At 45.0% G+C, this 144179-nt stretch overlaps 1 protein-coding gene and 1 pseudogene across 8 annotated transcripts; both read right to left on the bottom strand.

Moving 5' to 3' along the window:
• Positions 1–28872: 28872 nt before the first annotated feature.
• On the bottom strand, positions 28873–94852 carry Zbtb38 (zinc finger and BTB domain containing 38). 8 transcript variants are annotated; one of them, XM_052187592.1, is made up of 5 exons: positions 94504–94852; positions 93405–93486; positions 74954–75019; positions 60710–60813; positions 28873–35017 (listed from the first exon to the last, which is right to left on the bottom strand). In XM_052187592.1, the coding sequence occupies exon 5, from the start codon at positions 35015–35017 to the stop codon at positions 31445–31447; it is 3573 nt and encodes a 1190-aa protein (XP_052043552.1). In that variant the 5' UTR covers positions 60710–60813; positions 74954–75019; positions 93405–93486; positions 94504–94852; the 3' UTR covers positions 28873–31444. The 8 variants fall into 8 exon arrangements, with proteins under 8 accessions (XP_052043552.1, XP_052043553.1, XP_052043555.1 ...); XM_052187593.1 differs by lacking the exon at positions 74954–75019; XM_052187595.1 differs by lacking the exons at positions 93405–93486; positions 94504–94852 and having other exon boundaries at positions 74954–75281.
• An 8172-nt stretch (positions 94853–103024) lies between these two features.
• Positions 103025–103182, bottom strand: LOC127690421 (uncharacterized; annotated as a pseudogene).
• Positions 103183–144179: the final 40997 nt, after the last annotated feature.

Raw genomic sequence — 144179 nt, 5'->3', positions numbered from 1 at the left:
GTCTGCTCCAGCACTTGATATAAAACTCTATGATTAACTGACTCTGGTGCCAACAAACAAGGCAAAGCAATCTGTGACCCTGTACACATGCTCTCTCCTACACCGCTCGGCTGTTTAAGCTACTATTTGGCTAAAAGAAAAAAAGGCTGACAAGTCTATTTAATAGAGGATTTTAACATTTCCTTTTCCTGTTTACTCTTTTCTTTGCATTTCTTCTGTAAAGTTCTAAGCGTAGCCTAGGCAAACTGGAAACTTCTAGAAGGTGTAAGGGAGGATCAGTATACGGTGAATGAGAAAGGAGGCCACATACTTGATATTTTAAAGTATTTGCCACCCTGGATATGTTTATAGTTTACCTTCTACACATCATCTCTAACATGTTCCACTGAGGCCTGCCTGCAGGCTGAGACCACATCTGTCCAGGCAGTGGCCAGAAGAAGTGCAGCTCCCTGGACAGGAAACTAGAACACGCAGAGCACTGCTGACCAACAGGAGAAGGGGTGCTTTGCTGTCCTCAGGTCTGTACTGCAAGGACGAGGGGTTTCTCTGTGGTGGGCAAATTTTGTCACAAATCCAGTTAGGCCAGATTCTTTGAAGAGAGACTTCTTTAGGTCCAGTTTCAGAAGATTAGCAAAACAAAATCTTTATATGAAAGAAATAAAATAAGGATAACAATCTTTTATTTTGCAGATAAGCTTGTCTAAGAAGAATCACTATTTGTGGTTTTATATCATCAGTGTTTCTGTTGTTTAAAAAAAAAAAGAACTTCAGGACTGGAGAGATGGCTCAGTGGTTAAGAACCCTGGCTGCTCTTCTGAGGACCCAGGCTCAATTCCCAGCACCCAGATGGCAGCTCACAACTGTCTGTGACTCCAGTTCCAGGGGATCCAGAAATCCTTACACAGACATATTTGCAGACAAAACACCAATGCACATGAAATAAAAATAAATACATCTTTTAGAAAAGAATAAAAAAGGACCTTTTCAGGTGGTGGAGATGGTTTGTCAGTTACAGCTCTTACAAGCAAGAATTTGAATAGTCGCCACCCATGTAAATGTCATGTAAATGTCAGGAGGGTGAGGGCACCGCCTGGCATTCAGCCTGGGCAGGTGAAGGCAGGACCCTTGGAGCTAGGCAAGACTAGCTCTGGGTTTGACTGAGAGACCAAAAGAAGAAGGCAGACGAATAATGAGAATGATTCCTGAGATCAACCTTGGACACACACTACACACATGTACACACAACACACACACAGGCACATACATATGTATACACACAGGCACACCCACATGCACACATATTTGAATATGTATGTATATACCTGCATACTATACATGCTCACATGTATTTGAATATGTAGGTACACACGCATATTACATATACATGAAAAGAAGAAAAAGAGTAATTTTTTAAAGGGACTTTTAACATCTAAAACTAAAAAGGTGACTTTGACAGGACATTGCTAACAAATGGACAAGTGAAGAATCCACTTCAGACAGCCGGAATGCACAGAGCAAAGGACAGGAAGCCGGATGGTTGATGTCTCTCCAAGGTGGCAGGTGTCCGTCTCTGTCCACAGGGCTTGTGAGAGACAGGACTGGAAGGCAGCTGGAACAGGATCTGGAGATCTGAGTAACAGGATAAGAAAGCAGCAGGTCGGCCTTGAGATGGTTCAAGTAGAAAATCCGAGTTCAGGAAATTTAAGAATGCAGGCTAACATGTGGCTTCTGGTTGACTTCCTGCTTTTTGAGGTGGAAAGGCTAGAGAGGAAGGAAAGCCAGTTAGCACAGAAAGCTGAGATCCAACCTAGCTTCAGATGAAGTGTAATGCTCTGTCTAGAAGCGTGAACAGAGGGGTGATTTTTCGGAGGGTCACAGACATATCCTAATAAGCAAACAGACTTCTGAACATTCTACCCAATTTCTCTTTCACCTGAACGGAACTTAGGCGGCATTTGCCCAGCTCTTCGGCCTTCATTTACCTCATCTTGATATATCTGTCATGAGTTTTGCCTTGTGCTTTTCATTTGATTGCGATGACTTCATCAACAGGAGCCTTTGGTAGCTTGTATTTTTCTCACTAAAGCATGTCACATGTAGATGCGGGTTCATCAACTTCCTCACCATTGTCATCCAGTGCCACGCCCAGGTCTCTGATGCATTATCCCTCATCAAACTTGTCAGAGTAAGAAGGGCTGAATAAGTGGCACTTATTCTGTGGGGGAGTGATGGACACCACCCATGCTTTCTAAGTGCCTTCTTGTCAGGGGACTGTGGGTTTGTTGTTGTTTGTTTGTTTGTTTTTTAAGTAAATAGAATTAGCTTACAAAATGATGTTCTATTCTGGACCAGAAGCGCTGGTTTCCCTGCCCCAACCACACCATAGTTTACCTAACTAGCTCTCCTTCCCAGAGAAGGAGAAACATAGTGTAGCTTAGTGTCCCCTGTTGGATCAAACAGAAAATCCAGCTTTTTAATACAACCACATTTTCCCTTTATGAAGAAATATGTAATCTCACTTGAAAATTTTATCTGGACTGTTTTTAGCCCTCAATTTTTTTTTTATTATCTGAAGATAAGCTTTCTCTGCTTAATTTACTATTTTAACTGCTAGCTTTGTTTTTACCTCACAGTTCACTTGTCAGATAAATCCTATTAAATTGTGAAATACCTCTTATACAAAAGTAGTCAGGGAGTGAAGTATTACTAAGATTACTTTATGTTCCATCTATGAATTACTTGATATCTGTGGAAGAAACACACACTACAGCAAAGGTGTGCTCACATCGCCCTTGATCCAAGACTGCTGAGCAGTAACTTTAGAAAAACACAGTTACTATTGTAAACTTGGTTATACTTGAAAAACTGTGACACAATAGTTGATAGAGCCATGGCTAGGTGTTAGTGATTGTTCTTTACAGTCAATTCATCTCTAAACATTACCTCAGCCATCTGGTCTACCTTAGGAGACATGGTCACTGACTCAAATGATGTTATCACTGTCTCATGCTGTGACTTATCATGTGACCTTAAAATAGAGTTGTTGGCTTGTTTGTTTTTATTTTTGGACCGACTGTTAAATGTTTTTAAAGTCTGTGGTTTGGTATTTGTTTTGTTTTTCTTTTCTTTTTCTGGTTACTGGTTCCGGATTGGCAGTGACATCTCTCTGTGTTCATGTTTCTGGTGATCTCTCTTAGTGGTTCTGGGGGAGAATTGTGTATAGTTATAGAGATTGAACCTTGAACCTATGCACATACTAGGCAAGCGCTCTACCACTGAGTTACATTCCCAGCCCTTAGAAAACTCTCTCTCTCTCTCTCTCTCTCTCTCTCTCTCTCTCTCTCTCTCTCTCTCTCTCTCTTTCTCTCTCTCTCTCTCTCTCTCACACACACACACACACACACACACAGACATCTTGTATTTTAAAGTCAAAGATAGCCAACTTTTATATATCCATAATCAAACTTTCCCTTTGTGATAATTTATTTCCTGGCTGTTCTGGAACTAGATCTATAGAACAGTCCACTCTCGAACTCAGAGAGTCCCCTGCTTCTACCTCCCAAGCGCTGGGATTAAAGGTGTGTGCTACCACACCTGGCTTGTTCTTTGTTATAATTTCTGTCTTCTCCTTACCTGTCATATCTGCTTGGTTTTATTTTGTTTTTATGATTTAATTTTTTTTTCCTGGAAATTTAATTCATTTGAAATTTACTTCTGTATATTACTGAAACAAGTGCCAAGGATTTTCTCCAAGTAACAACCTCAGCATCTTTTGCTTAATAGACTATTTGCTTTTTCATAGTCTTGTAGATAGTGTCAGCTGTCAACATGACTCAGCCTGGAGTTATCTGAGAGAGCCCCAATTGGGGGATTGACTGAATCAGATAGGCCTGTGGGTAAGCCTGTGGGACATCTTCTTGATGCTAATTACTAGGAGGGCTCAGTTCACAGTGGGTGGTACCATCCCTAGGCAGGGAAGCCTGGGCTGTATAAGAAAGCTAGCTAAGCACGAGCTAATGAGCAAACCAGGTAACAGCTTTGCTTTGGGATACTTGCCTCAGTCTTTCTTGAGTTCCTGTCCTGACTTCCTTCAGCATTGGACTGTAATTTGTTAAGTGTAATAAGCCCTTTCTTCCTAGTTTGGTCATGGCTATCGCATCAGAAACCAAACTAGAACACATGAATTGTGTGGTCTTTCCTTTATTAGAAACAAAGCTGATACACAAATAAAAAAATTATGGTTTTCATGTTGTTCCCTGAAGCCCTCTATTAATTATTGTGCCAATACCACACAGTTCTAAGCCTAATAACTATTCTGTACATTTGTTGTTGTCATAGTTTCTAGATTTTTTTCTGAGACGGCGTCTTCTCTAAAGAACCCTAGCTGTCCTGGAACTCACATGTAGACTAGGCTGGGCTTAAACTAACAGAGCTCTGTCTGCCTCTGCCTCCAGAGTGCTGGAATCAAAGGCATGCTCCACCACACCCTGCTTATTTCATACCTTTTAATACACAAGTCTTCTTCTCTATGATTTCCTTTAGAATTTATTCTTCCAGATGAACTATTAGGGTCGCCTTGCCATTTCCTGAAGCATAATTATTAGGATTTTGATTCACTGCCTTTACACCTATTCAGCAAGATTCGTGTTTGGTTTTGTTTTAAAGCACATGTGTGAAGAAGCAACAGATGTTGACACAAATTATGGCCACTATATTAACGATAATATATTATATAATATATAATATAATTATAATATATACTATATTATATGTTATATAATATATACTATAATATAATATAAACACTTATATACACTTTATACATACAGTGCATGAGGAAGGCTTAATGTAAATCATTCATGCATGCTTGAACATAAGAAAATTAAGGTTGGTTCATACAGGGGAAATCTCCTCAAAATATATAAGGAAAGGGACCAGGCTCATTGAGTACAGTTAGAATTCAAAGTGTCTTGAATTCATGTCAGAAAACTAGATGCTATATAAAATGTAAAGGCAGAAATTGGGAATGGCAACACATCAGTCTAAAATAACCAGCTGGGTAGTGGTGGTACACGCCACTAGTCCCAGCACTAGGGAGACAGAGGCAAGTAGGTCTCTGTGAATTTGAGACCAGTCTGTTGGGAAAACCGTTTGAACAATGTGTGAACTTGTTTCTGTCTATTCAATTGTTGATTGCCAAACCAGCCGAGAGCTGAGTACTGGCCAGGTCTTGGTATCGTTATTCCTTTTTTTTTTTTTAATTATTCGATATATTCTATGAACCATCACCAGGTGTTTTGTAAAGCTTCTTCCTCAGACATCAATACAGCCCCTTTCTATGATAGGACCACAGATCCAGACATCGCTCCTGACAGCAGCATTGGCCCAGAGGTCCCCATGTCCTCAGGTGGTAGTGTAGACCACTCAGATCAGCATGTTCCAGTACAGCAGCTCAGCCCTCGGGCATCCACATGGCTTCAGGTGGCAGCCCACACTATAGACAGCTGCCTAGCCTTGGGTGGTATCTTGAACCATGGACATCAACACAGACCCAATTTTCAGCAGGTTCATGGACCTCTAGACATGGCCCTAAGTGGCAGCCTGGGGCAGGATGTCATTGAGGCCTCAGGAGGTAGCATAGGCCACTCAAATCAGTTTGGCCTCCAGCATTAGCATGGCCCCCAGACATCAACACAGTCTTAGGCAGTAGCTCAGATCCATTGACATCCAGATAGCCTTTGGTGGTAACACGGACCATGGAGATAGCCTCGGCCCAAACATTGCCGTGGCCTCAAGTGATTGGTGCAGGCTCCTCATGGCCACCTGTTCCTCTCTGCTGTTGCTTCTGCTGTTGTGTATCCAGTTCTACTTCCCTCCATGGTGCACAAACTGCTTGACTTTTTCCTCTAGCATGTCTCTGCGGTATACGCCATCTTTCCTAGCTCTACATCACATATTCCCTCACCGGAGTGGTGCCTGTGGGAGCTGGGGAAGGAGCTTCCGTGTCTTTCTTCCAGCTGCCCCACAAAATTTAAGTCATTTTAGGGAGAAGCTATGCTGTCAATTTTGATTTCTTACGTTTACTTTTTTAAGTGTGTGTTTGTGTGTGTAGATTTGCACATTCGAGCGTGCCCTAGCGCACGTAGTAGAGGTCTGAGGTTGGCCTTCAGGAGAGGATTCTCTCCTTCCACTGTGTGGAAGCCAGGTAGGTTACCTCAGTCTTTATAAGATGGATAGGAATTCAAGTGAGCATGCATAAGACACGGATCACTGTCTATTTTTGTATTTTGCTGAATAATTTAAGATATATTCTCTTTGGCATGTGTGTGGTATCTGTGTGTGGAAGTCTGGCATTTAGTTGCCTGTCTGTCTCTCTAGCACTGTGTAGGCAGGCCCTTTCATCTGAGGTTAGAATTCCTGGATTCATCTAGTCTAGCTAGTCAGCTTGCTCTTGGGGTCTGTCCCAGATGTTTCCAGGTAGGAGGTCATGTGATTGTGGGGCTCTGACTTCTGGTCTTTAGAGTTTCACAGCAACTACTTCTCTGCTGAATCGTCTCCTCAGCTTGACAGTTCACTATTTATACCATAGAATGAAATTTTTATACTATTTATTTAGAATACAGACGTCACCAAAATTTTGTATTTTCCTCACCTCCAAAAAAGATCCCATAGTTAGCAGACATTACTTTCCATTTTCTCCATCTCTCTTTCTCTCTCCCTGAACAACGCCAGACCCAAGAGTTGACGGTTGACTAGAGCTATAAAGTTGACTGCTGTTATCACCCCTTGCTTCCACATCAGGAGCACATAACATAGTCTGGCTTCCCACTGATTGATGAACATTCGGGTTATTGACATTTCTGGGCCATTATGAATAATGCTGTCAATATTCCCTTGTAAGTGTTGACATGGATACATTTCCAGACACAGACTTGGGAGTAGAATTTCCACTTCATCTTCTGAGGAACTGTTAGGCTGTCTCCAAGTCAGAGCTATCATTTTATATTCCTATAAACAGTGTGTAGAGGTTTAAACTCCTCTCTTCAAAAACAAAAACAAAAAGCAAAAAAGAAAAACAAAAGCAAAAAACCAAAAACACACTCTAATGTTACAAGGCAGTATCATAGTTTTGATTTGCAGCTGTCTGTATTCAAGGATATTAAATGTCACATGCTGATTATCAATGTGTAGACCTTTTCGAGAAGGTAAAATTGAATTTAGGTGTTGAAGTCACTCACATAAAGAACCTGGGAATGATGGCGCGCATCTGCCTCCTAGTGCCGGGGAAGCAGAGACAGGAGGACCCCTGAGCCTCTCTAGCCAGCTAGTCTAACTAAATCAGTGAGCTCTGTGTTGAATGAGAGAGACTCTGTCTCAAAAACATAAGGCAGAGAACAATAGAAGACACCTGATATCAATCACATGTCTTGCACATATGTGTATATATGTGTGTGTGTGTGTACATATGAATATATATACATACCCTACACATACAATGATACCTAATTTAAATAATATTTCCATTTTAATTGGGCTGTTTTTTTTGTTATTGACTTGTAACAGAACTTTATATAGATCTTGATGTTTTATTCTGTGACTGTGTCTTCATTTTCTGTTGTAGGATATTTGATCACATTGTGAACCTCAAGATTGTGTTATTTCTTTAATCCCAGCACTTGGGGCAGAGGCAGGCAGATTTCTGAGTTTGAGGCCAGCCTGGTCTACAGAGTGAGTTCCAGGATAGACAGGACTATACAGAGAAACCCTGTCTCGAAAAACCAAAACAAACAAACAAACAAACAAAAAGATTGTGTTATCTACTGGAAAGACCTGTTTCTAGTAGTGGTGTGACTCAGCCTTAGCACACACCTTTGTTCCAAGAACTTTCTGCTTGATTATTGTAGACAGGAATAAATGAAGTCAGCCATAGGTCAAGAGGAAGAACAGACAGGAAGTCAACATGGGTTATTAAGGAAAAACCATAGAGAGGGAGTCAGGAGGAGAGATAGAGAGACGCCCAGAAAGTAGAAGAAAAGAACATTCCGTTTGAAGAGGTTTTTTTGAGATGGATGAGGGAGGAGATGCCTTCTGGGGTGTTGGCTAAGGAGGAAGGTCAGCTGGGTGCTTTCTCTGCCTCTGTGAGCTAGCAGACTTTCACCCCAGCCTCTGACTCCTGAGGCTTCATTGGTTTAAAAAAAAAAAAAAAAATCAAACAATCAAGATTTTGTTAAAAAACAAAACTTTTCCCTATGGGAATAATCATGCCTCAGTCTGAAGTGGGGGAGGCAGTTGATTCCATGGAGGAAGCAGAGTGGCAGCCTGTGGGTGCAGACTGAGCCTTAGGGTCGGCTAATCATAGCAGGTGCAATTCATCTTCTGGGTCTCTGGCCCCTCCACTCCTTCCAACTCATACACAGATTCAGAGCTCTCCCTCCCCTTCAGAGAAAACCCGTGCTACAGAAGTGCAGAGAAAGGGTGGCCTAGAAGGCCAATCGTTGGACATTTGTTATACTTCCTGGGAAATCAACCTTTGCCCTTCCCTTGGCCACGTTCAGGGTCGTTGCCCATCCCCCCACCCCAACTCTGCTCTTCCCAGTAATTTGTTGAGCTCCTGTGGGTGAGCTCTTGAAGTGGGGGTAGCAGGAGAGGCTCTGCAGGATCCTCAGTTCTGCTTCCAAGCTGTGGCATTTCAGCGAGAAGGAACAAACGGTGACTGTTCTGCTAAGCTACACAAGGAGCTGCTTTCTCCTGCCTGTGACCTTTCCCCAGGAAGAGGCCAAGCACACTTGTCAAGTCTCTTCATTTGCTGCAAAGAATATGAGGTAAACAGAGCAAGAAGGCTCTCATTGTCATCAAGTTTATAGAAGCCGCTGGAACTTTTCACACAGGGCTCTTGCTTGCTTAGTCAATGGCCGGGATACAATTCTTTTTTTCCCTGTGGAAATGGGTCACTTGAATAATTTATTTGGATGGATTTGGGTTGTCCTGGATGATGGCCAAGACCTTGGTAATGTGGTGATTCCACAGCAAACTTGTTGATTCACCCACAATCTGTGCCTTTTCTTACAGTGCTTGTCTGCAGAGCCCTGGTTTTGTAGTTATTTCCAAGGGTAACCTTTGAAGGGGTCATCTACTTCGGCCTTTCCAGGACTGGTCTGTGGTGGACCACTGAGGGCTTTTGAAGAAAGCAGAATGCACTGACTGACATGCCGCCCTTTCTTCTTCCCTTTCTTCTTCTTCGATCTTGATGAGGACCTGGTGCTTGGACTATCTTTGGTCATTGTCCTGGGGTTTTACTGCTGTGATGAGACGCCAGGACCAAGACAACTTTTATAAAAGAAAACATTTGATTGGGACTGGTTTACAGTTTCAGAGATTTAGTCCATTATCCTCATTGCAGGAAGCATGGCAGCATGCAGCCAGATGTGGTGCTGGAGGAGCTGGGGGTTCTACTTCTTGATCAGAAGGCAGCCAGGAAGAGTCTCTCTTCTGCAGGCAACTATGGGGGACATCTTTTCTGCCCTGGGCAGAGGTTAAGCATAGGACTTCAAGGCCCACCCTCACAGTGACACACGTCCTCCAACAATGCCTCACTTCCTAATACTGCCACTTCTCATGGGCCAGGCATATTCAAACCACCACAGCCATCTTCTGTCCGCAAGTCCAAACATGAAGGACAGAGGTGAGACGTGAATGAGGGCCTGAGTCCTTACTGGCATAGCTGAGCTTCAGAAAAGCAACCACTTTGGGATTCATCATGGGCTTTTTTCTGCCACTGTCCGGGGCATCCATGCTGATGTCTCCTCAGTGGGTCAGAAATAAAACAAACTCTTCAGCAAACCCTGATAAATACACTTGCTTTGTCTCAAGCAAGATGCTTCAGTCCAGAGGGCTCCTGGGGACTCCTTGTTATAGCAGTGGGGAACTAGAAACTGATTTGAATGATAGGCATCTGGCTGAAGGACCAGAGAATCCTCCTTTCTTCCAAGTCGGCAGCTTCTTACTTCACAATGATATCATTCATCTAATTACTTATGTTCTCTCCCTGAAGGATTTAGAATTGATATCATATTCTTCCTTCCTCCTGTCTCCTTCTCTCCCCTCCATCTCCCCTCCTTCCCTCCATCTCTTCCACATATTAAAGTCTATCAACATTCTCCATGTGTTTTCTTTTTTTCTTTTTCTTTTTTGTTTTTTCAAGACAGGGTTTCTCTGTGTAGTCCTGGCCATCCTGGAACTCACTCTGTAGACCAGGCTGGCCTCGAACTCAGAAATTCATCTGCCTCTGCCTCCCAAGTGCTGAGATTAAAGGCGTGTGCCACCACCACCCAACCTCTCCATGTGTTTTCAATGTTTCTCGTATTTCTCAGTGTGTTGGTAATGGGGTCTCTGGATCCCCTCAGCTGGGTGCAATATGTGCAGTATGGGTTGTGGGCCGTGGACTGGGAGCTCTTTGATTCACAGTCTCCTCTTCCTCCTCCACACAAAGCTGGAATCCTCTGGAGACAGGGCCAGAAGACTTTTAGAGTCTAAAAATGATTTATTCAGTGTCAACTCTGCTGGCGCCTCTGCTTTAGGTAAGAGACATAGTGCAACTGAGATTTACGAGCATCTGCCCCAAAATATAGAAAATGGATATCACTGGCTTGGAAGATGGATTCTGAAAAAAAAGACAATATATGCTGTCTCACTAATGTTTACTCAATAATGAGGATGTCCAGAGAGGTCAAATCTTTTGTTTTATATGTGTTAAAATTTATGAAACTATACACAAGATGTCTACTCTACTGTGAACATGTTTTACTTAATTTAAAAAGTAAAAAATAAAATGCCGACATGGTTTATTTTTATTATTTTATTTTATGTGTATGAGTATTTTGCCTGCATACATACACCATCTATCTGCATGCATCTGGCATCTGCAGGGGTCAGAAGACATCAGATCACCTGGAATTCAAGTTAGGGTTCTGAGAGCTAAGTTCAGGTCTTCTGCAGAATCAGTAAGTACTTTTAACCATTGTGGTGGCTTGAATAAGCATGGCCCCATAGATTACTATGTTTGAATGGCTTGGCTTCAGTTGGTGAAGTTGTTTGGGAAGGATTAGGAGGTGTGGCCTTATTGTTGGAGGTGTGGCACTAGGGATGGGCTTTGAGGTTTCTAAACTCCATATCATTCCCAGTTAGCTTTCTGCTCCATGGTTGTTGACATGTAATTTCCCAGCTATTACTACAGCACCATGTCTGCCTGTCTGCTGCCATCTCCCTGGTGTGATGTTCATGGACTAACCCTCTAAGACTGTAAGCAAGACTACAAATAAGCTATTTCTTCTTTAAGTTGCTTTGGTCTTTACAACAATATCTTTATAGTGTGTCTTCATAGCAATAGAAAAGTAACTAAGAACCATTGAGCCATCTCTTCATCCCAACCCCCTTTTGAGACAGAGTCTCGTTACATACCCCTGGCTGGCTAGGAACTTGCTATGTAGGCTGGCCTGGAACTCACAGAGATCCCTCTGCCTCTGTCTCCTGATTGCTGGTATTAAAGGTGTATGCTATCAGACCTATATATAAGCACATCTTTTAAAAAAGAAGAAAGAGCAGGAGTCTTAAAGGTGGCAACATCAAAATACCCATCTTGTCTCTTTTACCTACCCAAGAAGGACCTGGACTGAAACTGCTCACTGAAAACTCCAGGTGTATCATAAACATCATGTATGGCTTGATTTGATGCTCACAGAGGCTGGGACTCAATTTCCAGGAACTTTGGGGCTCTTCTGTGTTAGTTATATATCAGGACTTGTATTAGGATCTTTTACAGCAGTGGTTCTCAACAAACGGGCTGAGACCTCTTTGGGGGTCCAAATGATTCTTTCACAGGAGCTGTGTATCAGACATCCTGCATGCCAGATATTTATAGTACAATTCACAGTACTATATTACAACAGTAGCAAAATTGCAGTTATGGGGTAGCAATGAAAATAACTTTATGGTTGGGGTTTACCACAACATGAGAAACTGTATTAAAGGGTCGCAGCATCAGGATGACGGAGAACCGCTGCTCTAACAGAACAGAATCGATAGGATTTATTGTGCCTCAGAAGTCTCAGTCTGGTGTTGAAAACCTTGAAGGGCCACAGGTTCCTAGTCAACAATGAAAGCCTGGAAACACTGGTTCCGATTTCAGTGAAGAAAGCAGAAGCAGCAACAACAGAGTAAATCACTCATCAGCAAGAGAGAAGGCCAGGGAAGCAAGCGAACAATCCGTCTTCTATCCTTTGTATCTGGGGTGCTACCTACATTTGGGGTGGGTCTTCACCAATCACTTCAGGCAACCTGGATAATATCTCAGGTAAAGCTCTCTACTCAAGTGATTCTAATTTGTGACAAATTGACTTTAAAATCAGAAATCAGAAGCCCCAACATGGCCACTGGGGAGTCTCTCCAGATCTGTAAACTCACCGCAACATGTTGACATGGCAAGGGGGGAGGAGAGATAAATGTGCCTTTTCTCTTAACATAGTCCTAGACGAATCCTTAAGTTTCATTGGTTCCAAGTGGATTGCATGCACGTGGATGGACCAATCACTGTGACCCTGGACATACAAATGCATAGCCTAAGTCACATGATTTTCCTCAGCATTCTTTCTAGGCAAAAAGACAACATCCTTTCCTTCACCCTGCCCTCATCCATCCCGCTGGCCCTACAGGGTCATCGACATCTTTTGCTCAGTGCCTGTGAGTTGCATTTACCTGGCTGTCCCATCACCCAGAGGCTTGCATGGGAGACAGGCCATAGTCCTATTGGCTTCTCGCTGGCAGCATCTTAGTCTAGACAGGACAGGAGGCGAGTCCTGTCCTGGGAGGATGTGATGGTGTTTACGTGCTCCACGCTCTCTTCCCTTCCCCCTTTAGTAGAAAGGCTAATGATGGCCACTCAAGAGGGCCAGCAGACCTTTCCACTATACACAGCTGTCGTCCATAGCTAGCGCTGACATCCTGAGTGGCTCAGATGAAGACAGTCCACAGGCTATCTTGGTGTCTGTACCACTCCGTGTAACATCATGACATCCATTCCTGCTCAGCAGGGGGCTCTGTATGAAACTCAAGCCATTTGGATGTATGTGCTCGTGTGCCTGTGTGTGCATACATTGGCATGCACGTGTTGGGGAAGGCAGTCCCTCCCTTAAGTTCCAGATTAGAAGCACAGACAACTATTTTCTGGGTCAGTTTAAACTTGGTGATGTACAATCTAAGGCTGCTTTAGCTTGAGTATTAAACCAATGTTAAAATAAACAGCCTTAGGTTGAGGGTACCAAAGGCGCGCCTCACTAAGAAAATCTATCAACAGCACGCACACATTTCTGCACTAATTCCCTTCAAAGCACTGAGCAAGGGGCAGGGCAGGCTCCAGTGTGTGAAGAGCTGCTGTGGATTTCCGCCTGGTACGTCAGCGACCTCTGCTGGTAGGATTTCCCTCTCCTTGTGCACAGACGCTAGCGTTCCCTCCAAGATAGTGAGTGGCCTGCTAACACTTCCACTGGGAGCCAGGACTGCAGGTGCCAGAAATTTAGTAAGGCTCCTGTCTCTGTCCTCGAAGGCTTCCTCTCAAAGCATCTTCACTTTCAGATACAATTGTATTTATTTAAAAATTCTCAAAGAGGGTGCGGGAGAGAGGGCTCTTGCACTGAGCCTGAGTTTGGTCCCCAGGTCACACATCAGTCACTTACAACTGCTTGCAACTCCAGCTCCAGAGGGGTCAAACACCTCTGACTTCTGCATGCATCTGCACACACATGCACGTGCCTGCACACAGACAAATTTAATTAATTTAATTGAAAATTTAAAAAATGAATATCAAAACAAAATTTTCAAAAAGGGAGCCAGCCTGATGGCTCAGCCTGAATACTGAAACTCACTCTCTGAGACCCAAATGGTTTGAAGGAGAGAACCGACTCCTGAAAGTTGTCCTCTGGCCTCTATGTGTGAAATGACGTGTGGTCTTGAATATGCGCACACAGGTACGCACAAATTAAACGAAGTTTAAGTCTCAAAAAAAAAAATCATGTCTAAAACCAAACACTACTAGCTAAACCAGTCTGAACATATGTATCCCTGGCCATCCTGGAACTTGGAATGTAGCTGCCAGGCTGACCTCGAACTCACAGAGATCTACCTGCCTCGACCTTGTGCATGCTGAGATTAAAGGCATGCGCCACCATGCCAGTCCAAACTTGCTTAAAGACAGCATATTTAACAGCACGTCCAAGTGAAATAGATGCTAACAGAATAAGGTTAACCTTCGTTCAGGTCCACGGTGGGCGGCTGCTGAGGCACCCTTCATAGAAACGCAAATTCACATCTTCTATCGGTGCAGTTCATCTAACTTACAAATCAATGCAAAACGCTGTCGTTCACTCATTAGGCCACATCTAAGTCAGGCGGATCTTTGATCGACTGTCCAGGCACGGCTGTCCTGGGGGACTCCAGCCCAGGAAGCTAGGCAGTCAAATTGAAGCCCAGATCTTCCTGCATCCTGCCGGGTTTTGTCTTTACAGCTTTTTCACAAACCTCTTGTCTTTGTAGGGCCACGGGGTGGCACTCGAGAGCCTTTTCCAGCGTGACGTCCACCTGTGGGTGGGGCCTCTGCAGCCATCTTCCCCGCGGGGCTCTGACTCTACAGTGAGGGCTCATTGGATCAGGGGCAAACTCCTGACCATGGAGGAACCAATCCTCGCATGCCGGGCATGACCGGTCGGAAACATTCCTATGCCTGGGATGTGGGGAGACCGCATCTTCCACCCACAGCCTGGAAGAGCTGAGGCGGCTCCTGCGCTCAGAGAGAGCAGAGATGACTGGAAAGCGGGACGCAGCCGAGATGAGATGTCCAGAGAGAGGTTTCTGCTTCTAGTTCAGCTTTGGCCCAGCCTCCTTGTCTTCCCTTCCACCATGACATTTGTTCAAACAAGGAGACGAGCTTTGTTTGACTGGCTTTCAAAACAAAGAGCAGAATTCTGAATAGCTTTGAGAACTCAGAATCTGGATTCATGCAAACCACCAAGAAACTTCATAACCAGATGGGGGTTTTGTCTACCAGGGCTTTGTGTTTAAAAGAGAGTGAGACACAGAAAGCCTTTTCCCCAATTTATTTCTATATTTGCTATAAAAATTTATCTAAAATGTATAAACAAAAGTAAAAGGTTGAAAACAAATGCTCACCATCAGGAAACTCATTACACGTTCATCATCATACACAACGCACAGCCATTGAAAGAACAAGACAGGCAGGCTGTTCCCACATTCTATCTCAAAGAAACTTAGTATAGAGTGGTGTGTGCAGTGTACTTTATTTGTATTACCAAAGAGGGCAAGGATGTACATGCACACACACACAAAGTGCAGGGTGGGGAGAGGGGTCTCTGACATCTACAGAATGATTGTACCATGTGAAAAAAATGTCTCTGTGTGCATGTGTTAGTCCTTTCAATACACAGCAGATACATATGTACAGACAACTATCCCAGGCTGCTTTTTACCTTTCTTGAGTTTATACTTTCTAGACTTTGTGGGAGAGACTTCTCTTAACCTTGAGAGCTCCTGCAAATTGGGTTGAGCTTCATAACTGTCCCTCCTGCTTGGGCCGCCCGTCCTGCCGTGCTTCTGTGAGCTGATGGTGCGATCAGGAAGAGGCGGGATGTGGAAGCTCACGGGTGCTGGATCCACACAGAGTGAAATGTGGAAGGGTGTAGTGCATGGACCGACCTTAAGTTGGTATCTGAAGTCGAGGAACTGCCCAGTAAATAAACAAACAGGGTGCCTCACCTCCGTTCTAAGGACATTCTCAGCGCCTAGACCCGTGGAGCCATTGGCTTGGGCCTGCAGGCTCTGCATCTAGTAACTGGTGAAAGTGATATCCTTTCCCCCAGATTCCTTTACATAAGGGTTAAAGCATCTGGCGCAGAGCCTGGCCGAGTATTGGCTGATGTTGAATGGTTGGTGCCATTTTAATCAGCTTTTCTTCAATGTGTCCTAAAAGGAGGCTGCACCGCTTACGTCAGGAGAGGCCGAGCATCCGCTATGAGCCAGCGCTGTGGTGTGTTTGAATTCGGTTTCAGAGGAGACTGTTGGAAGTAGCTTTCTGAATTTTGCTGCTGTTGATCGGCTGGCCTCCAACACGTTGTCGTTATTGTGTCTGTTTTTGTGTATGTGAGTGAGATTATAATGACATTACTCCTCCCTCCCCCTTCTCCCTCCAAACCCTCTGATATACGCCGCCGTGCTCCCCTGTGATATACCCCTCCGTGCTCCCCTGTGATATACCCCACGGTGCTCCCCTCTGACATATCCCTCCGTGCTCTCTTTTAAACTCATGGCCTCTTTTTTTTCATTGTTGTTATGCGAGATATATATATTCCTAAATATAAGCTGCTGGGTCTGCATCCTGTTGCCTGTATGCGTGTTTTCTGGGCTGAGCACTTGGTATTGGTTATGGCCGGTGTGTTCTTCACTGGGGAAGACCCCCCCGCCCCCAGCATTCTTACTCATCTGTAGTTCTTTGGGAAGGGTTGGGGCTTTGGTTGTGGTCTTTTGGTGTCTGGGTTCAGCTCCTACTCAGGCAGCCATGCTGGCGAGTCTATGGGTGTAGCTTCTGACAGTATTAGGAGACACGGTCTCACAGCAAACTCCCTGACCCTCTGGACTCTGACTCTGGATCTTCATGCCTCAGTGGGAGTACCACCTGAGAGGTAGTAGGATGTGTGTGCTCCCACACTATGATTGAGTTTTAAAAAAGATCTTTCATTTTTGAGACAGGATCGCAGTATGCATCTCTGGCTAACCTAGAACACTCACTTTGTAGATCAGGCTGACCTGTATTCAAAGAGATCCATATGCTGCTTCTGCCTCCCAAGTGCTTGTGTTAAAGGCATGCGCCACCACACATAACATCATCGTCATCGTCGTCATCGTCATCATCGTTGACATCGTCATCATCATCGTCATCATCGTCGACATCGTCATCATCGTCAACATCATCATCATTGTCAACATTGTCATCGTAGTCATCGTCATCATCGTCGACATCGTCATCATCGTCAACATCATCATCATCGTCGACATCGTCATCGTCATCATCATCATCATTGTCATCGTCATCGTCATCTAGTTTATGTGTGTGATGTGTTGGTAGTGGCCATGGGGCATTTCCTTTCTGCTGCTGCGATAACATACATGACCTAAAGCAACTTAGGGAAGGAAAGGGTTCATTTGGCTGATGTCACTGAGGGAAGTCAGGGCAGGAATTCAAAAGAGGGAAGAGGATGCAGGGACCACGGAGGAGTACTGCCTACTGGCTTGCTTTCCGACTCAGGCTCGCCTGGCTTTCTTTTACAGCAGAGTCCTCTGTCTGGTGCCTCTGGCAGTGTGCCAGGCCCTCTCCTGCATCAATCACCAATCAGGACAGTCCCCCAAAGACACGCCTGCAACCCAATCTGATGTAGGCAATTCTTCTTCATGATTGCTCTCCATGTGACTTTAGTTTGTATCAGCAATAAATACTCACCAGCCCAGAGGACACACAAGTCATAGCGCAAATGTGGAGGGCAGAGGACAGCTACAGGGTCAGCTCGTTCCGTCCACCGTGGGTCCTGGGGCTGGAGTGCAGATATTTCAGCTTTCAAGGTCTTTATTCACTGTGGCAATTCTCCAGCCCCTATTTTCTCTTTAGAAGGATGTTTTCTTTGGTCTGGAGACTTTATTGTGCTTTATTTACAGACATCATTGCCATAAGCTGGGAGGACCAACCCCGAGGGAAGTAAGCACGAACAGGGGAAAGAGGCAGAGGAGGAGAGAGAGTACATTATTGTGTGAGTTCTTCCAGCTTTGCTCAAAACCCAAGATGGGCCCCTAACCCTAACCCTAATCCTAGCCCTAGCCCTAGCCCTAACCCTAGCCCTAGCCCTAACCCTAGCCCTAGCCCTAACCCTAGCCCTAACACTAGCCCTTGCCCTAGCCCTAGCCCTAACCCTAGCCCTAGCCCTAGCCCTAACCCTAGCCCTAGCCCTAACCCTAACCCTAGCCCTAGCCCTAGCCCTAGCCCTAACCCTAGCCCTAGCCCTAGCCCTAACCCTAACCCTAGCCCTAGCCCTAGCCCTAACCCTAACCCTAGCCCTAGCCCTAACCCTAGCCCTAACCCTAGCCCTAACCCTAACCCTAACCCTAGCCCTAACCCTAGCCCTAACCCTAGCCCTAACCCTAACCCTAGCCCTAACCCTAGCCCTAGCCCAAGCCCTAGCCCTAGCCCTAGCCCTAGCCCTAGCCCTAACCCTAGCCCTAGCCCTAGCCCTAGCCCTAGCCCTAACCCTAGCCCTAGCCCTAGCCCTAGCCCTAACCCTAGCCCTAACCCTAGCCCTAGCCCTAGCCCTAGCCCTAGCCCTAACCCTAACCCTAGCCCTAACCCTAGCCCTAGCTCTAGCCCTAGCCCTAACCCTAGCCCTAGCCCTAGCTCTAGCCCTAACCCTAACCCTAGCCCTAACCCTAGCCCTAGCCCTAGCCCTAGCCCTAGCCCTAGCTCTAGCCCTAGCCCTAACCCTAGCCCTAGCCCTAGCTCTAACCCTAGCCCTAGCCCTAACCCTAACCCTAGCTCTAGCCCTAACCCTAGCCCTAGCCCTAGCCCTAACCCTAACCCTAACCCTAACCCTAACCCTAACCCTAACCCTAGCCCATGATGGTCTATATCGCTTAACACAGGGGTAAGCTCTGAGCTGTGCCACTAGGCAAACATGTTCTTTTATGAACCTTATATTTGCAGACTTAGTATAGATTGACTGCTGGATGTGGCCTCTTGATGCACTGGAGAAAAATGACGACAATTTCTCTGGTGTATTTCTCACAACAAAGTTTAACACACACATAAAAAAAAAACACTCTAAAATCACCATTAAAAGTACAGAATAGTAAATGCATCAACCAGCAACACAGTTGTTACACTTTGAGTCTGCAGTGTCCTCCACAGGCTCCTGGTCCCTAGCTGGTGATGCCATTTCAGGACATTGTAGGGCTTGGAGGTGGGCTCCTGGGAGTGGGTCTTTGAGGTCTGCTTTTAGTAGAGACCTTTCTTCTTCCTGATCCACCAAGATATGGACAGACCACCCGTAAGTTCCCATGCCTTTTCTTCAGTGATGGATTCTAGCCCCTGAACTCGTAGGCCAAAATAAACCCCCCTTCCTTCATTCTCTCAAATGTTTGGCCATGTGATGAGAAAAAGTGACCCATTCAGTAGTTTATGGTTATTATCAACTATGTGCATCACACAGAATTGTGTTGCCCTGATTTTATATATATAAAGGGTGTGTATAATTAGTGCATATATACAGTGCGTATATATAGGTGTATAGATAGTGTGTATATATAGGTGTATATACAGTGTGTATAGAGAGGTGTATAGATAGTGTATATATACAGTGTGTATATATAGGTGTGTATATATACAGTGTGTATATACAGTGTATATAGATAGGTGTATAGATAGTGTGTATATACAGTGTCTGTATACAATCTGTATAGACAGGTGTATAGATAGTGTGTATATACAGTGTGTATATGTAGGTGTATTTACAGTGTGTATAGATAAGTGTATATACAGTGTGTATAGATATGTGTATAGATAGGTATATATACAGTGTATATAGATAGGTGTATATACAGTGTGTATATACAGTGTATATAGATATGTGTATAGATAGGTGTATATACACTGTGTATAGATAAGTGTATATACAGTGTGTATATACAGTGTGTATATATAGGTGTATAGATAGTATGTATATACAGTGATGTAGGAGTGCTTATGCCTGCATGACCATAAATCCTGAGTGACAGTGGCCTTGATGTTCCGATGGCAGTTGTGTCAATAGGTGCTGAGAATTTTTCAGCTCCATTATACCCTCATAGGACCTTCCATTTATATCCAGTATGTCATTGATCATATAACACAAGACCATACATATACTCCTTTCCTTATGCTGAACAATGCCTTCTGTCTCTGGCATCTGAGAAGTTCTTGGTAAGGCCCTTCTCAAGTCCCAGTCACCAGATCCTGATTTCAGATCTACTCAGAAAGCAGGGCTGTTGAAGAAGAGGGTCAGGGTGGCTTTTGAAGGAACTTTAGGGGCTTTCCTTATAAAAATAGGAAAGGGCTCAGCAGGAAAACCCACAGATATTCCATACTGAGAAGACTTGGAAAGGCCAGCACTTTTTCTTAAAGTGGAATCTTAAAAATTCTGGGGGGAAATGCCTTGTGTGGGCCGTCAGAAGCCACCCGCTCTTCAGAGACCTGGGAGTGGCCGGAGCTGTGTGAGTTGAGTGCAGGATTCCAGTAGGGTCTGCAAGCGGGAGCTGTGGGACCCCTCCATTCTCCCAGCCTGGACGTGTGCAGCCAGGACACATTTCTCTGTGTCCCAGTTGCTTTTCATTCACTTAAGTTCCCCATTACTTCTCCTTCCGTTAATGAGTGCTAGTTCCTCTTCCTGAGCCCTACCTTTGTAGAGAGACTTCCCATTACTACAACCAGACATCCATCCCCACTTGTCAGTTTTCATGTTAAAAGGTCTGCATGCTGGGAGCAGCCTCGGTCTTGGGCAAACCCGGATATTGGTCAGGCTGGATGGCAGATCGGATGTTCCGTGGGTGTCTCTCCTTGATGTCACTATACAGCTACTTGGAGGACAATATTGGGGAAAGTGGCCCCGGGCTTCACTCTTCTTGAGGCGCCTGCTTGACAGAGGCTGAATTGAGTTTGGATTTTCCCAGAGAGCAGGCCAAGACCTGAATGGTTGTGGGGTTCACCCAACTTGAGCAATGAAGGAATCTTTGAAGAAAGGAGAGACACACAGACATGCGTACAGAAAATCTGAGATCAGGTGGGCTGTATGCTTTGATGGAGACACACCAGCAGCAGTCCAGAAACAGTGCATTTATTTTATACATCTGAATTGAGGAAATGGATCTCTACGTATATTTGTATCTGCCTGACTGTCCATCTTAATGAGGAAGTGGATTTAGCTTATCCTGGTAGGAGGTCTCTATAGGGGAGCTGTCTCGGGCTGTACACATTGGGGAGGAGGAAGCTGTAGTCCGTACTTTCCTTCCATACTGTCAGTATCTGCACAAGGCTAAAGGGAAGGCTTCACCATTCCCGTGCGTTAGTGTCTGTGACACAGCCATGGGCGTGTCCACAGTCACGTACTCATCAAGGACTTCATCCTACCAAGTATCAGTGAGGCCTCACAAAGAGAAGCAGAGGTCTGAGAGTCTGTCTCTCAGCAGCACTGGGATGCAGAAACTGTCACACCAAGTGTTAAGAAATGACTCTGTGGACAGAAGAGACCATTTTAATATGGCCAGGAGCTTGTACACAGACAGTGGAGAAAGGGCTAGCTGGCGTTTGTGGAGGTGGTGACAGCCGGTCCCTTCCAATCCCCAAAATTCAAATTTATAGGACAAGAATACAGATGGAGTCCTGTATATTATGTGTCTGGATGTTTGAAAGTTATAAACAGGGCTAAAGGTCTTAATTAAATATGTTCTATTTGCCTCTTGTATGCGGTCTCCGGTTGGGTGGCTGTGGGAGAGGAAACAGCCATCCCAGCGATGGTCAGTTTCTCTCTGCCAATGCCTGGCTGCTCCTGTGACGGGAGTAACCTTTTCTGGCTGGCATGTCATTTCCTTGTCCTACCGCTAGGGGGACCAGGGTGTGCAGCTGATTGCCCAGACTTTGGGGCTTTGCTATTCTACAGCAGAGGGCACGGAGGGAACTTGATTGCCGCCCTGCAGATTCTGACTCCATCTAAGCCCTGGCCTTCTCCACATGTCACCCCTTTGAGTGGGGGCGGTTTTTTTTTTTTTTTTTTTTTTTTGGTTTTGTTTTTGACTCATCTTTCATCTCTGGAAACTCTGGCTTCTTTCTCATATAAGTTTCATGGGAGACGACTTTCATTTCCAGTTTGAATCATTCTAAAACCAAAAGATGATCTCTGATCCCTCCTTAAGCCTAGTGTCTTAACTCCAACCTAACCCAAGTCCGGCTGATTCTACCTCCTAAGTCTCTCTCAGCTCTTCTCCTTTCTCCCCATTGTCACTGCAGGCATATAATCTAAGTCACTATCGCCTCAGTCACTTCCTAACGGCTGTTTCTAGCCACCACCTCCACTGCGGCTTGCTTTTTTTTTATTTATTTTTTTATTTTTTTTATTTTTATTTATTTATTTTTTTAGACAGGGTTTTTCTGTGTAGTCCTGGCTGGCCTGAAACTCAGTATGTAGACCATGCTGGGTTTGAACTCAAGGGGACTACTCTTTCCTCTATTTCTCCATCCTTCCCTCCCTCCCTCTCTCCCTTCTTTTTTGTCTTCATTCCATCCTTTGGATTGAAGCCAGGAACTCACACATATCTAACCTAAGTGCCTCCGTGTTGCTCCTCATACCCGACCCAGATCTTCAGCACAAAGGCCCGGCAGACCTCAGCCCTTTGTCAACCCATTTGACCTCAAGCCTGGCTCACCTGCGTTCTGGTCAGGACGGGCCTTCCATGCACTGCCATGTCTCCAGAGGAGGAGCTCAGCACACACCATTCCCAGGGCCCAGAACCCCTCTCCTCCTTAGCTGTTACTCCTCTTTCAGATCTCAGCTCAAATGTCACTTCTTCAAGGTCAGTTTTCCTCGAGGTTTAAACTGGGGCTGTGGCTTTCAACCTTCCTAATTCTGGGACCCTTTAATACTGCCCCCATGCTGTGGTGATTCCATTGCTACTTTCTAACTATAATTTTGTAACTATTATGAATTGTAATGTAAATATCCCATACGCAGGATATTTCATATGCAGCCCCTGTGAAGGGTCATTTGAGAACAACTGGACTAGGGCATACTGCCCCATTAGATGGCCTGCTGGCACCAAGTACCAAGCACCAAGCACCAAGCACCAAGCACCTCTTCTTCATAGCACTTTGCGGTGGTTGCAATTACTCAGTTTTTGGTGGTTTCCCTCTGGATCATGAAGACTGCTCTCTGCTTCTCCGGGAATCTCAGTACCTAACTCACTTGTGCTTCAGTAACCTGGTGCCAGTCTCATTAGAATCTCTGACCACGTGACTAGTGGTCTGTAGGCAATCCCATTCTTCCAATTGTCCAAGTTGAAAACTAAAAGAGTTATCCTTGCTTTGTGTTTTTCTTACCTCCTGGTACCTAAACACTATCACCTACTGTTAAATCTATCTTCAGATATACTCAGTGCCTTCAGTGCTGTGTGCTTCCTAACGGAAGAATGTGGTTCCACTGAGGGTTTTTTGTTGTTGTTGTTTGTTTGGTTGGTTTTGTTTGTTTTTGGTTTTTCGAGACAGGGTTTCTCTGTGTAGCCCTGGCTGTTCTGGAACTCACTCTGTAGACCAGGCTGGCCTCAAACTCAGAAATCCTCCTGCCTCTACCTCCCAAGTGCTGGGATTAAAGGCGTGCGCCACCACCACCCGGCTTTTTTTGGGGGGGGGATTCCAACATTGTGAACCGCCTCATTTCCTTATGACTAAATTTAAAAGGGGAGAAAAATGGAGAGGGGAGTCTAATGATCAGGAAATTAGGCCCCAGACCTCACTGGATTCTCATTCAAATTATTTAAAAAATGGAAGTTATGAGAATAGGATGTTTTAAGATTTATGTATATCATTTCTAGTCATGTGTATATATGAAGTGACTACAAGAGAGAGGATCTGTTCCTGTGAGTGCAGGTTCCGCAGAGCCTGGAGCTTGGGATCCCTGTAGCTGGAGTTACAGGCAGGAGAGGGTCTGTTCCTGTGAGTGCAGGTTCCGCAGAGCCTGGGACTTTGGATCCTTTGTAGCTGTAGTTACAGGCAGGAGATCCTGCACAGGCCAGGCCTTGGGATCCCTGTAGCTGAAGTCACGGGTGCTTCGGAGCTCCCTGACATGGGTGATGGGAATCAAATTTTGGTCCTTCTCAAGAACAGCATGCTGCTAACCACTAAGCCATCTCCCTGGGGGAGCAGTGCAAGTCCGGGGAGCAGTGCAAGTCCGGGAAAACGTGTATAGTTGACATGAGGTCACCCATGAGCCGCAGGCCTATGGCAGGTCTTGCCCTGGTCCCCCATGTGTAGCTTTGGTCCTGTGTACAGTATCACCCAGAGCTTTCCCTCTCCCAGATGACTTCAGGGCACACTGCCTCCCACAGAGGACCCTATGGAGATGAGCTAACCCACCGCCTCCTGTGTGCTGTGTTTAATAAACACATTTGAGTTTCCCGGCTGCTGCCGATGCATCACCTGCTCAGCCCAGCTTTTCTGAAATAGTGCCTGTCTTCTTCATGCCCTCATACCCAGGCATGTCACGATAGTCCAAGATTAAAAAAAATTTTTTTTGAGCTGATGAAATTTAATATGAAGTAACATTGTTTGGTGTGATATGTATGTGCACATGTGTGTGTGTGTGTGTGTGTGTGTGTGTGTGTGGTGTGTGTGCATACACATGACTCCCTTTCTGAGTCTGGAGCTCACTGATTTGGCTGGGCTGGCTGGCCAGTGAATCTCAAGGATCCCGTCTGTCTCTGTCTCCCCAGAACTCTTGTTCTCTAGAACTCAAGAGGCATGCGTGCAGTTTTTACATGGCGACTGAGAAGCCAAAGTCAGCTTGTCAGGCTTGAGCGACAAGCACTTCATTAACAACCATCTTCCAAGCTGGTAACTATTAATTAAAAAAAAAAACATTTTTTTAGTCTTATTTATCTTATGTGTCTGAGTGTTTTGCCTGCATGAGGTATGGCACTTCACACACATTCCTAGTGCCCGAGAAGGCCAGAATAGGACATCAGAACCCCTGGATCTGTGGTTCCAATGGTTGAAAGCTACCGTGTGGGTGCTGGGAATTGAACTCAGGTCCTCTGAAAAAGCAGCCAGTGCTCTAAACCGTTGAGCCATCCCTCTACCCCCCCTCACTTACTTTTTAGAATGAGCATAGAGGCATTAGCATATATGAAATCATATGCTGCACTGAGGCCCTGCTTCAGTGGAGAGGGAGAACAGGACAGGGTACAGCTAAGTCATGATTGGTGTTGAGTTACTTGCATAGGATTATGGGTATATGGGAGCTGCACATTTGAAAATGTCCACATCAAAAGATCTGAAAATATGTCCAAAATGCAACACGTCCTTCTTTTCATTTACACCTTGTCTAAGTCACCACCTCCTTCCACCCATGCACTCACAATCCCTCATCTGCTCTCCTGTCTCCAGCCTTCCTGTCTGGTGGTCTGTTCACAACACTGCAGTAAGAAGTGATTCTCAAATGCACCAGATCCATTCCCTTTCTGTACAAGCCCTCCTAAGGGGTCTTACTTACTTTGGGATCTTTGGTACCTCTCTGACCACATCCCCTTGCCACTCAGTCCCCCCATCCACCGCAGCCCCATGTGTCAGAAGAGAACTTCAGTGCTGTGTTAAGGTCCACAGAGATCTGCTGTGTCCTTTGCCTGTCCAGGCTCACCCAAACACAGGCTTTTGCATCCACCTACAGTTCCTTTGTCCCCATCATACCAATGGGACCCGAGCTTAAGGTAGGGGCCCTGTCTTCTTTTTTCTCTGGTTTTGAACCCTTGGGAACTCTGATTCTAATTCCTAATTCTCTGTTGCTTCATCAGCCTTCTTCAGGAGACTTAAGAACATGGAACATGCATACATGCTGCTTCATATATATGTGGCCCAAGTCTTGATAAAATGCACAGTGCTAAGAATTAAGTATATTTTAAGGCCACGTGATAACCCACACCTGTGATCACGGTATATGGGGAGTGGAAGGAGGAGGATCTTGGGCTTGAGACAAGTCTGGGCTACACAGCCAGCCTAGGCTACATAGCCGGACTGTTTTTAAAAACCCAACTCAAAACCAAACAGGCAGGAAAAAAAATTCTAATAATAGAACTGGTCCAGATTTTATCTCTACCTACAAAGTTTTTTGTTTGTTTGTTTGTTTGTTTAGTTAAGTATAACCTATGCCTATAATTACTTGGAAGGGTTAACTTTTATCAGAAGACTAACTTTTTTTTTTGGTTTTTTTTAGAAACATTAAAAATATTTGTATTACAGTGTGTGTGTGTGTGTGTGTGTGTGTGTGTGTGTGTGTTGACAATTCTAGATTTTTTTTAAACACAGAAATAGTATAAGAATATGCTTTTGTTTTAATCTCGGTAGGGGGATGAGGGGCTGCTTTGGACTGTTTGCAGCAGCTGACTATGATTTGCCTCATGCTCTAGCAGAGGCATGGTTTTGCCAGTTGCAGATAGTATCTGAAACTGTGTGATGTTTGGAGTTCTGGGAACTTTTTAGAGGGTATACAATGCTAGGGTCCTGAGAGGTGGGGTTGGATGTGGCTTGTTAGTAGTCGTGCTCAAAGAAGAAATCTTAGATTTCAGGGATCTCTCTCCTTTATCTTTCTTTTTCTCCTATCTAGTGATAGGAGGTGAAATGTTAGGAGATATGATAGGAGGTGAATTTAGGAGATAAAGGGTGGGGAAAAGAAGAACCCACAAAGTAGCAAAGACCAGTGTGTGTGTGTGTGTGTGTGTGTGTTGTGTCACATCTCCTGTGGAGGTCAGAGAACACTCTTCAGCCTTCCCCTTCCTCCGTGTGGCTCCTGGGGATCAAATCCAGTGGTTAGACTTGACTGCAGGTGCTTTTACTAAGCATCTTCTTGGCACACAAAAACATTTCAAAGAATTGACACCTTTGCTATTGCAAACTAATAAATATAGCAATTCTAGTATGACTGGGCTTTTCATCCATTGTCTATAATTGGAGAGATTACTGCATGCCAACATGTCTGCTCAGTGACCGTATTGCAGTGAATAATTGGAGTCAAAGGGTGTAAACTAGGGAGGGAAAAAGAATTTTTACCAGAAGGTAAAATCAACAGATGGCCAGAGTTTGGTGAGAGAGACGGTAAAAAGTTCTCAGATATAGACAACAATCTAAGTGGAGATATTCTTGCCACTGTTGAGAGTGAGGGTCATAAAAAAGCTACACCAACCAGGTGCTGACTCAAATGTGCTTAAAAATATGTAGCAAAGGTGTTGCCTCATCTGATCTGTTTTAAATGCTTTTAATGTGGGTGCTTTCCTAATCGTTACCAGCTCTTACTTTTTTGACAGCGTCTCTCTGAATAACCCTGGCTGTCCTGGAACTCACTATGTAGATCAGGCTGGTCTCAATTAAACTCACAGTTTACTAAACAGTAAACTAAATTAAACCTGCCTCTGCCTCCCTGCAAGAATCAAAAATATGTGCCATCACGCCCGGATACAAGCTGCTTCACTGTTTAAAATGTTATACAACTAGATAATGCATTAAAATTTTATTTATTAATTTATTTAATGTATGTGAGTACATTGTCGCTGTCTTCAGACACACCAGGATAGGGCATCGGATCCCATTACGGATAATTGTGAGCCACTACATGGTTGCTGGGAATTGAACTTAGGACCTTTGGAAGAGCAGTCAGTGCTCTTAACCACTGAGCCATCTCTCTCCAGCCCAAGATAATGCATTTTTAAAAGGCAGTGATAACAGTGATCAGTTTTGAAGTAAATCTGGTTTGTCTGCCCTTCAAATAGAAAAGTGATGCTACAAGAAGCCACTTGTAAGTGTAAAAAAAAAAAAAAATCTGAATTTCTTTGTGTTGGTGGATTGTATTTGCCGAGCCTGGAACCTGGAACCCTCTTTGCACATTTCCCTCATGACTGCCTGTGTTTGCTACAGGATAATTGGCTAAGGTTAGTCTGTGGCAATGGGATTCTTTACACGTGAAATATTGCTGGCTGATAGCGACACGCAGCCATAGCTTCACTCCACTGTCTTGGAAGCAGGTTTGTGGGGCAAAATATCCCTGGCCCACAAGAGCAACTCAGCACTCAGGATACAGGACACCAGTCTGGAAAGCGTCTCCTTTAAGCCCATTTTCACAGACGTCTACAAAACAGTGGTTCTCAACCTGTAAGCCGTGAACCCTTTAAGGGTGGAAGGACCCTTTCCCAGAGGTCACCTAAGACCATCAGAAAACACAGATATTTACATTGCAATTCACAGGAGTAGCAAAATTACAGTTCTGAAGAAGTAATGAAGATAATTTTATGGTTAGCACAACATGAGGACGGCGGCGTTAGGGAGGCTGAGAGCCAGTGGACTAGAGCATCCCAAAGCCACAGGACTTGGTCTTGTCCCCTCACTTTCCAGTGTGTCATAAGCAAGGACATTCAAAGCCCCTGCTTAGCTGTGGCACTGTCACTAGTCACTACAAAACAGGTAATGGGGATCCCTTCAGAGCTCGGGGTTAATAATGACTGCCTAGATCCAAAGACATTGCTAAGCTTCTGGGTTCAGTAAATATTTGTTTTCTGTAATACTTCCAAGTGAGGATTTCACTTTGAGGTACCATAACATTTGGCTTCTCCACAGCACCCATTTACTAGAAGCATTTGATGTCTCTTACTCAGTTTTTTTTTGGTTGGTTGGTTGGTTGGTTGGTTTTGGTGGCTCTGACTGGCCCGGAATTCAATTCATTACATAGACCAGCTGACTTCAAACTCAGTTCTGCCTGCCTCTGCCTCCTGAGTGCTGGGATTAAATGAATCTGCCACCATGTTTGGTCCCTATTTTAATATCACAGTTTATGAGTCCTATGCAGGTAGGTTCCATGAAATATAAGCAAGGAAACAATTATATTGAATGAGTATTGTATGGAACAAAACCATGACCCACAAAGATGAAATAGCTGCAGAGAAGAATTAACAGTAAGTCATTTAAAAAGGAGACTTAATATAGGAATAAGCTATTTTAATCAAGCAAAACAAATTTATATTTATTATTTCTAAAAATAAAATTAGACCTTTCCAACCCTTAACATCTGCATTTAATCATGTTTCCTAGCCAAAATACAGATGCTAAAACAGCAAGTTACAATATCTCGTATGGCATAGAGCATGTTCACTGTTTACACGTCAATCCTACTTGGTCGGTATGTACTCGATGCAAACTTAAACCACTCATAACATTTACACAATCAACAAAAACAAAAAACCATAACCAGTTGTCTTAAAATGGCTCTTCTATAAATTGTATAGAATATACAGAATTACAAAGTCAAGTATTTTATCAAAATATACACCCCTCCCTGAAACTAACACAAGCTATTAACATTTTAAACGAATAATACAATTATAGAAAATATTTGCAAAATTATTTGTATGTATAAATATTCTGCCATATTTACTTTGGTCTAGAATTATCAGCATACAAGTCCACTTAAAAAATATCCACATATAAGGGCTGGGAGACATCAATACATATCATTATATTTGGAGTTAAATCAAAACAACTTAAATCCATAATTGTTTTATAATCATAACCGAGATAAAACAAATCAGTGGATCACAGGATTGCTTGTTATCTAGTTATTAACTCAAAAGTGATTTTCATAAGCCCTTTGTGACTATCTCAACAAAACACAAATGGTGTGGGTGTACATATATACAACGGACAAAACAAAGCTCGATTTGCTCGCAGTCCCCGTGTCCTCTAGTATATAACACTGTATGTAGGTAAAAGCAGGCGAACAAACGAGAAGTGCAGATACAAACTGGGGTTAACATCGAAGTGCTACAGTATCAAAGGTCACCTTGAATCATGTCCTTTTTTCCTGGGTGTTTGCATGTTTTCTTGCCTACCCCAGACCACACTAGACCTTCTTTGTGGAGACAACACAACATTTGGTGTGAGAAACTGGAGTCCTCGGATAACCTTCCAGCCTTGGCTTTCCACCTAGGAAATCCAGTGAACAGGAATGGCTGTGTGAACTTCCTGAATTTTGCCCATCCTGGTGCAGGAAGAGGCTGTGTTCTCCCTCCTTCTCCCTCCTTCCTATCCTGCAGGCTTAGCAGTAAGAATCCCTTGAGTTCCAGCTTTCCAGGGTCCTAGTTCACAGTAAAAATACTTGTAGGGCAAGCAGACTTCTGAGGGCAATGTTGACAGTCTGTGTTAATACAAAAATGACTTAGAATGGAAGTGGGGCTAATGCCTGCAAACATGGAGACAGAGCATCTTGGCCTGGTGGATGCTTCCGAGTCATGTCTGTAAGGGGCAGAATGTCCTTCCTCATTCTATCTCCCCGTCCCTCAAAAACAAAGCTGTTGTTAGAGGCAAAGAAGGTCACCAGGTCCTCTTGTCCTCATGGTATCAGTGTGGGAGGGGAGTCTTGTCCTTTTAACTACTGTGTACCTGTGGGCTGCATTATCTCCAAGAAGGTGTAAAATTGAGGAATTAGGCTTTCTGCCGTTTCCGAGTGCCTGAGACTTGATTACCACAGAGGTGTCTTGCCCTCAACCTCCTGCATGCTGCTTCAGTGGAAAGGGAAGTATCAGGATTATTTGACCCCTTAAGTCTGGGTGTGGTAGCCCCCAACATCCATGGCCTTGGGATGACTGGAAGACTGCAGAGAGTTCTGAAGAATCTGACCATTCTTCATTCTCTGAGGTGAGGCCACTGTAGAGGATTATACAGCATAGGTAATCTCAGGTAAGTTTGGGAAGGCTTTCCCCATAGATAAGGCATGACCTATGTTCTGTGTGACTTGAGTGGACCAGTTCTAGGAACAGCTTGGCCATACTTGAAGAGGACAGCACAGCATTCCCCCGAGAATGACACGCATGCTTGTCAGTCAGATTCCAAATGCTCTGCTGGTGTTATAGCAGTCCTTGCTCTCCGAGGCCTACTGCCCATTATAATTCTCTACAAGGGACATACAGACAGCTAAATATTACAGTGATCCATATATGGATTTTACAAGGTTTAGGTTGCAGAAAAGTATTTCTAGATGACATGTGAATGTCCTACTTTAGGTTATCCATTACATATTTTCAGTTATATTGTTAAGTATTTTGTAAATACCCATTAATTTACCAAAGATTAATAGTGCAGAAACTCAGTGGCAATAAATACTGTCAGAGCTCGCTTAGCATGTCTCACAGACGCTCTCGTCAGGATCCTGACCCTTGCTCTCTCCAGTGACTAACAACAGTTCAGCAGACCTCATTAGTTAGTGCTCATGAGAAAGGTCTAAATTAGGCTAAATTCGGGTTCAAAATCCCACAGCTAAGAACTTCATTAGCCTTCACAAAATACTGGGGTTGTTAGAGGATTCAGCTATTTTGTTTTTATGCATTCTGTGTGATGTGAATGATAAAACCCAAAATAGATTGTTAGGATCCTTTTTTTTTGGAGTTTACACAAGTGAAAATTAACACCCCCATCCTTTGTGACTATTATGTGAACAAACTTAGCTTAAAAAACTAAAAAATAAAAAAATAAAAAAAATCACAAACATTTGCGAAGACTAACTGTTGTCAGTCAAAGGACATTTTCAGCAAAGGTTTTTATGTCATCCTTTTGGTCGCTGTCTTCCGAATCAGTGCAAAGTTGACTCTCCATGAGATCATGGCACATGTCATCTGTTTCCTCTTGCTTAGTTAAGGTCTTGAATAAGTGTTTCTTTTGGTGCATTCTGAGGGCAGCAGCTGTTTTGCATATTTTGGGGCACTGGAAGCAAGCAAAGCCTTTCCCATCATGCTCTCGAACATGCCTCCGCTCGTGGTTCCTTTTTGTGGAGAGATACAAGAAACCCTGAAAGCAGAACTGGCAGTGGTAGCGCTTCTCCCCAGTGTGGATCCTTTCGTGGATCTTGAGGGTCTCGTTCAGTGTGAACGCCTTGCTACAGTACTGGCAGACGAACTCCTTCACGCCCAGGTGAATGCGCTCGTGCTTCTGCAGGTTCCCCTGCACCGAGAAGCACCGCCCACAGGTCTTGCACTGGTACGGCTTCTCTCCAGTGTGGCATCTCATGTGCATCTTGAGCGTGGAGGAGCTCTGGAACTGCTTTGCACAGAGCTCGCAGATGTAAGGCTTCAGCGTGAGATGCTGGTGGGGCTTGCCTTCCGCTCCCGCCGCTGACGCTCTGTCGCCGCCATCACAGAGCTCGCACTGCAACGTGGGCATCTCTTTATTCTCATCTCCTTCGAAGGCCTCATCCGGAGGTAGTTTCCCTTCTGCACGATCCAGCTCGGCTGGGTATCTGCGCCGACGGACGGGGCTTCTGCTCCTCCGCTCCTTCCTCCACTTGACTTTCCTCATTTTTCTCAACTGTTTGGATTTCTTCTTGGGCTTGTAGTTATAGTATGGGCGCCACGGCTTATCAGTAGAGTCCTGGTCACTCACTTCATCAAATGCCTCACTCATATCTACGCACTCAGCCTGGCAAAGCCCAAGAGGGCTGTCTCCATGGGTTTCTGGGTCACTCTCCCGAGGCAACGTCTCCTCCTGAATTTGATACTTAGGTTTTCTCCCTCTTTTGTAAAACAGCTTAGACCCAAGAATATGCCTTTTCACGATGGCTTCGTTCCCAATTTTCACTGTTATTTGGCAAAGGGGTGCGACATTACTATTTGTGGAGGTACCGGGCAGAGCAGGTTTTGCGATATAAGTTTCAATCTTACTGGTTTCTTCGGCGACGTCTGTGGTTTTGCCTGAAGACCCTCCGTGATCAGCAACATATTTTGCCTCCTCTGTTATTTCTCCTCTATTACATGGAACAGCTTTCTTTCTCTCCTTAATGCTTTTGGGTCTGCTTGCAAGCTTACTGGCTTTATCTGCCTCAGGCTTGCTGTCCTTGATCGGGGATGGACTGACCACTGGCTGTGAAGGGGACTTGGGGTTGCTGTTGGTCAGGCTAGCAATGGTGTTGCTGTGCTTGATCACCGAGGAGAACTGGCTGCTGTGCACAATGACAGAGGGCACTGAGCCGCCGTAGCTGATCACAGAGGCCGGGTGTTCGCTGCCATTGCCCACAGATGAGACACACACGGGCTCTGCCTGTAGAGTGGCGCTGACAGTGCTTCCAGCAGAAGAAACTGACACCTCAGTTGAATCGAAGTTAGCAACAAGATTGGTTTTCACTGCCTGCTTCCTCCATTTGATGCCTTCTGCATTTTTTACTTTGGCAGAAGTGGGTGTGCCCTGCCGTGAAGGTGTTTCCATTAGGATAGCAGGACTGCTGGTCAGTGTGTTTCTGCCATCTTGGAAGTCCAGTGTGGGCATTTCAGAGCTTTGCAGATGTGGCACAATGAATGGATCGGGGGCAGATTCTGCCCTTTGACTGTTTCCTTGAATGCTTACGTAGGAAGAACTCCGGTAGCTCTTATAAGGAGCTCTCTTGCATCTCATGGGCAAGAGCCTGTAAAGTTTGTATGGATAGACAGTGGGCTTCAAGCCTCCATTTGCTGTCTTTTTATTGATAGAGAGTCTGTGATCTATGGCATGAAAAGATTTCTGATGGTTTTTTAGTATGTAGTAGGTCATAAAAGTTTCAAGACAGAAAATACACTGGTACCGCCTCTCTCCGGTGTGCCAGATTTCATGTCGTGTCCTGTACTCAGCCAGTGCAAAGACCTTGTTGCAGTAATGGCAGGGGTATGTTCTTCTCCACGAGTGAACATTTGCATGCCTTCGGAGGCTGGACAGAGTCACGTAGCTACGTTTGCACACGGTGCAGCTGTAGAGCATCTGCCCGTTTACAAATTTCACTATGTGGTCCGTGTCTGACAAGGCACTCCCAGCGCTGGAGAGTTCACCAATCCTATTTTCTGGTAATAATGATTCTGGGCTTGTGAATGAACTTCCATCTTGCCCAATAGTGGGGTAGTTTTCTAAAAATGGTTGGTTTCCTCCTGGGATGGGCACGTGGCTAGACCTCATGCAGATCTGCTCGTGCCGGTCCAGCCTGTTGACGGTGGTGAACTGCTTGTTGCAGTACTTGCATACAAGCGGCTCCTGGGCCGGCTTGTGGAGCTGCATGTGGGCACTGAGCAGCGTACTGCTGTCAAAAGATTTGGAACAACAGCTGCAATTATAAATGAGAGGCGGGACCTCTGCTGCTGGCGGACCAGGAGGATCAGAGGGTTGGTTTTCATCTTCCCTGGGAAAATGGATATCTCCTTCATTGCTGGGAGGTTCTGAGTATGACAGAGTTGGAGCTGGCTGCGGGCTTCTTTCTTCATTCACCACTGGGCAGGTGACTAGAGGGAGTGGCATAATCTCTGTGGTTGAGTCAGAATCCTGGGTTTGGGTCTTTGGCTTTCGGCATGGCTTTGCTTTTGTGGCAAGAGCTTCACCATTGTCTTTTCCTGTTTTACCAGATGAACTGCTGTCATTTTCCCTCAGAGGCTGACCCCTATAGGCCTCGGTGATGGAAGAAACGGCATACGAGTGCTCAGCAAGCGTGCGGACAGGCCCCGCCTCATGGCAGACACCGGTTCTCTCCTGGCAAAGGCTGGCTGTTCTCATGGAATCGGACACTTTTTTGAAGCTTGCTCTCAAGTCCAGGGGAGAAAACATGTTATTACTGTTGTCCGTTTCAATGATGGAAAATGCGTTTGTGATCCTCGGCCCATTAGTGACAGCTGGTTCTTCGTGCCTTTTTTCATTTTTTTCTTCTTTAACCACACCCTTTTCAGTAATGCAGACTACGTAAGGACCCGGGGAATTTGAGAAGTTGCGGTCACTAAGGTCTTCTAAGAATGATATTCCCAGCTTTTTCCCTGCAGCTGCAAGATCAGTGACAGTTTCTTGTCTCTTGACCACAACGGTGGAGCTGTAGATATAATTAAGTATCTCTGTAAACACTTCGGCTTTCAGATCATCCAGCTCCAACACGTGACTAGAAATGCAGATCGTATGGCTCCAAAAGATGTTTTTGAAATAAAGGCTTGAGGCAGCCAGGACATTGCTGTGGGCTTTAAACTTGGTATCTTCCACGATGATGGTGACATCACACAAGATGCCCCGAATGCGCTGCTCATTTAAGATGGAGAGCACCGTGTCACTGTGAAAGTCGTCCTTGAAGTCCCTGGAGAGGGACATGACTGTCATCTGAAACAAGAAAGAAATGGTCAGGGGCCTCCCATAGGTGCCATGGTCATTTCTAGGCTGTGTGTTACTTCTGGGAAAACTGGGGGGGGGGGGTGTTTGTCTGTTTGTCTTACACGTAAGAACTCGGACATTTATCTCATCCTGTTGTTTTCCCTAAGACTTGGAAGTCAACAGAAGGCCAGTCTTCTTCTTTCCCCAGACTGTTTCTCATGCCATTGCAAGTAGCTGTAGTTGGAAATGCTCCCAGGATTCCTTCCCTTGCCTTCTGCAAAGTCTTGGCTATGTGTATGTCCAAATATGGGGAGGACACGTTTCTGCATGTCCAAGCAGAAAGGGTGTCCCCACCCGAGGCTGCTGCATGGAGACTCTAGAGCTGAGCGGCTTCACGGTCTTTTAGAAGCGTCCACGTTTCACCTGACTTCCCCCCCTTAACACAAGCTCTTACTATTTTCCCCCAACTAGCTTGCAGCTTGTTATCTAGACAAAGCTGGCCTTGAACTCAGAGATCCACCTACCTCTGTCTTCTTTCAAATGTTCTTCCCTGATATTCCATGACCTATGGATTAAAGCCAGGCTATCACATGTGCTAAGGGAGGCACATCCCAAGCCCTACTGGCCTCCTGGAACTAGTTTATATAGTTTATATAGGCTGGCATTGAGGTCACAGAGATCAGCCTGCCTCTGGAAGTCAACAGAAGGCCAGCTTTCTTCTTTCCCAGACTGTTTCTCAGGCCATTGCAAGTAGCGGTAGTTGGAACTCCTCCCAGGATTTCTTCCCCTGCCTTCTGCAAAGTCTTGGCTATGTGTATGTGTCCTTTACACTAGGTGTGAAGGCATTCGTCAACACACCTGGCTTCATTTGATGTATACGCATGTGTGTGCATGTGATTGCTTATGTATATGTGTGTGTGTGTGTGTGTGTGTGTGTATGTTGCTGAGGACTGAATCCCTAGCCTCTAAATGCTGGTCAAAGGCAACCTCAGTCTCTTCTATATGTTTTCAAAGATAACCTTGGTAATCTGACCCAAACATAATTCATAAAGCAGAAATAATTTGTTAAGTTATTTTTTTAAAGATTTATTTATTTATTAAGATACTTATTATATGTGAGTACACTGTAGCTGTTTTCAGACATACCAGAAGAGGTCATTAGATCTCATTACAGATGGTCGTAAGCCACCTTGTGGTTGCTGGGATTTGAACTCAGGACCTTTGGAAGGGCAGTCAGTGCTCTTAACCACTGAGCCATCTCTCCAGCCCCTATCAATTTATTTTTAAAAGCTTCCCATAAGTGACTGGTACCTTTATGTGAGGGTTATCTGCTTGGAGAAGCAGCAAGAGTGGAAGGAGTCATTCTGACATGTCCCTCTGAGGCACTTCTCTTCTGAGTAGCAATGTGTGTAACTGTCTGACCGCCAGGACACCCTGCCTCCCTTCCACACATGGCCTAGGAAGAAGCGGCCTACTCTTGATTTGATTCCCCCTTTATTATAACCAGACTAGACTAGAGTTTTTAAAACAAACCCTGTGGAATACTAAAGGCAAACAAAGAGATGACAAAACAGTAGGCCAGGCAAATATGTCTCTAAGTCTGTGACAACTGAGTCTCATCACAGCTTCTGAAGTTAGAACAACTGGAAGGCTCTTGGATGGCCTAAAAACGTCGTGCAGGTCGTGTGCACAAGTTACCCTCTTTAGATTGTTACTGTTGTGAAATGCGCAAGAAACAATGGTTCAAAGGGTTTAGTGGATTGTAGAAGAGAGGGTGGCAGTTCAGGGCAACTGACAGATGGAGGTAGGAGGAGGAGGGAAGAGAGAGAGGAGAGGGGGAAGGGGAGAGTGGGGGGAGGGGAAGCCTGGGCTAGCTAGCTTTCTTCTTCCCTGGCCTTTACTCTAGTTAAGCTCCCAGGCTGGCGCTGCCCACAGTCAGGTGCATCTTCCCTCTTATCCTTTCTGATGCATGCGGAGCCATGCTTTACAAATTTCCTCCACACATCTCATCCCAGTCAGGCTGACAATCAGGACTGACCACCTGTTCTTATACCACTGTGTGGGTGGTGGCAGCTGAATGATCTTGTCAGTCTAACATAGAGAGAATGGTTTGTCACAATAGCAGCAAAGGAAGCAGGATGTTCAGCAGCTCTGAAGGGGAGGAGGTCTGTATACTCTGACATTACAGATGCAAGCACTTCACAGCAACCTCTCCAGAGTTCTCCCAGAGAGTAACTGAACCCACAGGAGCCTCTGCACAGAGAATGCCCACGATAGATTTTGCAACAAAAAGTGTAAGTCAGAAAGAAGATAAGGTTCAATTTACGTATAATCACTAAAATGTTTTCTAAAAAGGGTTTCATGCAACAAGTTTGTAGGTCTCAGCAGTGTTACTGAGATAAAGAATCGTGAAGAGGCTGGGGGTGGGGACAGGGCTGGCTTAGCAGAGAGCCATGTTTGATTCTCAGCACCTACACGGCAGTGCACAACTGTCCTTAACTCCAGTTCTGGGGAATATGATGCCCTCTTCTGGCCTTTGTGGGCACTTGACACACATGTGGTAACACAGATATACATGTAGGCAAAGCATCCATACACAAAAAATAAAAAATATTTTAAAAGGCTAATAAAAACATTCTAGATATAAAGATTTAAGTGAGCCAATATTAAAACAATCTGTAGCTAGAGAACTGTCACTACTCCTGTGCGGTTCTCCTGAGTCTGTTCACTCTTATCGTGTGTGTGTGTGTGTGTGTGTGTGTGTGTGTGTGTTTTGATAGCTCACATGGATGGCAGGGGACACTTTTGCGGAGTTGTTTCTTCTCTTCATTCTTGTGTGTGTCCCAGGGATTGAACTCAGGTCGTCAGCCTTGCCTCACAATTGCCTTGATATCTGTTGAGCCATCGCATAAGCCCCAAGTTTGTCCAGACTAACTTTTAAAGCACTTTTTGCTGGGCAGTGCCTTTAACTCCAGTGCTCCAGAGATAGAGGCAGGTGGATCTCTCTGAGTTCAAGGCCAGCCTTGTCTACTGAGTGAATTCCAGGACAGCCAGGGCTACACAGAGAAACTGTCTTGAAAAACCAAATAAATAAATAAATAAATAAATAAATAAATAAAATCACCTTCTAAATATATAAATACATATATGTATATAGACAGGCATGTATGAATGCATGAATATATATGAACATTTAAATGAATATATGTTAAATGAATATAATATATATATTATATATTATACTTCTATTTTATAAGTACAGATATAGAAATAGGGTGAATTATTCAGCACTCAAAATAGGGCACTAGAGAAAAAAAAGAAGTGTTAATAACTATGTCAGGGAAATAGCATACATTGGGACCCAATCCCCAAAAGATGAAGTCACTCTATATTTACATACCTATGTAAACAGTATATATAGTTCTATAAACTTCAATATAAAAATTTTGCGTGTGTTAACATAAACTATACCTTATTTGAGTATGTCACAGGGACATTCTAGTTAATCAACATACTGGGGCTCTCCTGCTGGCTTATCTCCTGCCACACTGCAGGTCTACAGAACACATACACATACATGTAGCATAAGCACGGCCACCTAAGTTAGATACTTCCCATGACCAACATGACTTTGCAAGACCAGGTTCCTTGCTACACACTTGTAAATTTGTAATCCTAGCACTTAGGAGGCTAAGGCAAGAAGACCGTAAGTTCAAGACCAGCCTGGGGTACGTGGGGGAACCAGTTTAAAAACAGGTAAATCTAACAAGTAAGTAAATATAAGTAATAAAATTATTTTGCTATATTTTCTTTCAAAATTAACTACCTGTGTGTGTATGTTCATGTGTGTGTACAGATGCATATATTGGGGGGTTCTTGGCCTGTGTGTGCATGCCCACGTGGAGTAGAGGTCAGAGGTCAATCTCCGGCATTGTCCCTAAGGAGCCATCTATTTCGTGTTCTGAGGCAGCTCTCTCATTGGGACTTAGGACTCATTGTTTAGACCATGCCAGTTCCAAGGATATACCTCAGCGCTGGGACTGCAAGCATGCCCAACTTGCTTTATGGGTAATGGGGTCAAACTTGGGTCTCCATGTTTGTGGAGTAAACTTAACTGAGTGACCGATAGTCACAGCTTCAGAATTGTCTACTTTATAAAAAAGGAAACAAATTTCTTCTCATAGTAGCTTCAAATGGTCAGAGGCAGCAGTCTCCATGCCACTGCTCCCTCGTGGCCTTCCTGTCTTACCCATGTCCAATCAGCACATCTCCCCTTCATGGACCGCCTGCCTTTGTCATAAACTTTGGAAGACCTCTACTTCCTGTGTACATCTTGCTTTCTTCCTCTTAAGGTCTGCTCCTCCTCCAGTTTAGAGCTCTCCTTGGCAGTCTTTAGACACACCCACCTCAAGGAATAGCTCGTCTGAGCAGCCTCCGGCTTCTCGGATTTCTGGTTGTGTGTTCATGCCTTTGTCAGAGCATCTGAGACAGATATGTTTGTTCACAGATATATTTGTATCTTTCTTCATGAGTCCCTAAAGTGCAGGAACAATGTCGCCCAGCTTTGTCCTCTCTGTAGCTATAGCATGGGGCATGCTGGCTATGTTTATGATGAGCAGAGAGCAATTTGAACAAATGACTTACTATACACACTGTGCCAACAGAACCTCCCAAGGGAGAGCCTTAAAAATCAGACCAAAGAGCCCAATTCTACTCTACTGGGGGCATAATTAAGAGGAAAATAGAAATTAGTTCTTGCCAACTTTATTCCTTTAAGCCTGGCTGTAAAAGCATGTTTCAAGGGCCTCTGGGCTGCCTAAAACAATTTCCAGATTTGTGAGATTGAAACTACTTCGTGATGATATAGAGTGGTGTGTTGAAAAGCGTAGTCTGTGGCAAGGGATGACAGGTAGGTGCTGGTACCTCGGTAGACACCATGCCAGACATACCCAATGGAAGGAGTAAAAATAATCATTGTATTAACTTTTATTCTTAAGACGTGTGTGTGTGTGTGTGTGTGTGTGTAAGCATTCTGTGTGATAAATCAAAGTGGTATATGTAAAACACTTAAATAGTGTAGACTGCATGCTGGGGAGATGGCTCTGTGGTTAAGAGCCCTGACTGTTCTTCCAGAGGTCCTGAGTTCAATTCCCAGCAACCACATGGTGGTTGCTATATTGGGATCTGATGCCCTCTTCTGGTGTGTCTGAAGAGAAGTGTGCCCACATACATAAAATAAATAAATCTTAAAACCAAAATAACGCATGTGTTAAAAGGTACAAAAGATACTAGGAGACTTACATGTAAAGCAGGTTCAGAATCACTGTTGAAACCAACTTTTAAGAAATCATGATGCCAAATTTCAGTGTAATATTAAAGAATATCCACAGTTAACCAGAATGGCTTTTTTTTTTTTTTGCAGCTTTTTATTTGTGCAAAGATGAATTTCTTTTCTTTTCTTTTTTTTTCTTTTCTTTCTTTCTTTTTTTTTTTTTTTTTTTTTTTTTTTTTGGTTTTTCGAGACAGAGTTTCTCTGTGTAGCCTCGGCTGTCCTGGAACTCACTCTGTAGACCAGGCCTGTCTCTGCCTCCCAAGTGCTGGGATTAAAGGTGTGTGCCACTACTGCCCGGTGATGAATTTCTTTATATACCTCAACTAACATAACATGCTGTATTACAACTGGATGCAGGGATAGATGTGAAATCCAGTTGTCTTTCTATTAAGCTAAAATTGAAGATATCTGACAAAATATAATACCACGCTCCTCACTGGTTTTTTTTTCTTTACACAATCGTCTTTTTAAATGAAATGCTACTTTATTGTTTAATTAGGGTGACCATAGTCCTTTTGCATGAGTATTTAAATACTCATTTGAATTTTTGAATATGGTAAATAATGACAGACCTCAGATGAACAAAGCCTCTTTGAATCTTCAATGATAAATAAGTCTAGGGACTAAGACAGCTTACAACTGTAGCAGAATTTTCCCTGTCTGATTAATTTAAATATTAATACAACAAGAAGCCTGTGATTGGACGGGAAAAGGGAGGCAGAGCTAGGAGTTTGGGAGACAGAAGAGGAGGAAGGAAGATGGAGGGAGAAGAAGGCGATCCAGATTCCGCGTGGCTATAAATAGCCGCACACAACCATCTATAACTCTAGGTCCAGAGGATCTGGCACCTTTTTCTGGCCTCTGTGAGCACTAGTCATGCAAGCAGTGCCCTGACAAACATGCAGATAAAACACTCATACACATAAATAAAGAGAGGATAAATATATCCTAACACAAAAACTTTAAAGTTACTAAGCTAATCTTCAAGGCAACATTTATAATACTTTGAAATAATTTCTGCCTCCAGGAAATTATTTTACTAAAGAAAAAAAAATCACATGTATGCCTAAAAGAACCAAATACAAAATGACGGAAAGTAAGCTGCAAAGCGGGTTATGCCAGGCAGACTGGGGGGTGGGGGTGGGGACCAGGGGATGGAGATGGATGCGGAGCTGTTGTCCACCTTGACTGCTCTCCTTGGGTTTGAGTGTGGCTAAGAAGCTGGGGTGGAGGTTGGGGGAGGGGACCACACAGAGCTGTTCCTGACTGTTCCCAGTGAAAACCATTCTTTGATTGGCACGGCCACCATCTTTCTCTATACAATTTCCTATTTGCTTGCATCTTGTTTTCTAAGTTTCAAGAACTACTTTGGTCACAACAATCTTCCTGCTCACATGACTCTATCCACTCATTTATTTATGACCCAGGCCTCTCCGTGCTAAGGTGGGGATGTGCAGGTAGACAGGCAGGATGCTGCTCTTGGGCCTTTGTTCTCAGACTGAGTTTGGAACAGGGAAACACGTCTTAGTGATGATGCATCCCATTTCCACCTTAGATAACGCTTCCTTCCCTCTAACCAGTTAAAACAATTCTACCAAAATATACAGAGGTAAAGATGGTTAGAACTATAATTCCCACATAAACTATATGATTGACCAGGGCTTGCTATTTAAATCTGGCATTTGGTGTGTATGTGTGTGCGTGTGTGCACATGCGCGTGTCTATGGGTGCCTGTCTGTGCATATGAAGAGACCACCTTGGGTTGTTTTTTTTTTGTTGTTGTTGTTTGTTTTGTTTCTAAGAGCCAGGGTCTCTCACTGAACATGAAGGCTACCAGTCAGAGAGACAGTGAGTTCTCGACATTCCCATTTGTCCCCCAGGCACTACAGTTACAGGGTCTGTGTTACCTGAGTGTTGCGGACACAAACTCAGGTCCTCAAGCTTGCAAAATAAACATTTTATCCTGAGGCCATCTCCCCGACTCCTGAAGTCTGTTGCGTTTTATCGGTAAATCTCTAGGACATGACAGAGGGGAGGAAACAGCTCTTTCCAGGGGGAGGCTGCTCCCCAGAGCCAGTCTAGATCCCAGCTTCCTCAATCCTCCTATGAGAGGCCAAGTGAGCCTCCAGCAGCACGCCACAGCTTAGTTCCTGACATAAATAAAATAATAGGGTTGAACCGACAAACAATTTTCTCCTCTCTCTACTGCAAGTCGTGTTCTATAAAAAGAAACTTAGAAATCAACCCTAACTAAAAAAAGAATGCTCTATATGAGGATACTGACCTGGAATCCCGAGAAAGTCAAGCCCACATTCCACATCCAACTAGCGCAGGCCTATGGGAGAAGGAGCCACTGTGTGGGGCTGCGAGGCCCTCTGGAAATTTCCTGACAAAGGACGGTTTGCTGTAGGGAGCTGCCCCGCCATCCCACACATCCTCGCAGTGCATTTGCTCATAGTCATGGTGAGGTCTACGTCAGACCACACGTGATGGGGTGTTAGAAACACAAGCACCAGATCTCAAAAACAGATTACAAAACAGAAGCCCTTTATAGCACAAAGCTGTGTCTAGGAAGAGGGGCATCCCTTTGATTTTGTCTTCAAAATGGGGACTAGCAGGGACCTGGATGAGCTCTGCATGTCAGGCTGCCACACACTGAAAGCTACCAGATTCAAGACAACACAGAGTGTGACAAGGGAGGCTCGCTTTCTTACCTGAAACTCAAGAGTGACATCGTGAGCTACTGAACGCACTCCACATAGGGGTGGCTGGCTGAGGCAACCTCAGCCATTATGGTGTGTAGGTAAACAATGGGCCTCCAGACCTGTAGCTGCGTGCACAGACTGTAAGAACGGGTGCTACCACAGACAAGAATGATGCAAGGGGCTCAGCTAAACATTTTGCGTTGCTTGTTTGCAAAGATGAAAGGGGAACAGGTCCGTGGGTTCTTTCTCCCCCGTTAAAACGGAGCAGGGTTTAGGATGGCCTGCCCACCATGGGTTCATCTCAGGATCAAGCCTGCCCAGACACCTGCTGGCTTGAGAAACCTGGCAAACAGGCTCAGAGCCCGTCTCCTAAGCTCTCAGAGTGCTGTGTCCTCATTTCAACAAATTCCACCAGCTCTCAAGAGTCCCAAATGCTGAAAACACTTTCAATCTGAATACTGTTCCTTAGGACAGATTCCTGTTCTCTGAAACGTCTCACTGCAGGGACAAGCTGTCTGTTAAGATCGCTGGTTTCTAAAGGGCAAATACGGCTTTCCTGTGAGCTTAAAGGGCGGGCGGGCTGAGCAGAGGACAGCCCTTCTTTTCTCTCGTGAAAGCCACGCCTGGGACGGTCACAGGGAAGAGCCGTTGCATATTCTGGCTTCTGAACAAGAACGCACATTTAACTAGTGGCAAGGACAGGTTATCCTAAAATGGACAGACTACCAACTGCTGCTTAGCTCTTAATCTACTGCCACTGGTCCCCAACCTTCCCTGTGGACTCAACACAAGACATGAAATCACAGTTCATGCTGGTTCTTCCTGAAAGTTGGCAGAAGGGATGAAATCACACACACACACACACACACACACACACACACACAATCAAGGGCATCACTGAATGTATAGTAGGGGTCCTGTGACTGTCACACATAATCCCAGCAAGTATATCACTCAGCACAGGGTTCAACACAACCTAGTAAGTGAAGTACGTAGCACATAGTAGGGGTTCATCAAATGCTAGCAAACAGCTAGAGAACTAAACTGACTGTGGCCGACTGACTATGGGAGAGCTGCTCACACAGCTGACCTTTGATTAGAGTACAAATACAGAGAGACCTGGCCAAGCCACGCGGGAGGCCTTCAGAGGCCTTTCCCCATCCTGGGAGAAAAATCTAGGCTTCTCTGCCGTCTGCAGGGCACCGCGCTATCCAGTTATCCATGGGGCACCCCACCCTCTCCTGCCTCACTTGTTCCTTCCTGCTCCACACTTAGGCTCTGTTTGCTTCTCCACCTGCCAAGCTTCTTCTGGTCCTGGCACTTTAATGTTTCTTCTCTCAGGCCCTGCCCTGCCCAGGGATGGCCTCCTCTCATGCCTCAGGCTCTGAGTCCCGAGGCGCGTCTTCTATACGGCCCTATCTCATCTCCCCTCTGCTCTGCCCTGGACGTGACGTGTCTGCCATGGGCCCTCTCTGTATGGCGCTGGGCCCTCAGCTGGCAGCGCCTCACTGAAGGGGGGGCTGCCGGGGGGGGGGGGGCAAGCCCCACTTTGTTTCCTGATCCAAGGCATCCTGAGCACGTTAACTCTTCACGCCGTCCTCGAACACCCTTCCTCCCTTACATGGCTTCTTTGAGACATTTTGTCTAAAGCAACACAATTTGTACCAGAAAATAAATGTGTTTGTAAGTCAACACTACCCTCGCTGCCGCTGCCTTCACACCACTTTCTCAACCTACAGTTACCACACATATCCTGGTCCCGAGTTACCTGCAGGGTTCCACCCTCACCACATACGAATACGGTTTCCCTATACATCTTCGATAAAGCTTGACTTACGGATCAGGCACAGTTAGACATTTACAGTAACTAAAAGTTAACAATGAAACAGACTATAAAAAAAGTCGCTTCGTGCTCATGAGTCACTTCTAGACCTTTCCATTACATATAATCAGAGTGACCTTAGACAACCGAAACGGTGGAAAGTCAAACTGTAGATGAAGGGGGAACTGCTTCCTCTTCACTGTCTTCCCAGGAAGTGGAGTGAGCTGTGTGTGCCGCTCAGGTTTTGTGGAGTGAGAGAAGAGAAAAGCGTATGAAGCAAAGCTGCCTCAGCCTGATGAGAAATCCAACCTGCAATGCGTGGTGTGGAGGCACATGCCTGCAATCTCAACACTGGAGATGCTAAGAGAGAGATCGGGAGTTTAGGCAGCCTGGTTATATAAGTAACACGGCGACATAGGTTTGAGGCCAACCTGGGCTACACAGGAGACCTTGTCTTAGAATCAAGCAAAAATGAAAATGCGAATGGTCTCCTGCACTGTCATCTCCATCCGCCCCCGCGGCTTTCTGGTTCCACCACACACGGCGCAGTCCAACACCACACACTGCTTCCACTGACCACCCATCTGCTTGATAGAATTAAGCCCCACAGTGCAGCAAGTTTTAAGTGACATAATCTTATGCACCTGGAATAGGGTCTGACATGTGAAGGCCCTTGGAAAATATTTACCAAAAAACTAATTTTTTTTTACCAGAAATAGGTATATGTTTATAAATCAATACTACATAAAGATAGTTGTGAATTATAATTTTCATCTTATAAATTCTCCAAATCCACTTTGTTTGCTAAGATTTACTTACTTTTATTTATACATTTGTGTGTACCAGCGTGAGTTTATGTGCAAGACATATATGCAGTATCAGTGAGGTCCAGAGGGCGTTGGGTCTCCTGAACTGGAATCACAAGGGTTTGAGTACCATCTGATGTGTGTGCCACTCTCCAGTCCCCAAATCCACTCTGAATAACAAATATTATTTTTCTCAATACATTTTAGGTTGTGAAGCATTCTGCATATTAACTCATTGGATGCCTTCCATGATCCTGGGATTCTACCAGATAAAATGAAAAGATTACTATACACTGATAGGATTAAACGAATGCGCTGAGACACGGCTTGAGATATAGAAGCTGTATCATTGTCTTGCTCATAGGAGAGATGGAGAAACTGAGCCCATAGCAGTTGCTCATAGAACAAGGGATGTGGTTTCTGAAGGGGGATGGTACTCAGCCTGCTAGAAGGTTCTTATTCTATACACAAAAGGGCGCTGTGTCCAAACAGCAAATGTATCACACAAGATCACTGCTGACGAAGCCTACAGAGATGGACCCCCTACGGCTTTACGCAGAAGGGCGTCGTGACAGCCCGGCAGGGTCAGGATGAAAACTGCTGAGGAATCTGCTTTAGGGGCCCCCAAGTGGGGCGGTGGAGGATAAGGGCCAGGGTTACCCTCACAGCAGTCTTCAGGACAATCCGGGCATTGCCAGACAACGGGTCTTGATGATGATGGGTCTTGGGCTGAGGAGCCCCCTAAGTAGTCCAGGTGTTTACAGCAGCTGTACCATAGGCATTTTCCAGGTATAGCCTGGTATGTAATCAGTCAGTGTTCACCCCACAGCCCCTAAAACAGCCACATAGCCCAGATTTGCTGGCCTGAAGGAAGGTGAGCTTTGGTGCTTCTCCTAACAAGAACAAGAGTGCAGACTGACCCTTTCATTACAGGCCAGTGAAGTGGAGGATTGTGAGGTGGAGAGAGATCCTGCAGGAGGAGACCAGCTGGGGGTGAAAGTCACTACTCTAGGACAACAGAGAGAACCTAGAAGAGTCTAGAAGAGTCCGCTCATAGGATACGGCTGTACCGAAGGAGGATTTAGGATGAGGCAGGCTGGCACTGTGGGACTCTGACCTTGGTGTAAGGTCATCTGGGATTTGCCATGACTTCAAACTCTTGGTACTGCAGCTTCTCCGGTGGCCAAACGGCACTGGTAGCAGAACATGGGGGTTGCTCATGTTTCTTCTAGGCTGATGCAAACGGGCATTAGCAGCTTAACAAGAGCCTTTTAAGGTAACTACTCGTTAGCTGGTAGGAAGGAGGCCAAATGACACAACCGCTTACATGACCAGCGCATTTCTGTGACATGCATTCCCCCTCTTCCATGAGAGGCTCATGCAAACCTGGCTAAGGATTTAAGAATAAACACTCATTATACCGATATGTTTTGGGCTTCTAGACTTATTTCAGATAAAAGCAGTCTCTCCCTTTCCCCCACACTGCGTCTCATTACCTTAACTACCTACTTTTATAGTCTCCACAGACCATCTCTGCTTCTCTGTCTTCACGCAGGAGGGATTTTTAAGAGTGCAGTCCTGGGACATCCTAGCTAGTTCTTGCTTAAATCTAGGAACCTAAGACCTTAGCCATTTGGTTGCAATTTAGATTACAATATATATAGTATGTATATTGTATACAGTATATCTATAGTATATATATTATATTCTGTATATATAGTATATATTACTCTATTAATACTTAAATATGTACTATATATTAATATAGTTTATATATTAGTTTAAGAATTATTAGATTTAGTAGCTTGCAGTTTGCCCAGTTAAAAAAATTTAGCTTCAGTTTGAGGTTTAGCACAGTTCTGCACTTTGTTGTAGATTATGCTTCAAACTGCCATCAAATTGTCTGATCAAAACCATCGACAAGTGTTGGGGTTGAGCAGTAATTCCAAGTCTTCCTGCTGGGCTGGACCAGCCTTTCTCTGAAGTGATTATATTTCTCCCCTGAAGGCTAAGTTGGCCCCTGCCGTCTGTAGCACCTGGGCTCTGCTCTAGTTCTGCTAACTTACTTGCTGTATGACAAGGCCACTAATATAGTTCTGTAATTCCTCAGGCAAAGCTCTTCCCTGGTGCACGCTTTGTCAGGGCTGTGACTTGGGTTGGTTTGCAGATGATGACCAAAGCCCACTTCCGGTTCATAGGGCAACACCTACAAGATGATGTAACATACCTAAAGAAACACTCTAGACTCCTTACCAGCTGGCAAGTCCACTCCCACCAAAAGGTCTCTCAAAACAAGAAGGGTAAATTTGAAAAAAAATTGCTTTAACAAGACAGAACAGTTTTACTTGGACACTCAAAGGCACAGGAGAAGCCCACACAGGAGCTCCTTCTTCAGCTGCCACAGATTCCAGAGCTGGTTCCGAGGCTGTCCCATTCTGTGTGGAACCTTCATCCAGAGAAGCCTTTACCCCAAGGGACCCCCAACTGCAGCCCCGGTCCCACTTCACCCCAAGGGATCCTCAAGTGTGGCTCCTGTCCCACCACGGCCTTTTGAAGTCTTTCCTTTCCTGACTGGAATCTAGTTCCTTCAGCCATTCCTTTGTAAAGAGAATGTTACAGAGGGGCCGAGGGAAACAGGTCTCCAGAGTTCTGGTTCACAGGCCTTCGGGCACCAGGCGCCATAAACCGCTGTGCAGGACTGTACCCTCTGACCTTTGTACCCTCTGACCTTGGAAACTGCCTTATGTCACTAAGCCTGCTTCAGCCTGTGAAAGGGAGCTCAGGCTGCTTCCGGAGTGCTGGATCAGACAGGAGCTAAGCATGCAGCGGGAGCAGTCAGGAACTGCAAGCAGCGGTGTCTGCTATATTTCGATTATGTGTTTTTGAGGAAAGCACAGAGGCTTCTTTCTTTGCTTTCTGCCATCTCCAATTTCCAAACATCCAGGACTAATATTTAGTCAAAACTCAAAATTTCCTGTTTACTCTTACCCTGTTTGGATGTGTTCGTTTGGTCTGTTCCCCCTCCACCTGCTGACATGTTGAAAGCACTAACCGTATCTTAAAAGACAGCGACGGACTGCTTAGATGCGCTACACTGCTTCCTGGATGGTGCCAACAGGCATGAAGGGAAATGTTCTTGCATGCAACCCAAATCATCTCTGCAAGTCAGTGCTGTGCATCTGTGACTCCTTAAGACACATTTTTCCATCTTTCAAAATAGGAATGATAAAGCCTCAGTCTCCTTTCGAAGGAGGGTGGGTGGGTGAAAATACAGGGACAGTGTGCGACTCTGGACCCCAGCGCAGGAATCAAGACATGAAGAGCGTGAGCTAAGTGAGTTCTTGACTTCAGATCCAGAAAGCTTCAGAGCTGCAGGACCAACCTCAGAAGGAGAGAACAGGGTCTCACGGTTCCTGGAGCTGGTGACCCGTGGCTTGGGCTGCTTTGTTTAGCAGACTGAGTGCAAAACCACAACGCACAACGTGCTCTGCACTCACTGTCTCAACAAGTGCGGGATTCATTTCCTTTTACCTCCTTCTCTCAAACCCGATCCCAGCATCTTGGGGTCCCAGCATCCTTGCGCTCTGCCTAGCTATGGAATCCAGACAGCCTGTGATAGTTTCAGCTCCCTTATCTGCTTCCCAGGCAGAATACCTCCTTCCCCATCCGGACTCCTTCCAAAGGCAGTTTTGTGGATTCAAACCCAGAGCAAAGGCAAGAGCACCCGCTGTATCCACTTACAAACACTCTCACCCACACCAAACTCACTTTCCTTCACACAATGTCCGTGCAGCTGTGGAGTGATATTTCCACTCCGAAAAGAGACGCTGAGGTTCAGGAGAGTTAGGCCGGAGTCCTAGCACCACATAGCTATATAGCAAGGATGGGATTCTAATCTTGGTTGTGTGGCTCTTGTTTTCAAAAATATTTGTGTGTGTGTGTGTGTGATCTCAGTGTTAGTAAACATTGGACCGCCGTCTCCTTCTGACTGGCATGTCTGATTTCTGGACGTTTCGGTTTCTGCTGGCCAGTGTGTATGTCATCCCATGCCTCAGAGCAGGTGGCCATTTCCTTATTCTGCTTTGCTTCTTCATCACCTGATCACGGCATTTTGTTTGACATGTTCTGTAAGATGACAGCAATGCCCAAGACGATTATAGTAATTATGCTAAAAATAGATCTTGGCAGGAAAATGTTCCGTCAATGGTATGACATATTACTGGTTATGCATTTTAAATACATTCCCTAAAATTACGTATTTTTTAATTTTACTAACAAGTGTCTGAGGCAATACTGACTCAAACAGAATTATTTCCTCCTCTTGGCCTTTTGGACTCCTTCATTTCTTCACTCTGCTCCTCCTGGAGGTGCTGTCTCATGGAACAGATAATTTAGGCTTAGATCTATCAAAGCTATTTTACTTAGGGTTCTTGACCGCTTTAACCTCCTTTCTAGCCCACCGACCAAAGGTGTAAGAGAAAGATGGTTACTAGGACAAGGCTGTTGTGGACCTGTTTAGATTTCAGCCTTTGTTGCCAGGATACCAGCAGTCTAGCTCAATAGCAAACACCAAGCACAAATCAGTAGCGGTGGCATAATCTAGCAAAAACTGCAAGGCTCCGCCAGCCTGAGCCTATAGAAGAGACCAGAATCAGCTGGAATACCATGAGAAATTCTTTGGTTCTCTCTATGGAGTGAAGATCAGCGAAGTGTTGCATGACCAACAAAGACCAGCGGAGCGTTGCAGTGTCACAAAGCAAGAGTGGCCATTTGCTGTCTGTGGGATTCTGCTTGCCCTCCTTCCAAACATCACACTCCCTCTCAAGTGTCTACTCCAGCAAAACACGTGCCCTCTCACGTGTCTGTTTCAGCAAAACATCAATGTGCCCTCTCACAAGACAGCTTCCACAAAAACATCATATGACACAACTGAATTTCCAAAGAAACCAGAAGTTTCCACTTCATAAAGGGGCTAGAAGAAACTCCTCTATCTGGTGTCCCGGCCTGAGGAAGAGGGAGCCTGAAGTTTAGTTTCGGGAAAGTCAGGGGAAACGGAAGGAGCAGAATCCTGGGGACGCAGGAGGGGACACAACAGTCAACTCCAGGCAGAGAACTAAGCAGCCCAGAGCCAGGAAATGGAGTGACGCATCCAGGGGAGAGACAGATAGGCTGCTTCCCAGGGCCTGATGGGAGATGCAGAGGGAGAGAATGACAGGAGTGACACCGTCATGAGGACCTGGACCTCTCCCCTAGTCCCAGTATTCTTGGCCTTAACTACAGAGTGGAAAGAAGAGAAAGACTTCAAAGTCATCTGGGCGGGAGCATCTCCTCATGAGACATTAAAGGAGGTCGACCAGCCATTAACAGGATAAAGAAGCCTGGGTCCCTCTAAGCAGCCTTGGAAGGCAGGTGGCTCTTGGTCGCCGGAGGGAGGCTACAGTGCACTGACGTGGGGTGGGGGCTGCAAATGTGATCATGGATTGCTGTCCAACTGCATGAAAACAACAGGCCCAAAGGACCCTGAGAGGAACAGGCAAGCTACCAGAAGCACCAATAGGGAGGGAACCTTATTAAATGCTTTGTTTCTAGCTGTGACCCTGAACTGAAGAGCCTGGGGTAAATCTGAGTTTAACAAGTGCCAAGGAGTTTTCAGATCAAAGGTGGTTGGGGCATTAAACTAGTTTCCTAAGGGTGCTGTAACAGGCCAACACACCTGACACAGATTTACTCCCTACAACACAGGGCAGCAGCCCAGCAGGGCGCTTACAGGTCCAGGTGCTCTCTGATCACCGACCATGTGCGGAGTCCTTCCTTGCTGCTTTTAGCTCTGGCTTGTGACTACAAGACCTCTCTTTTCTCGTTTTCCTTATGTGTATGTCTCTCTTCTGTGTGGCTGCCTGATCATCTAGGACCATCTCATTTCTAGTTCCATAATTAGGATAATCTACGAGATCATTTTCCTAAATGAGATCCCACTTGCAGGTTCTGGGTTGTAGGATCTCCTTTGGGAGGGGCATCATTCCGCCAGGTCAAACCATCACGGCCATAACTTACGGATGAATGGGAGAAGCCACAGGTGCAGAAGCTGCAAGCTGAGTTCCCAGCAGCTGACAGAGAATCCATTGCAGAGACCATTCATATACACAGCGGCCTTCCCAAGCACTCCCTGGTACTGGAGACTCGTTGGACTAAGACTCAGGGCAAAGGCCGCCTGAAAGTACTCCAGGCTGGGGGTGAGTGGAGGGGGGAAACACCCACAAGTTAATAGAGTTAAAATGGCTATGCCGCCTTCTAAACAGAGGGAAGCGCTTGTTTGAGAGGCTGAAAACTTAGTTCATTTTCTAAATTGGATTAATTTGATCAGATTTCCTCCCTAAAATATAGTGGCATGTTCTTCCCCCACCCTTGTAGTTGAAGTCTGGACAAACCACCATGGCAGAATGGGATTATTTCCAACTTAGTTGTTTCTTTAGGATCAGGCGGCCATACTGCTGTCACCAATACTGGAGTTAGCTCTGAGTCCCTTCTCCCCAATTACTACGTCCCAGACACCTTCCCAGGGAGTAGCTCTCCCCTTATTTGTATAGTGATGCACTCCCTCTATTAAAATCCTTCATTCTAATCGTTCCTGTTACTTCCTAGACACTCAGAAAGGCGTTCTGCCCCTTCAGACAGAAATTTCTCTTCTTGGAAACCATTTCAGCAGTCTTCAGAATTTGAGTCTTACTGAGAATCGTTAACTCCAGCTTGTGTTTCTAAGCAGAATCCAACCCACACCCTCGAAGACCGTCCTTAAAACATGTCCTAGTCAGCAAGCTGCAAACTCACAGGACCACACTGAGGGCCAAGCAGGACTTCCCTGCGGCACTCTGATGGCTTCTCATCCAGCAACACACCTTGGAGCAAATCCCTGGAACAACTGCATCCGGGCTCCCTACTAGTGACCCGCCCGACACCAAACCCTACAGCCTTACTTATGTAATGGCAGAAACATGCCTTAATGCTCAAGAGTTCCCAAACAAGACTGACAGCCATAATAAAAGACAGTGAGGGAAAGAACGGAGCCCACAGCACTGCCGCACGTGTGCGCGCCATCTTCAGTCACGGCTAATGAGTGGGTCAAGCGGGATCTACAGACGCTAAGGTGCCTGCCTCTGCCGAAGGGGTAGGAGCTGAGATGGAGAGGGCGAGAGACAGCGATAGGAAGAGCGAGCATCTGCTGAGCGATTTCTGCTTGCGAGGCCCTGTGCTGAGTGCCGCACACACACCATGACTCAACGCCAAGAGCAAGGAGTTGCTAAAAGATGCTAAGAAAGGGAAAGCGTTTCATACTCCAAGGCAATGGATGGTCAATAAAGTGTTACGAGAAAGGGAGAGGATAATTCTGACAACTCCAGGACAACCCAGGAAACTGCCACTTGACAGCTGAGTGAACATCCTCGCTATGTCAACACCTTAAATCACATCTGTTGGGAGGGTGTCGGCTGTCCTTCTGTGGTGGTACCTATCACCTGATGCTTGGCTCCATCCTGCTGTCTTGGGAGTAACGGCCCAGATAAGGAGGGACTTCCTCTGATGGGTCCCTCCTGTTTCACCCAGTACTGGGCAGCCTAACAAAGGTTGCAGCATGTAGCTGATGCCTCTCCAGATAGCACAACCATATGTTGCTTTCTGTTACAGACCTTACCGAAAGAATTTTGCTCACATGAAATGGGCATAGTTACATATGAAATGGGTGATTTTTACGCAGTGACATAGAGAAGGAGAGGTCAGTGGTCATTGCCTTTCCTTGGGTTGGACCCAGGACAACTTCAAGCCAGTGCTCTATAGGAAAAGACTCTACAGGCTGCCACTGTGGTGAACCTGATGGGCGAACTCAGACAGTATACAGTATAATTCACGACTGACGGCAGCCTGTGTACCGTCTAAGTTTCCACCGTAATTTTCAAAAGTCTTGGGGCTGGAGAAATGGCTCAGTGGTTAAGAGTAGGTACTGCTCTTGCAGAGGACGCAAGTTTGGTTCCTAGCGCCATGTCTGGTGGCTTACAACCACTTATAAGTGCAGCTCCAGAGAATTAGACTCTTCTAATATAAGGGGGGACCTACACTCACACACACCTACCCATTCACATTCATATACTTGAGAAGCAAACGAAAGCTTAAGAATAAACAAAAGGCTTGCAGCATTTAAAGTACTTCTTATCCTCTCATTATTAGCCCATGTTTAATGTTCATATTAGCTCCCTGAACTTCTATGTACTTGAGTTTTAGACCTTAATCTATAAAATTTAAGTTACTTCACTTCTTGTAGCTGGTCCCACAGCTTTTTCTTCTTTTCCCACGCTTCCCCTCCCCTGGTTTCACCTGATAGGAGAGAAACAAGGACAGAAAGGCAAAAGATCCCTGAAGCTAATGTCTTCCCTTTTGTTTCTTCTTTGAGTATGGCTACTAACTAAATGACCAATGTACTTTGCTTCTTGGGGCCCTCGCATTTATACACCCTCTGAAAAGTCCCCATAATTCCGAACATCGCACAGTCGCAGAAACTATCTGCAGCTGGCGAAGCCATGCCCCTGCTAAGGCACGTGGCAAATCATGGTCAGCTGCCACAGCCCCACACCTGGGATTAAAACAGAAGCACATTCTTATAATATTTATATTTTCTTAAAGAAATCAGAATTCCAAAATGTCATTACAGATTTTATTCTGTTTCTAAAATTTCATCTGCCCAGTGACTCACTGTCATAAAATCTAAAGGGTGACATGTCCACACCCAAGGTTTCCATGAAGCCGTCGCACTCGATGCACCTGGGTGACACTCTGGGTGTCTCCAGCTCCCTCCAGTCTGTCCCTATGGAAAACCTGTACCACACGAATCCTGGGAGGCAGAGTGCAAACTCTCCCTTCAGTCTGTGCGTTTTCAGGATGGGGTCTCCTCTCGCTCCAAGGGCTGATCAAACCATCAGACCCACCCATCCTCCCGTATCCTCCTTGAGCAGGTGGTGTACTGGGGAACGGTAATGGCTGAGTAACAACACCGGACTTTATTTAGCTCTAACTGTGTTAGAGGACTCTGAGGTGACATCATCCCACTGCATCGCTGTGCCCTCCCTACCATGACAAGGACAAAATGACAGCAAGAGCAGAACCTGGCAGCCAGAGCTTCAAGACAATGGGACAGCACACAAAAACACATTTTCCGAGACACAAATCAAACCTGCTCCTCTGCACAGAAGAAGCCGACCTTAGGAGGCCAGTTTCTTCTCTAGAGGAGCCATGGAGACACAGAGCTGACCCCACTGGTCTGGAGAACAGTCTGAGTGGTCACTATGCAGTAGGAATTCCTGGGAGACAACTCCGGGGCTTTTGCATGACTCTGTTCTTACCTCCTCTCTCTGCCTTCAGCCGACAACCTCACATTTGTGATGGTTTCCCACGGAGTTCCAGACACAGGCTGTCAAGGTACAGAATCATCGGTTTGGGACCGAGCCCTCGATGGTCATCCTTTCCCTATACACACATTTCCGTCTCCCACATTTCCCACAGTCCCTCCATGCTTCGATGAAGCCACGTTAGCAGCATGATCCCTGAGAGAGGCAGGTATGTATGGTGGTATAGGCCTCTGAGGCCTCTGAGTTCCTCTAGAGCTTGGAACCCTGGGTAATCTGCAGAGTTGTTGAACAAGCACGCCAGAAGGTCTGACACGTGCATGGGTTTTTGACTATGGAGAGGCTACAGAAACTCTGACCAGCGTACGATGGATGCATAATAGTCTAGACTGAGGAAAAACAAGAAGGGAAAATGGCTGGGAGTGGAATAGAATATGAAGAACTACATTTTGGGGTGGCTTTTGCCAACCCCACCCTGGAATTATTTTCATTAAAGCAGAATGCACCAGGGGTGATGTTGAAAACGGGTCACTCCAGCTCTGGGGAGGCTGAGGTGGGAAGAGCATGAGTGGGAGGCTTAGCCTGGGCTACACTGAGAGGTAGGGCTAATCTCTCTACAACAACAAAACTCAAAATGAGTGTTTCTGGCACTATTTGGGTATTTAAATAGTTCCACTGTTCACATGTTTAAGAGAGAATTTATCTACATGGTAAAAAGTAAAACTCCCCACACAAACCCCAAGCCGTCACAGACAAAAGCCCTCAATACGTACGCTGTTTAGAACAACTGTGCTTTAAGTATACTGATCTAAAAATAACCTAAATACAGGTTATGTTACTTGAATACTCCAGTCTCTGCCTGTGCTTTCGTTTTAGAAAACACGCTCACGGGGCTGCACAGTGGGCGGAGCCTCACTGTGTACTCAGTGCAGAAAATGGCCACCAGGTTGGGCCTGTACACTACAGTCACGGTGCCTTCTGGGGACACTCTCCCTCCAGACAGAGAACCGTCTTTTCCTACCAATACTGGATTTGTTTGCTAAATACCCTGGTAAGTAATCACCAGAGCTTTTACTATCTCCCAAGCAAGGGAGCCTCGTAGGGAAAAACACATTACTTTTAACGCAAGATGGTTGGTTGTTAGCATTAAAAGGAAAACTCTTATTTATAAAAGAAGAAAACTACATTGGCAGGTATTTCTTGAAGAGAAGTGCAAAGCATTTTGCCAGAAGTTAATAAACAGAAAAAAGTCTTAAACAAACAAAAAGTCTTTTAATTGGTTGCCTGGTAAAATGTAAAAACAATCAAACAAACAAAAAACCAAAAAAGACGAAATTAAATAGACACCAAAGCAGAGTAAGAGTTCACTCAGTAGTCTATTTCTATAGGAAAGGGTGTGTCCTTCCAGGTGGTGGACAGTACATCTGTGTAAAAAGTCAACCCATGGTGAAGGGAGCTAAAGACACTGCATAAGCACTGGACCTTGGTAGGAAAAAAACTGAAGGTCAGGGTTGTTTTCTTCACCAGTTAGCACAGGCCCCAAGGACAGCAGGACGCTAAGTCCCAGCCCTGGAACAACTCCGCTCAGTCACCCAGGTTAGCAGAGCGATCCTTCTCCAGTCACTTCCCATGAAAGCAAAGGTGAAAGCCAATTCTGCCAGAGGAAGGGGGACACTTAGGGGAGATGTGATTCAGCAAGCACGCAGAGGGTGTGACAGTGACACTTCCATCACGCAGAGGTGTGACTCAGCGCGGAGGCAGTGGAGAAAATGGCTATTTGAGTTGTGTCAGAGACCACAAGACAAGAAGATGGATATTTAAGCAGGAATCTCGGAGTATTTGTAAAAAAGAAATCCTCATTTACATTCAGGAACCAATCACAATCCTGCTAGAGCTAATGAAAGGGTTCTGGAGTCTCACAAACACACACGGCTGGGAAGGCTGTTGTGGTTACACTGCGGGGAGCAATGGAAGGTGGGTGGTGCCGTGTGTGTGTGTGTGTGTGTGTGTGTGTGTGTGTGTGTGTAGGGCAGGGAAGGCACCGGAGCCCTTAGAAATGGAAATGGAGGCACCGCCTACTGTGAGCTGCCATATAGGTGCTGGGAACAAGTCCTCTGTAAGAACAGCAAGGGCTTTTAACCACTACGGCCATCTCTTAAGACTGCCCTGGGAAAGCCTTGATCCATACTCTAAACTCCTGGTCACTCAACACACACAGGATAGAACAGCGTGACGGCTGGAATAGATACACGAAAATGGAGTTGGGAGAGAAGGCCTCCAGTGCAGCTTCAGCTCAGCATAAATGTGCACATATGTCACAAGGGCGAGAGGGGAAGGGCATCACCATTCGTCAGATGCCTGCCGTGCTATAGCTGCTGATAAAATTATCACTCAAAGTTTGAAAATAGACCAATAGAAGTGTAGGATGGAAAAACTCAGCTCACCAGGACTTTGCTTGTGTCACAAGCCTGGAAGATGGCCCAGCTGGTTCGAGAGACTTGGTTTATCTGACTCCAGCATCCTCATTCCAGTGTATGAAGCTCAGAAAAATAGGCAATTAACAGATACAAGCTCAAAGGCAGAAATTAAGTTACTTTTACAAACTTTTTAGAAAGGTTTTTTTTTTCATTTGTTCTTTTAAGAGTCTCTGATCTGTCTGCTAACACTGATACAGTGCTAACACCACTACCAAAACCACATTTTGCAGTCTGAATTTTAGTATTGAGAAGTGTGTTTGGGAGCATGCTAAGGTCAGCGATTTGTGCAAGCTTTATTCTCAATTTGTGCAAGCTAGAAACTTATGCAAACGAAGCCACTTAATAGTCATTGTGCGTATCACATTACCTTACCAAGGAAAATGCCCACAAACCCATAATGCACTGCTTGTTAGTCTCCTGTTCTTAGGCCCATCTCTCCTACCCAGGGCCCAAGGAAAGGTTTGTTCCAGAGGCTTTCTGTCCTCTGAGGCTTTCTGCTCTCCTCACAGGGTTCTTTCTGGCTCCCCAGGTCATTTCTTAAAGGGCTCAATACTCAACCGCATTCCAGTGGGAAGCATCTTCATCTTTCCCTGTATACCAATAGCGCCCCATCTGGCCTTTCCCTTCCTACAGGGTTCAGATGAAATGTGGCAGCTTCAGTGCCCCTAGGATACAACTCCTTCACCTCCTTCTCAGGGTTCCCATGGTACCACGGCTCTGGGAATGCTATGCCAGCATCAGGTACTCCTTCTCCAGGGAGACAGCTGACTGCCATGTCTTCCTATTGGCCCACTTGCTACCCCAGGCAGACACCATCTAATCTGAGCCCGCCCCTCTCCTTGGAGGCCTGCAGTAGCCTTCTCCCTTATTTCCTTTCGAGCCTCCCAACCTCCCTCCTCTAAGCTATGCACAAGGACAGGCTCCTCAGGTACAGCCATGACATTTCCTGGTTCAAAGAGCCTTAATGACACCATTGATTAACACATTCCAATTTCCTAGTTGGCATTCAAGACCATTATTGTTCAGCAGCAGATATTCCCCAGTTCTATTTTGCCCTGGACGCCTGTATAGACTGGTTCTAACTCAGCTGGACTTGGTGCTTTTCATGGGTTACACTGGGCTCTCTCTGTCTCCTTCTCTGCCTATTGCAGAAGCCTCCTCCAATTACCAGGTTACTTTTAGCATTTACGTCCTGGAGACACACACACACACACACACACACACACATACACAGACACATAGGAGGGTGCGGGGAGCATGTGTGTAGGTGTGTGTGTGTGTGTGTTTCTTGTTCGTTGTTTTCAAGCTCTGTGGACAGTCTGAGGGGAAAGCGTCCGATGTTTATTGTTTTCTTGGTTGAATTCTCTAGGCCCTCTAGTGGGGTCACCCTTATTATGGCGGCTACTTGATAAACATTTGCTGCCTAACGTTTATAGAACTTCATAAAGTTCACAAGCCCGTGTGTGGATCCGTGTTTTTGTATGAGACTTATGTTGTAACAAGTGGTGGTCAGGTCCTGTAATCTGATTTCTAGCACTTAATGCAGTTCCTGGGGCTGCCATTTGTCGTTCTAGCCCATAAATCAGACAAAAGTGTTTGTGTTTCTTCAACTGCTTTATTTTAGAACGACCAACGTTGTCTGGTCTACAAAGCCAAGAGATTGTTTTGAATCTAAAACTTCTCTTGTCAAACTGCTTCCTCCCCCCCCCCCCCACGCCCATGGGTAACATACATAAATTTAAAAAGGCCTCCATTGCAAGTGACAGAAACGGAAAAAGGAAAGTTTTAAAGCTAGATTTCATTTTGAAAATGAAAATGACGTAAATCAATCTCCAGCTTCCTCACATTGATCCCCAACAGCAAATCGCTGACAGCTGAACAAGTAATTCCTTGCAAAAAAGACTGGACATGACCAATGTAATCATAAAAGCGTAAAACTCTCTTTGAATCCCCAAGAATATTGGAGTTCAATAAAATAATAAATAAATCCAGAGGCCTTATGACTGTGCATCAACTGAAAGCATCTGTTTAGCGCATGTTAAAAGTGGACAAGAATTGAAATTCAAACTGAAAAGCAGGAACTTTGAACTGTCAGTGACGATGGTCTGTCCTTGTGACAGATGGCACTGCGTAGCTGCAGGAGCAGCGACTGGAGAGAGCCATCACTGAGGGCTTGCCCGCCAACCCTGCCCCTTTCGACTCCAGGTAGGTTTTAGACTGCTTCTGGAGGACAGACATTTAACTGTGAGCTTTGTGGCACCAGCAAAGCAGCGTGAAAGGCTGCACCCAGTGAAGGAAGAGCTAGTGCAAAGCCTCCCACGACCAGCCTCGGTTTGCACATTTCAGTCCTGCAAATCTCTTCTTCCGGGACTCTTAGGAGTACCGTGGAGGAGTAAATTGTTATCTTTTTTAAAGATTTATTTATTTTATGTATATGAGTACACTGTACACTTCAGACACACCAGAAGAGGCCATCGGATCCCATTACGGATGGTTGTGAGCCACCATGTGGTTGGTGGGAATTGAACTCAGAACCTCTGGAAGAGCACTCTGTGCCCTTAACCACTGAGCCACCTCTCCAGCCTCCAGAGGAGTAAATTATTAACACACTGCCTGACACATAAAGACACACAGTCATCTCACAAATGGCAGCTGTTTCTGTCACTGCCTAGGACTTCCTAACTGCCTATAAGGTAGAACTCTGTGTGCTGGGCTGTCAAGACATCTATGTTCGAATCACACATGTCTCCTCATGCTTGCTCACTCTACAGCACGTGGAGAGGCTGGCGGCATGTCTGCCCTGACCTCAACCCACTGTGAGTAACAACAAAGACTCAGACAGACACTCTGGGCTTCCATCTTGTTTCAGGGTCCTTACAACTCAAGGGAGCCACAGATCTCTCAAGACACACACAAAAGTTCTCTTCACGTCTACCAGCAAAGCTAACATGAGAAGCCTGTTGCCTTGAAGCTCTGTTTGCTAATTCTCCCTCAGTGCAGAGGCCTGCCACACCATGTGCCCTTAATAACAGAAGGCTTGAGAGTCGTGGAAATTTTGTAGCACACAAACCTGGCAAGTCAAGCTCATGACTCAGACACCTTGAGGAGTCTTTCAGGAGCGGCCATTTCTTATTTCACGCAGACTAAGGAAAGACATAGACCCCAGTTACCTCAGTTAGAACACGCCAGCCTTAACGGAGTTAGCGTCTGTGCTTTGGCAGCAATCACTTGGAAATCCTTGGTTCTGAGCCCTCCATATCTTCCACAGCAAGATCTAAGGAAAGATGAAAGTGCAGCGATTCAGGACTAGTATCTAGGATTCAGGATTTCGGCAGCAAAAGTCATGGCCGTTAGTATACGTAAGGTGCCTTGGGTACATCAGGAACTGCGCCAAGTGCGCTTGGTGGATGGGTAAATCTCCGTATCTCCCCTCAGCTGTAGGGAGCGGTTCCCTATTTTACAGCTGCAAACACTGCTGTGAACCTGTTGCTGGAGGTCACACTGGATGAGTGTCAGGACTCAAACCCAGGTTAACTTCAGCACAAACCCAGATTGATTTGACTGCAAAACCCGCACCACAGAGCACTAAATTGGAGCCTTAAAGGCTTTTTTGACAGTGACCCACTTTATTACAAATTACGTTATATAAGCCAAAGGCGTCATTAAACTATGCTTATCTGTATTGTGTGCAATGGTTACCTTTTCTAGTCTTCTCATGCTATATATTCTAACCTTTAAAATTTTTTTCAGCAATGACCCATCAAAGGAATTTTACTAATGCGTGTTTGGTTTTGGAAAAACACTGGTAGAAGGCCTATGATCCTAGCAGTCAGCGGACCGCTTGAAGCTCCAAGTTCGAAACCAGCCTATGCTGCTAGCATATCAACCGTTCTAGGCTCCTTTGCCAGACTCTGTCACAAAACACAAACTCTACTCTTTGATCTTAGCTACAGTAAGACACTATAAGTTTCTCTGAAACCACAACAAAACTATTCTTTCCAGCCTCGCGAACCAGAGCAAGCACTTGAGCTTCCTAATTAGGAGAATGGCCTTTAACCTTTCAAATATGCATATGCTACATAAACGTTTATCATTTAGAACAGATCATTGCAGGGTTTTTCAATCGGGCCCAACATCCAGAACGGGAATCAGGCACTTACCCACCGCAAAGCAGGAGTTATAAAGTGGAAGCGCAGACAGATTAAGATCTCAGCCTATTTATCAGCTAACCTGCAAAGAAGTGTCTAAAGGCTGACTGTTGAATTGTCCGGCTGCAGTAGGAGCAGGAGGCCGAGGCTGCAACCCCCTGGGAGGCAGGGCCCTGCCTTTGAGCGTCCGGTTCAATTCCAGGGGTTTGGTGTCGCACTAGGATCTCATCGCGATCCGGTAGGGTCAGGAAGCAGCCCGGGTTTGCGCTTCAGGGGAGGGGAGGTGCGACAGTCCCGAGCCCCAGGTGCGCAACGTCACTGCCCGCTGCCCCCCTGCAGCCGAGCCTGGTGGGGCGGGACGCGGGCACCTGCGGACGCTGCTCTGCTCCGCGTCCGCCGCAGCCCGGCGCGAGCGCTGCCCACCGGCTCCCTCCTCCCCACTCCCACGCCCCGGAGATGCGCCGGCCCCGGCGCACTTACGGGGCTCCGCTCCGCCGCCCGCGCGCTTCCCGCGGGGTCCACGGCGCTTCCGGACCTGCGAGTCCGGCCGCAGCGCCGCCCAGAAAATGGACGCCGGCGGCTGGGCCCGGGACGCCCCGGTCCGCCCCTGGTGCAGTGCAGGCCCGACGGCCGCTCGACCTCGGACACCGACGCGCAGGCCTCAGGGGCGCTGCGGACTCCCAGGCTCCAGCACCCCAGGCGCCACCGCCGCAGAGCCAGGCTCGCACAGGGCTGCGCGGCCATAGAGCAGGCCCTGGGCACCCGGCAAAGGCCTCGCGCACCGGAGCCCTTTGCAGTTTCAACCCGCACCAAATTCTGAGAACAGGGTGTCACCTGTGCTTTCCCGTGGCTGACAGGGGACGCCTGGATTATTTCCCACCATGGTATAAGAACTGTCTCATGCAATGAAATAAAAGCCACAGACTGCCCGCTGGCATCCTTCCTACCCAGATTCGCAGTGTGGCACCTACTGCCTCATGCACACCTAAGTGCAGGTGTTTGTTTTGAACCATCCAGCATTGAGTCTTCAATTTTTTATTTTTATTTTTATTTTTTTGTCCTTTGGAAAAAGACTCGCTTCCAGGTGAAACCTGGAATACAGTGTTTGACATTTATGCACCCCAGTTCCTGACCAAGCATTAAGAATATGATCGTTTTGGTGAGTTGAGCAGATTTTAATACTATATGCAAAGCCCCTTAAAGGATGCAGGAAGAATGGTGTCATTTAAAAATGCAGAGTTGTGAAGGCTGACGGGTTGGGCCGGCAACGTGCATACACTTGTAACGAGCACTGCCCGACTTCTCAATGCCAAACACCCTCTCATTCTCTCGCTCCATAGGCCAGTGTTCACAGATTAACTCCACTGAACTGCATTTATTAAGTAATGATTCATCTTCCCCTTAAAAAAAAAGGAGCTTGAATGTTTTTGTCTGCTTAACTGCCAATGAGAACTTCCACAAAACCTGAGCTAACTTGTTGGCAATGGTAGATACCAGCCTTAACAAACAACCCTGAAGACACTCATGGTCTGATTGCGTGTTTGTATGTTTCCATTGAGGCTTTTAGAAACTCTGAAAACGACTGGTGCACACAGATTGGTTAGTCCGTAGGCCGCATTGCTGTTGCTGCTTCCCTGGGACAGGTGGGAGGGGCAGCAAGGCTGAGCAGCCTTTTGGGTTCAGCGGCTTGTGCTGACGCCTAGGTTTGTTGCTATATAAGGCCACTTCTCTGACCTTCAGCCTTGGTATCTAATACGAAATATGTTTTAGTATTAATGTCTACCTCCTAGGTGGTTTTTAAATTGAATTAAATAATACATGTGAAACATTTGTAGTAGCGCCTGGCATTTTGAATGCTCGCTCATTTCAAGCAGGTGTGAGTATTGAAGGTTAACTTCTCTGAGTTAGGGCTTCTGGTGTTTCTAGTGGTTTTCCATGGCTGATCTGCTAGGGTCCCTTGGGACCTATGACCTAAGTCTGACTCCAGGGTGTTCCGGGACGTGTCTTGATCAGATCCTGTCAACAGCGTGTGACGAGTGAAATCGGGCTCTGGCTTTAGAGCCTTAGCATGTGAATGGTCCCTTACCTCTAGCAGACCATTCACAAACAAGTTGCATTTTTTTTTTCTTATTGGAGCCAAATATTTCTCCAGAAGCAAGCATATTTCCTCACATTGTTTTAAGAACTAACCTATCACAGCGATAGCCTGAAACTTACGTAATAAGCCAGTCCTTCAAAAATTTCCATCCTTCCTCATAACCAGACTCAATCGTCCTTCTGAGTATGAGGGAACTATCTGGAAATTTCCAGAAACATCCCATCTTATCATAAGTATGCTCTTTTCTGTAAAGGTTTCCTTTACAATTTTCTTTTCAGAAATAACTACATGAATACCAACAGTGTTTTCTTTGCAATAATTTCCATTTTAATGCATTTAAAACAGAAAAAAAGGAGAATCTAAGACTTTACGTCTCCTTGACTCCTGCCTGTTTACCCACAGCTCCTAGGCCTTGCCCGGGAAGCTGTCTTTTCTTTCTTTCCTATTCTGTTAAATTCCCACAGAGTTTCTGTTATCCTGCATGCGCTTTCTGATTAAGATCGTGGGGCAGTTTGACACAGACCATTCCCTTTTCTGTACAGGTGCCCAATACAGCAGCAAAAAAGACTAAAACGCTGCCTTTTTGAGCCCACACAAGGCGTCCTCCACAAGGCAGCCAGGATCCAAGAGAAAGGGGAAGTACAATACGTGGAGTGCATGAAATTTAGCGTCATATGAGAGACATACTTGGAGTTGTGTTTGTTTAATAACCTAATTGGGCAAATTCATATGTTGCCTATGAGATGTGATGGCATTTGGCACTTGGGTTTGGCCCTGCAGCTATGCATGATTTTAATAATCTACAGGTTAAAGCCTTAAAAAAAAAAAAGAAAAGAAAAGAAAAGAAAAAGAAAGAAAAGAAAAGAAAAATATTTCAAGCTTCCAGAAGAACTAAAAGGATGATGACAGGGCCTTTCCCTGCTTCTCTCCCTCCTTCCTCCTATCTCCTGCCCTCCCGTGAACCTTCAAAGGCTGCAGACATTATTCTTTTAGCCCTATGTAGTTCAGCATTTCTTTTCTAAGACAAAATTTTTTTCTCTTAGAATCTGTCTCTTTTAGAGAACCACCGCCGCCACCGCCGCCCAAGAGTCAGAGATTTAAAAAAAAAAAAAAAAAAAAAAAGAGGTATGAACGCCCGGCTTAGTGGTGCAGGCCTTTAATTTTGGGACTTTGGAGGCAGAGGCAGGCAAATTTCTGTGAGTTTGAAGCCAGGCAGGTCTACAGAGTGAGTTCCAGGACAGGACTGCCTGAGCTATATAGTGGAAAGACCCTGTCCAGAAAACAGCAACAACAGAAGGATAAAGGGGAGTGGGAGTTCCTTTGAAATAACAAAGGAACTGGCCTGAAGGAAGGGGTCATGTGTAAAGCCTTTTTGCTTCTACATATGTTCAAGAGTTTCATAGTAGAGTTTTAAAAGGTAATGCTTGTGAAGGATTTTCAAATGGTATAAAATGTTTGTGCTGTGATATCAGATAGCAAAATATACAGTGTGTCTACAAACATTAAATTGTAGTAAAATGTTTCCTATATGTAGATAAAAGATTTAAATAGTTGGTGTAAAACATTAAGGTTCTAGCTATTTCACTGTATGCATATCTTAGCTTTCTAAGAAAAAGTAATACAATTAGAAGACAACATTAAGTAGAAAATATTTCCTGAAACAGTGGAATGGCTCTGTGGGTAAAATGTCTACTGCCAAGCCTGATGACCTGAGTTTGATCCCCAGACCCTTACAGTTTATCCTCTGATCTCCACGTGTGCCATGCATATGCCCATGAGCACAGGCACACACACACACACACACACACACACGGTTTTAAAAATATTATTAGAAATTAAACAAGACATCGACTCAATCTGGCCAGTTGGCCCCTAGAATAGATTATAATTTACAAAATAGAATCATCATCTATGTCTGTAATCCTAGTACTCTGAAAACTAAGGAAGGAGGACCATGAGTTTAAATCCAGCCTGGGCTACAAAAGGAGACCCTGTTTCAATGAAAGGAGGAAGGGAAGGGAGGAAGAAAACAAGAAAGGAAGGAAAGAAGGAAGGATCGATCTTCAAATAGGAATCTAACCTATGACCTACTTTTATATGGCCTAAGAATAGCTTTATATTTTTTTAGCTAAAAAATATTTTTAAATTTGTGTGTATTCATAATTTTCGTCTGTGTTGGGGTGTGTGCCCATAGCACAGGTGTCTGAGGAGGCCACAGGCCTTGAGTCCTCTGGAGTTAGAGCTGCACACAGCTGCGAGCAAGGTGGGGCCTGAGAATCCAGCTTGGGTCCTTTGCAAACGCATTGTTTTCTCGTAATCAACCTGGGTCTCTCTAGCCCAGGTTTTACATTTTTAAGTGATTGGGTGGAGTGTCCAAAAGAAGAACATTACATGATGAGAAATAATATGGAATTCAAATGCCATGGCCCATAATGGTGTCGAGACACAAGCAGACATACCTACTGTAGTTATTATAGTTAATACTTCATTTTATATTTTCTTTCATCAGTACAAAATTTGTGGAAATCTACTTTTCTCTTTGTTACATAAACAGCTGTACAGTATCCTCAGCTTGGCTTCAACTCACTGTTTTTGTTCTCTTATGTTTTGAGCCGGGTCACTATAGTCCTACTGGCCTGGAACTCACTATGTAGACTAGGCTGGCCTTGAACTTGCAGAGCTCTGTCCTCGTCTACCTCTGGAGTGCTGAGATTAATGGTGTATAGCACCATGCTCAGCTTAAATAACATTTCTGGGACACTCATGGTACAGAGTTCCTCATGGATCCCAGCAGGTGAGCCAACCCAGACTCGCTCTCAACTGAAGTCCTGAAGACTAAGAGGGAAGACTAAGATTGGTGTTTGACCTTCTGAGAAAACAGTAGATAGTCCTGAAGTAGGCCCGCTCTGGCGGCCAGCTAGGAAGTCCCTCCACTTTACCCCTCATAAGGGAAGGAACCGGAAGAAGCCCGGTGTGAACCTCTATGTTCCCACTCGAGCTACCTTATAGATTCGGCTCTTCTTCCAGACCCAAGGCAGCCCATGGTTTTTATAGATCAGGTGCTGCCTGACTCACAGATCTTTAGTGAACGTCAACAAAGTCAACGCCATCTTTAAACTTAGTTTGTTGAAGTTTTATTTCTTTAGTTTGACATTGCTGGGGCCTGAACCCAAGGCCTTATGTTTGCTAAGCAAACACCCTACCCCATATTCCTCGTAAAAAAATTAAAAAGGCTCCGCCACTTTCTGTCTGATCTTTTATAGATAAGGAAGGTTGGGGCGGGGGAAGCTAAGGTTCCCTGTAACTGAAAGCACTTGGTTTGGTGGAAAGGCCCTAAACCAGGATCAAGCCTGAGTGTACTGACTCCTGAGACGACTTCCAGAAGGAACAACTTCTCAGGCCAGTTCCTTCAATGAGAAAAGGAGCCGTGCCTAGGGCAAGCGTCTGGTTTGAATTTCTGTCAGAAGCAAGCAAGAAGCACAAGGAAGACAGCAGACTAAGTGTTACCATGCCCCCTGTACTGATTCTTCTGCAGGGCAAGTACTTCAGTCAGAACAGCCTCTGGGGATGGTCAGGGAGCTCAGACCACACAGGAGGGGGGGGGGGGAGGCAGGGAGAGGAGGGAGAAGAATGGAGGGAGGCTAGGGAGGAAGGAAAGGAAGGAGAAAGAGAAGGAGGAGGCAGGCTTTGAGGGAGCTAAATGCAGAGGGGCATGAGTTTAGGAAAGAGAATTTCTTGGACAGCAGGCATTTTGGGGTACTATTAGCCATGGTCACACCATTTTATAAAGCCCCTATTTTGGTTTTTTAAAAAAATGACAATTCTCAGAACTAAAGTAACTTGTATTTCTAGATTCTTACCCTCCCTAACCTACCAACCTTTAGTAAAGGCTGACCATCATGGAACTGACCATCATGGAACTGACCATCATGGAACAGTTTATTTATTGCTCCCAGACATTCTTTAACCCACTGTTTGCCTTATTTCTCTGGTTACCCTAAGCACTGGCTGATCCCCCCCTTCCCCTGGGCTAAAAAAGGGGACATTTCCCATCCCCTTCCCCTCTCCTGTCCTAGGACTATATCCCTCCATGAAGTCTGTTCTGCCCTTGAGTCACTGGTCCCCTTGTCTGTCTATCTGTCCTTGTCCCAAACCTTGGGTAGAGCTCCAATCTCTGTCCTGTAGCAATCCAACAGCCCTTGGGCACAGCACAAACAAACACCCTCTCATCTTGTTTAAACACTGTTGGAGATCTAATAGGACAGTGGGGAAGGGGGTCTTCTCCAGCGGTCTTAGCATGAAGAATAGAGCCTTAGTTTTTTGGGTTTTTTTTGTTGTTGTTGTTGTTGTTTTGTTTTTGTTTTTGTTTTTTTGAGCCAGGGTCTCTATAACCCTGCTGACCTGGAACTTATTATGTAGACTGAACTGGCCTTGAACTTTTAGAACTCTGTCCTCATCTACCTTAATGGTGGATAGCACCATGCCCAGCTTAAATAAAATTTCTAGGACACTTCTGGTACAGAGTTCCTCATGGATCCCGGTAGGGAGCTGTTGTAAGGACTTATCACATTTAAGAGGGTCCATCAGTGGCTGCTGCCCAACAGGCAGCATGGAACAAGCAGGCAACACTGTCAACGAGGCATCCAAAGACCAAGAGAGTGAGTGGCCTGGGGCCCGAGGCCGCTAGCCTACACCCGAGAGCTCCCCAAGACTTTTCTTAGAGAACAAGCCCTCTCTACTCTTCCCTTGCACCCTGTGCCCCAGGGTTCAAAGGGAAGCATCCTTTCCTGTTTGCTTGCTGTCTGCTGTCTGCTCCCTTTGTTCCCATTTTCTGATTCCCTGTACCCCAACCTGCCTTCTCTGTCGGTGGCCACTCCATTTCATTTCCCAGATGACACCCTTGTTCTTTGCACGTGGATTTTCCAACACCCTGCATACTCTGAAGAATCTATGGCATAGTTTCTCCCTGTCCCAACTAAAAAAACAAAACAAAACAACCTCTCCTTTCCCCTTTCTCGGTTGTAGAACTAAAGAAAAAAAAGGGGGTGGGGGTAAGGATTACGAGGGCACGGCCCTTCTCGGATTTAACGGCGTCCTCAGCTGGGGGCTTTTGTTCTCTCATCTCACTGGCTTGTTAGGCCCTCGGGCAGCCACTCTGCAGCCAGCTCAGTGGTGGGGAGAAGGGCAGCACTGTGAGGCCTTAATTAGTGCAAGGCCTCAGACCTCGTAAGGGATTTTAATATGCAGAAGGAAAAGAAATTTCAAAATATCCATTTGGTAGCAAGGAGCAGGGGTAAAGAAGATGTCGTTTTATTATGTAAAGCACACAACGGAAGCCCCCCCCTGCCCCCCAACAATTCATGAGCACCCAAAGTATTTATACTGGCATTTTTAAAAACAAAGCAGTTCTAGAAAACAAACTCCCTCTGCAGGCCTAGCACAGTGAGGGTGGATACAAATCCCAGTCTCCGACCCTTAGCAGAAAGAGCAGCACCAGTAAGTAGCAAGGACGCCAGCCATTAAATGAAAAGATGCAGAAGCAGCGGCTAGACCCAAGAACAGTTTCATGGTCACTGAGATGTTTTAGGCCACAGAGGTGACATGCTAGGGTCACCTCACAAAGGTGAGTGATTTAGTGACTGGGGTTCAACTTACCTGCTGTCCCCCAAAGCCTTCTACAGAGCTGTCAGAAGCCAGGCCTCTGCCCCCCCCCAGCCCCACCCCCTGCTGTCAGCAACACACAGTGAGAAATCAAGAGCATTTGCCTGCATCACAAATTCAAATTTTTGCATTCAGGGGCTTTTCAACCTAACATCTGCTCGTGAATTTAAAAGTGGCAGCCATTATTGAGGTCACTTGGCAATGCAGGCAGACCAGCTTGGGAAAGGGTAGACAGGCATACGGTGGCTTATTAGGAGCCAACTCTTCTTAGCAAGGTGGTGTGAGAAAAGACAGAGTCCAAGCGAAGACCTGTTTTTGACATCAGCTGAGCTGCCTGGAAACAGAAGAGTGGACTTCGGGGAACAGTAGCGAAGAATTCCTTCTGTACCAGGAATGGTGCATAATTGTGCCTGTCCATATCATTATCTAAGCCTTCTGTGGAAACCTGAACACAGTCCCATGGGGGCCCTGTCATATTCCATTCTGCCTAGCTGAAAACAGTGTTAGTTCTCTAGAGAATACTCAACAAATATACCAAGATGTGAACCAAATTGCCAAAGTGACTCTTCCTTCCACCCATGACAGGCAATTCTCTACCACAAACAACTAGACCAAGCTTGTCCTCCAATGGGTTACTTCATAAAAGCTATGACGTATGAGAAACCAGCCAGACTACCTCTGCTGTACTAAAAATGACCTTCTAAGTCAAGGCTCAGTTTTAGAAAGTGCTTCTAGAATGTCCAGAAGGCTTTTAAGAACCATACGGTGTTTAATATATCTTAGTTCATCTCTGCTTTCTGACCCTCATCCCCGCACTGACCCCACAGGGACAGAAGCACACTGGCTCATAAGACCTTCTTAGCCTATTAGTATAATAGAGAAAACAATTATATCAGTAAAGCCATGACAGAGCCCATGTGCTGTGCTTTAAGCATTGTAAGACAAAGATTGTTTATTGGCCAGTTGACATGTAGACCTTTCCACCATTTTGCCTTTTGGGGGTAAAAATAATGAAATGGAAGTCTCAAGTGTTTTGCTATGAGTTTAAATCCCAGAGTCCTTATGAAAAGCAAAACAAGATACTTTCCAGAACATTCCTTGCTCCAAGAGGCCATTACTGAGTTGATGTTGGGTCTCTGCCAGGATTGCATCACTCCTAGGGATGTGATGCCAAGAGTGTCACTCACCTTCCCAGATAGGTTCAGGGTGCTTCTGGGGTCAGAGGCGCCCATATCTGGTGTCTGACAGGTTGAAACCAGCCCCAGGGGCCGCCTTCTCACAGCAGAGGCTTGCCTAAGGCAGGGGAACCATGAAGCTGTGAAGCCGGGCTTCAGGAGACAGAAGGGTCCACAAAGAAAGACAGGGCTACAGTCTGTGTTTACACACTCGCTACACGTACCACTCCAGCAGATCCTTGCCTGGCTTGGTCTTTCTTTACCTTGCAAGTCTCTGCTTCAAGGCCACAGCCCTAGGAAGGCTTTCCCAAACCAGCCATTCCAAAGGGGGCACTCCCTATAGCACATCACCCTTGCATTTTAACTTTCCATGTTTTTGAGACAGCGTCACTTGCCCAGGCTAGGCTCAAACTCAGTCTGTCCCCAGTGCTGGAACTATAGCATGTACCAGTGCACCCAGCTACTCTTCCTTCCAGTTCTTGTGTGTGTTAGTTGCTTATGTGTTTGGTTTTGCCCCTCCCCTTCTGCCTACCCCACTATAGAAAAGGCGGGAACATGAGAAGCAAGCTGTACTACCTTTATTACTGTATTTCTAGCTTGCAGAATAAGCCCGGTAGGTACTCAGTCAGTGCGCCAAGTATTTATTTAACCTGGGGAAGTTAGCTGTTAGAACAAGTCGTGTGGGGCCTTACTCAGCATGATTTAGTAATAAAGAGAAAGGTGCTAGGTTGTTTTTTAAGATTTCTTTTCTTTTCTTTTTTTTCTTTCTCCTCATATATAAAAAGGTTATAAGTCTAAGCTGTGGCCTGGCCACCAGACTAGCTACACGGGACCCTCAGAAAGGACCGAGTTAGACTCACATCAGTGTAGCAGCTGGGGATGTAGCCTTCTTGTGTTCCTGCTGAATTAAAGCTTGGAAAAACATTTTTCTATTCCCCAAAGAAAAACAAGAGTCGAGACTTTTATACTATAAATCATTCAGGCAGAGAAGCCACACGTCTGCCCATTTCATTTGGTGTCAGAACAAAGCAGATTCTTTGCACATTCTTTCTCACACGCCTGCTCTGGCCTGCCCAGTACAAGCACTTCAGCTGAGATGTGTAAATGAGCTAAGCCTACCTAGTCGGTTAAACACGGAGGAGCAAGTACCGGGTCCCCCATTTCAGCTAATCTAGGAAATCCAATAATAACTGTAAGTGTGTAAGTTTACAAAAGCTTTCTGCCCTGGCAAACATCGCACTAAGCGACACACAACAACGCAATAAATAATTCTTGCATTCTCTTGTCTGTTTGTTAGGGTGATAATGGTGCAGTGTATTTCCTAACAGTTGTGAATTTATATTTGAAAATCTGTTAGGTATGACCATGAGCAACACAAATGAAGAATGTCATTTAAAAAATCATTAGCTATGAAAATCTACAAGATGACGTAATCATGCTTAAGTTGAACAAAAGGATAGAGAGTCTAGAGTGTGGGATCTATCAGGCATCCATTCACGCTAGAACAACTGCAGTTCATCCACCGAATCTTACAGTTAAGATTCAAATTCATTTAAAATGGTTCATTTGTGCTGGCCTATCAAGATGGAAGACATTCTGTTAGAATCTTTCCGAACAGCAAGTGTTTTAACTACAAATGCTGAGCTTACTGTTGTCCATGGGCAAGTGACAATCGGTCCCATCCCTTCTGCAATTGTTAATGACGCTGGTCTTAAAATAAATGTCCATACTAAATCAGGTTTCTGACATTTCCCTGTGGTCTGCAATCTGATAGATACTATATTCAAAAGGCACTTACTCATTTTAAGACCGGAGCAAGAAGCAAAATGGCTCCCAAGCAGATTGGGGGGTGGGGAGAGGTGTTGCAGAGAGAAAGCTATTCTACGGCAAGCCCAGGGAGCAGAATCACTAGATGAATCATGTTCTAATATAACTGAGCCACAGAATGATTCCAAAGACAATCATTTAGTTGGCCTCAAAACACAATAACAATAAACAACAAGCTCTCTCTAACCCATAAGAGATTTGACCATGCAGATCATGCAGTTGAAAATGGAAGAGGCTTGCTAGAAACAAACATTTACATATCCAGCTCTGAGACTCAAATTTCTTCACCTGGGAGCAGCTCCCGGAGGTTTCAGATCTGGCAACAACTACAAAGCCGCTCCCATGAGGGCTCAGGGTACACTTTCATGGGGAAGGAAGGGTTGGGTTTGGGTCCAGCTTTACCCTGAGCTGGGAGGTTACCATGGAGGGCTAAGGAAGTCAGAAGCAGGAGAATTTCTGAAACAGTTTTTGTGTCAGAGGCACAGGTGAGCGCATGGGAATGAGAGTATACCTCTCTGCACAAACCTTGACCTGCATTCTAGAGCACACGGTAGAGAAACCTTAATTTAGAACCCACTGAGCACGAAGGGCAAAAAGAAGGGCTGTCCTGTGCAAGCCTCGGTACAATTGCAAATGGAGCTGATGTGAAGGCTTGAAGACCACATTTCAAAACCGTCTAAAGCCAGTTCGAGTAGGAGAGGACACAAAACTGTAGAGTTCTCACTCAGGGTGAGTCTCCTTCTCTAAGACAGTCCTGTGCAAATCTATTACTGCATTTTAAAATATGAGTTGGTTGCCGAGGAAACAGGCTCTGGCCCAGTGTTAATTTGAAACTAAAATATTTTTGAGGGGCTAGGCTCAAAGGAAAGAGCACATGAAATGGTTTTGAGAGATGCCAGGATTGGGCACCTAGAGAGCCACACTGCCTTTCTGCACTGAGCCATGCTCGGGGCTCGGTTTCCTTAGATGGAGCTCCATTCCTGCCAAGAGGGCCATGGACTCTTAGCCTTTCCCCTTTCAAAACACGAGAACTCCCCGCCCCTGCTCCATGCACAAACAAATGCTGGATCTATCATTGTATATGACAAAATATAATTTTGAAAGATTTAATTTTTGTCTTCCATATAACACAGTTAACGTCCGCCCGCGTCTTAGAGATTAACATTTTTGATAGTTCCTTTTGAGCTTATTTACGCTCTTTGAAATTGTCTCCAGAAACCCATTTGATTTTTAGTTTCAAACTAAAATTGAGCCAAATCACCAGACTTTTCCATTTTTTTCTTTTGTCTAGTGGCGCCACACCTATCCCACATTTGAATTTTTTTTTTGAAAAAGAAATCACTCCACTTTAACAGCAGAATCACTCTTTAAGTTTATGTTTATATCTATGCAGTCTTTGATGGGAGAGGCTATTCAGTTTAATGCCATCCCCAAATATTACAAGGATCTTAGTTTTTAATTTTTAAAGTCATATTTTAATGCATCTGATGTTTTCCTGCATGGCTCAAGAAAAAAAAAAAAGTCTACAAAGCATGCAAATTCCAACGTACCTGTGCGTATCTCAGGGCAGTGTTAGCGTAACAAGACACTCGGCCATTTTTATGTAAGGCGATGGAGACCAACTGATTTCTCCGTCTTCTTGCTCACAAGTTTTTAGATGCAACTGTCACACACACCAAAAATCAAACACCGACAGCTTGAGAGCCCCGTGATCACAAGGACTGAATTTATCAACAGCAAAACAGGACTGAAAAAAGAAGTTTCTTATCCAAGGATTCTCTGAGGCTGCAACCGAGGAGGTGCTGTGTTGAATTTTTTTTCTCCTTTGCTCCTCTGAGAGTTCAAAGCTCGGAGCTGACCAATGCAAAGGCCACTGTCACATTTGCTGAAAATCAAACCACTGATAGATAACAGGCTCTGCAAACACAAACGTGAGAGCCGGAGTTGCTTCCACAGGATGCAGTGCCTAGGAACTAAAAATAGAGTCCACCTTGCCTCCTACCTGCATAATAAACATGTAAGTTTCGGGTGTTTAATTTGATATTCACATTAATTAACAATACAACATACATTATTTAAAAGACAGCAAATGCAAGAAGAAAAGGGAGACACCATCTGGTAACAGGGTTTTGTTGTTCTTGTTTGGGTTTTAGGGGTTTGTGGGATTTATTTGGCTTTGTTTAAAAAAAAAAAAAGACATAATCTTATTTTGAATGGGATGAAAAGCGAAGCTCTAGAAGCAAATGAATCCTGAAAGAAAGATCATGTCGAAATAACGAAGGTCGCAATGAGGCAAAGCAAGTCTTCCCTACCAGATGACACGGCATAAAGAGCATTTACATACTCACATCTGAAATACTAGGCAACGTGTAATGAATTCTACACAGCATGCACACACAGCACAGCACGGCTAATCCTGCCTGCCATCTTAGGCTCACACAAGCAAGACACGAACTGCATGCAGCACGCGAGCGTGAGGGAAGGAGGCGGCAAGGGACGGCTCACCTTAAATGCAGTATCTGATTAATGTTGTAAGTGACATTGCATTTCAGCCTCAGAGTCTTGGTTCAACTGGGTAGGAGGGAACAAAGAAGAATGTCATCAAGTGGCGGTGCGAGATGAGCCCAATCGCTAACCACTGCTTAGCAAACTCCAGATTCTGCAACCAGGCAGTCGAAGGCACTCCATGCACTTAAGCAGTGCGGCTGCACAGTGAATGAATCGTCTGCTTCTGCAAATCAAACAGTCCTCGTGCTAAGGAAGGAAATCAGCTGGAATGAACACTGTCATATCCTCTTCTTGGAGAAAGCTTGCAATACAGTAGGTATCTGCTCGGGGATGCATTTTATAGACTGTTAATTTCACAGAATTGCTAGCAGCAGCAAGAAACGTAAAAAAATAATAATTAAAAAAAAAACAAAACCCCAACAAACCTATTAAACTACTGCCAAGTGAAGATGGATTCTGATAAAGAAAATAGCATTTGTAGATTGTTTTTCTTAAAACCCTAAGGTGCCGGCAGGCTTGTAGAAGAATGCATGATCAGTTGTCTGTATCCGTTCTATAACCTTTAACCACAGGCAGTGTAAATGTATCCAGCTAAATGTATCTGCAGTACGGAACGGCAGATACCGCTGCAGACAGGACTGTATGAAGATGCAAGTGAAACCAAGTAAAATCAGTACAAAAAAAAAAAAAAAAAAAGAAACTGATGTCAGTTTCCTTCAGATGTACAGCTGGCCTTCATAAAGAATTAGAGCTATCTTTAGGATATTAACCTAAATAATAGTAAGATTTACTGCAGCATACCATACATGTTCCAAACATAGGAGCGATTTGTCTTCCCCCTCCCCCTCCAAAGCGATCAAGCCCGTTATAGGAATAGCAAAAGGCTGGGGATGGTATATTCTGGCGAGAAGAGACGTGTGCCGAGAGGCGATGTCCCTTTGTCTGACTTGGAGGCTTATTTTAGCTTCACACTTGCACCATGGCATTGACATTAGAAGGTCAGGGCTGATGCAGGGTTGCTATCCATTTTATGAGCGAAATGTTTCCTGAAAATTAAATCTCATCTACTCAGACACCAAATTTCATGTCTTTTCCACGCCACTCCCCCACTGCTCAGGATTGATGGGACCTAGTGTGGCCGTACATAATAAATGGAGATCGCTTTCTATAGACTCCAATTTATAATTTTGAGGAATTATTTTTTTAAAAGCCTTTAAGAATTCTTATACACATACCTTTCCTCTCTCAGACATATACACATGCATGCGCGCGTGTGCTCACACATACACACACACACACACACTCACACAAATACACGCACACATGCATGCACACATACACACACAAACAACACACACACAAATCAAATTGCAACAAAATATTTAATATATGGAACAAAAACTGTTAAATGGCTGCTTATTCAGGATTTAAAAGAAATACCTTATAAGCAAATACTATTTTGCTATAAAATAGTGAAATAAGAGTAGCTTGGTAGATTTCTTTTTTAAAGATCCTATCAGCTGATTAAAAACAGAAAGAAACAATAACATGCTGTATAAGAAGTAGACTTTTGAGAAAACAAAAGGGATTCTTTCCTACAAAGAGACCATACCCACCCCCAGAGCCATCATTATAAGCCAGCCTTTCTGTGAAACGCTCCGAGCCTGATTTTAAATACGAAATATCTTTACATTTTTCATCTCGTCTCTCACACAGTCTTTAATTGCCTATTGCATCACCAAACATGCTAATGTTAATTAATTTTAACAATGCAACCATGAATTAATATTTCCTGGGTTTGTCGGTTTTTTAGCGACGCTGTCTTCTGTGAGGACCGCCTGGGAATAATGAGGCTAGCAAAGCATTTGTGTGTCCTAAAAACTGCTTAAAGGAGAAAATACATTGGAAAAATCTCAGCCTGGGTACCAGGCTTCCCAACTGGACTGTTTCTAGTTTGAATTCTTCCTCAGAGCAGAAGTGGCTTCTAGCTGTGGAAAGCATACCTGCCTATCTCTAAACCGTAGGCTTTATTCTGTCAGTGGGGTAGGCTGTCAGGAAGGTGGATCCTGCCTGATCCACAGCGAGCCCTCTTCTTGTTGAAGCTTACGTCTCTCTCACAAGTACTCCAGAAATGAGTGTGACTTTAAGGCAAACAGTGGCTCCTGCTCTAACACCAACGGTGGAGCCATCTTCCCTACCCCCACTTCCTTACTCTCTAAGCTCTGACTAACATTGACAGTGGCAGAATATTAGGACGGAGTGTCCTTGGGCTAATTCCTTCTTTCTTGGGGGGTTTAGAAATAAGACAGTTATGCGGAGTTTCAGGCACCAAGTTAACTATCACTCAGTCATCTACAAAGCAGGGTCCTGTAGCTGGTCTTTGCTACTTTGTGGATTCTTTTTTCTCCAGCCTTTATCCCCGCCCCTCCCCCTGTTTTACTCCCAACACTAGTTAGGAGAGAAACAAGGATAGAGGGGAAAAAGTTTCCTGAATCTATTTTCTTTCCTTTTGTTTCTTCTTCGACTAGTCTAGTAACAAATTGAAAACAACCTCCCTAAACTAATAACAACCGGGAAATTGGGGTGGGGAGGGGGAGGGGGGAGGGGCAGCACCCCCTGAAAAGTTCCCAGAATTCCAAACATCACACAATTGCAGATATTGTCTCTGGCTGGCAGAATCATGCCTCTGCTAGAGCATGAGGTAAATCTTAGCTGCTTCGGACAGTCCAAAGCACCCCACATCCCCACACCTGGGATTAAAGCGAAAACACATTCTTTCTAATATTTCTCTCTCTCTCTCTCTCTCTCTCTCTCTCTCTCTCTCTCTCTCTCTCTCTCTCTCTCTCTCTCACTGTGTGTGTGTGTGTGTGTTTTAAGAAACCAAAATTCAAGAATTCTCAAAAATATGATTACGGGATTCCTTCAAGATGAATAGAAAGTTGAAGGAAACACCTTGCTTGGCATTTGACACACAATACCCATTGAGAAAGTCCCGTGAATGACATCTGGAGGCTGGACATTCACATTACACATTCACAATGTATTACTAAGATACAGAATCGTTGGTGACTACACTGGTCCATGGGGCTGCCTCCTTGGTCTGGGATAATAAATGACAGTAACAGCGGCGGTGACCCATCCCAGGTTCCCTGGAGACCAGTGAATGAACAGTGTGCATTCCTGTGTAGCAGCGACTCTCAACCTTCTAAATGCCTTGTGTGACCCTTTAATACAGTTCCTCGTGTTGTGGTGACCCCCAACCATAAAATCAGTTTTGTTGCTACTTCACAACTGTAATTTTGTTACTGTTATGAATCATAATGTAAATATCTGCTATGTAAAGGGTCCTTTGATTCCCCAGGGGTCATGACCCACAGGTTGAGAACCACTGCTTTATGAGGGAGGCTGAAGGCTGGGGTTGCGCCCCACACTGTATTTCTTATAACGAGGTGCCATGTCTAAGGTTTCTACACCTTTCTGCCAAGCACCTTTGTTCACTCTTTGTCAAAATGAACAAAAAGATAGATATTGAATGGTACTTTGTGATGTCCCCAAACCGTGAGCAAACATGATATATTTACCAAACCTGTACAGTTTAAACAAACATGAATTCTAGCTGTAAATATTCTAAGGGATGAGTCTGGGTAGATGCTGTCAACTAATAAATCTTGTTTTGTACTGGAGGTAAAAAGAAGGAAAAAAAAGCCACACTCACGTCTGAATTATTTAAGCTTTATCACAATCACAAGTGGCAAAGATATGCATTCGCTTAGGATTTTAAAAAATTGCCTGCTCCTCATCCTCAGGGAATATGCACAGACATTAGCTTAAATGAGAATCCCTTTTCCACAATGAAAACTGTAGGTTTTGACAACCCAAGCACAAGGTTCCCAAAATAATTCAGCAAGGACAAGCTAGAGGCCAGAGCAAGGCTGGAGCAGTGTCTTTCTCTGACTTTACGCCTTGCTTGCCCGTGGCCTCTGTGCTCTGCAGGCAGAGCTAATTTTATTTCCAGGCCTGTGGGTTAAAGTTAAATTGCACGGCTTATGCAAAGTACATAATTCAAGTCTGAGCAGAGCTCTGCTCTTCTCATTTAAAAAAAAACATCAAGTCAGGCACCGAGTCCCAGAGGAATCCTCGGTTTATAAACATTTGAATTGGTTTATATATTTCTTGATGCCATCCACGGCTTTAAAAATTGCAGCTGGTTTCATTTTACACCTAATCAAATACAAGTAGGTGAGCTCATGGTCAGGTTAGCTAGTCAACTGAATTTTAAAAATAAATGTTCACCATGCTTGATGGTTTTAAAATTTTAAAATGTAAGAGGCAATTTTTTAATAAAAAATTTTAATATAATTTTTATAATAAATATTTAATAAAATCTCTTTCTTTCTTTCTTTCTTTCTTTCTTTCTTTCTTTCTTTCTTTCTTTCTTTCTTTCTTTTCTTCTTTAATTAGAGACAGAATCTCATTGTCTAGCTATGGCTGCCCAGGAACTCACTATGTAAGCGAGTCTAGCATCAAACTCACGGATCCCTGTTTGCCTCTGCCTCCTGATTGCTGCTGGGATTAAAGGTATGTGCTGCCTCACCCTCAATAAATTGATTTATCACTTATTTAAAATAACTTTGGGGACCTGGAGACATAGCAGTTAAGAACACAGGCGTTTCTTTCAGGGGATCTAGGTTTGATTCCCAGCATCCACATGGTGGCTCACAACCATGTGTAACTCCGGTTCCAGGGGATCTAATACCCTCTTCTGAACTCTGTGAGTGCCAGCCAGGCACACTCATGATCCCCAGACGTATATGTAAACAAAACACTCACACATTTTTAAATAAATAATCTAAAAAAATTAATGGGATAATATTTTAGCTGACATTTTTTTTTAAGAAAGTCCATCACAGTTCCAACAGGTATATCTTGCCCAGAGATCTAGGTAGGAACTTCTGTATACTGATCAAAGCTGAAAATCATAGTTATTTTAACTATGTCATATTAATAAATGATGCTATGCAACCTTACTCCCCAAATTAATTGGTCAATAAAGGGTTAAAGCCTGGGACTGGGCAATAGATTGAGGTATTCAGTTACCTGGCAGGGGGTTGAAGGGAGAAAGAGAGAAGGAAGGGGAGTGGAGGAGACCACCAGGAGAGGACACTGACCATGAGCCCATGGCCAGGAAAACTAGCAAGTAACCAGGGACCCATGGCTGGGGAATGAGTTAGAATAGCTCTGAGCCTGCCCAGTCTAGGCCAACAGCTTGTAAATAAAATACCTGCATTGTGTGTCTTTTATATGGGCTAGCTAGACTTTAATTCCAGTTACCAAAAAAGCCAGTGCACCTATCAAGGACGGCTTAGTTTCAACTCCAAACAGTATTCTTATCTTGAACAGAAACTCAAGTACATGAGGCCTTTACCCCAATGTGTATCTTCCCTTTATCTTATTTGTATTGCGTGTACATGTAGGTATATGTGTGTTGGGGGGGTACATGTGGACTGCAGTCTTGGTTGGGTGGAAACTGTTTCTCAGGGTAATGTCCACCATTTTCTTGCTGTTCCATTCTTATTTTGCTTCTCACTGAATCCCAGGTCTATCTCCCCAGTCCTTTCCAACACCTACATGGTTTTTAGCGGACTTTTAATTTTTATTATTATTTTACTTTATTATAATGAACTTACAAATGAAAACACCACATAGCTAGATTAAGGCAGCCACTCCAAAGAAAACCAAACCAACCAACCAACAACAAACATTTTTGCAGTCCCCAAAACTTCTACACAGTTACAATGGCCATTCTGAAGCCAGGGAGTTCCACTTAGGATTTGCACTTTCTCTCTCAACTACATTCCAATGCACATTTTCACCATAAAAAAGAAAAGACAGAGTTGAATGTAGAAAAACACTAAAGTTATTTAAATCCTCTTTCATGACTTCTGTGTGCTTTTGACAGCCCAAGTTTTGTGTAAGACCACAGGACATTTTTCTCAACTAAGAGTTTAAATGTATCATTTTAATGAATAAATGAATGTTCAATAGCTGCCCCTTCCTTCCCTCCCTCCCTCGTTTCTTCCTTCCTATCTTTCTCTCTTTCTTTAAAATGGGTTTTCTATGTAGCTCTGGCTGTCCTAGAGATTGCTATGTAGACCAGAGGTCCCTCAAACTCAGAGATCCGCTTGCTTTTGCCTCCTGAGTGCAGGGATTCAACTGTTTATTTACTCCTATCTAAAATCCATTCTGTACATACAGAGGTTCCATTTTGTATGTGATCTTAAAAAGAACCCACCCCAGCTTGCTTCCTCGGTTGGGTTGACCAAGAGCTAGATTCCAAGCCCCTGCCTCTTGTATCTGTGGCAGGCAATTTTGATTAATTGTCAGCAGTTTTATAAGCCTGTGAGATGGTTCTCCAAGGGGCTTTCTTAACAACCTTCTCTACCCTGTCTAGGGACAGGAGAGGATGACCTCACTCTGTGTAGTGAGGCGATGAGTGGGTGGGATGTCCCCCGCAGTTGGAACACTAAGACGTCTTTTAGATTTTCTACTTCCAGGCATTAGCACGTGGGAAAGACTGTCGGGGAGACTCAGACAGCAGGCCTCGGGCACCACACCCAGGAGGGGACTCCAAGAAACAGCTGGAAGAAAGGGAAACTGAGACATGAGGTTTTCAACAAAGAAAAGGGGAACCTGGTGAGATGGAAGGGAGACTGTGGCCTTCAACCCCACCGAGTCCACTGGACATCCTCGCTAGGAACACCCTCAAGATGTGCCACCTTTGCAATAGGCATTACTATGTCAGCTTTGGCAACTGCATGATCTTTGCTTTCGTTTCCCAGTGCATTTGAAGGGTGGTATTTGAAGAACAATATTTAGATGACATTGAGTCCATGTGGGTCACTGGCATTCCCATACCAGGCCCATTTGCTACCATGACCATCCACCACTGACCAAACAGAGACAAGGCAATAGCTAAGTTTCTTCTAGAGAGAATGATAATCAGGTAGAAAAAGAAAGATGGGACTATAAACAAGATTTCCTGTGGATGGATAGCATGGACCTCCGGTAAGAGAACCATCCCTCCCTCGGCATCTCTGGAACTATACCATGTACCTCATGTAAGAGGAGCCTCCCTTCCCATACATGCCTCCCTGTAACAACAGATATTCCCAGGTTGAACCTAGATCTTTTCTTTTGTCAGATAAATGAATTTGCAGCTCAGAGTCTCAACTGTGTGCCTCACCTCAGCCAGGGCAGCTTAACCAACATACCCTAGCGACTCCATTTTCCTTGGACAGAATAGACGCACAGTAAGCATTTGGTGTATTGAAGTAGCCACCTTTACCGGGGTCTCTGGGTTTGCCTCCTGTGGGTCTTTGTGTCTCCCCAGGCTCCTGGGGCTTTGCCCCATGCAGTGGAATGGCTCATTAGAGTGTGCTATTGACTCCTAACTCAAGGATGGAACTCTCCTAGTTCCCTCACTACCAGGGGCATGTTGGGGTGAGGCACTGTCTAGAATTGGAAAGCTTTGGCCCATGCATGAGGCAATGGCCCTGGAGATCCCTTCGAAGACCTTTTAAAGATTTCATCACTCATTCCTCAAAGAAAAACCGAGTTGACCGAGAAGCTGTGAGAGCTACCCTTTCTGGGACAGGAAAGGGGAAATGGAAATGATGGTAGGCTGGCAGACCACCTCTGCCTCCAGAGAGGACCTCGTCATCTCCGCAGGCCCATGGGGCCAGAGTGTGCTTCAGAGACTTGTAAGACAGGAAGATGGTTTAGAAAATGCCATCTACGCGGGTCTCAAGTTCAAAGATAGTAGTGCACGCCTAACCCTGGCAGCAAGAGAGAACCAACACTCCTTCCTTTGCAGGGCTCTGCTTTCTGTGATTTTATAAACTGGCTCCTTTGAGAAGAAATTCCAGACTGTCGCTTGTTTACAAAGTTGCTGTAAATTACACAAGAATGATCAGATGCCAGGAGACGAGCCTTTATAATGTGTTTCTCAGTTCCTCTCCAAGGCAAATACACTTACATCTTTAAAAAGCTCAACTAAAAATAATTTTAAACAAAATCGTAAGCATAGCTTCAAACTTCCCTAGGTCGAAGTGCCTCTGATACGTGGGTAGTATCAGACGACCAGGCTTAACTGCTGTAAGTCAAGCATTCTAAATTTAGCTCATTGAAGTCACCTTTCTTCTATTTGGTTTGCAAAGAAATATCTCATGAGTTAGCATGAACAGCTAAAAATAAGCTGCGAGTTTCATTTTCTGTTGTTCTGCATGGCTTCGAAACCAGTCGGTACAAACCTGACAAAAATCATCAGCAACTCAAACTACCTCCATTCCTGTCCTGATGACCAGCTCACCACCAGGCCTGAGAAGCCTTGCACTTTTGTCCTTCTTGTAGTTTTGAAATGAAACACGTGCGCACACACACACACACACACACACACACACACACACACACGGCAGGAAACTAGTCACTGAGGCTAGAAATGGGATGAAGACAGTAGATTGTATAAAGATGTATCACTTCCGTACAGGATGTCACATACACTTCAGTCCAGCCAGGATTGAATCTTAAGGAATGTCAGAGACCCTTCTGCAGGGCCAGAGAATAAATAAGCCATGGGTTCTGTGATGACAGGTTCTGAGGTGTTGAGTTCAGAGTCTCCCTTGACCCAAATGCCCACGTGCTTATGCAATTCCATACTACAGATCCAGGCAACTCACAACAAGCTTAGTTTCAAAACCATCTTTTCAGGGCCAAGTCGGGCAAGAAGGTGTTTAAGAGCAGTTCCTAGGCTTCTAAGGGAAGGCAGCCCTGTCGCTGTGGAGCATGCAGCCGTGCTCTTGCCCAGCGAAGAGCACTGTGAGAAGCAAGCTCTCAGCTAAAGGAGATTGAAAGGGGGCAAAGAAGGGTTAATCTCCCTCCATTAGGGAGGGGCCCCTTAGTGGAAGTGAAGAGAATAATCTGTGTAAAGTGCCAGGCCAGACAAAGCACATTCTGGAAATGGAATGATGGAGCAGGCCGGGAGGATGATTGTCCTGATTTTCACTGTGTGAGCATTTCTTAGATCTTGGGTCTTTACCTAGCTTTGAAGTTACAGCCTCAGGGAGGAGGAAGAGGCTGAGTGTAGAAATATCTGAGCTGTCATCCCATAGAGCTGGGATGTCTGGGAAAAGAGGGTAGAGTCACAGCTGCCAGGACACTGAAGAGGCCTAACTGTCCCCAAATTAGACAATGACTGGCCAAGTAAGCGCTAGGACAGTTGCTTCCCTAGAATGTCCTCTGCTTCTTTTTTTCATTTTGTAAAACTTTTTAAAAAAAATTATTATTTAAATGTATTATTATTTGTGTGTATGTGCATGCATGAGTGTGTGCGCATACACACACACACACATACACACACACACACACACACACACGTCTCAAGAGCTCAGAAGCATGGTGGATCTCTTGGAACTGAACTTACAGTTGTATGCTGCCTGATATAGGTACCAGGACTCAGCTTGGGTCCTCTGCAAGAACAATACATGCCCCTAAGCACTGAGATGGCTCTCCAGACCCTATTTTATTTTAAATTATGCATGTGTGTCTGCATATGATATGTGCATGTGGAGGCCAGAGGCATTGGATCTCCTGGAGCTATAGCTACATATGTTTGAGAGCAGCTTGATATGGGAACTGGGAGGCAAACTTGAGCTTTCTGGATGAATAGCAAGTGCTCTTACCACCTAAGGCATCTCTCCAGCCCTCCACCCACCCACCCACCCACCCACCCAGTTTTGAAAACAAAAATTAAGAAATTTTAAAAATAATAATTTTCTTTCTTTTTTGGGCAATGTTGGGGGGGGGGAGAGGGCATCACAAGAAGTTACAAGAACAGTATTGGAAGTTGACACACACCTGTGATCCCAGCAGAGGTAGGAGAATGGGGAACTGAATGAAGTCTAGCCCAGGCTCAGGGTGAGACCCTGTTGCAAGTAAGGAAGTGGGTAGTAAGTGTAATACTCTAGCAGTATCTTACAAGGTACAAGGCGTCCAGTTTCCCCATGCCCTGGCCTGCACTTGCTGACAGTTGCATTTTCTATTTGAGTAATTCCTGTAGATATATAGTGCACCCTTTTGCTCATCTACAATAAAATGGAAAAAATAGGACAGTAACTCTGAGTTCAGGGGTGGAGCCTATCTGATTTCTCTGGTTTTTACATGAACTTAGTGTGTTTCAGTAGTTCTGTAACGTTTTCATAGAAATCATTGACCTAGACACAGATTTGTCCATCAGCAGCACTCCTGTGGCCTGTAGTATTTTCTGTTTAATTCAAACAGAAATTTTCTGAGTAATTTGTAGGAATCTAGAAGCTCCTTTTGATCACCTATAATAAAATGGTAATAAAGTTGGGGCTCCTGATCCTGGGTAGGATAGTCCCTAAACCCATATCACTGTTCCAGCTTTCCTGATAACTGTCCACATGACCATTTATGCTGCCTGGGATTTAGATAATGGGAGATGGCTGGTCTCTTCTGCATGGGGTGAAGGTTTGCCAAGCAGCTCCTGGCTACTGCGATGGGTGTCCCATCAGGGACTGCCTATCTCTTTGAGCCAAGGCCCCCTTGGGCTAGTGGCACCCACTTCTATAGGGCAAGGAAGGTGATGCAAATTCATAGGGAAGGGACAGAGTTTTCTTGGGCGAGATCCTTCCTGCAGCTGTGGTTGTAGACTGGGCAGATGCTGCTCTCATAGCAGAGATGGGCATGGAGTCAACACGGACAGGAAGAGTCAGGGCACCAGCAGTGCCTGGCAATCAGAAGACCTACTGAGCACCTTTTGCTTTTTGCTTATGAGCTCTGGGACCACAGTAGGATGCAGAAACCCTGTCTAGATGTCACAGAACCCTGATTTCTTTCTCCCACTGGTTAGATGCAGAAATATCAGTCTCACCAATTCCCTAGCCCGAGGGCCCAGTCCTGTGAGTGACCAGAAGGTCATGTATCAGAAGATGCATCAGTTGAGAAGGCTTTGAAGGAGCAGGAGAGATGGCGTAGTGGTTGAGAGCACAGCTCTTGCAGGGGACCTGGGTTTGGTGCCCGGCACCCACATGGTGGCTCACCATTGCTAACTCTAGTTTACGGAGGATCCGACCTGCTCTTCCGGCATCTGAGGGCAGCAGGCACAAGCTGCACACACATAGGAGCAGCAGACAGACACGCATATACATAAAATATGAATCTGAAAAATGTTTGTTTGTTTGTTTTGAGATAAGGTCTCACTATATAGCTTTGGTTGTCCTAGAACTCAGTGTGCAGACCAGGCTGGCCTCAAACTCAGAGAGATCCACCTGCCTCTGCCTCTGGCTGGGATTAAAAAAGTATGCACCACTACTCCCAGGGCTAAATAAAAAAAAAAATGTTTTGAAGATAAATTTTTAGGACAACAGGAACGTGAACCTCATATGGGACAAACACAGCGAGGACATGGGTTGCCCCAGCCCTCCCTCACCAGCTGAACCCCAGACTCCAGGGAGATTGTAAACACCGTTAGAATCTGGGCTGATCTGAGCATGCACCCCTAACTTTGGACTAGAAAGCCAAGAATCAAGAGTTATCAGTGGGACTTAGGCCAACCAGAAGAAGGTAGGACTGGCCACGACAGCAGCTTCTCTGGTGTCTCAGCATGGAGAAGTGCTATCATCGGGTTTTGTTCCTCACCAGCTGACAGTGTGGCCATAGGTAGGCGCAGAACTACATGGGGGGTTATGGTATCTGAATGTGAGCAGTGGGGCAGTCTGTAGAGGCAGAATTTGAAAGGCAAATGGCAATCGTGCGTGCTTTTAATCCCAGCGCTCTTGAAGCAGAGGCTAGTTCTACCTGAGATCTCTTGAATTCAAGGCCAGCCTGGTCTACAGAGCAAGTTCCAGGATAGCCAGGGCTACACTGAGAAACTTGATCTTGAAACACACACACACACACACACACACACACACACACACACACAGAGAGAGAGAGAGGGGGGGAGATTGAGAGAGAGAGAGATTGAAAGAGAAAGAGAGAGGCATATGACAGGATGTGCCCCTTTGACAGCTGAGTTAGAAGGAGGAGAGGAAGTGGGGGCTGTGAGAGCATCACTTGGCAGGTAAGTATGGGTTGGTGGTTTCTGCAGTGTTGTACAGATGCAATAGACTATTATGTGTCCTCTTAAATGATACAGTTTCCCTGGCTGAGGCAGGGGGCTGCTTCAGTGGTCAGTCTTGTTATTGGTTCCTTCCTTCTGCTTGCAACCAGAAGGTTGGGCATCTTACAGTCCTGTGTCTACTTCAGTCTCTGCCCCTTTATCTATAGTTGATTACAAGAAGTAAATGATCTATGTTTACCGCATTGCTCTCAGATTTACAAGTTTCCTGGTTCCCTGTCTAATAATCATCTCTGTGCTGTAACATACCAGCTAAAGCAAAACCTCAGAGGCCAAAAAGAATCTTGAGTTAATTTCTCATTTGGATGTGTGCTATGGATTTGGTAGTTTGTCCTCCAGAGTCTGCGTGCTGAGGCTTGGCAGTATTGAGGCAGTGAAATCTTTAGGAAGCAAGGCTCAGGGAAGGTAATTGGGTCATAAGGGCATTGTCCACACGAGGGATTACTATAGGCCTTGTGCAGTGGGATTAGTTTCCATGAGAATGGTTGCTGTAAATAAACCTGGCATCTCTCCTGAATCGTCTTCTCTGTATAACAGGTGTTTCCACTGCTGTGATGTCATTTGCCCAGAGGCTCTCATTGGAGCAGAGCAGATGTTTGCATGAGTTCTTGAACCTCCAGAACTATACACTAAATAAATATCCTTTTAAATGGTATTTTTATTTATTGGGTATTTTATTATAGCAATACAGAATATGGCTGTATACTATAATATACCATAATATACTAGCTCAGGGTTCCCTAAATTTTTTTCTGTGTAATAAATACCAATGTGTATCAAAGTAGACACATTTGCACGTGTAACATATAAGCAGGTCTTGGGCTCTGGCATGTATATGAATATTAAAATGTATATTTATGATATCTGAAAGATTGCAGGTAAAACCTAGACATGGTTAGTCAAAGTCTCCATGGAGTGATACGGATAAATCTAAAATGCCTGAGATTGTGATCAGGACTTCTGACGACCCTGGGACCCATGAACATGCATTTTCGTCTGAGAAACCAAAGGTGACCAGGTTCTGAGATAGACACTGATGCCTTTATGGATCACAAGTTACCAATTGACAAGTTTAAAAAACAGACTATTCAACTTCTGGGAATTTTTCTTAAATTGTCCACAAGGTGCCTATCTACACCCACAGGAGTATTTACATATTTATAACAGCGGAGCACCAGAGGCAATCAAAATAGCCATTTTAAAGCTAAATTAAAATATGTCTGTGCAGAGATAATAATCATTAAAAATGATGTTTTCAAAGAGTACTTGTCGATTTGCAAAGATATTTACAATACAACAGTAAGAGGGGGACAAAAGCAACAAAACCAACAAAAACCCAACAAGTAACAACAGCCAAGATGAAAACAACAAACTACAAAGGAATTTGTCTTGTATAGAATGGAAAAAGGAAGAGAAACGTCCTAATAAAGTTGAAAGTCTAGCCAAGCATGGCCTCCCTGCAGATGGAGGATGCAATCTCTCCCTGGGGGAATCCTAAGCTACTTCTTTTGCAAGGCAACCTTGGAATGCAGATGCCAAGGAACTTAAGTCAACGAGCAAGGCCTTCTCACTGGCTATTTCTTTCCTTCTGTGATTCGGGATGATAGCGAGTGATGAGACTCTGGACCAGAGTGTGACCCCATCCATCAGACAGACTGACCACATTGCTGATGCTTGGGAAGAACAGCTCAGGGTCAGTGCCTCTAGGATGGTCATTGTTCAGTGTCAACTTGATAGGCTCAACCGTCACTTAGCACTCGGGCCTCCAGGTGTACTTGTGAGAAACAGTCATTTAAAAGTCAGCCTCACCAGGCAATAGCCGGCGGTAGTGGCGCATGCCTGTAATCCCAGCACTCTGGGAGGCAGAGGCAGGCGTATTTCTGAGTTCAAGGCCAGCCTGGTCTACAGAGTGAGTTCCAGGACAGCCAGGGCTATACTGAGAAACCCTATCTCAAAAAAACAAAAAACAAAAAAACAAAAACAACAACAACAAAAAAATCCAAAAACCAAAACAAACAAAAAACAAACAAACAAACAAACAAACAAACAAGCCCCAGCCTCAGAATATCTGTGATACAATGTATCTTGATTTGGCTCATTGTTATGGGGAAGGCCATCTTAATTGTGGGCAGGACCATTCCCTGGGTGGAGACCCTGTACTGTATGAAATGGAGAAGACATGCTGAGTGTAGACACTCACTGCTCTCTGCTTCCTGCTCGTGGATATGCCCTGTATGGCTGCTTCAAGATCGTTTTGGTCACTTTCCTACCATTTTGGACTATCCCAGACTGTGAGCCAAAATAAACGCCTTCTTCCTGAAGTTGTATCTGCCAGTTTATTGTAGCAACAGAAAAGCAACTAAGATTGTGTCCAAGGTGTGCCTATCAAGCCTCTTCCTTCCTGTGTGCTAGGATCCTCAACAGAATCCCAGGAATCACCTTTTGGCACAGAGTGAACACAATCCATTTCTCACAAAGCTTTTACTGAAGCCTTTGGGGCCTCTGGTCCAGTCAGACCTTACCAATGGGGTGGGAACTAGTCATACCTCATTGGTTAGGCATGCTGCTAAAGATTACAGAGGAAAAGTGATTCAGAGACAATGTTTCTTTTCTCCCAGCAGTCTCCAAAGCAGAGACACCAACACTGACCATAAGGGAGACAACTGCTCTCCCAGCCTATTGGCTTAGCCTTCCCGTTCCGTGTTGCCCAAACCATTCTGCACATAGAACCTTGCTCACTCTGCCTCACCATCACAGTTTTTTTTTTTTTAAACAGCACCATTTTGGAGGAGGGAAAGAACTTTAAAATTTTGGTAAAAGCCAGAGGCTTCTTGAGTTAAAAACAAAACCCCAAACTCTTTTGTGTGGTGTTTTCCAAATTGGTTCTTGACAAGAACTAGGGGATTTCAGTGTGAGAAATGACAAAGCCCAATTACCATGAATTCTTAGCTTTCGTAAATGTGACGCGAGCTTGTTGCAAAATTCTCTAAAGAGGGTAACAGGGAATTCATAACTCTGAGCTAGGAAGAAGGGCGCTAACACTTCTGTGCTTCGAGAACTATAAAGCCCCTGAGGTCAAAATAACCAGCTGGGCCAGCTGTTGTCCATGTGAGACTGCTGTGTTCAACTTGTCAGTGGTCCTCATGGTCAAACAAGGTCAGACAAACAGCTTCAGGTGACCTAACTCTGCCCAGACTGTGGTGTCTCCAATGTGGATTACACAACTCATTTATAATTAAAGTGGAAAAATAATAAACTATGAAATCAAAGTAAAACTAACTTACAAAAGCCCCCTTTTCCACTGAGAACTATTTCGATGCCATTTTTAAAATGTCAAATACTAAAAATATGAAATATATGCTTGTATACAATCCTGTCTTGCTGGTGACATCTCTGGGATCACCATGCCTGCCACCCTAACAATGTCAGTGGCCATGCAGCTCTGTGGCTTTCTTTCCGATACTTCATGTTGTGAAATCCTGGTGACTCAGTTTGACCACCACACATCTCTCCTTGTCACATAATGTAACTAGGGATATCAGAAATCACTCCCGTGTCCATCTGGTATGCTGTGTGCATGGAGGGAATCATATCAGAAGGCTGGCGAAGTTAACAAGCCATGATTAGTCTGCATTACCATTGGAATATAAAATGCTTCCCCATGGGCTCCTGGGTTGCAGACACGGACCTCAGTTGGAAGGTTCTGGAAACTTTTGCAGATGGAACGGAGCTGGAAAAAGTAGTCAGTTACACCATATTGTCACAGCTCTATTCGACCCTGGTCCCTTCCTAGATCTCATAGATGTCTTTCTGTTTTGTGTCTATGATGAGAATCCACCACATATTACTGTTGCCAGGATGTGATGTTCTACTCAGGAGCACAAACCACAATAAGCATGAAGTGAATCCACCGGAACCGTGAGCCAAAACCAATGTAGCCTCCTCTGGTCACTCTGCCAGGCATTTCCTCACAGTACAGCCAGTCTCCTATGTGAGTGGACCATGACACCATCCTTCCTGACTGTGGCCTTTGGCTCTGTGCTTCCTGGAAAATCTGTTAAGCTGGAGACTTTTGAAGCCTTGTTCTCATTCTCAACTCACTCCTTTGGACGCCTACTTCCAGTGAGCAGCACACCCCTGCACTCAGCGCGCCCCTGCACTCAGCACACGCCTGCACTCAGCACGCACCTATTTCACTCTGGACTCTTTTTCCCAGCCAGCTGCCAACTCAGTAACTAACACTTAGCCCTCAACAACCCTGGAAGGTGAACTTTCAGGCATAGAACCAGTTTTTGAAAAACAAAAAAACAAAAAAAAAAAAACAAAAAACCAACTTGTTATTTATTCAGTCTGCTCCTGAGGTAAAGGGACAAACATCGATCTAAGAGGCTGTCAAACTGGCCAGTAACAGATCCTTCCACACAAGGGACAATGCTCATTCTTCAGGGTGGGGCTATGGAAGCCAGGAATATCAAAGCCAGCAATAAGATTGAATCTGTTTAGACAGATCTTGACCGCAAAACTAGAGAACTATGAACTACACAGCCCAGGCAGAGACTTTACTGGAGCTCTTTCCTGACATGTACCAGTGAGATAGAAAAGACAGAAAATCTCCACAGAGTATAAAACGAGCTAAGGGTTTCCAAGGAGACCATGCCTTTACCTCTCATTGTTTGGGTCAACAAGACTTTGCCTGAAAAGAAAAAGCTGGAATTGTATTTTGGGTATATTTTTTTTACATTTTGATAGGGGGTGGGGGGTAGCATTAATGTTCCCGCCCAAGTCTTTTAGTCTATATTAAAATATTTTTCTAATACATTTATTTGAAGGTCTAGAGGATCCCTCTTATTAGTTAAGCATCACAGGGCCTGGGACAGATGGGATAGAACAGGTGCCCAAAGTCCTCAGAACTAGGAAGAACCACAAACTCAGAATTCTGAGATAATCTTGATAGATTACTGTAGCTCATGGTTGTGGGAACAGAATCCCATGGAGAATTGATACATCAAGAACAAAGCAAGAAAAGTCCTTGAACAAATGAATGGATAAAGGGATGGCGAGGTGGGGAGGATGCCCTCCCTACTGCACTGGCCACTGGTAGCAGGCATATCTTTACCATGTTTTAAGATTAGAACGGACAGAGGCATCTTGGGAAATTTCTCTCATTGTTCTTTGTCCACATGACCAGATAAAATATCCATTAGGGAATTTGACATGTCCTATAATTTGTTGCTGCTGGTTTGAGATAGGGTCTTGTTTTTGTATCCCTATTTGGCCTGGAACTCACTAGGTAGACCAGTTGGCCTTGAACTAATGAGCAATCCCTTTGCCTCTGTCTTGGGCTTATTAGTGGGCAGCTATCTGCCTGGCATTCTAATATTTTTTTTTAAAAAGATTTATTTATTTTTATTTTATGCGTATACACTTACTTACCTGGAAGTATTTTGTGCACTATGTGCACACCTGGTGCCCAAGGAGGCCAGAGAAGGTATTAGAGCCTTTGAACTAGAGTTACAAATAGTTGTGAGCCCCTATGTGTGTGCTGGGAACTGAACCTGGGTCCTCTACAAGGGCAGCAAATGAGGCATTTATCCAGCCCATTGTTTAACATCCATCCCCATCCCCCACCGCTCTACTCTACAACTTTATATCTGAGCATTTCCAAGTTCTCACATTCAATGCCAAAGAAAATTACCATTTTCCCAGAAATCCTCCCCAGTTGTCTGTGAGAAGCGGCTGCTCTGTAATTAGCTATAGTCATGTGTCTTGGTTTTAGCCAGTGGAATGTGAAGAAAGAGAATGTGTCCCCATGGACACTCTTCAGGGTCTTTGTTCCTCCTACTAAGGAAAGCAAAGATATGCCGTGACTTCTGAAAACCACACGCAGCAGACAGCTGAGCCTCCTTCAAACTTGAGTTTCTTGTTTCTGTTAGTGTTTCTTGAGGATCAAACCAAGGGACTTGGGCACCTTGGGCAAGTTCTCATACTGAACTACACCCCCAGCCTTGAATCTGAATGAATGCATGAAAGACAGTTACCCCTCAACCAACCTACACTGTCACATGACCAAAAGGTAAACACTATTGTGTTTGAGCCAATCTATTTGGGGTCTATAATAGTAATAAGCCTGTCAGGACATGTGTCCTCTTTGACACCCTGTACCACCCTTTTCTTCATTATTCTAAAACAAAAATAATAATAATAATAATAAGAATAAGAATAAGAATTGGAGACTTAGATGTACGTACTCACCAAAGTATTTGTCACACAGCACTCAGATCTTTCTTCCAGAGGAACAGTAGGCTGGCATAGCCTTGCTTCAAGACAGCCAGGTCTGTAAAATTATATTTAAAAAGTAAAACACAAGACCTACACACAATATATTAAAGTGTGACAGTTAAACTCACAGGGCATTTGTTCACAATGAATTTGTGTTTCCCACTAAATGACAAAGTTCTGCGCTGCCTTGAAGTAAGGCCCATTTTGTTTTCATAGTGCTAAAACCACATTAATGTATGAAGAACAGACTTAGTGTGCTGAGGAAGACACACAGAAAATGGACGCTCACTCGGGCAGTGACTGGAGAAGCCAGAAGAACAGAGAGATAGCTAGCTCTAGGCCTGTCTGCTCCGCAGTATTCATGTGAATAAAATGCTTTTCACAGAAACTGAAAATTCCCAAGTAGAAACTTCTAGAACATATAAATGACAGGTTATGCAAAGACCTAGGAGTTTTTAGACGAAACTAAAACAGACGACCTATGTTTCACCTTTGTGCTTACCGTCCCTGCAGCGGCAACGGTGTAAGAGGAAATAAAGAACCATGGCCAGGACAGCGCTGAGATGCTGAGGGCGCATCAGCAGAGCGCTGAACTTGCTCTTAGGCAGGCTTGGGACCCTTCCCTTCCTACCAGGCTTGCCCATCTTCCCCCAGCCCTCCTCCCCCAGCCCCCCAAAGTGTAAAAATACTATTTGGCAGACATAGAGCATATGTTTGCCTAGAATGGGGCTTGCTTTTAAGTCTGATCACCCCACAGAAGATCCAGGGGGGCAAACAGTCCAGAACCCCAGACAAACATTGTGACCTTCTTGAAACAGGGCTCGGGTTGGGAGAGAAAACAAGGAACCTGATCTCTGTTTTTCCCCTGAGTAGCTTTTGCTTATGCATTCTTGTTTGGCCCTGTGGGGAAGAGAGAAAGAGCAGGCCCCTCTGAGGCTGTATTTAGAAAGTGTCCCAAAGGCTGTCCCCACACCCCTCTGGATCACAGCCTGCCGGGCCCAGCTCTCAGGAGCAAGATGGCGCCCATAATGTTGGGCCATGACTGAGGGGCTAAGGGCAGGCCTTCACTTACTCGGAGGTGCTGGCTCCTTGGAAGCCCACACTCTGCCAACTCCCTGGCCTCAGGAGTTACCACCGCAATCTTCCTCTGGATTCCTCAACTCCTGGTTGAGATCTGCTCCACATAATTTTCTCATGATGTCACTCATTCTGACTGCTTACATTTGGAAAGTTCATCTACAAGAAAAGGCCTCCTTAAGGCTTAAAAAAGAAGAAAAAAAATTAAAGTGGGTTGTGGGGAGATAGAGAGAGCACGACAGTGAGCTCTCCCTGTGCCGCTATGAGAACCACTCCCTGGCCAGGTTCCTGGCTGCAAACCAAGCAAGGCCAGTGGCAGGCCGTGGGTGACGTCAGGGCCAGGCCTGAGTCATAGCCAGTGGCCCGGCTGCCCGGCCACTCGGAAAGGGACAAAAGGAACCTTTGATGTCCAGAGGCCCTCCTCTCTTGCAGGCTGGCTGCACTGAACAGCAGGCCAGAACATTCCAGCTGTCTCCCCGCCCCACCCGCCGCCCTTCCTCCTTCCGGAACAGTCCCAGACAGATTCAACAAGGCCTCCATGAAGGGCATCGCCCTCCTGTACAGCCACAGCATGACCCGAGAAGCCTGGAAGAACAGGGGGTTCCCCACGACCCTCTCACTTCCCCTGTCATGTGTCTTCCCTCTTGTTGCGCTCACCTTAGCAGAGTTTCAATGGTATTTAAAGATGAGGAAAGATGGACTCACTGTCACCGTCCCCGGGCCGCCCCCAGTGCTCGGGGTGTGCTTGTTTCTCCATGTTCTATGGAGGCAGGCCTCAGCTCTCTGCTCTGTTGAGCCTGGGTCTCGGTGGCTATCATCTTAGAAGAGCTAGTCATACCACAGTACCTGGCCTGAAGCTCACTGAGTACACTAGGAAGGAAGGAAGGAAGGAAGGAAGGAAGGAAGGAAGGAAGGAAGGAAGGAAGGAAGGAAGGAAGGTGTAGATGAATAAAAACTTTAAAATAAATGTGGAGGGCATATACTAAAAACTGTGAATGTTTAAGTCTGTAAATATTTTGTCAGTATTTCACTTAATATTGTGGCCAAGCTGTGCTTCCTACATCTGTAGATGAGGAAATGAGTTCTCAGATGCTTCTCTTGTCTCACAGCTACTCAGTGACAGACCCTGGGCTGTCAGACCTCAAATTCTCTCTTAGCGTCCATGTTGAGAGGCTGGGGTGAATGAAGGACTGCTGACTGATGTGCCTCCCAGGGGAGGAAAGGCAAGAATGAAGGTCTTGAAACCTGACCAACCCTACAAGAACAACCAGGTATGTTCTATCAAGGTGAGGTAGGCCTCCTGTGCTCTTGATGGGCCAACACCACAGCCGAGGCTCGATATGCGACCAGTCTCTCCTGAGAAGCTGGAGCCAGAAGACAAAGCACAGGAAGCCCAGTGGCCGAAGCTCTGGTGTGTGGAGGAAGAGTTACAGCTGGCAGAGCACCTCAGAGGAAGCCACGGCCACTTGTCACGTCTTCCTGGACTCCACATGCAGCTGTGAGATTAAAGGGACAGGTCTGGGCAGGTCGGAAAGCTAAGGGAGAAGGGACGCAGGAAATGTTCTGGAGAACTGAAAGGCCCAGAAGAGGAGGTGAGACAAAGGCCTCGGCCTAACAATAGCAGCACCTTTCTTAGGCTATCTCTGTCCCAGTGGCGAGGCTAGACCACATCGAGAGCCCCTACTGTGCTCTCTGTGCCAAGGCAGGGGCGTCGGGAAGAAAGTCTGCTTGTGAGTTGGGCCCCCATCAAGATGAGTTCCTTGGCACCATCTCCACGGTGGCTTGTGATTCTGTCTTGTACTTTTCCATGACTCTCAAATGTCTCACTTCAAGAGGAAGACAAAAGCCAGGAATTTCCAGCCTGGTAGGGAAAGGCGCTGGAGACTTTGGCCTCAGTGACGTAGTTTCACAGCATTTTCTCTCTCTCTGGAGTCAGGGCAGGTTTTGGTCATGGAGTCCTCTCACTGTGGCTCACAGAGTCTGTCTCTGGTGGCCAAGGGACACTGCGTGATTACCTTTTCCTGAGAGCTCTGCGGTTCTGTGATTCTCGGGAATCATACTTGTTTAGTGGAGTTTGGATCCTTAGGCAGGTGGAATTAGCAGATACTCTCAGAGGAGAACACTCCTTCATCAAAGGAGATGTGATAACAGTCAGCTTCTGTCTACAGAAACACCACTGGATGCCTCCCTGCTCTGGTTCCCTGGGGTGGGGGTGGGGTTGGTGGTCTAGCCCACTCCAGAGACACCATTCTTCATTTCTTCAATAAGACTAGAGGTTCACTATTTCCCACTCTACCTAGTGACAGGGCAAACAGAGAAGGAAAAGAAAAGAAAAAGCAGAAATGATCAGTAAGCCAAAGCAAGCTGCAGATCCTCGTGTTCCAGGTGCTGCGGTTGATGCTGGGGGGGTGGGGGGAGAGCAGGAGGGAGAGCAGGAAGGAGAGCAGGAGGGAGAGAGAGGATACAGCCAGGGAATTGAAAAACCAACCCCTTGGAGATACAGAGAAGCTTCCCAGAGATCTCCCCTTGCCTGTACCCTGTTAGGGAAACTTCCTTCTTGGCTACAGTATATAACTGTATACTGCTAATTTTCTGGAAAACCTTTAAGGAATTCTTCAGACCTGTCTATACTTGCTGCCTCCAACTTCTCTCATTCCCTTCAGTCCTAAAACACACTGTTAAGATATGACTTCTGTAGCAGAAAGTCCACCCACTTAAAATTTGATGGATTTTTAATGTATTTACATATATTTAGCAGATTTTCATACTCATAATCTACTTTTACAACATTTTTGTCACACATCTCCCCCAAAGAGAAACATTGTGCATTTTAGCCAATGTCCCTTCCAGTCCTAGGGGTTCCCCTCCTCTGGCGGTTCACACAGATGGGATTATGCAGTTCGTCCTGATTGGCTTCTTTCGCTTAGCACAGCGCCTTCATGTGTCCATGTTGTAGAATATTTCCATGCCTATATTCCTTTTAAATCCGAAGAATATTCTGCTGCATGAGTATGAGACATTTCGTTTATTATCCTTGAATCGGTGGATGAAAGTTAGAATCCTCCCACCTGTTTCTTTGTACAATACTGAAGATGGAACCTAGAGTCTCACACAAGCCAGGCAAGTGTCTACCACTGGGCTATAGCCCCAGCATTTGGGCTTGAATTCACTCGTGTCCTCAGCTGACTTTGAACTGAGAGATCTCTTGTACATCAGCCTCCTGAGCTGCTGAGACTGCAGGTCTGTGACACAGGAACAGCTCACTTCTAAACTATCATGAACAATATTGTCTTGGACTTTGGTGTGCAAGGTTATTGTTGATGGGAGGTGTGTGTGTGTGTGTGTGTGTGTGTGTGTGTATGTACTCATGCACATGAGAGTGAGCATGTACTTAAGCTTTTGTTTCTCTTGGACAGATACCAAGGGGTATGATTGCTGAGCCATGTTAGTTAACTTTCATCATTGCTATGAATATATGATAGAAAAAAATTTAAGAAAAGACCCATTGTGGCTCATGTTTCAAAGGGTTTGGCCCGTGGTTACTTGGGCTCATGTACTTGCGTAACATCCGGGTGCCAGGGACATGTGACAGGCAGAAAGCAGAGAGAGAGAGAGAGAGAGAGAGAGAGAGAGAGAGCCTGGAGAGATGGCCCCATTGGTCAACTGTTTGCCATGCACGCATGAGAACCAGAGTTTGGATTCCTGAAACCCATCTTAAAACAAAGCAAAGCAAAGCAAAGCAGAAGGCAGGCAAGCGTGGCAGCCATCTGTAATCCCAGAGCTGGGGAGGTAGACGCAGGAACGGTTGGGGCTGTTCCGACCAGCTGATACCCGCAAGCTGCAGGTTCAGTGAGTCAGTAAGTGAAGTGGAAAGTGACCGAGGAAGGCAATGCCAACTTCAAGCTTTCATGTGTCTGTGTGCACATGTGCGCATGACCCCCACATGTGTCCACACACACTCACATACATGACCCCCACATGTGTCCTCACACACTCACATACATGACCCCCACATGTGTCCACACACACTCACATACATGACCCCCACATGTGTCCACACACACTCACATATACTACCACCATGCAGATACACATGCAAAAACTAAACCAAAGATAAATAATAAGTAACAATTTTAAAAAGACTTGGAATAAGCAAAGGGCAACAACACGATCTCCCCAGGGCTCACCCATTGCCTTCTTCCTCCAGCTGAGGCCCACCTCCTGAAGTTCCCAGAACCTCCCAAAATAGTGCCACCCACTGGGGACCTAAACCTGGACCATCTGAGCCTGTAGGGACATCTCGTTTTCAAGCCATGACGTGGCTGGTGTGGAAACTCTGGGCTTAACATTTCTGAGGAACTGTTGAACTGTTTTTGCAAAATGCCACCTCATTCGATGCTCCCACCAGTCATGTATGAAGTTTCTGACTTTCCCGTATCCATGGCCCTAGTCTCACCATCTCTTTTTATTACAGCTATCCCAGTAGATGAGCTATGACATCCCATTGTGGCTTCCACCCAATGACTGACGATGTAGCATATCTTTTCATGAGCTAGTTGGCTATTTGTACACCTTCTCTAGAGAAATGTCTAAGTCCTTTGTCCACCCTTAAATTGTACCTTCTTATCTTTGAGTGTAGAAGTTCTTTCTATTTTAAGTTTATCCTGGATCTAAATCCTTCATATCCCACATTATCTCCCTGTGTCTGGGTGGTGGGTGGGGACATCCTCTTGGAGACAGGGAGAGGAGGTATGGGATGTGGAACAGTCAGAGGACAGACCAGGAGCGGGGATAAAGACTGGACTATAAAAAAAGATTAAAGAATAAAAAAAACTATATATTTATTATCATTTTTATTCATGCATATGTGTGTCTGTATGAGTAAATATCACATGTGTACAGATGCTCTCAGAGGTCAAAACAGGGTGTTGAAGCTGAAATTACAAATGGTTGGGAGACACCTGATAGGCATACTAGAAATTAAACTCAGGTCTCCCAAAAGAACTGAAAATGCCCTTCACTCCTGAGCCATCTCTCCAGCCCGTCACGTGGTTTTATTATTATTATTATTATTATTACTGAAAAGCAGTTTAATGTTGTTTTTGTTGTTTATGTGTCTGTGTGCATATCTGTGTGAGTGTATGTGCGCCTTTGTGTGCAAGGCCCACCGAGGGCAGAAGAGGGTGCAGGATCCTCCAGTGCTGGAATCACATCCTGCTGTCAGCTTCCCTATATGCGACCACTCTGTAAGATCAGCAAGGCTCATAACAGGGGACAATCACTCCAGCCCCATCTTTCTCCACGTCTTGATGTTACCTGAAGCACATGAGCTTTATGTTCTGGAGAAGTGCTGATTCCTGCTCTCTTTTGTTGCTGGTGCTTTTTGTGTCATGGTTGAGAAACCTTTGTCTAACCCAAGGACACGAAGACGCCCACCTGAGTTTCCTGCAGCAGCCTTAGCGGTAAACGCTTAGCTCTGTGAATCGTTTTAGGTGGTGTGAGGTAGAATTCCAAGTTCAGAGCTTTCAGTGTGTATGCCTGGCTTGTCCCAGCATCGCTTATTGAAAAGGCTGTTCTCAAACTGGCCTAAAATAGGGTTTATTTAAAAGGCGCTCTGGTATCTTCCCTGTTGGCGTGTCTTCACTTCTTTGTGAGAAATCGATTGATCTTAGTATTAGTGATTTTATTTCTTATCTTTTAATTTTCACCCGTCAACCTGGGAATCCTTATGCTGGTACCACACTGCTCTGTTTACGGCAGATAACCCTGCATGCATGATGCCTTAGATTTGATTGTCCATGCTGAGAGAGAGAATTGGGGTGGACAGACAGAAAGGGAGGGGAGGGAGACAAGCAGGAGGGAAAGGAAAGAGAGAAAGACAAAGGTGGGTGTGTTGGAAAATGTCCTTTTCTTTTATTGAGTTATTTAAGTAACTCCTAAGAGGCAGAGAACACTGCCATTTCTATCATGAAGGGGAAAACCCAGTTCCAGAGCTAGAGCCCATCAAGCAGGAAGGACCAGGAACCACGCCCCTCCTCCCTGGGCTCCTCACAGCAGTCTCCCCCGTTCCCACATTCTGAGTTACACTGAACTCCGATGGGATACTCTATCCTCTGAGACTCTCACATACCCCATCCTGTTTTATGCTCTCGGTTTCCCCAAGAAGTAGGTGGGCGAGACTCAAATCCCTATTTGATCACGTATCTCACAAGTTATTAAATGTATTAGACTCGGTCTCCTCGGCTCTGTGATATATGAAACCAGAGAGGTCAAGGAACTTGACCAACCTCACACAGCTTGGAATTGTCAGGACCAAGAAGAGAACTAGGGTCTCTGCCTCCTAGCATAAATGGTGCACAGGCTTCCCTCGTGGAAATCAATTTTTTTAGAAGGATGATTCATCTGACTGCCTTAGGAAGAATATTTTTAAAAGCCAAGACCGCCGGGCGGTGGTAGCACAGGCTTGTAATCCCAGCACTCTGGGAGGCAGAGGCAGGTGGATTTCTGAGTTTGAGGCCAGCCTGGTCTACAGAGTGAGCTCCAGGACAGCCAGGTCTACACAGAGAAACCCTGTCTTGAAAAAAACAAATTCAAAAAGCAAAAACAAAACAAAAATAAACAAGCAAACAAAAAAAGCCAAGACCATTATGTTCTCCCCGTTATGTGAAAACACCAGGAAAGCACAAGACCAGCGGCGCTTTGTGCCTCAAGGTGCAAGGTCATCAGTCCCAACATCAGAGACTATTACAGTCAGAGTATCTGAAGCAGATACCAGCCCTCGCAGATGGAGACTCAGTCTCCGCCTGCTCCCGATGTTGTTTGTGTTCAGTACAGCAGTGTTCCCTCTAGTGGCTTTGGTGAAAACAGCCCTTATAAACAGATTTACAGCGTCAGCATTGAAGAAGGCAGAGAACCGAGGGCTCTGGGTTTTTCTTCACTGATGAGAAACTTGAGGTTCTCAGGCAGAGGTGATTTTTGTCTCCTGTGGAATGTTTGACAACATTCCGGGGCGGGGTAGGTAGGGGCGAGACACCACTGCACTGCTACACAGGGGCCAGGAATGGTCCTGCCCAGCTGAGCGTGACCCAAGCACGTCAGAACACCCCCTCCTCCCTATCCCTCCAGCCTAACCCCTCCCCCAAGCCCCTCCCACCCACTCCCCAGGAGGTGATTTGCCCTGACTCAGACTAGCGGCTTCTTGGTAGCTTATGAAGGCTCAGACTAAACTTGCAGTTTCTTTTTATGATTTTTTACAAATAGCTAGGCGGTGGCGGCGCTCACCCTTAGTCCCAGCACTTGGAAGACAGGTAGATCTCTGAGTTCCAGGTCTGCAGAGTGAGTTCCCCGACAGCCAGGGCTACACAGAGAAACCTTGCCTCAAAACAAACAAAACAAACAAACAAACAAACAAACAAACAAAAACAACTAACAAATAAACAACAACAAAACCTCTTATAAATTTTTATTAGAATTGTGAAAAATCCAAAAGTAATCCATACTCCCAAATAAAAGCAATAAAAGAACTTCTATTTTCTTATCCCTTTCCGTAATCCACGTTGGCATCCTTGAGGGTCTGTTAGATTGAACAACATTGTATTAAAATGCCAACTGGAGACCACAGACCAACACGGCAGTTTCCTGTGGCTGAGATGTCCACCTTGTCTGTGCACATTCTGAAGCGGCGTCGGTGCACATACAAGGGGGTCTTTGTTAGAGTCAACCTCACTTCCCAACAGTTGTACATTTCACTGAGTGAGTATCCCTTCGGAGTAAAAATGAGCTATTTTCATGTGTTTCCAGAGCACTGAGATGCTTAGCCCTGTGGGGTTACATCCACAACAGCCATTAAAGACACGGAATCAAATGGCAGGTGCCTGAGATTCCGCTGCTGTGTGGAGAGCTTAGCCCGGGATGATAACTCTCTGTGGGTAGTGCTAACTAGAAAGTAATACAGTATTTTGTTGTCGTGTTTATTATTTTATGACAACATCTGGGTGACATGTGGCTTGGAAGGCAGAAAGATTGTCACAATTACAAGGCCAGCCTGATCTATATAGTGAGTTCCAGGATAGCCTGGGCTACAGAGTCAAAGCCTGTCTTGAAAAAAAAATTTTTTTTTAAACTTAACAAAAAAAGAACAGAAAAAAAAATCTCTGTTTATAAGAAACAATGTAATATTGTCTTTCTGTTGACTAGAGAGATGAAATGTATTGAAAATTTATATAAAAACTGAAATAATTTTTAATTTAAATATTTATTTTATATGTGTGGGTGTTTTGTTTGTATGTACATCTATGTACCACAGGTGTTGCCTGGTGCCTGCTGAGGTCAGAAGAGGTTTTCGGGTGCCCCCCCATAACTGGAGTTACAGATGTTTGTGAGGTACCGTGTGGGTGCTGGAAATTGAGTCAGGGTCCTGTGGAAGAGCAGCCATTGCTATTAACCACTAGGCCTCCTCTCCAACCCGTAAAGATATTGTAATGGACCAAGGCTGATTGATATTGAGGGTAATAAATCTTGGTTTGGCTGATCACATGTCATGTAACAGACATAACTGATAAACAAATAGGTTTATTTCTAGGAGCTAAAAAAAAGTTATTCTGTCAAAACAATCATGTTTTGTTTCTATTTTCACGTTTTACACTTGATCTTAGCCAAAAGGCCGAGAAGCGATTATTTTCACGTTTTAATTTCTATTGAAGACACTGTCCAAGACGAGAATGATCGTTTTTCATTTCATATGTCTTAAATTTTAAATAGATAATTTGCCCCGAAGTAGAAATAAGTCACACTCCCCCTGGCAATGAGTCACGGTCTTCCCTCTTGCTCTAGATGTCACTACTGGATATTGTCATTCTTTTAGTTTCATGAATCTCAGTTGCAAATGTGACATTCTCCTGGCTGGCCTCATGTCTAGCACTTTAGACCATGGGCTCTGAAGCCAAACTCACCAAGGTTGAGCCTGTCACCTGCTGACTGTCACCTGCTGACTGTCACCCGCTGACTGTCACCTGCTGACTGTCACCTGCTGACTGTCACCCGCTGACTGGTGTCTTGGCTGTGTTTTCAGGGCCGAGAGTTTTGATACTTTTCACACCGGTCAAGTGACGATAATAAAGTCCCGCCCATTAGAGTTTTGGTGGAATTAAGTGAGTTCATATGCAGGTACGAAAGGGGCCTGGACCTGGAAACCCTCACTATGTGTTACTATCATGGGAGAGTTTGAATCGGAAGCTCTACCATGTCAGCATAGGCGAATGTGAACACGTTGTGTTAAATTTTGTTTTTTGTTTGTTGTTGTTGTTGGTGGTGGTGTAGAGAACATCTGTGTGTCTTCCTTGTGAGCTTTCGCCCTTATCCTTCCATTATTTTTCTGTGGATTTGTTTGTCTCTTATTAGTATTTGTTCTTTTCAATGTCAAGAATATTTGGGCACCCATAAGATATCTATTGCGAATACACCCTTTGCACACTCTGACATTGGTCTTTTGACTTTAAGCGTAATACGTGTATTTAAATGAGCCATACATTAACTTTGTTTGGGGTCACTTTCCTCTCATTTCTTTGACCCTCCATGTTAAACAAACGTATTCATGAGTTGGAAATGAATTGTCACTGCTGCATTTATCTTGCTCCACTCTTCACGCTTTGCCACCATGACAGTGTTAGTGAGGACAAACGCCACTGTGAGGGTCCAGCTTACTACCTGCAGTGCATCGGTCATCTGGTCATCTGACCTCAGTGCCAAACTGCTCTCCTGTGCCTGGTTCTAAGCGTTCCCACATCCCATTCCCTCCCTTCTCGCTCTGCGACCTAACAGCATCTTCTCTGAAGCTAGAACATGGCCGTTGAAGGTAAGTTACTGGGGATTTTGTAAAACACACAGGGTCACATTTCTCTTGGTCTTCATTCTCTTGTCTTCCCTCTCTCATTTGACTCCATTAGAAATGCCCATCTTCTGGAAAGATCGCCTTTGCAGGGTGAGGATGAGTTATGGAGGGCTCTCTTTGTGCCTTTGCAACAAATGGCATCGTGTGCCCCGCCTTCTGTCTTTCTTGCTGGCAGTGCTCACAGTGGCGAAGATGTGCTCTCTCATCCTGCCTTGCAGCCAAGGCAGAGAAATGCACTGTGGTCCAGGACTGGGGCGCACAAGAGAAGCTCCACTAGGGAGGTTATGCAGGAAATAAAATTCCTTCTTTGCAGCTGCATGCTTCTGTAATCAATTATATTGAGATGGTGCCTTGGAGAGCAACAGAATCTTGCAACAGACACAGGAGAAGTCTAGGTACAAAAGTTGCTACACTAAGTTGATGGAGACAAATATGGAAGTCCTGGGCCACATGGGTGAGACATGGTCCAACGTCAGACCAACCTATCTCTGGATTTCCTGTCAACAGGAAATGTCTCTGTCGTGTAAGCCATTGTGGCTCAGTGTTCTTATTTGCAGCCAAGAGATTCATCATGGAGCACGGGTGTGGCCTCACAATAGGTACTAACAGATGCTGCTCATGGTTCCCGTCGGCCTCCCAGACCAGGCCCTCACTTGCACCACCGTCTCTGCAGAGCTGGCTGGGAGAACTCTAGCTCGAGCCTTTATCAGTATTCCGTGCCATGCATGAGATTCCAGAGCAGGGAAATTATAGAGAAGAAACTCCAGTGACTGCTGAGGGCTAGAATGAGGTGGGAACCTGGGAAGGTGACAGCAGAAGGTCAGGGGCTTCTTTTTGAGGTGGTAAAAATGTTCTAAAATTGACTGTGGTTGTGATCATTTACATATAAATAATCTAAAACTCATCAAATCACATGGAATCATACACTTGAAGCATGTGCTTTACATGACATATTAATTCTGTCTCAGTGTTGATGTGGGTTTTTTCTTATTATTGTTTTTTGTTCTTTATTTCTTTTGTTTAGGTAACAGACTGGTTTTGTTATTGTTGTTGTTGTTGTTGTTGTTGCTATGATAAACTCCAGAGGGTTAAGAGGCCATGCCCATCATGGTGGGGAAACACGGAAGGAGGCAGGCATGGGTACTGGGGCAGCTGAGGGCGCATGTCTCAAACACAAAGCTGGAAGCATAGATTACTAACTCAAACAGCAAAAGTCTTTAAATTCTCAAAGTACAGTGACATACTTTCTCCAGTAAAGCCACACCTCCGAAGCCTTCCTAAAAGTGTCAGTACCAAGTACTCAAAGTAGGAACCAATACAGTTTCCAAGAAAGCACCAGAGCTGCCGGAGACAAGAGTGAGCCGGGACTGTCACATGACACTCCTGGGAGACTCATAACCATGTCATATGTTCACATATTCAGTAACACATGTATATATCTGTATACATGTATCATGTGTTACATATACATGTTATATACAGATATATAGAGTAACATGTATATATCTCCCCAGATAACCAAGTGATTCCTCCCTTACTCCATTTGGGTCTCTAAATGAAATGGCAACCCCTTCTGTATTGGTCAGGTTCTCTAGAGAAACAGAACTAATGGAATGAATATGGCTTCTATAGCTTATAGTTTGTGGTCCACCTAGTCCAACACAGCTGTCTACCAACATCAAATCCAAGAGTTCAGTAGTTGTTCAGTCCAAAATGTGGGATGTCTCAGCTGGTCTTAACTATGTGCCAAAATCCCAAAGAGTAGGCTCTAAGGCTAGTGGAGGAACAGACTTACCACTGAGAGTGAGAGCAGAAGCACACGCACGCCACACACACACACACACACACACACACACACACACACAATTCCATCTCAAAAGATCTCGATTAGAAATAATCTTCCCACTTCAAATGATCCTTTTTTTCCACCCCATCCTGTTCTTTCATGATACCAAGGTCTTCTTAAGTTTCTTTGAGGATATTATTGGGAATGTCTTCTCTTTTGTTTTCTGTTTGTACTTTTTTTTTTGTTGTGTTGGTGGTTATATTTTTATTTTTACCCATTTTATGTTGTAACCCTTCTTCAAATGCATGGCCATTTCTGTTACTTTTTTTTTTTAAATTGTTGTTGCTGGAGAGATGGCTCAGTGGTTAAGAACACTAACTGCTCTTCCAGAGGTCCTGAGTTCAATTCCCAGCAACCACATGGTAGCTCACAACCATCTGTAATGGGATTATGTCCTCTTCTGGCGTGTCTGAAAACCATGACAGTGTACTCATATACATAAAATAAATAAAAATATAATCATTTTTAAATTATTTTTATTTTATGTGTTTGAATGTTTTTCCTGTATTTGCAAGTATATCATATGTACACAGTGCCTAAAGAGGCCAGAAGAGCTCCTCAGATCCCCTAGACCTGGAGTTACAGAGGTGCTTTGAGCTACCATGTGGTTGCTGGGAATTGAATTTGGGTCCCCTAAAAGAGTAACCAAAGGTCTTTTTTTTCAAATTGGATATTTTCATTATATATGTATGATTATATATATTATATATATATTATCTTTTTTCTATATTCTTTGTTTACATTCCAAATGATTTTCCTTTCCCAGTTCCCCCCTCCACATAAGTCCCATAAGCCCTCTTCCCTCCACCAGTCAACCCCCTCCCACTTCTCTCTCCTGGTAATCCCCTACAATGCTGCATCAAGCTTTTCCAGGACCAGGGCCCTCTCCTTCCTTCTTCTTGGGAATGATTTGATATGTGAGTTGGGTCTTGAGTATTCAGATCTTCTGAGCCAATATCCACTTATCAGTGACTACATTCCATGTGTGTGTGTTTTTTGTGAATGAGTTACCTCACTTAGGATGATATTTTCCAGTTCCAACCATTTGCCTAAGAATTTCATGAATTCATTGTTTTAATTGCTGAGTAGTATTCCATTGTGTAAATATACCACATTTTCTGTATCCATTCCTCCATTGAGGGATAACTGGGTTCTTTCTAACTTCTGGCTATTATAAATAAGGCTGCTATGAACATAGTGGAGCATGTGTCCTTATTGCATGCTGGGGAATCCTCTGGGTATATGCCCAGGAGTGGTATAGCAGGGTCCTCCGGAAGTGTCATGCCCAGTTTTCTGAGAAACCGCCAGACTGATTTCCAGAGTAGTTGTACCATCTTGCAGTCCCACCAGCAGTGGAGAAGTGTTCCTCTTTCTCCACTTCCTTGCCAACACCTACTGTCTTTTGAGTTTTTAATAGCCATTCTGACTGGTGTGAGGTGAAATCTCAGGGTTGTTTTGATTTGAATTTACCTAATGACTAATGATGTTGAACATTTCTTAAGGTGCTTCTCAGCCATTCAATGTTCTTCAGGTGAAAATTCTGTTTAGCTCTGTACCCCATTTTTTAATAGGGTTTTTGGTTCTCTGGAGTCTATACCTTCTTGAGTTCTTTGTATATATTGGATATTAGCCCTCTGTCGGATGTAGGGTTGGTGAAGATCTTTTCCCAATTTGTTGGTTGTCGTTTGTTTTGTCCGATTGACAGTGTCCTTTGCCTTACAGAAACTTTGTAATTTTATGAGGTCCCATTTGTCAATTCTTGATCTTAGAGCATAAGCTATTGGTGTTCTGTTCAAGAAAATTTCCCCTGTGCCCATGTCCTCAATGCTCATTCCCTCTCCATATCTTTTCAATATAGTACTTGAAGTTCTACCTAGAGCAATTAGACAACATAAGAAGATCAACAGGATACAAATTGGAAAGGAAGAAGTCAAATTATCACTATTTTCAGATGATAGGATAGTATACTTAAGTGACCCAAAAAACTCCACCAAAGAACTCCTATAGCTGATAAACAACTTCAGCAAAGTGGCTGGTTATAAAATCAACTCAAGCAAATCAGTAGCCTTCCTATATTCAAAGGATAAGCGGGCTGAGAAAGAAATTAGGAAAATGACACCCTTCACAATAGCCACAAACAATATAAAGTATCTTGGTGTGACTCTAACCAAACAAGTGAAAGATCTGTATGACAAGAACTTCAGGTCTCTGAAGAAGGAAATTGAAGAGGATATTTTCTTTATTTATATTTCAAATGTATTCTCCTTTCCAGGTCTCCCCTTTGGAACCCCCTATCCCATCTCCCCTCCCCCTGCCTCTATGAGGGTGCTCCCCCAACCACCCACCCACTCCTGTCCTCCAACCCTGGCATTCCCTTATACTGGGGCACCAAACACCCTCAGGCCCAAGGGCCTCTTCTCCCACTGATGTCCAAGGCCATCCTTTGTCACATATATGGTCAGTGCCATGTGTCCCTCCATATGTACTCTTTGGTTGGTGGTCCAGTCCCCAGGAACTCCTTAGGGGGTCTGGCCGGTTGACACTGTTGGTCCCTCCATGGGGTTGCAAACCACTCAGCTCCTTTAGTCCCTTCTCCAGCTCCTCCATCGGGGACCTCCACACTCAGTCCATTGGTTGGACTGAGAAGCATCCGCCTCTGTGTTTGTAAGACTCTGACAGAGCCTCTCAGGAGACAGCCATATCGATAAGGTTTCCATCAGCAAGCACTTCCTGGAATCCACAATATCATCCAGGGTAACCAATGTTCTTAAACTTTGAGCCATCACTCCAGCCCAGAGGTTCTCAACCTTCCTAATGCTGAGACCCTTTAATACGGTTCCTCAGGGTGTGCAGACCCCCGACCATAAAATTATTTCATTGCTACTTCATAATTATAATTTTGCTACTGTTATGAATTGCACTGTAAATATCTATTCCTTCCAGTGAGAACTGGGGTGAAAGGATTGTTCGACCATCCCAAAGGGATCAGGACTCACAGGTTGAGAGCCACTGCTCCAACCCTTCAGTTGTTTTTACTGCAGGCATTGAGTGAGGTAATGTGGTTCCACTTCATTTTCTTTGTACTTGGCTGAGACCTGTTGTTTGACAGCTTTCCTACGTGGTGACTTGTTGTCACCTCTTCTTTGCTCTCTCAATCAGACTAACAATAACAGGTTCTGCTTTGGCTAAAAATGCACTGCCTCCTCTCCCGAGCCTACAAGGTAACTGAAAAAGTCAAAAGGCTCAGTCTGTATCTCCTTAGCTTTGGGTCAGATGTCAGACTCCTATTCAACTTTGCACATAAGCATGTCAGTCATTCAAGGAGTGTCTAAAAAACGATTGACAGAAGGAGGGTCAGCCCTAATTTGCCTTCTTCAGGCTGAAGACACAAAGATAAGACTAAGGTATTTTACTATCAGCCTGGTTAGCACTGTTCCAGGGCCCAGAAAGGTGCCTGGGAATCTCCAGTCTCTGTCCAAACCTGAGTCACCTTGGAGTCCAGGAATGCGAACCCTCACAGATCATCTCACCAGGAGACTGTCCTCGAGTGGGAGCCATTTCCCTCTGCTAGAAACGGAGGAACAACCATATTGTGGGAACTGGCTTATTCTCTCAAGTGATAAGGACTTCTCCAGAGTCACCTTGCAGAATGAAGACCCGGGTAGACCCCAGACTGATGGAGCCTGATAAATTATGCATGTGCTCCATGCTTTATCCTCTACCTAAGCCCACAGCTCCCGCCATGTTCCAAAGCACTGTGTATTTAATCCAATTTTTCCAACGTGGCCACACCTGGTCAAAATGCCCCCTTGCTTTCCCATCATTCCCTTCCCACTGATTTCGGGGACTAATAGATGGACCTGATTTGTTGGGACTCCTAGAGTCCAGCCCCTGGCCACTCTAGACTTTGGTAAGTGAACTAATCCATAAGGTACTTCTTGTTACAATGCGATGTAACTGATGCTTTGACTTTTACTTTGATAACTAAAGACCCAGCTATTTAACGGGGAACTTCCAATACCCACATAAGGAGTCTTATCTGAGAGAAGAGGGATGTGTCTGGGGTTCCCCTCTCCTTCTGACTGGGAACATAGAAGTAGATTGAGTCCTGTCTGGCTGCTGAGTGGCCATCAAGAGGTCGTCCGATCATCTGTGGAGTGGTTTTTTTTTTTTTTTTTTTTTTTTTTTTTTTGGTTTTTTGGATTTGGTTTTCTCGAGACAGGGTTTCTCTGTGTAGCCCTGGCTGTCCTGGAACTCACTCTGCAGACCAGGCTGGCCTCGAACTCAGAAATCCGCCTGCCTCTGCCTCCCAGAGTGCTGGGATTACAGGTGTGCGCCACCACCGCCCGGCTCATCTGTGGAGTGTTATTAATCATCGTAGATCCTTGCGCCCTTCACTCAGCTGGATCACTGTTTACAGATCATTTTTACGGTGAAGTGTCTCCCTCTGGGGTTCAGCCTCCGACCTTCATTCGTGTTTGCCATCGCTACCCTCCTTCTGCCTCCACTCCTCTGTCCATCATCCATCACCAGAAATTCTCTGAACTCACATCTCACTGTAAGTGTCCTTATTGTTGCTGAATGTGTATCATTTCTCAAATGCCTTTGCTGCCATTTTAGTACCATCTTGGTTAGGAGAAACCAAGCATGTTTAGTCAGTCGTTTTTCCCTGAATAATTACTTACTTCCTGGGTAGGTTCAATTCCAGTGTTCCATGTTTGAAGTCCTAGTTCTTTTACATGTTTTTCCTGAGGTTGTAGGCCCTTGATGTTTTCATAGATGAGTCAAGGTGGCCCCAGCCTGGGTGACTTGCTTTAGTTGAGAGCCCTTCAGGGATTGTCTACAAATGCAACCCCCACTAGATACAGTCTTTCTGAGCTTGCAATTAGCAGTGGAAAGTTTTTTAGGCAAAGGTTCAGGAAGGATGTAACAAGGAATAATGGAAAGGAACCATTTGTGAGGGAGATAGCATCACTGCCGAGCTCTGGAGTCCTGGTGAGCATCCCTTTACTGTAACTGTTATCAGATGGTTCCGCTGTGCAGGAGGTCAGCATGAATACCAGCTCCGGCAGGAGGGTGGGTTCTTCCTTTAAAATGTAGACCCGATTCCATTCTGAATATGAGTTATTCACTGGCTTCTAATTCACTCTCACCATCACATTTATAGTAGGAACATGCATAAAACATTGTGGAATTAATGAGCATCTAGGCATCTCAAAGTTTTACTGTCAATTGACTCTAATTTCAACAGATGAAGACCTACCCTCCATCCAGCTATGCAGAAATAATAGTAATTGGTAAGCACATCCTTAATTAAGGGATATGATTGTAGTTGTCCAGGTCTATGGCCATACTGCGCAGAATGTGCCAAATCTTGTCTGGTAATAGCTGTCTGTGCTTGCTAAAGAAAAAGGGCATTATTATATAATTATGATAAAAATTAAAACGTTGTGGGCATTTTCCAGTATTAGGTGTGCTTAGAGTTCATCCAAGAGTCACAGGTAAGCAGAGGCACTAGACCCCTCCCCGAAGCTGGCAACTAGCACCTGCTGTATTTTGGAATTCTTAAAGAACTAGAAAGTTGCCTACATACAGTCTGCTCCACAACAGAGCCCATGACCAGAAAATGAAGCAGTATCCAGCCCCAGGATGTCCATCAGATAAAACTGTGCATTCTGAAGGATAGGGTGGGAATTTGGAAGGAGGAGGGATTAGGAGAGTATAAGTACTGAAACTTCCCGGAGTCTCTGGGGAAGAGGGCAGCGATCTCCTGCGCCCACTTCTCTCACCAAATTGACACACCAGCAGTCACCCTTTCCCTAAGTGGCTCTTTCTACACCATGCTATATTAAAAACTGCTGCACTTTCACAGTGTCTTCTCAGACACGAGTGAATTAATCACCACAAAGGAAATGAGAAAGGCGAGAGAGGCAGTGAGATCAGTGTGTACGTAGCCAAGATGGGATTGAAAGTGCGGAATTGGTTACACAGATGACAGAGAACCAGAAAAGCTCAGACTAGTAGCAGCAGGGAGTCACACCTAGTCTGTGTGACAGGAATCACACAGAGGGACTACAGAGTCACTGACAGCAGTCAGACTGGGTACATTCTTCTGGCTGTAGCCATCCTGTGGCTATAATCAGTAACACCATTCAAGGCCCACAAGCTTAGCAAAGCACCTGGCCTTTCCCTCCCTCCTGCCCTACAATGGTTTTCTCTTGGCCTGAGTCCAAGCTAGAGTCTCCCTGACCTGGGAAACCTGTCTGCAGAGGCCACAGGAGAAACATGAGGAGCAGATCTGAACGCAGATAGGCTATGACCTGAGCGCACATTATGGGCACCCATAGGTTAAATATATAGTAAGCTACCATGCATTTTATAAATCCACGTAGGCTCTGCAGCTCTCTGCACTCAATCAAGTGAGCCATAACCCATTGCTCATATGGCTGTCGATTGCATGATATTTAAAAATTTACCAGCCAGGAAGTTTATCGACCATCCATTTTTGAACAGAAAATTATTTCCATCTTCTGGGTTTCTTTCCAGTCATAGCCCTAGGAGTATCTGGTTCCAAATGCACAGCTACCAATCCTGTAAATGTATAAATGCCACGCCACCCACACACATACAGCTCCATCCCTGTAGCCCTTAAACCAAGGCTGTCTACGCCTAATGGCATTTTTTGGGGGTAATTTTTACAAGACAATGGAATAACATTTTGAAACCTGGGCTTTGCAAGTGACAAAGGACTGCTCTCTCTCTCTCTCTCTCTCTCTCTCTCTCTCTCTCTCTCTCTCTCTCTTATTTTCTCGTCTCTCACCCTTTCCACCGGGCAGGAGGCAGAATGAAGCATTAGTCACAGACAGCACCTGCTTAGGCTCTGAAACCTATACAGCATCTGGAGAACGCCAGAATCTGGCTTTTTTAACTGAGAACCTCAAGCTACAAGGGAAACGGGAAGGCTGAGAGGCGGCAGCTCCTCTGTCTGCCTGCGCCATCTTAGAAGTCTGATGGTCCTGCAGGCAGAGAGCCAGGCTGTGCCTCACAAACCGGTGGGTATGGGGTACTGACTCACTTCTAACTTTTCTGAGTACAAGGGTCTCCTTTTGATCAAGAAGACTTTAAACAATAAGAAAATGGAACCCTGACACTATTAGGTTGTGCTGGCTATTGCATCCAGCCTTTTGCTGCAAGCAGGTTACAACTTGAAACAACAAAAAGAAACCACATACCCGTCTTAAATAATGGTAACAACATTTAGTAGGAGGGAGAAAAGGAAACTATGTAATAAAGAGAGAGGGAATAGCAAGGACACGCCCCGAAGCCAACATTCTGCCCTTATTCCAACGTCATCAGGCTCCATTTTCAAGGATAGGCATACAGAAAAATCTCCCAATAGCAGGCTGTGGTGCTAACACCCAGGACTGTACAAACCGCTATTGCGCAAAACAGTTAAAGCAGTCTCTAGGACGGCCTTGTCAGTTGAGTATTTTGAAGGGTCCTGTTGATTTCAGCATGCAGCAGCAGTTTCATGACACTCTAGTGAGCCCTGAGCACAATGCAGCAAGGAAGACAACAGGAGTTCCTGGAGAGGGATGTCTTTCCCAGATAGAAATCTCAGCACTGTACAGAACAGTGGAGTCCAGCAGAGGGGGTACTACACTTGGAGGTTGGGGGTGGGAGGACTCTACATAGTACTTACACACGAGCTTTTACCTGGGCATATTTTTTTAAAAAACTTTCTCTTATTTGTATAATTTGAAGAGTAATTGTTGGGTCATATGGAAAGTTTAATGTTCTCAAGAACTGCCGCACTCTTTTCCCAAGTGGCTGTACTGTTTTACAATCCCACCCGCAGTGTATGAGCCTTCCTATTTCTTCATCCTCATCAATGTTTGTTACTGTCTGTCCTTTATTTTGCTGCCACCCAAGAAGGATGTGATATGTCGTTGTAATTTTGATTGGCATTTCCCTGGCGATTAATAACTTGAGCATCTTTTCTCATGTGTGTTAACTACATTAAAATTTTACTTATTTTGCGTGTTTGTGTGTGTTCATAGGTGTGGGGGGCATAGGGAGAAGGGTAGCGGTGACATGTGTCATGGTGTGTGTGGTAGTGGGGTGTGTGTGTGTGTGTGTGAGTGTGTGCGTGTGTAAATCAGAGGATGACTCACAGGTTCCAGTTCTCTCCTTCCGCCATGTGGGCAGTGTCCTGAGACTAGAACCCAGTCATCAGGTGCCTTTACCCTCTTAGCCATCTCACCAACTCAAACCACTTGTTTATTTTTCTTTAAAGAAATGTCAACTTGGGTTATCAATCATTTTATTATTGAGCTGTAAAAGTGAGTCTTCATCTATTCTAGATACAAGTCCCTGTTTAGAGATCATTTGCAAATACTTGTTTCTATTCCATGGACTGTTCTAGGATCTATCTCTCTGTCTCTCTGTCTCTCTGTCTCACTGTGCACAATCATGGTTGTACAAGTGCATGTGTGTGCATTAGTGTGTGTATCGTTCCACCGTGTTCCACCAGCATCACCCACCTTGGTCTTTTGGTTTGGTTTGGTTTTTTGAGACAGGCTTTCTTACTGCCCTAGAATTCACCAAGAAAGTGAGGCTCACTAGCCAATGAACCCCAGGAATGTGCCTGTCTAGGTCTTGCCATCGCTGGCATTAGCACATTACCACACCCCCTGGTATTTTGAGATTTGTTATTTTGAGAAACCAAGACAAGCATTTTACCCACTGTGCCCTTGCAGGAGCTGGGAGGCTATTTCTTTGCTGGGGCCTAGAGGCTGTTTCTTATTTTTAACTATGGTTTCCCGGATTCAGCTGAACCCCCCCTCGTTGGTCTTTCTGGCAAAGTCTCCTCTCCTCTCCACTCAGCCTCAACTTCCTTGGAACAAATAAAAGCTTGTTTGTTATGTGAAGACTGGAATTGTACATGTGCCCTAGTCATATGTTAACACACTTCCTAGGACCACAACACATGCCTGACCAACCAACTCCCCTAAAAGCAGCTCTGGGGGCTCTAGCAGGATTGACCCTGCTGCTTGGCTTTTGGCTGTGGTAACGTTGCACATTATGGTGGGAAGTGTATATTAAAACAAAACTGCTCACTTCATGGTGGGCAAGGAGTAGGGGTTTTTATCCCCTTAAAATGCACAGCCACAATGACCGGAAGACCCTCCCAAGAAGGCCACGCCTCCTAAAGTCCACCCAACAGTGCTATGCAGACACTAAGCCCTCAATCTATGGGCCTTTGTGAGACATTTAACATTAAATTTACAACAGCTTAAGACTCTAAAGCACAAATGACTTTATTTTTCATGGATCCCTGTATGTGGTGTGCAATATGTGTATTCACATGTGTATAGTCATATATGAGTGTGTGTGCATATTTGTACATGTACACGAAGGCCTGAAGCTAACATGGAGAGTCTTCCTCAACTGTTCTCCACCTTAATAATTGCAAGCAGACATGGTGCTGACGAAGTAGCTAAAAGTTCTCCATCCAGATCTGCAGGCAGCAGGAAGAGAGACACTGGGCGTGGCTTAAGCATTTGAAACCTCAAAGCCCACCCTCCCCAAGGCCACACCCCCTAATAGTGCCACTCCCTGGTGATCAAGCTTTCAAATATATGAACCTATGGGGGCCCTTCCTGTTTAAACCACCACAATCATAAAGATGTTATGATCCAAATTTATAGCCCTAGATTCTTCCCCTAGTGGATCCATTAGCTGGTTTAGTATTTCCAGCTGTAGATCTAACTACTGTAACAATCATGATGAAAATAGAACCCTTGGTCCCTAAATTTATTCCTGTACTCCCTATACTATATTAGGCTTTCTAATTTTAGTAGGTGGCCCTTCCTCCAATAAGATGCCCAGGCAAAATCCTAGGAATCAGTCACATGCTCTTCTTCCTTGAAAGTTATCCAACTCCATGAATGGAGCGTTCCTAGGGAAAATCCCAATATGGATGGTACCTTTCCCCATGTGGTACCGGATGATGTACCTCCTTGTTTAATGGCAGCAAAATGCCCCCAGATACGTGTGACAAGATACACAACCAAGGCTGAGCCATCTGAGGACGATGCGTAGATACCTCATGGGGAACCTAGGGGACATATTCCTCTACATGGTACGGGGGCGCATGCATCCTTGATGAATGAGAACTACCACTCGAGTATAGAAATGCCGCACAAATGGCTGATGCATCAGAAAATACAGTACAGACTTCAAAAGTAGCACCTGAAGAATGGAATTGGAAGCAGGTTGTGGTGGAAGTGGCTTGGTCTTTGCTGTGGATGATAAGATGGGAAATTGAGATTCAGCTCTCTTCCCAGACAGAACTTACCCACACAAGGGGAGAGTTCGAAGAAGAACATGTGCTGTGGGTGCTGTTCTCCACATTAGCTTCTGATTTGCCAGGAAAAATGGGGACAGAAGAGGATGCCCAAGGGTCCCCCATGCTGCAATAAGTAACGCCAATGAACCCACTGGCTTAGCAGGCCACATGTGAATAGTGTCTCTGGTCTGTTGTCAGTCTCCTCTCTGAGGAACAGGTGTTTGTTTACATCCCCTCAGGAACAGTCACACAGCAGAGGAGATGGTTCAAGATGACCCCCAGCTTTTGTCTAATCTGGTCCTATGGCCAGGCCATAGGCAACACTTTATTTGGGGTAATACTTCCCCTTACAGCTTTCTTCTAGGAGATGCACTGATCTAAAGGACTGGGCAGCAACTACAAAGAGCAAGGCATTTCTCTGTGTTTAGACATGGAAAACTAAGCAAGACACATTTTGGGGTTAAAAACCCAATGTGCAGATAAACACAGAGCTGCCTACACAACAAGAACACTTTGCCACACCCTGTGAGTATACAGTGGTTTAAAGTGTAAACATAGCTACACTTGAAGATGTGTAGCCACAGATACTTTTCAGCCTTACCTGTGATGTTTGATTACAAAGGAGATGTGCTGGGGCTGGAGAAGTGGCTCAGCAGTTAAGAACACTTGCTGCTCTTGCAAAGGACCCAGGTTCAGTTCCCAGGATCCACAAAGTAGCTTACAATCATGTGTAGCTCTAGTTTCAGGCCCTCTTCTGCCCTTCCTAGCACCGGGCACATATATGTGCACATACATACACACAGGCAAAACACACACACACATGTTTCAATTTAAAAATATTTTACAAAGGCACTGTGTTGCTTACTCATTAAAATTATTCATTTAAAAACGTTTTCACTTTTATCTTATGCATATGTGTGATTGACTGCAAGTATGTATGGACATCATATGAGTGCCTGGTGCTTGAAAAATCCAGAAGAGGATGTCAGAATCTTTGGAATTGGTGTTCCAGGTAGTTGTAAGGCACCTGCTATGTGTGCTGGGAACTGAACCTGGGTCCGCTGGAACAGCAGTGAAAGCTCTAACTACTGAACAATTTCTTCAGTTCCTAAGTTATTTTTGAATATTACTGGAATGAGCTGATGCTCAGTCACATGATATTTGAGATAAAATGAAATGATAGACTTCCTACAAGTCAGTGTCCTCAAATGACATATCACCACCCTTGGAGGGAATTTAGAAATGCCAGGAGCAGTTTGGGTTGTTATAGAAACTCCTTGGGTTTCTTAGAGGCAACTGGTATCTAATCCCCTAGGGATGGGAAACACTAAATATCTTATTATGAGGGAGTCTTGCAGCACACAACAGTGCTCCACTCAGATGTCTGTGCCAGCATAGTGTAAAACTACACAAAACCCAAACAGGTTATACTTGCTGATTAGTCTTCCACCCTACAAATATAAGGATTTTTTTTTCCTTTCAACTACTAAAATGGCCTGCAATTCAATGACCTCAGTACCATTCAAGAAAGATGAAGTACATGCGAAGAACTGGCACCTGTGATGACTGGGGTCCTGCAAACCACAGACCGTTGACCCTGCCTGGAAGGTGGCTCCTTGCCACGTGAAGAAAAGATATTTAAGAACCTAGAAGATGGAGACAGAGGTACTGTTCTCTTCTGTGACTCTTGGGTCAATTTAACACGTATCCTTGACAGGAAGGAAGGAAGAAGGAAGGGTGGATGAGAGGAAAGGAAGAAGGGACTTAAGGTTGGGGCACACCCCCATATTTTCCCTGGGGGATCCCCCAGAGCAAGCCTGCATTTCCATGGTTACTGTGAGCCTCTAGCACTGCAGTCCCCAAGGGCCTTCCTGTCTGAGGATTTCTCAGGAAGCTTAGCCTAGAGCAGCGCGTCCTAACCTTTTCTACATCCAGTTAGATGATGCCACACATTTTTAAGATGGTGTACCTTTGAATGCAAACCAAACATGTTACTTGGTTTTCAAGAAAAAAAAAATGACGTTTTGTTCTGGGGCTGAGGAAAACAGCTGTGGCTGTCTTACTGAGAGATGTGTGTGGCTGGGTAACTTTAAGCTTGCAGTGGAAATGCCAAGCAGAAACGGGCAATGAGAAGTGGGCCAGGTGGTCCTGAGCGACGCACTCAGCGTTCCTGGGCCTGGCCCGGAACCTGACGATACCATAGCCTCATCCTCCTGTCCCTCCCCCACCCCCAACTCCTGTTATGGAGCTAGATGACAATGACAAATTCTGTCTTCTGTGCCCAAATAAGACTTCACTGGACACCTGTCCGTGCCCTGTCTGTTGGAGTCCTCAGAGCTCTGTGGAGGCCTGGAAGATAGAGACAAGTCTCTTACTGTGTACAATTCCCTCTGACCTTCAGTCACGTGTGGCCTTTTGAGACTGTCCTGAATTTAGATGGTATTTTGACACTTTCTTATCACAGGCTGGCAGTTTCCCGCTGGTGTAGTGTAGAGCGGCCACTGTGCTCCAAACCATTCCTCTTCTGACGATTTCTCTGTGCTACAAGAGTGGCTGGCAATGCGAGCTATGAATTTCCTCTAGTGTCCATCGCACTTGCTGTGGAAATAATAATAACAGTCGCTACATTTAAATTAATGTTTTTGAAACCTCAACATAGAACAGACATAAGCAAGCCAACGTCTCTGACTTTGTTGCTCAGCCTGGGCGCCCTGGGGCTCCTCCAGGTGCCTGGGCCTTGGGAATGGGCATTGCATTCAGGCTACTGCTGAGGGCAGCGGATTCTTACTGAGGCAAACATCACAGAGCACTTGATATATGTGTGTGTGTGTATAATATTTTATATATATATAATAGCCCCACCCTAGTGGCAAGTTTGTGCTCAGTGTGAAGGATAGGTGGGGCAGATTGTGGGGAGCAGGGGGGCCTAAGTGAGCAAAGTCCTGAGGTAATGTCTATTTTGATATGGGCATGGCCATGCCTAGGACTCCAAAGCTTTGGACCCATGCATTCAGCGAATGCAGTTCCTCACACGTGCCAGGCTCAAGAGGGGTGGTGAAGGTCTCCTCGGGGAGTTCAGGCGTGGCGTGCGTGTTTATAGACAATAGAGCCATGGGGTGCTGCTGAGACCACCTGACCCCAACTTTACTGCATGAGTGTCTGTACATCTGTTCTTTTCTGTTCCCTCGAGGTCTCTAGCGAGGGTTCCAGGACCCGAGCTGCGTAGGGCTGGGTAGACATACCAAATGAGACACATACCAACATCAGCCAGGGCCCATGCCCAGCAAGGAGGTGTTGTAAGCACATCAAAGCCTCGCGCCTGAGCAATGGAGACTTGACCGGGAGCTACAGCGGCTGCAGCAGGTGCCCGGGGAACTGGTACGAGAGCGGGGGTTTCACTAACCTTCCGCCAAAGCAGAAAATGAACTCTGAGAACTGTGGTGTGAAAGACAGAGCCCATGTGGGAGACCATGAACTCAAGGGATCCAGTGCTTTTCACGAGACAATCAACAATCAAAACTTTAATCAAGGGGGGAGGGGAAGGGGAGGGGCTTTCCACTAGGAGGAGAAAGAAAAACAAAAGATGCCAAACCGCTGAGCTGCTCAGTGGGGAAGCTGACAGTCAGCCAGGGAGCATGGGCGACTTGTCTGAAGCTCGCCCTTTTCCCAAAGCGTCACAAGCTATGGGTCTGCTGACAGTAAGTTACATTACCTTCCCTTTATTCACCAGGCGTCAAGAACCACTGTGACTCATCTAAAGTCGCTCATCAGAAGACTCCAGGGGCTCTGACTCATAGGCCTTCCCGCAAGATTCCTCTCTGGGCAAGGATGTGTGGTCACCAGGCAGCCGAGCAGCCTCCTGACCAGGCTGGGGCCTCCGGACATTTTCTCTGGATGCCCACACTCGTAAGAGAAAGAACCACAACCATGGCCACCGTGCCAGCATCCTGTGACCCTTTTGTGCCCAAAGAACGCTGGTCTTGTAGTCTAGCTGCTCCTAAACTATACACACACACACACACACACACACTTACATGCAGTTACCAGGAATATGCATCAATCCTGAGCAAGGGGCCCATGGAGGGCAGGGCTGTGTGTGAAAGGCAGCAGATGACGGCCTCAGAAGATAGCATTATACTTCATTTCCTTTTCAGACACCATGACAGTCACATAGTTGGGCTAGCCTGTTGCCCCTGTCTTTGTTCAGTGATGGCCTGGAGTGAAATGGAGTCTCTTTATGGGAACCAACGACAGCCTTTTTCTGTTACCCAGAACTCAGCTGCCAGCACATGCCTATCTCTGCCACTCTTGCTTGGGTACACACACCAACATGAAAGCAAACAGGACCTTAGGTTTGATGTCATAGGCAACTAACGAGGTTGAGGTGGGGCTAATTATAAGCAAATACTCAAAGAGACACTGGCCTCAAGCGAGACTGTAGTTGAAGGGACCCCACTTTCTTCTTCCCTTGAGCCTGGGGACATGGAGAAGCATGTTAGTCGATGGGCTGGGTGGGGGCGGAGAAAGCCACTAGGCGCCTGAACAAAGCAGAACATGGTCTCTTCTCAGGTCCTCGGAGTCCAAAGGCAGAGTGATTTCAGAGAACTCTACAGGATGGGTCAGGAAAAGGGCAGAGAGAGGGCGGGAACTTCAGGTGAGGCATCGTGGACATGAAGGGGGTCAATTCCAGTCAAAAGGGTGAGCTGATCTCCCAGTTCCAGCCCCAAATTCCCAGAAGTCTGCTCCAGAGGCGCCAGCTGAGGCCCCGCATTCTGAGGCCTAGTAGTCAGGAACGCTTGGGACCTGCAGTGGCAGCTGCTGACTCAGCCCTGATGGGAAGGCCAGATCCCCTCCCTGGGGCCTCTGGTATACTCAGTCCTGAGCTCCAAAGGAACTCTTCCAAGAAGCCCTGAGCTGGCAGCCTTTCCCATGATAAACATACCACTAGCAAAACAAAAAAAAGCAACATCATCTTAGGTATAATCTGCCTTCCTTAGTCCCAGGTCTGCACTCCTGGATTCAGTTCCAGCTTCTCCGGAGGTGTGTCTGTGTGTCTGTCCTGTCTTCGGTCCCTCATTGCCCAGTTACGTCAATCCCTGAAGCTGTGCACAGTCCGCAGTGTGTCAGTGTCACTGAATGTGTGCTGCTCAGAGACTGGGCACGAAGCACAGTGATAGACCAAGGGCTTAGAGTGCTTTGGCCCTCATTTTTAAATATTATGTGTGCACTATGTATATGTGGATATGCACACAAATATGGTGTCTATGGAGGACGAAGGTATTTGATACCCATAGAGCTGGAGTCATAGGCAGATGTGGGTGCTAGGACCCAGACTCAGGTCAGACTTTAGACTTTGATTTTAATCCCCAACACACACACACACACACACACACAGACACACACACACACACACACTGATGACACTGATGTGTTTATAAAAAGATAAAGAGGGGATGTTTTGGTGGATGTGTGGTGAGGTATGGGGGAAAGGGGTGCTTTGGTGGGCCCATACTTAGGCATCCCTGCCCTCTGAGGGACCAGCCACAGTATAGTATAGAATAGAGTTTATTTAGGGCTTTAGGGCATGGGGAGGGGAGTTGAGAGGGTAGTAGAGACAGAGAAAGGCAAACAGAGAGAGAGAGAGAGAGAGAGAGAGAGAGAGTAGAGAAGTAGAAGCTGGCCATGAACACATGGAGAGACAGACAGACAGACACAGACACACACACAGACACACACAGACAGACACTCAAATAAGTAGAGCTAACTATGCTGGTAGACAAATTTAAGGAAGGAATGGAAGAATTAATAAGTTACTTTTTTTCAACATGTTGAAGGGATTATTTTTCAGTCCCTGTCATCATTGAGAGGCACGTGAAGATGAGGGTAAAAGTCAAGAGCTTTGTGTGTGTGTATGTGTGTGTGTGTGTGTGTGTTACTGTCCTTCTGAGTACTGTGTGCTGGGCAGTACACCCTTGCCTTCCAAGAGAGAAGATCAGAAAATCAGTGTATGAAGTGTGGAGGCCCAAGAAGGCGCGGTCCTCACCCGTCTCCACTGTGGCATCTTTAGTGTTTAGATCAGTCAACTACTGAGCCAAAGTCGGCCGTGATGGCTGCACTGAGGAGTGCCCACGACACAAGGACACCCATGCCAGGCTCCAAGGCTCCTTCCTGAAGAGGCTTGGGTTCAATATGGAGAACTAAGCATCATGGCCGAACCTTGTTTTGAAGACATCCCTGTACATTCGGGGTTCAGTGGGGCTCACAGGGCTGGAGACAGCAGTTCAGTTAGGGAGCTAAGGTCAGCTCTGTGAACAGGATGTGATACCCAGTGCAGAGACTGGCAGAAAGGCTCACATCCAGGAGACACTGAGACACACACTGCATTCTTTGGTAGTTTAATGATTCAAAGGTGAGTCCTTGATTAAGTAGACAGGGGTGATGGCATCACTCATCAGAATAGAGACTTTCTGTCAAATAGATATTTTTAAGAAGCAGTTCGGGGGCCGGAGTAGTGACGTATTTGCCTCCCAATCTGCCCCAGAAAAGGATGATGAGCTCGGCATGGGTGAGCGAGAGTGGGGTTGCGCTGAGCACCTGCCAGACTTGATTCTCGTGTAGGTAACCACAGGAAGACGCCGTTCGTCAGGGGTGTATATTTATAGACAGGACAGCTTCTGCAGGCAAACAAGGCAGTTATCATCTGCAAGTGCAGGAAGAAGTCACCTTTGACAATGGATATGTACAAGATAGTCAGTGAAGGAGATGGAGGTCACCTGGGCGAGAAGGTGTCCCTGTTTGGGCTGGGAGCAGGCAGGGATATATGAATGAATGAATGAATGAATGAATGAATGAATGAATAAGTGAATTGAACTACAGTGTGGAGAACTCTCATTTATCCACTAGACAGTTTTCCCTACCATAAAAATGTCCTTAATTTCTTTTCATGGGTGGGAAATTTGCTTTACAAACCAATGCTAATGTATTTCTAGGCTTAAGTCTGAGCTTCGTTCTGTTTCCTTAATTTTAAGGAAATTCCCTTTTCTATTCTACAAAAGGATTATGGTGGTGACATGTGCTTAGGGGTCACTTTCCTTCAGGCTCCTCTGGCCTTGTATGGTTTCCCTATTGCTTTTTTTCTAAACGGTCTAAAGCAGCGGTTCTCAACCTGTGGGTCGCAATCCCTCTAGCAATCTCCAAAATTATTTACCTCATGGTTCATAACCGCAGCATATAACAGTTATGATCAGTGACAAAACACAATCTTACAGTCGGGGGAGGGGGATCACCACAACATAAGAAACTGTTTTAAAGGGCGACGGCATTAGGAAGGTTGAGAATGCCTGATCTAGCTGGATTTGAGACAAATGGTCAAGTATTTATAGAATGTGATAATTTTCTCACAGTTTTCTGGCCTTGGGAGGGAGACCCCAAAGGTGAAGTGACATCAAGACAATCACATGACTTATCAAGGTAGAGACGGTCAACACCCTGTAGGCATTACTATTGATCGACTGAGTAGGTGCTGTGTGTTTTCTCCTCAGTAGAAAGGAGTGTGCACTGTACTCTTTGGAAGGAGGCCATTGGACACTTGCTATCTTGAAGGGGCAGAGGCTGTGTTCTGCCTCCTCAGGAAGGGATACTCAGAGTTTTGAATCTCACCCTGCATTTGCTGCAAGACAGCATCTCTTCAGCTCTCTTTTAGACAGTCTTTCAAAAACATATAGGCCCGTCAAGCATGGGGCCTGATTGTAAGACAACTTTAATGGGACTTAACATTTCTGAATTTATCTACGGGGGCTGGATGATGACACAGTGGTTAAAAGTACTGGCTACTCTTCTAGAAGACCCAGGTTTAATGCCCAGCACCCACATAGCAACTCCAGGGGGACCCAAGCCCCTCAATGCCTCCCTTTGTAGGCACTGAGCATTCACGTGACACACAGCTATACATGCAGGCAAACCATTCATACCCATAAAAATATATATTTAAAATATTTAAATCTAACTGTGCAAACCTCTAAAGGACTACGCAGCAAGATCGTAACACACTGCTCAGGCAGCTCCACTGCTGACCTGGAGGCTCCCGCCAAGGAGCCTGAGTGGGTGTTTCCCAGGATCCCGCCTGGCAAAAACCCACGCTTGTGCATCTCCTCTAGTGCCCCGGGTGTGGCTACCTTAACCACACAGTTAGGAGGAAGTGATCTTCACCTTCCCCAGAAAGAAGGTGTCAGAGGAAATAACTGAGTAGTGTTAGAGAGACTTCTTCCCATCTCGCACAAAGTCCTTCCTTGTTCCCCGAAGCGCATGCGCGTGCACCCTCCAAAAGCCGTCTCGCAAAGCAGGCAGTGAGAACAAACAGCACGTGGCTCAGAGGGGAGCCAGAGTGCCACACTACAGTGGGAAAGAGGCCTGCTCTTTTTAAAAACCGGAACTCCAACAAGAATAACTGTCTTGGCAGTCACGGAACACACTACTTGTATTGTTGTGTAATAAAATTATATAATGTTAATTTTTAAAAAGTCACTGCACCCTGATAAGATAAAAACCTGCCCCCCCAACCTCCACCCCATTTCAGTTTCCCTCAGTGGCTGTATCTCCCTGCTCCCACAATCCCCCGCCTTTTCACAAATAAACTGTTTTCCTTCCTCACGTTCTTCTCCTCATTGCCTGGACTTTGAAGTCCAATGTCATGTAAACATTAACTTGCTTCTTAAAACCCGCAAAGAGCAAGCCGTAATCTGATCATATAACTCAACATTTCCCACGAGCTCTAAGGAGTCTGATTTCTCTCCCAGTGTACCCCAGCTTCACAGGATTTATTTGGGAACAGTCTTCCCTTATTTGTTATCAAAGCATTTGGCAAAGAATAGTTACTAGAGATGATTTATCGTTGTACCGCCCATCATTTCCTTTTAAATGTAGTCACGGCCCAAACGATTGTTGACTTGAAGAGAAAGCACACGAAATAGCAGTACAAATGGTTAAAGGAGATGGGAGGGGGAGAGGGGGAGAAATCGCATCGGCCAAAGTGTGAGATTCATACGTAACACAGACTGAACATTAGAACCTTAGGCTTTCTTTAGCCTGTGGAGTAACCCCTGCCATCTAAGTGGAGCATGCGTCCCTTCTGCTGGTCCGGAGCCAGAGACTACCTGTATCACCAACAGCCATTTGCTTGTTTGTTTTTAATACACTTGTGAGGATCATGATTCCAGACTCACCCCGTGAACTCTTCAGTTCACCTTAGCATGCACATACTTTGTCCGCGTAGTCTGTGAGAAACCGGTATCAAAGGGGCAGGCTTTTTTTTTTCCTTCTGAATTTCCTACAGAAATGTTCTCAGTCTTTGCCATACATTATTTTGATGGCCTCTCCCAACATGGGAGTTTGAAATGGTAGTGAATTTTTCTTACGTAGGACGTGGGGAGTGGGGCGTTTTCACTTTCTATAAATTGTTCTCCGGGCTGCCGAGGACGGAGTCTTAGCCTTGAGATTTTGACTGTAAATATGACGCTTATTTTTTAGTATTCCCCTCTCCATCCAGTGTCTGTGCTATCCAGAGGGGCTTGCTGGACCTGAATTGTGTAGCTATATGACCTGAAATATATGAAAGACTAATACTAAAAGGATATATATATATGTGTGTGTGTGTGTGTGTATACATATATATATGTATGTATGTATATCAAATTTCCTTTATCTTTTTTTTCCTCCTGAACTGAGTTATTTTTCCTTGATACATGATTAAATGGACGGAGCATTTGCGGAATTACTCTGTGGCTAATCTCTCTCAACAGCAGGAAGCCTAGTGAATTTCCTCCACGCACCATTTCTGATGAGCTGACCTTTTCCAAATGCCAAATGAAACAGTTGGAGTCAACTCCATCGCCTCCACCACCGGCTCCCGTCTATCCCCCAAAACACCCGTCTGCTGACCCGAAACAAATCTTGCTTAGCTAATTTCCTTTGGAAGATCGGCAGAGACATAGAACAAGCAGCTGCTAAAGTTAGGAAGAAGTTCTGACTGCATCTTGAACTATCACTATTGTTTATACATGCGTACTAAAGGCTATTTTTGCTTGTCATTCCGCTATTCTTTTATCGTTTATTATTTTACAAAGTGATATTAGATTGAACTATTCTGGGTGTTAGTGATAACGCACCTGGCTGGTTTGGAAAACGAGGGCCAGCAACACGTTTCTCTACATCTCTGGCATCCTTCCCACTCACATCCAGCCTCCGATCCTTTCTTCTTCCTCTCCCAAACACTTACTGAGTACCAGTGTGTCGGATAAGCTTCCCTGGACACTGATGAACTGATGGCAGCTAAAATCTAGGACTCCATGAAGCTTACTAAGACCTTTCCTTCTTGCCTGCAGAAAAACCCATTTAGAGAAAAGACACTGTTGGAATTCCTGGCAAAGAAAGCCAATACGGACAGCTTTGGCTGAGCTAGAGGCATGCCACCAACCTTTAGCTGTTGTAGCTCGTCTTCTTCAGGGACTGGCTATGCCAGCATTCTTCTGCTCTCCAAGAACTGGATCTGAGGGGAGGGGCGGGGGGTTAGTCTTCCTCCTCAGCATCGACAGCCTTAGATAGGAGGGTTTGAATGGGTATCCATTGGCTGTCACCCGGCGAAGCCAGAGAAGCTTTCTAGAGAACTCAAGTGCTCACTCTTATCTGATGCAGCCGCCTGAGTCCCCAGCTACAGAGCCCCGGCAGAAACCACAAAGGTACAGGAACCTGGAGAAAATCAAATAAAGGCAAACCATTACAAGACACACGTTACAGAAGGGACGCAGTTAAGAATTAACTCAAATTAATTTAAGGTTACGAGAGCAAGAGGCTCAACGGTTTAGTTAATAAGAAGCTACTCGCCAGAGCTGTCAAATGACTAAGTGCTTTCAGGGACATCAAGGAGCAGATGGCTAGACAAAGAAACCTATGACAAAGAGAAATCCCCGTGGGAACCGGGAGTGCACGTTGCATGATGGATGGAGAAGGATTTGTTTGTCTGTCTATCTACCCATATGTATATCTTAGCACGTATGTTTGTAGGTCATTCGATCAATTTGCCGAATGCTTACTGAATACCACTGTCATAGAAGATAGTATTGGGGATACTGAGGCAAGCGAAAATCATGCTTCTATGAGCTTAAAACTCACCAGCATGCTGAACACTTGTAGACAAGCCCATGGACTGTCGGAAGGGATTGTGCTAAGAAGGCAGAGCTCAAACCTGGGCCTGATGGACTTGGCTAGCTCCTTTGGAGTATCAAGGTTGAGTGAATAAACTATCATCCACTCCTTCGTCCTTTCCTACTCTGTAAGCTTCCACATTTTAGGTTCATAGCAGCATCTTATCCTTGACTGTCTGCAGTTGCCTGTGGATAAGCTTTGTGAATTGCTGATTCACAAAATTACCAGAGGAAAGGGTAGCACTGGCTCGTGATCTCAGAGGTTTGGGTCTGTGGTCACTTGTCTCCATTGTTTTGGGGCCTGTCTGGGAGCAGACTGTCATGGTAGGAAACACATGGTAGAGCAGAGTTACTCATCGCATAGTGGTCAGGAAGTCGAAGGAGAAAGAGAAGTGGCCAGAATCCTAACACATGCTTACACACACACACACACACACCTCCTGAAAACTCCAATGGCTGAGGGGGACCCAGTCTTCAACACACGAGCCTCTGTGGTACATTTAAGATCCAAACCACACGGTCCCAGTGCTAGGCAGAATGAGAGCTGAATGACTGATCTTCCGGCCTGTTTGGGAGGAATATTCGGTGGACAGACATGTGGTACGATTTCCTTCCTTCCCTGATTTTTTTTGTTTGTTTGTTTGTTTTTGATTGCGTACTGTGATCTAGATAATATGGACGAGAAACTGATAAATGAGGCACAAACAGTTTCCTTTTGGAGCTCACAAGTACAAGCTAATAAACAACTACTCAAAGCATAGATAAAACCAGATTAGGTTTCTGACAAAGGATTCCCTTGCAACTTCAGAGCAGGGTAAAAATCTAGGGCGATCCAAGAAACTAAGGGCCAATACTATGGATGAAAATGAGTCTGAAGAACAAGGCTCTTCCCAAGGTGGGAGTGAGCAGGGGAGAGGACACCGGGCTCTCCTTAGCGGAAAAGAAAAAAGGCTCAGACTAGTCAGCCATGACTATTTCAGCCTTGTTGAGAAATATCATTCTCTTTGTTAACCAGCAAATCCCCTGCAGCTAGGATTATAGGCCTGTGCCACCGTGTTTGGCTTTGTGTGGGCATTCTTTTCAAGGAAGTAGAGGGCCTAGTAGTTACTGGCTTTTTCTAGTAAGAGGACACTCAGAGAACAAGAATGTGCAGAGAAGGTTGTTCAGAGATCGTGTCACCCTGAAATTTGTATGTTGGAGCTCTCTCTGTCTTCCCGAATGTGCTCGTATTTGAAATAGATCCTTCAAAGAGATGGCCAAACTAAAATGGGCTATTAAGGAGGGTCCTGAGGATAGAAGGGGCTGGCCTTTTATTATTTATTAATTTCATTATTGTGAGACCTGAACCCAGGGATTCCTTCATGCTAGGTAAGCTCCTACTACTGGCCCACATCCCCAGACCCCTTTTTACTTTATGCTTTGAGTTAAGGCCTCACTAAGATGCATGTCTCTCTCAAATACTTCAAAGCAACAACTTCTTTCTTTTTTGTTCTAGACAGGGTCTCATTATGTGGCTATGGCTGGCCTAGAACTCACTAAATAGACCAGGCTGGCCTGAAACTCACTTGAGACCCACCTGCTCTCCCTCCCACAGTCTAGGATTAAAGGTGTGCACCACTGCGCCTGGCTAGTTTTATGTCTCCACTGTTTCCTTTGTATTCTATTTCTATTTCTTTTCTTTTTACATTTGATGTGTATGAGTGCTTTGCCTGAATGTATGTCTGTGCATCATGTATGCCTGGCATCAGAGCCCCTGGGACTGGGGTTCCAGACAGTTTTGAGCTGTCACATGGGTTATGGGAATCGAACCTGGGTCCTCTGCAAATACTCTTAACTGCTGAACTCTTAAACTCTCCACAGATCCCCTTTATTTGTTTTTTAATGCACAGGGCTTCTTAAAATTTATGTTATGATTCATCTTTAGTCAAGTCCAAGCAAGCATATAGGTATATGAAGTAGTTACGTGATCAAACATTTACTGACATCATAAGTTTGTTTAAAATGATTACTTGCTCTTCGAAATTTATTAAAGACAAAAGTAAATTTGCATGCTAGCAAGACAGATGTGTCCTTTTGTTTTTGCACAGAGCATCAGATCCTGACTGCTCGTTTGATACTGCAGGATGGCTGGGGCACAGGCACTCTTTTTCAGGGCTAGTTGGTATAATTCTGGTTTAACCATGGGCAATGCTGTGAACGTCATTTTGTGTAAATACACAGTACAAAACAGCAGAAACCCACTTATGGCAAAGTGTGCATATCGTATGTTCAAAACCAAGGCTTCAGTGGTCGCCCAAAGCTACCCACACAGGCAAGCCGGCCAGAACCTTGTGGCATTCCTTACACATCTGATTTTGCATAAACTTTGGTTGCTGTGCCTTCAGAGGCCTTCAGCTATTGCCAAACGACCAACAATTTAGATATAATATAAACGGGGTCATGGCCCATGGTTTAAGCTGGGACTTTAAGGGTTTGGGGTTTAGCGCAACGGGCTTTGGAAGTTTAGATGTCTTTATGATTTCCTAAAATGAGTTTAGATTCAGAGTGAGGCTCTTTCACTGGGGAGGAGAGGGATTAGACGAGAGAATCTGGCCGATGAGGAGACAGATGCTGATGTCTTGCTTGACTCTAAGAGGGAGATGTAGTAAGACATATATGATTAACAGGGTGATTTGTTTCTAATGAGGAGATTGTGGCAGACATTACGGAGTGTGACTTGCATATCATAATTACATCAAGGGTTCCATCTCTCTTCATTTCTCTTGGGTCACAGGATCTGGGTAAGACTAGCTTTTACTCAAAGCCTGACGAGAGCCCCTATGGTCAATACCTAAGGCCTTGTGTCAACAACCATGTAAGTTCACCATCTTGGAAGCAGAAGTCAGAATCACCTGGGTCTTTCCAAAGTCTTAACACAAAGAAACTATCAGATATAAATATTTGTTGTCTTAAGTCGCTGTGTGTGTGTGGGGGTGGGGGGGCAAAACAGGAAAAGAGGCTGGGGGTGCAGATCCTGTTACATGGTACCCCATTTCATTATGCAATATTTTTTAAAATTAAATTTTCCAATTTTTGCTTTATGGATACTTCCTACTCTGACACACAGATTAGAGGGTCGTGTCCTTAAAGTCCAGACTTTAATAAAATGAATACAGCTCATTCCAGACATTTTTAAATACCATCAGCTTTCTAGATCTTAGCTCTGCAAGTTCAAGAGGACAGTTACAGACACAGTTCAGTGCCTGATTCATTCATGCCAAGGAGCCAATGGCCACAGTTAGCCACTGTTTAAAATGTAAATATGTGTAACTAAAATTCCTTTCCTGGAGAAGACAAAATCAAGGTCTGTCCCTCCTCCTACAGTTCCAATGACAAACCAAGATACAATGCTGCCAAAGTTCTCTCTGGGGAACCAGTGAGTTCACAGGCTTACTTACAGAGAACGTGGGTGAGGGCTTATTTACAGGATGAAGGTTCGCCCCCCTAAAGGCCATACTTGGAAGGATTTGACCCATCAGGGATGAGGGCTTTTCTGAAACTGCATAGATGGGGCCCTCTTCCCTCACCATGCCAGGCTTAAATACTCTAGCCACTCCAGATGCCGCATGCAATTAGGGCAGAAGTGCATTTAACACGTTGGTAGGAACAACTGGATATTCAGGGGAGGCTCTTGTAATGTAGGAATGTAAGCAGTCAACAAGCCCAACTGTGATCTTTTTGTATAGATCCAACTAAACTTCCCACGACCGAAGACATACAACAACAACAACAAAATAGCTTTCTTTAAAAAATGCAAATAACATTATTACTGTGAAAACAGGATTTTTTTCCTCCTCTTTTTTGCAACTGGGGTTTTGACATAGGGTTTTATGTACCCTAGGCTGATGTTGAACCTAATATGCAGATAGGGATGCCTTGAAAGGCGTGATCTTCCTGTCCTCCAAGCCCACGTGCTGGGATTACATCCAGTTCCTATAAATAGCTTAGACCATGTAGATCCTAAAAGGAGGTCTGAGAGACCTCCTTTCAAGAAATAGAACAACATGTCACTACCTCGGAATCGTCTATTCTTCATGACTGAGTACAGAATTGTATCCTATGATACACTGTCTCTAATGTACAACACACTAAGATCAGTGGTTGTAGCTCCCTAAAGGGTAGGGACCGGTGCACTTCACTTAGGAGTTTAGGGAAAAAAATTACTATGGGTTGTGTAAACATCCACAGTTCTGGAAAGGGTTTACCACTCATTGGTTCAGCAATTATCCAGCAAGAAACTGGGTTCAGGATTTAGGAGGCAGAGGAAAATGACAAAAACATTAATGGTAATGGGTGATGAGCCAGGTCTGTGACCCCAGGATTCAGGAGGTCAGCCTTATCTACTCAGTCACATATAAATCATAAGTGGGGGGAGGGTGGGGGATGCTTTTAATCCAAGGGCTTGGGAGACCAAGGTGGGTGGATCGTCATGAGTTCAAGGCTAGCCTAGTCAGTTAGGGTCAGCTCAGGATGAGACAGTGAAACTGAAAGAAGGGAAGGAAGGAAGGAAGGAAGGAAGGAAGGAAGGAAGGAAGGAAGGAAGGAAGGAAGGAAGGAAGGGAAGGAGGGAGGGAGGGAGGAAGGGAGGGAGGGAGGAAGGGAGGAAGGGAGGGAGGGAAGAGGGGAGGAGGGGAGGAGGGGAGGGAAGAAGGGGAGGAGGGGAGGAGGGGAACAAAGGAGGGGAGGGAAAGAGGGAAGAAGGGAGGGAAGGAAGGATTCTAATGAGGAAACGCGGTGTTAGCTTTTTCAGTGGTGTACATTTAGCCTCATTCTATCATCTAACCTTCCCATCTCTCCCTATCATCTTTCAGGTCCTCTCACGTCCTGTAGCTTCCTGTTAGTCCACCCCATTCCCATTTTCTGGATGCCTCCATCTCAATCCTCAGGGTTTTGTTTTGTTTTAAGGTAGAGGATAGGAGTTGTGCGGCCCGCGGCAGGGAGCTGGGTGGGGTGGGGTGTGATCCTTAAGGGCTGATGTGCTTTGAAGGAGATAGATTTTAAAAAACAAAAACAAAAAAGGTTGGGGTCCCAATAGGTTGGAGTCTGAGGAATGACACCGAGTGGAGAGTCTTAGCAAGGAGACTCATCTGCCAGTGTGAGTTGGATGTGCAAGGCCACAGGAAATTCTTCCACAGGAAAACGGAGTCGGGAGCCACGGTACTGTTCACACTTGATCCTACAGCCTGCAGCCACAGCGGAAGCTGCAAGAGAACTGGTGACACGTGACAGCCTACAGATCATGCCTCCTGGAGGTTCAAGGGTGTCACTTCTTTCTACAGGATGACTGGCTGTGCAAAAGGAGGAGCTGAAACACGGTCTGTCTCCTAGGGGACCAGCAGGGAAACCGGCTCCGGCCTGAGCAGCCTCAGAACCGAGTCAGGCCATCCTAACAAAGCCTGGCTTTCTGTGACAATCGAGTCCTGGGGCTGACACCCCGCCAAGGCCCCAGAGGACCCTCCCTACTGCAAGGTTTCTCATTCCCTTTCAACTTAAGGCCCTCCTAGGGGAATACGGGTTGAGGGGGGCGAAGCTTTCTGGGAAATTCAGCCCTTGTCGAGAGGCTTCTGGGAGTTGTAGTTCATGTAGGTCTCTGCACGCAAGCACGGTTCTGTTACCCCCCCCCCCCCCAACCCCCACCCCCGGGTTGAGGCTTCTATTGCTCCAGAATCCTGGAAAAGGTCATGGTTTCTAGTTCCGGGAGGCATCTGACCTGATGGATTCTTAGCAGAAAATGAACTTTTGATATATGTAATATGTCTTTTAACAGATTACTGTGCGCACGGCTTTGCTGCATCATGCTTGACTCATGTTCTCACTTAACGTATTTTTAAAATGTCTTTATGTATGACTTCCTTCCTTTCTTTTTTTATAAAATTAAAGATTTGCATGGAAAATATTTCAGATAAAATAGGATACATAGAAAAACACGTTAAAATTGTCAATTTTCATAGAAAATTGAAGAGTAAAGCGGTAGACATGTAAAACATTGCTAAATTAATTGAAATAGGAAACATTTTGTGATATAATTGAAGATTTACATGGAAAATATTTCTGATAAAATTGTAGAAAAATTTTAGATGTTAAAAATTTTAAACATGTTAGAATTGAAGATTATCGTGGAAATTTTTATATAGATATATTATGGTAGGCATAGAAGTATTCTATGTTGATTGAAAGTGGAATTATAAACATTTTCTGATAAACTTGAAGATTTACATGGAAAATATTTCTGATAAAATTGAAGAAATATATAGAAAGACATGTTAAAATTAAAGATTATCATGGAAATTATACATATAAAGTGATAGGCATAAAGATAATTCTAAGTTGATTGAAGGTGGATATATATGACTTTCAAGAAGTCTGATATGCAACATGATGGAGAAATTTCAGAAACTTTTCTGTTAGATTTTGTTTTAATGCAAACACTTGTAATTTATTTTGTATGGCAAAATTCTCTGCTGTCAAATCTTTTAAATAAAAGAGATTTAGAGAAAAATTAAGAAAAAATAATTTTTATGGGTTAATGATTTTTAATGGCTACACAATGTTTATTAGTGATATCTATAGTTTTTACTCTATTGTAGCTATACATTTTTATAAATATATATACACATGAGGCTATCACTAAGGCTACACATAAACTAATACTATAAAAAATTTTATGATTGTCATTATTGAAGCATAATGTCAGTATTCATAAACTCAAAACATCTAATTTTATGATCTTTCCTTATCTTTCCTTATAGGCCAAATTTTTAAAAAGGACAATTGAATAATTTAAAGATATACAGTTGTTTACTTTGGATATAGCATTTTATAGCAATCTATGGATTATTTCTTAAAAAAAATCTAGGTGAGCTATGAAAATCTTATATAGGAATAAGGGGCTTTAAAAGTAAATATTATAAGATTAATATAAATTAGCTATAGCTTTAATAATGTTTATATGATTTCCTACCTATATTCATTATGTGTCTGCTCCAGTTTATGCGCAGCGTGTGTTGAAACACCAGAGAGCCAGAGGAGGGCGCCAGATACCTGGAACTGGAGTTGTGGGCCTCTCTATCCTGTCCATGGTCACTCATTTTTGGCTCCAGGACAAACTCTCTCTTGGTCCCTTTGAAATGAGACCTGTGTTCTGCATTGACAATGCAGAATGCCTTACCAGGCTGGGGTCACATAAAATTGTTTTTGGTCCAAGTGTGCTCCCATTACGAGCCTCATTTCTGGGCAGTAGCATGGCTCAAACACTATATTCTAAGCAGAGTTGCTCTTTATATAAAGGGAGTAAACACTATTCACATCGAAGTCTTACTGTTAAGCTGTAGACAGTGGCAGTAACTAAACCACTTTGTCTTCTCACTGGCCAAACTTTCTGCAAAATTCTAACTCTAAAATCTGCTCTTGTTGGTTGTGTTTTTATAGCTGTTATATGTTGATATTATATGAAGGAGGAGGAGAGGGAGGAGGAAGAAGAGGAGGGGGAGGAGGAATAACCTCATCCAATTATAAATTTAGTGCATTTAACAGACACCACAAGAGGCTGAACTTAAAGTTGACCTTTAAAGAGAAAGCCGGGCGATGGTGGCGCATGCCTGTAATCCCAGCACTCTGGGAGGCAGAGGCAGGCAGATTTCTGAGTTCGAGGCCAGCCTGGTCTACAGAGTGAGTTCCAGGACAGCCAGGGCTATACAGAGAAACCCTGTCTCAAAACAAACAAATAAACAAACAAACAAACAAACCAAAAACAAAAAAGGAAAAGAGAAAGATAAAACACTCCCAGCCTACAGAGGTGCAAAAATGGCCTGGACGTGAAAAAGTCTGCTGGTACAGGGACTAGTGCCCAGGTAAACTCAGCCCAGTCACCTTGGGTTCTGGACCTCCCAGGTGCTTAAATTTGGCTAGCAATAAAAAAAAAAAAAAAAAAAAAAAAAAAAAAAAAAAGAGCTTTTGACCCTGTCTCCTCTTCCTGCCATGCACCCCCACCCCAACACACACACAAACACACAAGTGTGATCTGACCAATCTGGAAAAAAAGCAGTTTCCTGGTGATGAGGGGCAATCAAAGTCAAGTCCCAAGATGACTTATTTTTCAGATTGTCTTCAGAGAACATGGTTCAGAGATAAGGGAGTGGGGGATTGTCATGGTCAAATGGAGTTATTTATTCCAGTCCTTCCCAAAGTCACTGTATCAGTTACTTTTCTGTTGCTGTTATAAAACACCATGACCAAAGCAACTTGTGGAAGAGAGAGTTTACTGTGGCTCATGGCCCCAGAGGGATTAGAGTCCATGGTGGTAGAAGGAGGCATGGTGACCAGAAGAAGGCATGGTGGCAGAAGCAGAGCCTTAGGGGCTCACATCTAGAACCACAAGCAGGCAACAGAGGGCAGTGAACTGGAAGTGGTGGGAGAACTAACTCTCCAAGCCTGCCCCCAGTGACACTCCTCCTCCGGTAAGACTGCACCCCTGAAACCTTCCCAAACAACTCCACCAATTAGGGACTACACGTTCAATGCCTGGAACTATGGGAGATACTTCTCATTCAAACCACCACAGTAACTGTGATGGTTTATATATGCTTGGCCCGGGGAGTGGCACTATTTGGAGGTGTGGCCTTTTTGGAGTAGAGTGTCACTGTGGGCGTGGGCTTTAAGACCCTACTCCTAGCTGCCTGGAAGTCAGTCTTCGACGAGCAGCCTTCAGATGAAGATATTGAGCCCTCAGCTCTGCCTGCACCATGCCTGCCTGGATACTGCCTGTCATGCTCCTGTCTTGGATTGAACCTCTGAACCTGTAAGTCAGCCCCAATTAAATGTTGTCCTTATAGGAATTGCCCTGATTATGGTGTCTGTTCACAGCAGTAAAACCCTAACTGAGACAGCAACCGAAGTAAAAATGCTATAATAGGAGCAATAAGAGTCTATAGAAAGTCAGGTAGACTCTTCTGTTGGCTGCTGGGTTGTTGTCAAGGAGCTGGTATGCTGGGAGGAAAGGCTGAAGCCTGGTGCCCGCTGGGGAAGGAACGTCCAGAAAGAGATCTCCCCAGTTCTGAGCACATCAGAAGATTGGGACTGAGATGTAACAGAGTAAATGGTCTGAGTGGCCACATCTCACCACTGTCTGACTGAACCTAGCTGTTGGGGCTGCCAGGGCCCAGGCTCTGACCTGAGCAGCTATTAACTAAGAGAAAAATAACCCCACTAACTATTTTTTAAAAGCTATTAACTAAGAGAAGGGAAAAAACAGGAATCTTGGGGTTGGAGAGATGGCTCATCAGTTGAGGGCACTTGCTGCCCCTGCAGAGGACCTGTTTGGTTTCCAGCACCCATACAGTGGCTCACAACCACGTGTAACTACAAATCCAGATGGTTTGGTTCACTCTCTGGCCTCCACAGGTATGTGGATGCATGCAGTACACAAACATACAGTCAGACCCTCACATATATGTACACAAAATAAATCCTTTTTTTAAAAAGTAACCTAATGCATACTTACTGGCTTGCTCATCATGGCTTGCTTAGCTTACTTTCTGATAGAACTCAAGACCACTGTCCCAAGGATGGAACCAGCTACAATAAGCTGGGCCTTCCCCCATCAATCACTAAGTAAGAAATGTCCCTATAGCTGCTCCTGTGGAGGCATTTTCTCAATTGAGGTACCTGCTTTTCAGATGAGTCTAGTTTGTGTCAAGTTGACATAAAAACCAGCCAGCACATGAGTGCCCAGAAATCCATGCCCACCTCATCCAAACCTAACACCTGACTTCTCGAAGACTTCTACTAATGTTGATGTTGGGGTTCAGTAGGTACCCCCAAATGGATTTCATGGTTTTGAACAAGGGTTTGAGCAGAGACACACAATTGCAGCAGCAGAGGTTTGAGATACACTTCCATGGGAGAAGGCAGGTCTGACCAAGGGAGAGTTCAGTAGTTCACTGCTGCACAAGAAAGGGGTTCTTATGTCAGAAAATATGGGCTTTGGGGGTCATTTGCACAACACCAGGTTTTCTGTGTATGCATTTGATGCCATCTAGAGGTGAAGGAACAGATTGCATTTCTTTGCAGATTAATGAATAAAAGGTGGCAGGGGTGAGGGCTGAGGGTGGGGTTGGGAGTGTTGCTGGAATGTCTTAGGGACCCATATGATAGTTGGGAAATTTGTGTTCCTTCTCGGAAGTCTCATTATTAAAAGATTCCATGACAGACTTCAAATTAGTGGTTAAGGGGACTAGGCCTAAGAACTGGGCAAGCCCAAGCAAGCCCAGGCAAGTCAGTTACTAATAGAAAAAGCTCCAGGCTCCAGCCTTCACACCCCAATAATGGTTCCAGAATGCCTAGAGACAGAGTAAGACAAAGCCCATCTACCCCAGAGCTCCAATGTGCTTTAAATCGAGCCTGGGAACTCACTTGGTTCTCTCTCTATCTTGGTAACAGGAGACCCCAGCATGCTGGACTTCTGCAGAATAAAACACTCTTTGTGGTTACATATTATTTGAGTCGGGGAAAGTGATGTTTGAGGGTGATTTATTAGAGTTTGAAAAGAAAAACTCCCAAGCCTAACTCTAGCAGCGGCCTATTGGAGGAAAATGAAGACAGAAGGGTAAGAAGTTAGGTCTTTGAGATAAGTCATCATGGTGGTCATCCCAGGCAGGCAGTCACTCGGTGGAAGGCAGCATGGAGGTCAGTCACAGGCAAGTTGGCAATCACATGGAGGGGAAGGAAGTTAAAGAGAAAGAATAGGGAAGTCCAAAGGGAGTTTAAAAGGCTCTGGCTAGCATCCAAAAGAAAAAGAGAGAAGAAAAAGAAAAAGTTATGATCTCTGAATCAGGACTCAGATTGGCAGGCAGACCGAGACAAATGTGAGGGTGGATGGTAGGGACTGCACTAGGAGGCAGGTCCTGGGAAGGAAAAGTGCCCTGAGAAGGTGAACCCATCCTCTTAGAGGCAGTCTCTTAGCCAGGTCCTTACTCCACCCTACTGAGGTAACTCTTTTGTTTATTTCTAATATTTACATTTTTTCAACATAACATTTTTATTGATTCTTTGGGAATTTCACATCATGAACTCAATCACACTCACTTCCCAGTCTTTTCATGATCTGCCCCCCCCCCCCATAGGCTTAGATTTTTTTCAAAAACAAAAATCTGCTTTATTTAGGGTTCTTAAACGCTTCAACCTTCCGTCTAGCCCACCGACCTGAGGTAGCAGCAGAGGATGGTTAATAGGACAAGGGGAATGTGGACCTGTTTAGAAGTAGTTCTTTGGGGAAGTCTTAATCTTCACTGTCAGGATATCAGCTGTCCAATCCAAAACATTGCACACGAATCAGTAGTGGCAGTACAGTCCAATCGGCAAACAACAAACAGGAATCAGTAGCAATGGTTTGACCCAGAAGAAACCTCGAAGCTCTGCTGAATCAGCACAAGTCCACAAAAGCGGCAAGAACCAGCCGCAATACCACGAGAAATTCTTTGGCATTTTTCTCTCTACAAAGTCACAAGTGAAGATGATCAAAGATCAGTAAAGTGTTGAAGGTGAACCAATGCCAGAGCATTGTCCACAGTCTGTCGGGTGATACTTATACTCTTTCTAAACATCACACATCCTCTGGAGCATCTGCTCCAGCAAAACATCACACGCCCTTTCGCACAACAGCTTCCAGAAAAACACCACATGACACAACTGAGTTTCCAAAGAACTCAGGAATTTCCAATTCATCTCCCAACCCTTGCAACCGACCCCTCCAAAAAAAAAAAAGGTAAAAATATAAAAATTAGAATAAACCAAACAAATAGAAAAATTAAAACAAGTCCAATTTGTGTTATCTATATATTCCATGAAGTGTGGTCAAATTCTTGACGTCCTGCCCCTTAAATAGAACTGAATCTTTTCCCTCCCACACCCATGCCAGAAGCCATCAGTTATAGAGTTATACTTCAGCTTCTCCATTACACTTTTTAAGGTTCCATCACACTTTTCAAGAGTTCTCTTTGAAGGCTTCTTGTTGGGGCTGTTCGTTTGGGGGGTGGGGGCTGTGCCACAGAAGCCTTTCATGTTCCTCCCTCTCAACTGTGCATCTGTAGTCATCTATATAATAGCAAAAGAAGTCTCCTTGGTCTTTACAATCAGTGGAAGCACAGATCATGGCCACCACAGGCTTCTGGAAACAGCACAGACCATGAATGTGGCCTCCTGCTGCAGCAGGACCATAACCCAGACAATGCCCTAAACATGGCCTAAAAGGCAACACAAGCTCAGATCAGTATGGCTCCTGGCAGCAGCACAGTCCACCAATATCAACATGGCTTCAGGGAGTAGCACAGACTACGGACATCTGCATGGCCTTTGGTGGTAACATAGGCCACAAACATCAACACAGACCCAGGCCTCAGCAGGACCATGGACCTGGACATGGCCTGTGGTAGCAGCATGGATCTAGACATTACCACAGCCTCAAATGGCAGTGCAGGTCACTTACACCAATATGGCCCCCAGGAGCAGTGTGGGCATCGATGGGTTTTAGGCTGCAGCACAGACCATAGACACCCACATTGCCCTCCTTGGTAACATGGGGCACAGATGTTGACAGGGCCCCCAGCATGACTGGGCAGGCATAGGCATGGCTGACTTTTCTTTTTTCTTTTTTAATTTTTTTTTTAAATTTTAAATTTTTTCTATATAACGTATTTTGATCATATTCTTTCTCTTCCCTTAAATTCCCCTTTCCCTACTGACCAACTTCATGTTATTTCTGTCTTAAAACACACACACACACACACACACACACACACGTGCGGAGAGAGGGAGGGAGGGAAAGGAGAGGAGGGGAGGGGAGAGGGGGAGAGGGGGAGAGAGAGAGAGAGAGTGTGTCCATTTCCTGGAGTATGGTTGATATATCCAGTGTCACTCCATTTTCCCTCTCCCAGCAGCTATCAATTACAAATGGCATCTTGGTCACAGGTGGTACTTTCTTTCCCTTTCTCTGAGCTGGGATCCTGTCTGGCTTGAGCTTGTATAGGTCTGAGGCATGCTGCCACAGTCTCTGTGCACCAGTCCTGTTGTGTCTGGAGAAAGCTGTTTCCTTAAAGTTGTCCGTCATCTCTGGGTCTTAAAATCTTTCAGACTCTTTTCCCTGCAGCCCCCGAGCCTCGAGTGGAGGAACATAATGAAGGCATCTCAGTCAGGCCTTTGGATGACTCTTAAAGGAGTAGACAAGGGCGTGGCTCCATCTAGGCACGGGCTCCATTCATTAGTAATACTCAGCTACGCCTACTTCTTCCTAGAGCGCCATTCGTGCAATGTTGTTACACTCATCGGGTGAGAGGAAGACCACTACCACAACTTTGGAGCCAAATGTGAAGCAAGGTTTATTTAATGCTGTCTAGGATGCTGGACACTGACCAGGTCCATACCCAGGATTCCCAGAGAACGGCCCTGAACTACGCTATTCAGGTGGTTCTAAAGGCAATGCTCATAAGTCCACATACTTCCCACATTCGTCCAAATTGGGGACAAGCATATATCCTGCCATACTTCCTTCCTATGAACCTCCTGCCTATGTGTGGTCAAGCACACCCTGTGCAGTTGGGGTGACTAACCCAATCCCTGTTTACAGAAGTGAAAACATGTGGCTTGTTGTCTTACATGGGCAGCAGCCCCCAGTATTCCAGGAAGCTATCTATCCTTGGGCAAGTGGGGCTTACAGGTTAGAGACATCCTTGTTTTATAGATCTCTTAGTCACAGTCAAACTTAAAACATAACTTTGCCCTCACAGAGCCTCATCAGAATCTTAAGACCTGAGTCGGGTGTGCTCTTTAGTATTAGAGTGATTCACAGGCCACCTTCAAATACTACAGTGTTTCTGCATCAGTGTCAGTGGCTGGATTCAGTCAGCCTCAGCCTTTGGATTTCCAAGCGTCCCTTTTCAGCTGCTGAGTTCCCCGACTCATGGTGATTCTGGACCCATGGCTCTAAGGCCTCCTGGGTCACACTCTCTGACCTATCTCCTGCCTCGATTCCTTCCTGAGCACTGTGGTTGGGGGAACTGAAGGATCCATTCACCATTACTGTTTCTGTGCTGTTGGGAGGCATAGTCTCAGCTAAAGTGCTACCACAACATCCTTTATTCTATCTGTTGGTAGGAGAGAAGGATCCGGATCCTGTGTGGCAGGAATTGGCTGGAATCTCTACATCACAGTGAGTTCACTCTGGAACTGCTGTACCCAACAAGACACAAAACAACTTGTCCTTGAAAATTAATCAGGTTCCCTCCCCCTTGTCTAGGGTCATCAAGTCTTGTAGTACAGTAATTCTCCCTTTTAACTTTTGAGTTTAGCAATGAGATCCTGGGTTTGTACAAAACAGTGATGGTTATATATTGACACTGTGCTAAACCCAGAAGAATCCCAAGAGAAAACCCAGTGGTGGGGTAGAATAAAGGAATGCACTGAGATGTAGAAAATTTTAATCTGGGGATTCTGCCCAGCCTTTGACCATTTAGTTCCCGGATAAAACACACACACACAACATTTATATTTACAATAAGCCTAATCAGGCCTAGAGCTGGGCAGATATCTACCCTCTATGCTATTAAAAATCTATTTCCTATTGATAACCCTGAGTTATGACTTATATGTGTTTCATCTGGGCTGTTCTCAATTGGCCAGCCCATGTTTCCTTGACTCCTAACCCATGGCCTCTTTCTCTTCCTCCTCCTCTTCTCTCTGTGGTTCTCCTCTGACACCCCCACCCCCATATCAGGGAACCCTAAAACCCACCTATGTCTCCTGCTCATTGGCTGTTGGCATCTTTCTTTGCTAATCAGGAATAACTTGGGGGCAATGTCACATAGGTCTACGCGCAGACTCTTGTCTGTGGGGCAACAAGGTCTTGGGGACCCTCACTTAGCATTACAAAACACAGCAACAGACCAAACAAACCTCAACAGTGTGATTGTAATCATGGAATATGTATGACACCAACATGCAAAAAACAAACAAACAAACCATAAAGTAAGGTTACAAGTATGGATAGATTTATAAAGAGGGCTTATATTGGCACATTCTTTTGACCTGTTTGAACAGAACTCTTAAATCATTTAACAGTTCTCAAATGTAAGTTGTCTTTGCCTTTAAAATGTTATTTAGATTGTGGAGGCTCAGGAGGGACAGACTTTATTTTAGAAGAAATCTCCTTCAGTTCTTTCAGTCTGGATGGAGTAGGCCTCTGCCCATCCTGAGAACGTATCAGCAAATATCACAGGATATATATTTGCTGTCAAAGTACCAATGTGCTCACGTACCAATGCTCTTTCAGTTGCTATAGTTTATTAATGTCCTAGAGAGCCATGTATTCTGGTGTGTGTCTAGGGAAGCTGTGGGTCTAGGGATGCCCCACCTAGTGCCCCACCTAGTGCTCACATGAGGATTCACCATGTTATGCTTCTTTAATAGAGGATGTATGGGCTGATTCCCAAGGCTGGGCCTGGCGGTAATTCTTTTGCCTTTTGGATATCTCCCACTGACACTAGTTCTTATTCAAGCTCATCTAATAATAGGCCCTGAGTTATTGATTAAGGCAGAGAGCAGGGCCCTATTGTTGGAAAAATTTGATCATTTCTACACATTGTATCAAGAGTCACCCAAGGTGTATGAATGATTATCTGTAACTGCTTTGGCAATTAAACAGAAAAGTGAAAAAGCAGAAAAAGGAGCCAGGCAGTGGGTGCAACACCTTTAATCCCAGCACTCAGGGGGCAGAGGCAGGCGGATCTCTGAGCTCCAGGCCAGCCTTGCCTATAGAGTGAGTTCTAGGACAGCCAAGGCTATCTAGAGAAACCCTGTCTCGGGGTGGCAGTAGGGGCAGGAGGAACAGAAAAAGGAGTTATTCAATACAGCCATGTGGGGGTAAGGACAAAAGATCCAGTAATCCCTAAGCCCATCTTTGGGGTCCCAATAAGAAATTCAGGTTTCAGTAGAAAGCAAGATGTAGCCAGAACTAAACAGTCCTAGTCAGGGTGTGGTCCTTAGCTGGACAGGGTGTCAGAACTGTGTGAAATCTCTTTCAGGAGTCCAGTTTCTCCTCTGGCTAGCAACAGACTTCACTTTTTCCTATTCTCAGCATGAAACTCCCAATGAACATCCAATGCCCTGCGGCCCACGGTGTCAATAGTCTGATAGTCAGTGAGAGGGCCTCAAGCAGTTCTTCAGAATATCTTCATTCCTGCCAGAACTGCTAGAGATTGCTCATGACAGAAGGAGTGATGATTTTCCCAGAACTCCACCAAGAGAAGTTCTTTTCCAGTGCCAGGTTTCCCACAGCTATGGCAAGCCTTGCCCCCCTGGG

The sequence above is a fragment of the Apodemus sylvaticus genome, chromosome 7 (assembly GCF_947179515.1).
Source record: "Apodemus sylvaticus chromosome 7, mApoSyl1.1, whole genome shotgun sequence".
In the NCBI taxonomy this organism is placed as follows: Eukaryota; Metazoa; Chordata; class Mammalia; order Rodentia; family Muridae; genus Apodemus; species Apodemus sylvaticus.
Note: the sequence above shows the minus strand (reverse complement) of the source record. Positions and strands in the feature narration are given on the sequence as shown.

Coding starts and splice junctions, on each gene's coding strand:
- Zbtb38 (XM_052187587.1), bottom strand. CDS start 42,660: ATGTGGAATGTGGGCTTGACTTTCTCGGGATTCCAG. Junction 35,018..42,624: donor TGACTTTCTCGGGATTCCAG/GTCAGTATCCTC, acceptor TTCTTGTTTCAG/ATGACAGTCATGTCCCTCTC.